The following is a 142,796-nucleotide window of genomic DNA, read 5'->3' as shown; positions in this document are numbered from 1 at the left end:
CTCCAATTCACAGCAGAAAAGCAGAGACACTGAGAATCGGGAAGACTGTGCCAAGGATGGGATTAATCCTTTTGCAACCAGTTTTGAAATATTTTGCAGCAGTTGTGCAAAACTTGGAACAGCTTTTCAGCAACTGTTTACATTCTGGGTGCAAGCACCCACACTACAGCTCCCTACAGCTACCAGAGCACTCCAGAGATCAGAAATTGTCCACAAAGTGAGCATTTAAGCAGCCTTGTGACCAAGCCCACAAGTATGAAGCTCACTCCACCATTCCATAGACTGCATTCCAGTTCTCAGCATGTACAACAGTACGTGCATGTCACATTGCAGTCATACCACAAGATGGTGTTTTTGGAAAACAGTTTATTTGGGAATTACACAATATTTTAAATTCTCCAAAATACATCTTACTAGATCCCTAGAAAAGAAATCTAAATAAGTACAACAGTATCAAATTAAATTTGTTGCAACAGATATTAAATATTTACTTCCACTAATATATACATACAAAATGCCACACAATCAGCTTGTTTACCCTTGGAATGTATGCTGCCTTCCAGCAGTTATGCGCCATCTCCATATCCTTCAGTTCCACAACACGAAGACCCAATATTAACACTTTGTACATCCTTTATTATAGGCAAAAATAAAGAGTTTGTTTTTGTTGGGGGTTTTTTGGGGGGGTTAACAGAAATTAACCCTCTGCAATCTCACAGCTGTGGTAGTTTGTCTACTGGGGTATCAAACTTGAAGTCTGCTGGGAAAAGATCTGGAGCTCGAGGATAGATCAGCCTGTATGACTGTCTAATCGTAACATCAGCCACACCAGCAATATCACCAATTTCTACAACAAAAAGCAGAGAAGTGGTTAGTTTTTACTTTTGCCATTTATATTCAAAAAACCAGCAAGCATAACTTATCAAGAGGCACTGGACACTTGCTTCACTTGCAACTCCCCCAAAAGCCTGGTAGAAATGTTGTTAACTGTAGTGACTAATATTTTGGATACTTAAGTCTGTCTTCTTATGTGCCACAGTTCACCTTAACCTATAAATTGTGGAATAACAAACTTCAAATTGGAAAAGGGTAAAAGTAATTAGAAACATGTATTACATATGACCACCAGTATTTTAACAAATCATCATCAACTTCTAGAACTTCATTTTTAAGCTTTGATTAAATATAAGCAAAAACAAGCAAAAAACTGAGCCACAGACAAAAACTGATACCTTCACTTAAGCATGAAATACATTTACCTTAAAATGCACCAAGAAATTAAGGCAGAGGCACACACCACTATCTAACAAGCTAAGGGAACACTTGTTTGAGATGCACAGAAACTTAAATTTATTCAAGAGTTAGTAAGAAAAAAAAGTCAGGAATTTAAACCTTGAACTGCATGAGAGCCTTCAGCACAGTCCAAAACCACTGGAGCAGTGTGGAGCTGTGGTGTCCATGGCAAGCAGCTGTATTTTAATTATCACTCTTAAGAGATACAATCTCACAACCAGCAAAGATGAAGGCACTGAACTTCCTGGGCTACAGATCACTCATAGGCCCAGGAAAGTGCCAACAGGATGGAAGCTCCAAGGACGTAAGCAGTTACAAATGCAGAACAAACCACAACCTGGCACATAAAGCTATTCTATATCCAAAAGGAATGCTCCATTAAGAAATTGCTACATTTTCAACATCTCTGATCTGGACTGGACAACTCAGAGGAGCACTTGAATCCATTTCTCACATCGAGTTCTACCCCCTGCAGCCTTAGTTGTTAGAACTTCTTTCCCCAGACATCACTGCCCTGTAGCCCCATTCCCTTGAGTCCCAGGGGCTGATCCATGCTGCTCTGCAGCTCAAGAGCCCTGAACTCCTTACTGGCTCCCCACAGGCCACCCTATCTGCCCCAGCTGGTCCACAGCAAACCTTGCCATCCCACACTTTCCATCTTTACCACAGGCTCACAGTAAGTCAAGGACCATGTACTAATGCAGGCGATTCCCTGGCTGCAAGAATGATTAAAGATTTGATGTAATCCAAAGCCCAAGTGCTCCCTGCAACTGCCATCAAGTTCCTGTTTGGAATATTTTAGAGCAGAAAAATGGACACAAAAATATATGTGAACTTCAATTATTATGCTCATGTGAATGCACTGGTCCATTGCATTCAAGGATCCAACTCCTAATACCAGAAGAAAATTAATTCAGTTTACACTGAGTGTAGCAAATTACTCCATGTTCATTCTGGGGACAGGGAGATCCTGGTTTGGTCCTTGCTGTATGCAGTTAGAATGAGCTTATCACCGTTTGCACAGACCTCATCCAAGTTTTACAGCAATGCTGAAGTTTCTTTCAGGAAAAAAGACATGGCAAACTAAAAACAAACCAAAAAAACACCAAAAAAAGTCAAGTTTTACCTTTTTGCGTCCTTTTCTCTGAAGAAGCCTGTGATGCCATGTAAATAGCTGCAGCTGCTACAGAGATAGGGCTTCTCCCAGGAACCAAATCTAATTCCACAGCTTTCCGGGCAATATGGGTTGCTGCCATTTGTACTTGTTTGGGAAGACCCAGGTTAGAACAGAATCGTGACATGAAGTCTCCAGTTGTAATCAAATCAACGCTGGTTTCCAGAGCTTTCAAAATAAGTTTAAAACACCGGCCTATTTCTTTCTTTGAAATCCTGGACACTGCACATATTTCTGAAAAAAAAAAAGTATAAATTAAATCTTAGGCTTCACAGCATTTGTTGCCCCCAAAATAATCAAACTTGATTCTCAATATATTAAGACCCACAAAGAAGGACAATGTCCTGAAGGTCACCATCACGAAATAAGCTCTGACCATTTGTGAAACTTCAGTCAGTGCACATTTATCACAAGACACTATTAATACAGCTCACTTAGTAAGGGAAATTTGGTACTGAATGCTAGAGAATTGTACCTCTGTTAGGGAAAAGTTGCACTATTCACTACAGAACTGCTGATTCAAATTCACTTAAATCAGTTACAACAGGCTCCACCATCCTCTGATCAAAGCAATGCCTTTTGTTTCACCAACACTCAAAATAACTTCCAAATGCTAAAACCCCCATGCCCTAGAGCCTACTCCACAAATACAACAAATTCTCACAGACCCTTCCACCCTCCCCTCAAAGGTGAGCTACAGCTGAGAACAACCAATTTGACAAAGTCCAGGAATAAGAAAACCAACCTCCTATAGTGACAGAAATGAAACTTTTCTTTCATAGAAAAATTGAATCTGTATCACTGAAAACTTACCTTTAAATGTTCTTGGAACGCCCTCTTGCCTACAGGCTATGTAGAGACAAGCGGAAGCAATAGCATCATTACTTCTCCCCTTCAGGCTCTTTTGCTCATACACTTGCTTGAATAAATTATTTGTTCGATCCTTCAACGCAAGAAGAAGAAATTTAATTAACTCTAGGCCATTTAATTAGCAGCAATATCAAAAATTCATGTGCTCATTATATTATGCTAACTAAGTCAATGCCAGAACAATTTAAGGAAAAGAGACATGAACTTACAACTATATTTCTAGGGAGGTTGATTCTGTCTGCCATGTTCGTAATTTCTTTAAAAGCATTCATCATAGCACGATCAGAGCTGCTCATAGTTCTGCGATTTTGGTACTTTGAATTCCCAAATTCATCAAAACTTGCTGCACCTGTGCCCTGAAAAGAAAAATTTGTATTATCAATAACACAAGTATCTAAGCAACTTCCTGCTCACTTCAAGAGCAAACATCTTCCAGCTTTATATATTTTAATTCAAGGCATCGGTTCCAACAGTTGTGCAAATAAACATCACTGAGAGTAACTCGTTCAACCAAGCATCATTCCACACAACAAGTTCTACACTTGGCACCAGTCTCAAATAATGAATTGCTTCCCAGAGACTACAGATTACACAGGGCTTTTTCTTCCCTTATGTAACAATAGTTACACAGCCAAAGAGAGAAAGAATATATAGCTAATGTGTGTATCTTGATACTCCTGTCACCAGTGGTGAGGTCCAGGATGACATTCTATGCAACCCTGGTGTGTCCTCTAGGCTGCATCTGTGGCAGACAGGTTGTAGGAGCCTCAGGGGGTAGCACAGTCAGGACGGACAGAGATGAGAGACCTCTGAAGCCAGGTTGTGGAACTTGCAGTTTATTGCAAAGGGCCTGGGTGCAGGGCCTTGCTGGGAGCTGCCAGCCACAGCTCGGAGCAGGCCCGAGAGAAGAGAGGGGTAGAGAGGATGAGAGGGTGAGAGAGTAAAAGGGGTAAGACAGCAAAAGGCAAGAGAGTCAAAGCATAAAAGAGTAAAAGAGGTAAGAGAGTGAAGTTCCCGTTACAGTACAATAAATCATCTTCTGTGTTGAATATTCTGATTCTCACTAACCAATCCAGTACAAGATACAAATCCTATAGCATTTCCATACAGCCTATAAGAATCACTACATTACCATATTGTGCTACATTTTAAACCCTAAAAACTACTCTTTAGACCCCTTCTGCCAAGCTGACAGGGTCTGCTCTGACCCTTGGACCTGTCTGCAGGCAGAGGGTCTTGTTTCATCAAAAGGGCATTACCTTCAGCGGCCACACCATTGTTTTCCCGTTGTTCAGTAACTAAGGGATTGCAAAGCTTGCTTTCATTTCAATCTTGCTTATAGTTTCTATATTCTCAAAATCCTTTGCCAGACAATTTATAAGGCTTTCCTGTTTCATCTTCCTCAACATTAGTGAGCCAGAAAAACATTTTTATGGTCAGCTGGAGACCAGTTGTTACAATGATAACCATCATAGAGAAGGCATGGGCAAAGAGAACACACAAACCAATGAGCCAGTCAAACCCAACCTGATACCGTGCCTGTTAGAGGCTGCAAGCCTGTATCAGAAAATGAAAATATCCATGTATTTTGACTTTATGGAAAAATCATTGGCCTTTTAAAAGAAAAGCTTGAGGTCTCCATAGAATTAAGAGCCTCACACTCAACCTGGCAACTTCAAAACAAGCTTCCAAGGTACCATTCTGCTTATACCTTACAACTTACAGAGCAAAATGCATACTTCTATTAAATATGCAAATATGCCCAAGCAAAAGGCTCTAAAATGTTCAAAGTTTTCAATTTGCCAGCAGTCCAAAACAAGTCTTAACCAAATGATGCCATGTCAGATTAGTGATAGCTGATAATGACATGTCCTGTAAGAGAAGAGCAATTTATAACATACATATGTTCACTGTCACAGCATGCATGGGGCCCCAAGTTCCTTCAAGTAGAAACCATTTCTTTATCATTCCATCATGTGTAGAAACATGAATTTCCTGAATCTGCAAGCATTCATTCCTTGCTGGTACCTTCAAACAATTTACCTGGGATGGAGCATCCAGCTTTCACTGCAGACAGATTTGGTCATTTAAACAAGCCACCAGAGACACCGACTACCGCACTGTCATTTTACCAAAACCAGTAAACACAAAGCAGGTCCTGATCTGTGGCTGACTGATAACCTGGCTAAGCACTTGCACACAGAGATCTCAAACTGAACACCCAGCAACAGATTGAGATGTCCAGGCTGTACAAAGTGGGGTAAAGACAGTGAACAAAGCATAGAACAATCCCTGGCATCACCTTTTTCTTCTCAGCTGCCCAGTTCCTTCCTTCCTGACCCACGTTCTTGGGAAGTGCCCTTCATTTTAACACAGGCTATAACTCTGTCATCTCTGAGGTGCACTTCTGCATTTAACAGATGTTTTCTGACAGTAATAACACTTGCTCTTGACCATTCACTTACACTGTTCCCCTTCCCATGCCCAAGGCCACCTCACTTCCAGCAGCCCCTTGCAGGGGATCCTCCCTGCTTAGACACCATCTGTGGTGCTCACACACCTTGACTCCCTGCAGTAGCTGAGGACTTTAGCACAGAACCCTCCTCAAAGTCTCCCTAGCTCCTTCAACAGGTCTTTACAACAGATTCCAGAACCATTCATGGCTTTTTTCCTACTATTCCAAACATCCTTTAATATAAGATAAGCACCCAGACATGATCCTGGCACCAACACAACAGAGGGCTGCTCCAAAGACAATCCTACTTCCTTGGCTGGATGAACACCTCCAACTATTCAAAGGTTCCCAGTAAGATGAAAAGGTAAACAAAGAGCAAGAGTAAAGTACAACAGACTTCAGGCCACAAAGAGAAATACTAGGCCTTCCATTCAAAAATTATGCCAAAACTTCCTCTGGCCCGAAGTATAGAGAAGTCTTAGGCCAAAAGGCTCCTTGCTGGCCATCAGTTATACCCCTGTTCCCTGCAGGGTGCTACATTTGTGTTTATCATGGCCTCCCAGACCAGGGCTATGCACACATGCTTACATGGAACTGTATGAGCTCAAACTCTTGTAGATGCCCGAAGAGTGAGCACAAACAACAGCAAGTCCCCAGGTCCTTGTCTAGTCAGGCTTTGTATCAGAGACTAATCTACCAGGAAATATTGCTCTGTCCTGGACCCAGCAAGGATTCCCCTTCACCAGAGCGATTTTCCTTGGTTCTCATTTGTTAATGAGAACAAAAAAAATTTTACAAAAACCAAACAAAGAACAACACACATCTATTAGGTGCTGTGGAGTGAAAGCAGAAAAAGATTTTACCCTGCTGATGTTTTACCCTCTTCAAGAGCCATGCCCAATATACAACTCACAACTATAAAAAGGGTGAAACTCTCTTCCACCTCAACTGCTTACATAAACCACAGAAATTCTCCCTGCAGGTGTTATTTAAATGCACCATTTACTTTCCTTCTGGAGCTTTGAGGGACAATACTTTATTGATTTCAGCCCTTGACAATCATGTTGACAATCATGTTAGGAGATCCTTTCCCTTCATGGAAAAAGACAGAAGCCACACAGTTTTAACTGAAATGAAGTTGACTTTATGAATCATGTGGTTTACTGTTGTGGCCTGAGTCGGGAGTTCTACCTGTCTGGCTTTCAAACAGAACAGAAATCTCAGGGATACAATCCTGAAAACACCCTTCAAGGTAACTGAAGTGAAAAAATGCAGTCAAGTAAACAGTGACAATCTCTGAAGGGGCTCAGTGGAGGTCAGGTTTACAGTGCTGGCATTCAAGAGCTTTGTACCCCAGTATTTCCCCAGAGCAGCACACAGTATGACCAGTATCACCCACACCACTGACTGGTGGTTAACCACAGCACCAAGGCATGCCCCGATCCAGCAGTCTTCTTGTCCAGTACAAACAGCTCACATGGATCAGTCTGATGGATCCTTTCCCCTTTTTCATCAGCCCCTGGTACCTTCTCACTGTTTATCAATATAGCACTTCCAGATTCAGGTCATGCAGTTTAACAAAAGCCAGCTTTCTTTAAAAGATATCTGATCAAAGGATAGAAATTCTATGCCAAAAGATTGCATTAGATCTTTGGTCAACCAATATAAATTCTCTTGGAGTTGCAGTTAATACAAAAAAAGGAATCAATTAACTAGCAAAGGTGACAAAAGACATTTTCCACAAGATAGGAAACAAAACTTGCAGTTTTTGCTTTTAGATTCATACAAGAGAGCTCCCTGTATCAAAGTGAAACTAAAAGATGCTTGTTTAGTTATTTTTCTTTAACTTTATGTTAGAATTTTAGAAATAACTACAACATTCTGGCAATCAAGTAACAATTAATGTGACACTTCACCGTGCCTCCAATCTGCATTGTAATCAGATCAACTGCAGCACACAGCATCTAATTTCAGAGTTACTGCTCTGTGCCAGTATCCTGAAGACCTGCCTGTGGAATTCAAACCACTTCCAGCACCACCAACTATGTTATTCACCCTCCTCTTCAGAGGCAAATTAATCTTTGTTCCAATGCAGGCTGCTGCTGCTGCCTCAGACACATGGGTTCCTCACACATTAAAACCAATTAGGAATTAATCCCTTTGCCCAGGCAGAGCAGCTAACATATACAGACCACACATCCCTGCAGGAAGGGGCCCCAGAGCAGCACCTCCTGCCTTCCCAGAGGAAAGAGACACAAACCACTCTGTGAAGGAGAACTGACCCTCTTCCTCTACTGTTACAAAGCAATACTGATATAACTGGCTGAGACTCCATCTCCATCTCTGTTCCCAGGAGTCTATAACAGATCTAACATGATGTGCCATGAGAATTATCAGCGTCCTTCTCTTTTGGATTTCCCACAACACAGGTTGTGTTTTAGGGGTTTTTCTGGTGAGAGTGTTTTTGTGAGGGTGGAGAAGGTCAGCTGTAAAGATTTTATTATCTGCAGTCCTACCTCAAGCAGAAAGAAATAGCCCTGGTCCAGTCCCATATGAAAGGTTAAAGCCATCTCTGGCACACAAACATGGGGTCTACTCCAGGCCCTTCTAAAACCTGCTGTTAACTGGGAAAATAATAATCTTACCCTGTTTCACTCTCTGGAATTCATATAGGTTGTTCTGCACTCTGTCAGATGCTACTTACCCTCTTCACAATTACACCAATTTCACCCTTGCTCAACCACTGTGTCTATCTAGTTAGTGTTCAACCACTGTGTCTATCCAGGTCAATCCACATCCCAACCTACTGCCAGCAGGCACTTCAGATGACTGCTTGAGAAATGTACCACTTCCTTGCTGCAAAATTCATGCCCTTTCTGCACTGATAGGAGATGTCTTCAGCATCTTCTGATAAAAGCCATTCACTTCCTTCCAAACAACTGAAAAAAAAGCAGTCTCTTATACAGAGCTCACATCAAGGAACTGACATGGCAGAGCTCCTGCTTACTAGCAAGACAAACACAGGAACTCCTGTGCAGAAAACATCCTGGTCAAAGGGACTCTCAATTTCCCATAGAAAATAATGCACCTCTTCAAATAAAGTATCCACAGTTGGACTGACTGCCCCCTCTACAATCCCAAACACAATCCAGGCAGCTCCAGCACTTTTTACTCAGTTCTCATAGGTTAAATCATGCCACACTAAAACTCTCATCTTGTTTTTATGGAATGGCACTCTTTGCTACAGCAAGTTTGCTCCTGCCTATTCTGGGATGTTCTGGTTTACAGCAAAACTTTCATTAGTCAAATGTCCAGCTCTTAAAGTTTTTTAGTTTTCATGGGCAAACTTTTCACACAAGTTCCTGTGTCTTTAATTCTCTCACTAAGGTTGCTATCCCTCTTTATTCCAAATTATGATCTGAACATTCAGAGGGAAGGGTGTTAACAGCACAAGCCATTGATCACCTGGACACAAAACCTGTGATAAAGCTGAAATGTCTTTTGTCTTTTCCAATGTCCAGATTCTAAAGGAGCTCAGGTCATTCTACTGACTGAATCAAGCTGAGCTCCCAGAAACAAACCTTGTATTTACACAGCTCAGAGTGAGAAACAATGTGAACCTGGAGCAAACAGTCCATTTCTCCATCTGTCTATAAAGGTATAGATCTTTATCACAGCTGACCAAATCAGCAACAGAAGTCCAAGCCCTCTGAACTACAATCTTTCTGATCCTACATAGGTGGTATTAGAATTCCAGTGACTTCTACAGCAGTGCTTCACAGAGCCCTTTAGCAAGGCCAATGTTTTAATGAAGCAGTGCAGAAATTTGTTTGTCTGAATGTACTCCAAAAGCCACCTATAACCATAAAATGTGATAGGCAGCAACTCTTAGAATTGTCCAAAACATAATAATCACCCCTTTTCATGAAACATTCAGGAAATCCACAAAAAGTTAATTTGGATCTTGCAGTAAAATATGAAAAAGAAAGTACAACAATTAAAACTTACCTGGGTTACTGCTTCATCAAAGGGAATGCATTTGTGTGACTAGTCCTGCTTGCTCTCAAGGAGAAACAGCAGGACATGACTGCACCACAAAATTTCAACCCAAGTATAGATGGGCTACTTTCCTTTGAGGCACTCACACCATGAAAGAATTCTACATTTAGTGCTTTAACATTAATTGAAAGAACATGTACAATGTGGTCTCCAGGTCTCCAATATGAATCTGATACAGACTTTACTACGAAAAAACAGCAGCATTAGCTGTTGAGATCTCAACATTAATTTCAGAACCACCTCAAATACACTTGCTAAGTCAAAGTATACTTCTTTTAAAATTGCAACATCAGCTTTCCTATTTATAGCAACATATCTAAGTATAGCAAGTAACTCCACAACACTGCAAACTTTTTGGTTTTTTTGCAAAGGTCGGCCCTTTCCTTCTATCCTCAGGAAAGGGTCACATTTCATAGACTGTTGAAACACGCAACTTCAGTTCAGGTGAAAATCTCTTCAAAAATACATGCTGTATAGTTTTTCTATGGACGTATCACCTGGTACTTGAAATAAAAACACTCAGTAAACTTTAGTATTTCCAGCGTTACCTTGCCAATCATTGTACTCAAGTCACCATCACTGAGCAAAGGATTCTGGGTGTCCCCAACTCGAGATGGGTCTTTGGTGGCTTTGTCATTGCTGAACGTTCTCCACTCCGAGCCCACGTCTATGACCCGGTCACCTGGGAACACAGGGCAACACAAAGTCTGCATTGACACAGTGCTTTAAAATATTGCATGAAACATTAAGGCAGGCATCTGAGCTCTGCACTCCAAGGAGGCAGTCGGCTGCCATTCCCAAACACAACAGTAACTGGCAGGACAACAAACAGGAATGCTCAGGATCTACAATGGAAAACAAATGCAACTAGAGCTGAACAGAAGACATAAATAACTAAAGAAATGCATCCTGAAACCAGGAACTGTCACCTTTATGGATTATCCATTAAGAACATCATGGCATTTCCAATACACAAAAGGAATCAAGATCTCAGTTTCAAGCTGAGGTCAGGATTGTTCTCAATGAGTCAGCTGCTGTAACTTAAGTTCATCGCACTTGCCATGTGTTAACAGTGCACACATGATTTACCTATCATGCACAATCCCATCAAGCTATAGTAAATTACTTCTCTTGAATAATTTCTAGCTCCTTTGTACCCTCAATTTTGTAACTCCTAACCCACCATTGATGACATTTTGCAGTTCAATTTTTGTTCTTGAAGACAGTTGTGACTCTGCTCAATTTCATGATGCTTGACAGTTTTACATAAAATATATATACTCAACTACTTAAACACAATCAACCCTGTTATAACTGGAAGATTTTCAGTACAGATTCAGAATAAACAGGAAAAGCACCACATTTTCTGAATGAAACAACTTTCCTTGCAGTCCTCTCTTAATTTCACATCCACCTAAACCTTTCCTACAGCAATGAGAGGAAACAGCAATGAGAATTATTTCTCAAAACTTACCAGTTTGAGAATTAATGCTCACATACTTTGTGATGCAGGCAAAAGCCCTACAGTAAACACAACAACAGGAACTTGGGGGGAAAAAAAGAAACACAGAAGAAAGCACAAACCCCAGCCCCAAATCCAGCAAAGTTCATTGTATTTAAAGATCTGATAAAAGCTGCATCACAAAGGTGTTGCCTCCAGAGCAATACTACAGAATTTTTAAGAACACATGCACAAAATAACACAAAAGGAACACTTCTCTCAGTGTTCTGCAGTAAAGCAGAATACAGCTCAGAAGAAACTTCAGAATAATTGGTACCCTTAGCTAAACCTGAGGGAAAATTCATCACCTTTATCAATGTTTAAGTTTGTTGTGAGAGAAATGCCTGCAAAAAAAAGTAGAACTGACTGCACAGTTTACAGTATGGAAGCCTTAGAATGAAATCACAGAGGCTGATTTTAACCTGGTGAAAACAGGCAGAAAAAAGCACTCTGCAAACAATACAAGATCTGAAGCTGGAGAAAATGCAGAAGGTGTGGACAGAGTGATGCAACTGCAGAATTCCCTGGGGGATACAAGGGGACTCTATTCTGACAGAATAACTCAATTTTTAACATAAAACTATGCAAGGAGGATGCCTGAAACTGAAAGCTGTGAATGAACCAAAAGAAGTTGCTACAACAAAAAAAAAAAAACAAACTTTAGGTTAAAGGTGTTCTCATCAATACCTGTCAGACTTGCTCATAAGTATGGCTCCACCTTTATTTACTGGTCTAATAAAAACCAAGAGGGAGAAGAAAAAAAATCAACCATGAAAAGCTACAAGGTTTATGGATAGAATGAATCTGTGCTGCCTTTTACTCCTTCTGCTATAAAGGTCAACCCCCACACCCTTGGCAAGCTTGAATTTGCAGACAGTGTGCTCCTCTGACTCCTGGACTCTGTAAATATTTGATTCAGTAATGCTCCTTCTATGGCCTAGCAGTAACTTTACTTTTAGACGAACCCCCAATACTGTTTACAGCATCTAAAAAAAGCAAAATGTACTTAAAATTCTGGCATGGTATAAATAGAACACTGAGTACAGAGCAATGATGTAATATTTTTCCACATAAGTGGGAATGACCTAAATGACTCACTCAGGGATCTGCCTCTTGTGAGTTATGAACCATTCCTGCTCTAACAAGAAAGTTCTACATCACTGCCTGCTCTGATAAACACATCACAAACAGAAGATTGAGACTACTATGTCAGAGTAAGAAAAGATTACGTAGAACAAATCACTGAATATAAAGCATTTGTGCAATTAGGATGCAGTATGCAAATATCTTCATTTTGCCAAGAAATCTGCTACTACAGAAAAGAAGTTTTTCTGTATACTGTCAGTGTCACAGAAAATATACAGAAATCCTAGACAGCACATTCCATCTTTCAAAAGGCTTCTATAAAAGTGTGACACAAGCTAGAAGCATTAATGAAAAATCAAACAAATAAGCCCACAGGTTTCCACAGATGAAAAACATATTCAGCTACAAGCATGATTAGCTGGATCATCCCATTCAACAAGAAACTAAAACAAGAAACAAAATGCAGCATTTATTATCTTTAGTTCTTCAATACATAAAAACCACTTTGGATCTGTGATATTACTACAGGTGCAATTAAGCCCCACCCTAAGTGGTCAAAGCAAAACTTTAAAATACTAAATTTAGTCTTACAAAAAGACTAAATTTAGTACTGAGTTAAGATTTTTTACTGACTAAATTAGACTGAGTTAAGATTTCAAGCTCTAAACTCAATTTGCTAGGTCATGCCCTACTGACTGACTTTCCCAAGCTGGAATATGGATCCAACAGTCCAACATGAGAGTAAAAAAGCTCCCAGTAAGTACACTATACAGTTGTCTCTGCTTGCTCACTTATTCTTATATTGGTTTGGGCAATCTTATATTGGTTTGGGCAACCCTCTAAAACTGCAATAAAGATGGGAGTGGCCACATATTCCTTGGCTACTCCCTTTCTAAGCAGTCAGTTTGAACAAAAGGGCTTCACTGGATACAGTCACATTAGATACTCCTTTATTTGATTTTCCTCTAACAGAGTTCACCTCCTCAGCTTCCTCCTCTGAAATACATACAAAAACAACAGTTTACAGGACCAAATCCTTGTGAAATGCATCTCCAGGCTGATATCTCAAAGCATCTTTCTGAACAGACTAATTTTTCTCCATTTCTTTTCCTAAACTACTCTTCCAGGATTCAGTGTCTCTTTAAAATACAATCTAACAGACTAACACACAGGCTCCAGTGCAAACACACACTGACAACTCCCCTGGTTGGTGACCAAATTCAGGTTACTCATCATCTGAAAAGCTCATTTAATAAAATGCAGAAGTGCTACTCAGAACAGAAAACCTCAGGCCAAGGTTACTTGTCTTCACAACTGACACATGCAAAGAACATGTGCTACATAAATGCAAAACCAAACTCAGGTCAGACCCAAAAATTAAAACAGACTTTTGAGTAGTTTTTAAAACTTAGTTTGAAATATCTATGCATCAAACTTGCAGTAAATCATAAGACACATGTATTTTCTTCTCCTTCTGCATTTTGCATTATCTGTTATAAGAAGACAAGATAGCTTAAAACTGAAGATATCTAACCAAAACTAGAAATATGATGACATTCATGAGCTATGTAATCTTCCATATCCAGTCTTGAAACACTGCTGAGAAGGCATGTTCTTAAGTTCTTTTCAGAGGAGCTCTAATGTTAGCTGCACATTGCATTAAGTTCCGCATATTGTTAACTAATATTTTAATTTTACCATAAATACAGTATTAAAAGTTAATTTGCACTCTGAAGATCCAAAATACCTACTGATAACAGAGAATGTTTCATTCTCACAGTTAGTTAGGGAATCTGCTGCCATCTAGTGAGCACATATATTATACTTTTAATTAAAAGCATTTTACAATGCCAAATTTAAATATAAATATGTGTGTACAGATATATAGGATTACACTTAAGTTTCAGTCAGCTCTTTATTAAGTAGAGTAAAGAGGTGCTGTGACAAACTACAGTGAAAAAACTAAGGAGTAGGCTACAGGCTGGGGAGAATGAAGAAGACATGAAACTGCACAGAGCCAGGCTGAACAATCAGATCAAGCTTCAGCTCTCAAGACTCACCTAACTCCTAAATCACTTTTGCAACCTTCTTCTGGACTTGCTCCAGCAAGTCTCTCTCTTCCTAGTACACAGAAGGCCAGAGCTAGGCATAATACTCCAGGTGTATCTACTCCATATTCTATTTATTAGCTTACATATTGCCCCATATGGGAACACATGACGTTTTTTCCATTTTTCAGCCTTAGAACTTCTATTAAGGACCAGATGTATTAAATGCTCCACAGAATAAACTCATGGAGAGGGGAAAAATAAATAAACATATAATTTTACAGTCACCACTATTTCTAGCCCTTAGTAAGGCATTTGTATTCTTTGTAAAAGTTATCTTATTTTCAATGAATTGTCACCACCACAAATTTATCATCCCAACCAGCAACACCAGTCTATTCACAAGTCAGTTAAAATAACTAAAGCAGGCTTTATGATGGCTAAACAAAACATAAAACCCCCACAAGCAAACAAACAAAAAAGCCACAGATGATTTTAACTAGTTGCCAGACATCAACAGCATCACACCAGTACCAAAAGGCAACTATGGATTGAAACAGACAGTACAGCACCGCAGGCAAATGACTGCTACAAGAACAAAGGCTTAGCAGCTCCTGCATATCAAAATGATGACAAATCTAAAAGGACTTACAGGCTTCCAAAGCCATCAGCTTGCATAATAATTTTGGAAGAAGCAAATGAAATTAGAAATGTTAAATGATGAGATGGACAAGTCTGGTCAACTGAAGTTACACCTCCCCAGGACTTGAGACCTTTAAAAGAGTAAAGGCTCAAATATTTGTGTGAAGGATGCTCCAAACTACAGAATCTCAATTGAAAATGTTGTGCCTGATCTACCCTACATCACAATATATGAGACTCTTTCCATCAGAGTTCAGACTGTTTCCAGCCCTTATTTGCCTAATTACCTTGTCAGCCTGGCAAGGAAGCAAGTTAAGAAGCACTCCCTAAATAGGAGGATTCAAAATGTTACTGTTACTTACTAGAAAAACCTAGTACTTCACCTAATGGAAGTAGCAGTGGCCCTCAAATACCTTAGGTCTGTAGCCAAAAACCCACTAACTAGAAAGTTTCCTGCACCCTCCAGGAAATCTCATGCTAAGAGCAGTGCTTATTACAAAGCCTGACAAAAGATGCTGACTCTTAACATCTAAAGTCTGTTCCCACTCTTACGAGCATCACTGCCAAACACTTAGAAGCATCACCCTTTGCCTTTAAAGCTGAAAAGGGTTGGAATTAAAACAGACTATTTGAAATGCTGGCTGAGAAAGGCAAGCAGGTCACTTTCTTCTTATTATAAATTTCCTGTATTAAGTACCTGAGAATGCTCACGCAAGAGTCAACTATTCAGAATGTCTTTAAGGATCAGTATCCTTTATAATTAGCTTTCCTCTAAATGCATAGAGTCTTTTTCCAAGGGCCAACTTTTGTCACACACTTTTTAGTAGTCTAGACACCAAACATGTAAAGGCTGCTAATTCACATCCATATGTAAAGATTTTTGCCGACTTTTAAAGCAATACTTTGAATCAAGAATTAACATTTTAAAGATTAACAATACTTGCAGAAAGGAGTAAACCTGGACATACAGCCAAATTTTAACAGATTTTTCCCCTATGGATGTAACTGCCCTCTACTGGATGCAAGTCAGAAGTACTTAAGCACCTTCCCCACCTACTGGATACTACAAACAGCTGAAAAGAAATAAAATATTTCTTTGGTTTTCAGAAAAAAACAAGCAGCTACACAGAAGCAAGCAATCTTATCCCTAATGACAGATATCCTGAGTAATGAACTGGCCAGTTGAGAGGCAATTGTGAAACTCCTTCCTACTTATTTTACTGCTAAAAAAAAAAGCACCTGTAGTTTAGTCAAATCTTACCTCTTTTTCATGGACCAATCTGAATTTACAATGCACCATTTTGATCTCAAATATGTCAGAAGTATCAGCCAAACAAATCCTCAGACAGATCTTTGTAACAGCCTTAGTGCAGACCACAGACTATTGACTAATTTTTCCCTAAAATTCTTCAACTGAACACCCAAGTACACACAGAACATGGCAGAAATGTCTGAATATTGGTCATAATTGATTCAAAGCTTTAATGAGTTGATATGTGTCCAAGGATCCTCATCAGCTGGAGACAGACTTCTGCTTTTTTACCAAAGAAGGCTCCCTAAAGCAGATCCACACAAGAGCACTGTTCCTTTCAGCCATACCTGCCCAGTGAAGCAGACAGAGCTAACCAGTTTGAGAAAATCACTTACTACACACTGAAAATAAATTCCTCACTGCTTAACTCCTGCACACAACATTTAATGAAGCTATCTATGTAGATATTTAAGGAATGTCTTCAAAAGGTGTTCCTAACCTGAGGTATTCCTTATACCTGAGATACTACACAGCAGTACATGCCACCAGACTTGTTCTTATCCTCGTCTGAAATTCACATCACCACCTTGCTACACCAAGAAAATTCAGTGCTTTGTCTTCCACTTTCACTCTGCTTTCTTCAGCCCCTTCTGGCATACGAGCTGATTCCCAGCCTTTTTTACTGCCTATAAGGTAGTAAGCAAAATAGCTGCCTGTCAAGAAAGAGGATTTACTAGCCTTCTGTTCTTGAACAACACCCTTTTCCCCCACCAACACTGTCTGCAGAATGAGATATGATGAATGCTTTAAATGAACACAGAACTAAGCCCTGAGAACTCTGTCCATGAACTCTCAGTGTAGCACATAGCTTAGAATGACTGGAGAAAGGCAGGGATAATAAAACACTATTCTTGTCACAGCAAAGAGACCTGAACAGAGTTGTTAAGTCTCAAATGAATGTCAATCCACACTAATATCAAAATTTCATGGATGATTATAATTTAGGTCTCCAAGCACCTTTCAAGTAAAAAGCAATTAGCAGAAGGAAAAGTTAACAAGTTGGAAATAATTACCATGAAAAGACAGAACACAAACTAATCCACAAAAAGTAATAATGAAAAGGCAGATGAGAGGTTTTAGGAGAATGAAGCAGTATTTTGAAACAATAATACTCTCAACACCAGCTTCAGTCATAATGACATTACAAGATCAAATTATTTTAATACTGCAGAGTAAAACACCAGTTTATTCAGAACACATGGAAAATACTGTGTAAAAAAACACAGCATACTAGATTTAACTTAAATTATTGAACCTGTAAGTAGAAAACAACTCTGAAAAAAAACTTCTCAAAAATCCCTTTAAAAAGTAGTACTTGCAACATACAGGTGTGCCTAAAATACAGAATTCACTTGATAAAGAGATCAGCTTCTCTGTGTCCTGGCCTCCTGCTCCCCCAAAATTTTCTACTGCTTTACCCTTTCAACTGCCAAATGCAAGATAATAATACTGATTTCATCTCCTATTCCCAGAAAATTGATTACAAACCTGAAAACTATCTGTGCACCAGCTATTTTATCCTACAACACAGTTCTACATATAATAGTTTTACACTCTTTCCATAAATAAGCAACTTCAGTACTTTACCATAGCAAGCAAGAAAAACATCAAATGCAAATACTGTTAGTTAAGTCAATGACTATTAGCTCTGTCTACAGCTAAACTGCACACACACTAAAAAAAAAAAAAAAAGGAAAAAAAAATCAGTGAACTCACACCAGTATGTACTTTACAGCAGTACAGTAAGAGCACAAACTCAGCATTTACCATTTATACCAGCAGTGCCCTGCAGACACTAAAAACAATATTTTTAAATAAATCTGTAGCACTTCTTCAGCTACAAGATATATTGATTTTATTGATTTCTGCACAGGGAGGATTAACTGTTCTAAATGATCCCCTCCGCTGAAAGATCCCAGTAACTTTTAGTCCATGCCAAAATATATTTTCAGTGGGCTCTGCTCACATGTGATCACAATGCATGCAAGCCCTGAAACAAAACTTCCCTAAGTAAAAACAGGAAACAAAATCTTGAGTCTCTTAAGGGGAACATGTCTCATGGAATCTGCTACAAATACAGGAAAGTTGTACTTGGAACACATGAAAGCTAAATTTTGTCTTCACTCCTTTAATCTCTACTTCACAAGCATCTCCAGAAAACAGGCACCAAGGATTGGATCTGGTTTACACCCTCTCTAAATTTCTTATCAGACCAGGTGAGAAAATATTTAATGCTCTCACTTCTCTTTGATTACTTATTGTCACCCTATTTAATTGGTTTTCTAAATTACCTGCTGGATAGCCTAGCTAAGGAATTGGACACATAGAGGCAAGCTAAATAGCTGAAGGAATGCAACACAGAATGAGAACAATCAGCACAATGCTGTTAAAGCCTTCTGGGGAGAAATCCACAGAATGCTTACCTAAAAAACAGTTTTTATCCTACCAGTAATGTTGGAGGTAAACTGCACTAAGACAATTACAAACACATTAAAAACTCAATTCAGAAACAGCTTCTATTAATATTCTAATGATCCTGCTCATTGAAACTGCTAACATTTTGAACTAAAGAATGTACCAATGCCATTACTTCAGAAAAAACAGAGGATAAACTCTTCAGGCAAGAATTCCTTGTGACTAGGTAACAGAAGGTACATGAAGTGACACTTGTGACAAATTCCAAGTTCCAAAAAATTACATTTATGAAGAAAAAGCTTTTCCTCTTCTCCCAATACCAGAACTATCTTAAAAGTTATGAACTGATCAAGATAGGCTTTTCTAAACTTTTGCTCAATCTCTGTGACAGCCACACAAAGAGCTGAACATGCACCAAAGTATTTTTAAGCAGTAACTTAAAAGCTTACTATCATATTTGAGTAGGAAGTACTGCTGTGGATATTTGAATTTTTAAACAGAAAATTTATTCTGATTAATTGACCTTTATGCAATTTAAACCCCTTCTTTTTAACAAAGCAGTTATAATCCTTCCTTTAGAGGTTTCAAATGGTTTCATGATTTTAAAGGAAACTGGTACTCAAGTTTAAATGTTTTAACATTTACTTTAACAATTTATGTGGAAGCTTGCTTTTGCATAAAAAGACATATTTTAGTTGCTTGGCTGAATTAGTACTACCTTCACCACAAATTCCTTAGCTTTCAGCTTTTAATAACATTTTTAAATTCAGCAAGGCAAAACAAAACCACCACTGTCTAGGAAAGATAGATATAAACAATTTGAAATATTTAGCATCACTGAATGAATCACACAAACATGTACCCTCAAGGAGGATTTTTTCACATAAGGGCCAAAAACAAATTAGCGGAAATCAATGAAGTTTAAAGGATTATCATAATACAAGCGTGGAAAGTTTGCCATGATAAAAGGAATAACGACAGTAAGGTGCATGTAAGATGTTTATCCTAGAAAAGGTAAATAAAAATGTATATGCAGCAACTTCCTCTTTCTCACTCAAACAAAAGACAAAGCCTAACAGGCCTTTCTTTTAAAATATTCCATTATACTTAGAAATACAGTTTAGTCTGTGGAGTTGCTGCTACAGAAACCAAGTAAAAGAGCTTCACAAAATTCCAGTGGAAAAATTTAGGATAGTCTTAAAAGCCTTGGGAGAAGTGATTAACAAACACACAGGCTAGCAACCATATAAATATAAATCTTTCAGGGCAGAAGATAACATCTAGCCTCTGGGAAACTGAGGTTGGTTGGGGCTTGGTTTTGTGTTGTGTTGGGTTTTTTTTCTTATAAGCAAGTTATTTCACAGAGAGTTTCTATAAAATCTCTTATACTTTCCTGAATGAAAGAAGAGTCATGAATAAAAACAGAATACAGGACTGGACAGCACAACACTCCAATTCATATTACAGCACATTTTAAATTTTCAGTATTTAAAGAGAGTTTGATTATTTTTGTAGTGCATGAAGTTACCAGAACACAGGCTACTCAGAGCAGTAAGCTTTTAGCAACAGACAATCACAAAAAAAACTAAGCCCCACACAAAAATCAAAACAAACAAACACACACCCCATCAAATTTACCACCCACACTTCGGCATCAAGAGAGCACAAACCTACCCACACCATTTAGGTTACATGGCAATTTATAAAAATATGAAGAACTACTTACCTACTACTAGCCCACACTCAGAACAAATCATATCACCAGCTCTGTAATCCTCCACTAAAATGGAATCTGGATGATTTGGGCAAGTCACCCTTGGAAGCACATCCAAACTAAAAAAAAAAAGGCAAAAAAGTTCCTTGATGATAAGAACACTTCAGTAATACAGCACTTAATGTTTTAAATTATAGAATATTAACCTGATTATCTGAGCTGCACTTTTTATATGAATGCTGCAACTACATTTGATAATCAAGACTTCACCTAAATTCCAATTTTCTTGTAATGTATCTTGTACCAAAATCACTTCAAATCAAACATTAAAAACCTACATAAGAGACTTGATTAAAGGCAGTGTAACTCAAACTACTGCTAAATGAAGTTTCCTAAGAAGTTAGTGGTGATTTCTTCATTCCAAATGAGCCTTTTCACTCCTACTCAGAACAGTATTATTTACCAGGTCCTTAACTCAGAAAGTTACACATACAACATGTATGCTTGGAAAATTCCTAATTCAGACACTGATTTATTTTAAAGTATTTGAAGAATAAATTCCATTTTAAATTAAGCAATGCATAGTGAAATCTTAACAAAAAATAATCAGCTCCTAAGGCAATTACATGACAAGAAGTTCTGAAAACAGGGATCTCTTTCACACTCATGGATCTTCAGGAATTACAACCTCCCATAAAGCATTAGCATTATTTAATAAACAGCTTTTAGTTACTGACTAAAGTAACAACCAATTGCTTCTAACCAAATGTTTTAAAAGTAAATACTCCGTATTAACAATATGTTACATAATACTACTAGAATTATTTCAAAATGGGAGTAAAAATTGTTTACAATTGGGATCCATATATTCCACAAAGCCATTTTGCTAAAGTTTAAAAGCACAAGAAATTGATCTCAAAAAATTTATCATAACTACTACTTCTATTTGAATAAGCCAAAAAAACAATTTGTAATCCATTCAATTGTAAAAATTTTTCCAATAGAATTACTCTGAGTTACCCCATTTTCCACAATTCTTTCTGCCATTAATTCAGCCTAACCTACAGACCCCATCTTAATTTTCATTTTTTAGATATTTCCAATGAGTCTAGAACACAAAAAATCAGAACATTTTAATCCACTGACACTTCACAAAAATGTCTGCAACCTGAAACTAAAACTGAAAATCAACATAACTATTAATATTAAAACCTCCAGACAGCATGTCAACACAAGATGTTCAGATGTAAATTATGTTCAAAAGAGTACATGAAAGCTCTTCAGACTACCTTCCTTCTATTCCCAGCCACAAGTTTCATATGACAACACTGTTGACAAAGCATTCACAATCATCTGACATTTGGCATTACATAAAAGGCAGTGACACACCAAGCAAAAGTAAAAAAAATGCAGATGTCTCAAAGAATACCAACCCATGTTTTGTTTCAAACTTTACCTTCATAAAACATTGCAAAAATTTGTCTTCCCATCCCAATTTAACTCGGTTTATCTACCGACACATATACGCTGTACTCCTTACAATGGATTCAACTGACTAAGCCACCTACACCCAAGGAAAATGCATGGCACGTGTGTAAAGGCCCATCCCAGCAAATAACTGCCGGCTTGCAGCAAGACTACTCGGAAGCGCTTCCTAGATCCCAGGACAGGTTTAGCAGGCGTTACAGAGTCACTCCGGTCTGCTCCGCGGGCTTTCAGATTAGAAAGAAAAACTCGGAGTGTCTCCAGGAGGAAGGAATTCAGAACCCGAAACCCGTCTGGTCGCTGACTAGCGCCGGTCCGGATTTAGGGTGGGAGCCTGAGAGCAGTTTGCAGGCCCCGATAAGGGGGAGCCAGGCCAGGGAGCTGCACTCGGCTCAAGGCAGCGCTGAGCACGGGGGACTCGGGGGCCGCAGCTGCCGGTGCCCGGCCGGGGGACACGGTGGGACGGGCTCGGTGCCACCTGAGGCCCGCCCGGCCCGGCCCCAGCCGCGCTCGGGGGACAAACCAGGCCGAGCCGCCGTTCGCTCCGAGCTTGGCTGACGAGGAGCTCCGCACGCAGGACATCAATCCCCCAAAACCCCCGGCGTCTCCTCGGAGCGCTGCCCAGCAATAGCGACACGAAGACGCAGAGGCGGCGAGCTCGGCCCCTTAGAGGCCGCTCAGCCGGGGGCCGCCCGGCGCGGCCCGCACAAACAGGAGCCCTGAGGCCCGCCCGCCCGCCGCTCTAAGGAACGGCCCCGACAATCAGGACACCGGAGAGGGGCCGGTGCGCCGTGCACCGCGAGAGCCGTGCTAAAACGGCAGCACCGGGGCCGGGCAAGGGCGGCGATGGCCGCCGCTCAGTCCCCAGCCGGTAGCGGGGGCGACGCAACCATCCTCTGCCCGTGCCGCGGACGGGAGCGATATCGGAGCCGGAGCCGCTCCCGCTCGTCCCCCCGCGCCCAGCCCGCCCCCGTACCGGCTGGTGGACGCCATGTCGGCGGTGCCGCAGCAGGGCCGGATAGCGCGCGGCCCAGCGGCCCCTGCAATTAAATCCCGAGAGCGGCGGGCGGGGCCGCCGAGCGCTCCTACGGGTGCCGCGAAGGGGCGGGCGCACGCTCGGGGCGGGCCCGGGCCCGGGGCTGCGGGACGTGGGCCGGAGCGCTCCCGTCGGGGCAAGCAGCAACCCACAGACCCCCTGCGCAAAGCCCACCGTGCCGGCCCCGGGCCGTGACTCCGGTTCAGCTGCTCTTGTGCACACTGCAGTTTCGGGAATCCCCACAGCAGACAAGCGTGAGCAAAACTGCCGCAAGTTTGCGCAGAAGTACATAGGGGTTTCTTTAAGAGAAAGACTGAAAATTTTAATTTTTGTTTTTAAAAGACTGAAAATAACCTCTGAGTTGCATTACACATATTTCAGTAAATCCTTGTTTTAACTCCTCAGCAGGTATCAGGAAAAAGTTATTTACAATGTCATGTCAATTCTGTACTGTATTAAGTAATTTTTTTCTTACATTTCCAATTTTAAAAAACCGTACTATTAGATAGTTACACTATATGGAAGAGTTAATTAGAAAACTCAGTCAGTCTATTTATTCCAGTTCTTCAGGATCACTTCAGCTGCATCTAGTGTGCTGTCTTTCTGCAAAACAAGAAACAACACTATTACTGCAAGTACTGAGTTCCTGAAAAGAGCCAATCCATGATTATATCATCTCAAATCAATAGTTGGTTGTTTCAGCAGCATCCTGTAAATTTCTTTTCAGCCAGTTTTTCATTGACAGTTGTTAGGTAGAAATCTGGACAATACAAAGAATTCAGTGCTGATTCTTTGAAAACATTTATTAGATATATTTAAGATACCATCTCAGCATTCATTTAATGAAAGCAAAACTTACATAAATTCATGGCATTAATGCAGTGATGTAACTTAGCAGCTCTGGTTTGGAGACAAGCTAGCACACTTTCCTAATCCCTGTGAGTACAGTTGGGATTTTTCAAACTCCTTGCAGCCCGGTTATGCTGTGAACTATTTAAACATAATCCCTCCAAACTGTGTAGCTTGGCTCCAGCCCGGTGAGTCATACAGGCAGTCTAGCTTGAAACCATTAGTGCTGTTTGTCAGCCACAGATACAACCAGTAACTTCATCTTGCTTGTTTCTGGCTCAGTTTATGCCATAGACTTTACACCTCATCAGAAGAAGTAAGTAACACAAGGAGAAACTGCCCTTCATTACTGTTTCAGGCTAAGGCTCTGATCTTTACACAGAACAGCTCAGGATTTCCACATGCTCAATTATGCTGACTCTGTTACAGAACAATTGGGAAACACCTCAGGGCTTTGGCCTTATTGAAGTTTACATACCTGTCCCCAAAGCCTTCCAGCCTTTCAAGAACAAACTTAACAGGGGAAGAATATTTGCAAAGAAGGTGCTCACAAAATGGCAAAAACCAGCCAATTCACAAAAAAACCATGTTTGCTTCTGTAATTTGGAGCTCACATGAAGCCTGTGTATTTTCAGGCAACTGAGCTAAATTTGAAGGTGTCCTCTTCACTGTTTTTTGTATTGGACACTGAATGGACATGGGGCACACACTCTGCTGTACAGTTATTCTCTGCTCTGGATTATGGGTATCACATTAATTGATAGCTTACCTGTCTCAATAATTTTCACTGTCACCACTGGTCAAGAATGTTTTTTGAAATCAATACAATAAGCTTAAAAGGGCTACCCATCCAGTTATTTTCTGCCAGTTGCCCTTCCTGGCCATGCCACCTACACTGATGGTGTAAAGTCCTTCAGCAAAAAGACAATTGAAGATACTTTGTGCTGAATTTTACATCAAATTAACTTTATGTTCCTAAAAGCTTTCAATACAAGAGATCCTGGGAAAAATGTAGGTCAGTCTCTTGCAGATTCCTGTACTGCATTGATTTCAGGACACAAGCTTACCTTAATGAAGCAAAACCGTATGTATTTTTCAAACTGTTTCTTTGTCTCAAGAGCACAGAATGCTGAAAGAGGAATTGCTGACAGCTTCTGAAACACAAAACAGAAATAGCATTTGCTTATTTAAATGTGTATAAGAAATCTGGTTTAAGCATGATGATTTTACTATTCTGTTTCTAGAACTCTCCCTCCCAACACATGAGGGAAAGACAAGGTTCAGTTTTGTATGCACTAGCTAGGCTTGTACTAAATTCAAATTACTTTTTTTAGGCAAAATATTTCAAAGGTACTTTTGTACAACTAACACTTAAGCTTCCTGAAAGAAAAGTGCTGGGATGTAGCAAAAACCTACAGTGTACATTTTCAACATACTTACAATATTTTAGTCACACCGTTATCAATAACACCAAATAATATTTTGAATGGAACATCTCTACTACATTATTTAATAACTACAGTTGCACTGCTCTTGCTTTCAATAGAAAAGCATTCGTAAAACTAGAGTATGACTAAGACATCTTACCTTAGATGCTATCATCCATTTGACAAATTTATAATCATAAGGTTGTTTCTCATCTACATCAGAGAGATCCACATCTAAGTGTAAAACAAATATGTTGTAAGATTTCCTAGACTCCAATGGGAAGGCATTCATTAACAGCATTTTATTACAGTTAATAATTCAGAATGAAATTATATGTGTTTTTTTAATTTATAATTTTTAAATTATACTCTAAGAAGTAAAATAGGCCAACAGATTGAACCTTTTCCTTCTGATCTGAGAACTTGTTTTCCATCCAAAGCAAATTCAGACATGTAGCTTGGAGGAAAGCCTTGTAGTACTCCAAAAGTCTGGACTATTGGGGATCAGGGCTATGGAGGGTACTGAAGAGTGCATTTATTGCATGGACAGCAATAATCCCTGAAAATGCAGTTTTCTCATCTGCGAAACTGAGCTACCTAAAACTTCCTGACACATGATTAAACTGTGATATCTTTCTGTGTTTAAACATTTCTGTCTAAATGACAAATGCCATTTAGACTAGTTAGTGAAAAAATGTGGAACTAAAAAGACCATCCCCTGTGTGAATGCTTTCTCTGAAGCTACCATAGCCTGACTTTTCAAAAGGTTTGTAAATTTTGGTAGCATTCAGTGTTTAGAGATCAGAATGCTTCAAAGAGTCTTTAGGGCGTGACTTCAGATTAGGAAAAAAAAAAAAAAAAAACAGAAAAAAGAAAATGCAAATGGGATGAACTCAGTATATTATCCAGGCGCTTGGCTCTCATTCTCATAATCACAGATGTTTTGAAAATAGGAAAGTTTATCTACTTCCTTTATCCCCTCTAAAAACATGTCATGGCTTTGCAAAGCATGGACAAGTTAGGATCACAAATGCTTTGCTGAAGCTCATAAAATCTACCTTACCAGCTAAGGTGAAACTGAAAATTTCAATCCCAGTTAGTACTCCTGACAATGTTATGCACACATATGGGTGCATATGAGATGAGAATATATTTTAAAATGAAAGCTGAATTTTCTCATTAACCAAATTTACTTTCCCCACACTCTTTAATAAACTTTATACTGACTTAACGTGGAAACATCAACGATCATGAAGTATCCTCCATCTGGAACGACAGGCTTCAGTCCAGCCCCTTTCAGAAGCTGAGCCATCCGATCACGCTTGCTCTCCAGCTCTCGAGACAGGGAGTAAAAATAGCAGTCAGGGTCATCCATGCGCTTATAGTCCATCCAAAATGCCTGTGCCAAAGCCTCCTGGAAACACAGGGTAAAAGCACTCATTAACACTCAGTACCCTCACAGACACTCCCACTTCCTGCTGAAATCGTGGAATTTTGTTCAATCCTGGCCCATATTAAGCAAATCACCACACAAATTACACAAGATACATCTGTAACCTGTTAATTACTTTGTCCTGTGGCATCACTCAAAACACCCACTCTTTTGCTAGGCACTAATCATACACTGAAGTCAGAGTCCTGGACACAAAAGTTTACAATGTGAATTGAAGCTAAATTTAATTGTTTCATAATAATGTACCATAGAATGCTGGACACTAGTAGACAGAACTTTCATTTATATTTGCTAGGAAACCATTAAGATTTCATGTTTTATGCAACACGTAGTTTGTGGGTACAAGATGACAGAATCCTCAAGAGTGATTTTTTTTTTAAATGTCTGGTGAGCTGATCAAATTTGTTTCCTCCTATTACACCCTAGAATATGTATCTTGACAACTAAAAGGTCATTGTAGTGATTACTGTTTTATTACATGAGGCCAACAGCTTTCTTACACCAGAAAACAATCTCCTTTGCCCATCTGTACCTACCTGTAATGGAGTTGGGCAAGTGTAGAGTGTATTTTGGTGAACAACCTGCAAATGCTTAATCAGGTGCTCAGGACCAATGGACCAACCAAGCTAAGGGAGGAAAGGGTGCATATATTACACTTACAGGCAGTGGTGTTACTAAGAGATAACAAATACTAAAAATTAGCCAATGTCTTGAGTTTTTTCTATTTTTAAGCATTTGTTTTGATAAATTATTAAGAAAAAGCTGGTTTACACAAAGCTTGGTCTATGATGCCTTTAAAAAATGGTAGATTTGAGACAACAATTCTATTTTCCCTTATCCCTATCTCTCATAGGACACTGAGTAAACTTTTAACTCTTCATAAAACAAGAGTTAGAAATCCAACTGAACATTTATTAGAAATGTTATTTCTAATTGGTTTAGAGCCTATCCATCTCTTAAGCTGCTGTGTCAAAGCCAGTTTGAATATAAAACAAAAACTCACTACTGCATCATATATGCTGGGTTCACTTTGAACACATGCTGATGAACACATGGTGATGAAAAACTTCGTTGCTAAAAATTTTTTTTTCGCTTTCTGATACATATTTAAAAGTCAAGATGGGAAAACTGGGAAGTTAAAATATTATAATATCCATGTTTTCTCCAAGAATCTTCACTGATTTTGAACAAAACATACTGTGGTGTTTTTTTTTAGTAATTTATGCTCACAAGAGTTTATCAGTTAAGAGACAAGAAGATAATTAAGACATGGGTGTTAAAAATAGGTAATTGCTCCAAATGAATGGTATTGTCACATTTTGGAGACATGAAGATTTGCCAGAAACTTTCAGAACACAGGTCATAAAAACAGAGGTGTTTTAAGAGTAATAAATGCATTCTATGTAATTTAACTCATTTATATTGATTCTTCTTACCTTCCAGCCAGTTACACTGTATGTTTTTCCAGCACTTCCTATAGTTACTGTTCTTTCCCACATACCTGGCAATGTAGCTGTACATAAAATAAAATTATTTTGGTACAGGTGCACTCACATATTCCATGTAATTTGAAGAACTGCACTGCCCCTAGCTAAGAGCTGTATGTTCATTGCAGCATCTTAAGCAAACAACAAGAATATTCTGAAATTATAGCAATTTGAAATGAAAAAGGATATATGGGCCAGTGCTTTTTAGCATGAAAAGAGAAAGAAGAGACAGAAAATGAGAGGTACAGTTTGAAAACTACATGTTAATTATCCTCAGCCAAAATGCACAGTTATCCATAAGAAAAATATTATCTAAGGCTATCCATTCACCCCAGGACAGGTTATTTCTGATGCCTGGTAATAGTACTATACACAACATTAACTCAGGCACTGCAACCCTCTTTACTAGAATTGTCCAGTTCAGCGTCACTGGCTGTCTCAGACATCAGAAAAAGAAACTAATTACTAAGACTTCTAACCCAGAACCAAACAACAAAACACCAGAAAACTAGCAGAGTGAGTAAATAAATTATGCTGTATTGTACAATTTGAACAGGCCTGAGACTGACTGACAATAGCAGTTAGCTAAAATGTCTGCAAGGATTAAGAGACTCACAGAGGCCTGTCTCTGTCTTTGCAGTTGTATCTGATAGGAGACCAAAATCCTTTGTTCCCTTTCCAAGGAGATAGGAGAGCAAAGGTCCCTTCCTGTAGTTTGCAATTTTTTTTTCTCTATGCAGCTTCTGCAAAGCTCTGCTTGGACTCTAACTTAATTAATTTCAAGAGAAACAGACAAATCCAGACACACCTAAGTCTGAGACACAAAGTCAGTCAAGGCTGCAATTACAGTAGTCACCAACATCTGACTTCACCTCATTTGCATACTAGAAGCCCTACCAGTGAATCTGTCAGTTGTTAAATCCCCTCTCTAGTGAGACCAATGAACAAAGACTTTCCAAATCAAACTCCTGAATTTCACGAGGAAGGTTTTGTGGCAGTTACCATCATTAGACATAGCATAAGTCTTTCAGCTATTTGAAAACATGTATTGCAATTTTTGGAGCAAACTTACCAAGAAGAGAAACCAAACAGCATGAAAGAAACTGATTTTTCTATTAGCCTACCCATACTCAACTACTTTTGACCTTGAAAAGAAAGTTTGAACAGATGTATCTTCTACCAAGCTAGGCCAACAGTAGAGATCACTTCCTAGAGGCACCCAAACCAGCTCTCACAGACTGCAACAAGAATTGCCTTTCAAAGCTAATGGCCTCTAGCAAGCCTGTTTTGCCACATAAGTCACAGGAATTCAACCTTGGAGATAGAATGTGACAGCTTTTCAAACAATAGCAGCAGTACAAGGGCACAGAGAAAGAAGTAGCTCCATTGCTTTTCCAAACAAGTTTTAAATAGAGAGGGAAATTTCCCTGTGGCAACCATATATGACATCATATGACACCATAACCAAGTCTGACTACAATTTAAAAACTAACGAAGTGCAACTAACATATAATAAGCCTGTTACCTGAGATAGTACTCAGCTTGTTGAGTGGCTTGCTCAGAATCCTCAGCTATGAGATGCAATCTCTAAATCTGTCAGTGCAACCCTAATCATTATGCAGAGGAAGTCCACGTTTTCACAGAAGTCAGATGATGGGAAACATGATGAAGTGTTATATGCTACAGAAAACTGCTTCAGTGACAGCACAAAGACTGTACTAATTTTATGAGCTGTGGCTAGCAACCCCTGCTAAATTGTATGAAGGAACAACTATCAGATCCTGTAAATTGATGCAATATCCATTTTGTATCTCCCACAAAAAAAAAAAAGTGTCACTGCATTGGATAGAATATATAGAAATTATTATGGAAGCACAAGAGTTTATAAATAGAGAAATAACACACTCATTTTTATTGTATTGTTTTTGTAGACTTAAAAGTAATAAGGAATAGGAGAAACTTAAGTAAAAAAAGAGCAGAGTCTGTTTCTTTTACTGAAATAATGTTATTGTTTACAGTGTTACCCTGAAAGTTCTAGAGTACTTTTAACACTAAAGTTAATGATCTCATGGGATGTGTTAGAGAATCCATACCTAAACCTAACTGACTATCTTTCTGGGCTTTAATTTGCATTTTCTTTATACAGTACTTTTACATTTTATGCTAAATTACAGAATGTCTGTGGTTTGGTGCAATGTTTTGGTTTGAAGCATTAAGGTGCTGATGACAATGGAGATATTTCATCCTAAGAATTCACCACCTGTCCATAAGATGAAGTGTAGCTGACAATGTGCTTGGACCTGCTGCTGTTGAAAAGGAAAAGGGATTACCTTACACCACACAGAGATTTTGATTCTGAAGACAGCCTTGCATGAAATGCTAAGGCCACGAAACACCTGCTAAGCCCACGCAGAAATCTTCAATCTAACTGACTTCACCTTGCAGCTGGGACACATGATCAGTTACTGTTAGGTAACCTGTTAAGATGCAGTGACTCAGATTACTATCACATTAATGTACCCAAAGTGTTCTCCTTCTTCCATGTCCGAAGGTCTTTGACACAGTATCACTATCAAGGTAACCACAACAGCCATGGAATTAGGTCACCCTCAAAACAGACCCTATGCATGGCCAATATAATCAATGTACTGCAGCTGGATGATCAGCAACTGTGCAGCTGAGCTAACAAGTACTGCAAGGTCATTTAGATATCATTTTCTTTCTATTACTCATAAGATTCAATTTTCACAATGATGTAGCCCCTCACCAATGGATTTTGTTGTCACTCTACAAATATGGAGTTGAAGCCTAGAAGCAAAGTTATTCAGCATTCAACCAGTGGCAGAGCTAGGGAAAAAGGTAAGTCTTTCCATGTCTAATTTATACTTAAGTGTCTTGATATCGTTGTTTAATCTAACTGTATGCCTCTATTGCACATGACTGAAATGTGCCTTCCATACAATAAGTACATCAGAACAGGTGGCTCATGCAAGATGCTACCATCAGAAACAAAGTATCTGTACATATGAGAAGGAAGTTTTGGACTTTTCAAATACATCAGCAGAGCCAACCCAAGGCCACCAGATTAGAAATTTTCACAGAAATACATAGCTGTAGCATTATTGAACTGGAAAAGGAGTTCAGTAACCTTAGGCTAAATTGTTCTAAGGCAGTGGGAGTGATTCCACTAACTTCAGTGAAACTTGGATCAAGTAAAACAAGTGGATCAAGAACCTGGCATCTTTTTTTTTTTTCTAGTTTGTTCTGGCAATTTTGCTTTACCCCTGTAACACACTACCTGAAGATTTAACAGGCTTTCATACTGCACTTGCAGGACTTACTTCAATGAATTCAATGTCTAGTATTTAATCCTGTCTCCATCCTTGGGTGGGACAGTGCTCATGCACTATCTCCACAATGACCTTTATACTATTTTTTAGTTTTTTATAATTAGTGGAGCAAAAATAATTGTATTCCTCATTGTCCAATTCCCTCATTATTATCTCTACAAAGCTTTGAGAAGAAAGTTCTAATTCCTGTTCCTTCTATTAGTTCTTCAGCAAAGCACTGTCTAATATACATAGAATAACAGCAACTATACTTGTCATGGCCAACAGAGTAACTGAATAAGGATGGTAAATTTATATGATCATAACTGACTTACAAGCATCAGTCCCACTGGTTTCTATGGATATCTGCTCCAAAGTCACTTAAGAGCCTTGGAAATTCTATTTAGAAATTATTCTTTAAAATAATTTTTAGAAAAGAGAGAGGATCCCCTCCTTAGACCCTAAACATTGAAAAATTTCAAAGCTTGAAATATGAGCTTCTTCCAGCAAGCATTATCCTTGGGAGGCAAGTTCACATCATCATTCCACTACTACTTCTAAGATGCCACAAAAAATCAGTACCTATTTTAATGTGTTTATTCCCTTTATACACCAGCCATTCATACACCTCATCACTGATGCACAGGGTGTCATGTTTAATACAGAGATCAGCTATTACTTGGAGCTCTTCCAGGGTAAAAACCTAGGATACAGGAAAAGTAAAGGAAAATACATTAATCACAGTATTTAAGGCATTCTTTGAAATTAAAGTGGTGTTAAAGCAGGACTCTTACCTTGCCTATCGGGTTGTGCGGAGTATTTAGAATAATTGCTTTTGTTTTGGAATTAAATTTATTTGCAAGTTCAGCAGGATCTAAGACCCAATCAGCACTAGATGCAGTGTTTCCATCCTTTTTCTAAAAAAAAACAACCCACAATAAATTTATATGTGACTTTAATACATGTTGCAGCCTAAAGTTGCTCAACTTTTCACGCTCAAACACTTTCATAACCATATGTGACAACCTATCCAATCTGTCTTGCTCACCTTGTTCTAGGAGAGGTTGTTCTAGGAACAGGTAAACTGTAGTGACAGTGGCTGTCCTCCTCTGGCCACTGTCTGTCCTAAAGCCCCTGCAGGAATTGATTTCCAGGATCTTGTTGCACACATGCTGATTATTACAGTGTGTAATGCAGTCACATGGCAGGAGAGTTTACAGACTTGCCACACAGTAGAGCAAGTGTGTGCTTGCTTGACTGAAAAGACTGATCACCACTGGAAATTCAAGGTCTTTTCCTTCTTCTTAAACTAATGAAAATGGCCAAAGAGCTAAAAATCTGCTGAGTCTCTGGAGTTTATATACTACACAATACAAGTATCCCTGAAGTATTACACATGGCTAAGGAGTTTGGGCCAGTTGGAACACAGAACAACAGAGCATGGCCACACCACCCTTGTGACACCTGCAATGACTGGGAGAGGGCCAGACCGAAAACAAGAGTGTGAAACAGAAATGCTTGGAGGTGCCCTGTCATTCAAAACATCCCTAGAAGATGGAATTCCACCTACTCCCACTGCAGTCCTGGAGGTTTTGTCATTCTGTGTTGTTCTGATTTCATGGTGTTCCTGCAATAGTGCTGCCCAAAGAACCCCTCAGCAAGGCTGCCAGTTGCACAAGGCACAGCTGGCATACAGAACAATCCTTGCAAGCTGTGGGCATAATGCCAGCAGTACCAATTTGGCAATTAACCTATAGCCTATTTAACAATAAAGGAAAGAGTAATTCTGTACGTATAGCAAATACATCTACTGCATGATCAGTCCTTATTTAGCAAGCATACTTTGGAAAATAAACTGTATTCTGTCATTGTAGGAATTGCTGTAGGGATCAGGAACCAAACTTTTGAAAACCAACTGACAGAGAAATTGCACTGATACATGGATCCCCCTTCCATAATTTGCACTGAAAACTGAAGAAAGCAGTTTTATCAGCTTTCAGAATGCACAAATTAAAGCAAATAAGAAACACTGTCACACCTTCTCCAACACTAATAAAATATTCTCTCTTGGATTATCGTCTCAGACTTACACTCTAGCAATCTCATTTTTATGTAATTTGACATTATGAAAAACTATACAGAAAAGCATCATATAGATGTTCAGCAAACTGCATTGAACATGGATGAGAAACTTTATATAATTAGTAATTTTTAAAAAGTTACTCACACATCTTAGTGGGATAAAAACAGGTTTTGCACCCGCCATCTTTACCATTGGCTCATAACAGTCATAAAATGGCTCTATTATTATTACCTGAAATGACAATCATCAGTATCAGAAACAAAGAGTTTACTGTGCATGATACCATCCTATTTCTACATTTACCCTGGTGCCATAGGTTGATAATGTTTCTGGCTCCAGGTTTAATGTTATAACATTGCAGAATATTCCTCCTTTTAGAGTACAATACAACAATCCCCTCAGGCTAAGTATGATAACCACCACTCATTTTTGACAACACACAGAGGCTGTTTTTCTAGTTACACATTACAGCTACTGAGTTCTAACAATAAGAATGTTTGAGACCTACACACAGATTTGAAGGTACAAAGCAAAGATGGGAAATAGCAATGGTAAATTACTGAACCACAGCAGAGCTGCTTTAATTACGCCCATGAAATTCCAGGATTTCCCAGTATCTAGAAATCAAAGGAACAGTTAAGTCTTCAAATTTTATCAATAATTCTCAGGTAAAGAAAGAGGAGGAACTCAAGAAAAACTGCACCGAGGCTAGACAATAGGAAAACAAAACAAACAAAAAAAAAACACCAAAAGCAAAGGCTTATAGAACTATTCCAAACAAAAGAGAAGTGACTATCAGAGCAACCGAAAAGCAAGATGAGAATACAATGTACAAGTGAAATTAACGAAACACTGAAAGCAAAATTCACAACAACACAAAAAGTTTTTATCCACTATGGATACAAATATTCCTCTAAAATGACTCTTTATTTGATTGTCAAAAAGGCAGACATCAGTAATAGTGAAGAGCTGAGCCATCACAGCTAGTACGGTAACTAACTAACTAACTAACTAACTAACTAACTAACTAAGCTTTTCTGCATCCTATGCTCCCACCATGCAGTGGCCCAAAACAGAACCTGATACATAATGGTTACCCAAACACCAGCAATTCTTTGTGCCCTCTGTTGCAGACAACATCCCACAAGTTTTCTCAAATAAGAAATCAGTGTGTATTGTGTCACCTAACAGTAACAGGGATAAATAAACTACCACAGATGCCCTAAGAGTGAAAAAAGGTGTTTGTAAATTGATGAGTGATAGGAAGACATCCAAAGGATAGTCTCCTAATCACAGCTTCTGAAACCACAAGTCAGATGTATAACTGTAAAAAATCAAACCAATAGGGACAGAAAGAAGCCCCAACATTAACTTACATTTAGAAGTAGACAAATAAGAAAAAGAGAAAGATTCTCAGGTCTGTGAGTATATGTGAATATTTCCAGTAAAAACTTACTTCATCTCCCTCTTCAATTAGTGCCTGTATTGTACTAAAGAGAGATCCATAAGCTCCCACAGTCACCAGGATATCTGTGAGAGGATCAATCTTTCTTCCACAAACTTTCTCATAGACTTGAGATAAGGCTTTCACCAGTGATGGATGCCCCTGTTCAAACCAAAAAGAAAGTAACTGATTGGAGCGTGCCTGACAATGTATAAAGCCTGAGTTTGGGCTCTTTTCTACGTGTATCAAACTATTACATTTTGAAATAGAAAAATACATTAGCCCTCAGTGTTAATGGCTGCTAACAGGTAACAGGGTTTAAAGTTTTTGCACACTAGGAAAGAAAAACTTGTTTTCAATTTATTTGTATCTACTCGGAAATTTTTTTTTCTATCTGGTGCTTTTTAATTTCTTTGATATTATCACATCTCAGAGTAGGTCCAGATAGCCTATAGCCTAGCTAGGACAAGAGACAGAAGGAGAGAAGGGAATACTCTAACACCAGTTCATCCTCACCTCCTCCTGAGTCTCTTTCATCTCCTTCTGTTTCCTCTCTTATCTTTCAACTAAAAGTATTTGGCGCAAGGGAAATCTTTTTATTGTATTTATATATTGCTGATAAATAGCACTTGTGATCAAAATATTGATTCATATAGTCACATCCCAAATCTCAGAGTACCATTCACCATTTGTGTCCCATCCAGGGATTTGGCAGCAATACCAAGTATTTCTTTCTCATTCTCCCATTGTACTCTCTGATTCATGTTCCCACTGACTAAAGTCAGAGGTAAATAACCTACACTCTTTAAAGTGAATCAACTCCTCAGAGACCTCCCAGACCTGCTCTACCATTCTGCTTTTGCTGAAGGGTTCTGCCTTGAAGAAGCCTACACAGAGGAAGTTCATTAGTAACAGACAAAGCTACTAGATGAACTTAATTTGGGACATAAGACTATGATCTACAGATAAAACTAATTTAAAGTCAACTTTTTTCCCTGTGGCACATTTTCCACTGAACTTGGGTCCTGGAGTTCCACAATACTTACAAAGCCTCGGGTGTACTGGTTCAGTCTGTCAACTGCTGCTACCTTTGCCAGCTCCTCTTTAACATAGCTGGGAGGGGATATATCAGGAAGGCCTTGGCCGAGATTAACAATTGAGGGATCTGCTGCCACTTTTGTAAATTCAACCCTGGAGGGAAAAACATCTTAAAGTTAACATACCAGATAAAATTATATTTTTATTCATTAGCATTAGAAGGCAAAACAAAAATATTTCAGTTTGCCAAATTCCCAGCAATAGGAACAGGTTTAAGTAGAATGGAGAGCTGAGGGCTAAAATAATGTGATCACAAGAGTCAGAGGGCACTCAAGGAAAGATTGATGTTCTGCATCTATAGAATAACATTTCTGGAAGAAGTGTGCTCAGATGTGCAGATACACAAACGCACAGTTGCTTTGGATATATGCAGAAATTGAATACCAGGCACATAAAATGTCCTACAGATTAAAATCAGTCAATTGAAGGTGTCATTTAAACTACCCAGTCACCTCAGAGTGCTGTAATTTTTTAAAGTAATTTTAGGCAACAGACTGTTTCAGGTTGCCTATTAACTGTTTCTAATAACCTGAGGATCCTTGAACAATGTTTCCTTCCTCCCTGCACAGATCAGCTTTACATTTTACTCTTTCCTCCCTACTGAAATTTTAAAAAAATTTAAAAAAACAAAACAAAACAACCCTCTCCCCATCATTACCCTCCCACATAGCATCACAGTCCTGTGAAAAGTGAATACAAATTGCTAAAAATTAGCTTGAGGCTGAATAATCAAAACACCTTGTGTATATGTACACACAAGTAATGCAACACATACATACAACTAAGGTAAGCCCAAAATAGTCTTTTCACCAACTAAGAAAATTCCGTATTTATCAGTGAGGGCAATATTGCTTTAAGACCAATTTAATACCTAGAAAAAGATGTATTAAAAATAATGAGCCAAATTATAAAACAAGTATAATGGCTTATTATAAAAAAAGTATAATGGCTTTAATAAAAATCTGACTTGTTTGGTAAACACAAATCAGGTGTAATTGAAACACATTATTCAACAGAATTAACATTTAAATTTGAAAATCAGCTATACTACCATGCCCGTGAGTTATATTTGTCTTACATGGTTTTATAGATGAAGAGAAGCCCAAGCCTAATATTTAAAGCTCAAAAATAAAAATTAATCACACCTTTAATTGAATTTAATTCACTGCTTCTAAACAGGCGCCAAATACATTCCAGCAGGGATAGCAACTGCCATGTATCTTATTATTAGCAATAATTATCTTTCTGGAAAGAAAATACATCAGCCAAGGACATTTTCTGACACTTGCAGATATTTTCCTCTTACTTACCACACATTGCTATCAAGGCCTTCAATCCGTCTTGTATTTTTGTGTCTGAAGGGCATTGTCTGCAAGATCAAAACATACAGACAGAAGGGTTTTGTTAAGGAAGACAAAGTATGATATTGTTGGATTCAGCATGAAAACCCTCCCTCATGCTTTCTCAAATACACCATTGCCAGCTGAATTCAGTAGCTACACAGAATTACAGACATGTTCTTTCATTAAAGCTTGCATAATAGCTTGAATTCAGACTAACAAAAATCTCCTAAATTCTCATTCATCTTTATCTAAATCCTCTAAACTTTCATCAGCAAGGATGGAGGAGGGGCAAAATTTAGCTCCATAGCTTTAAAAGGTGATCTTAAAAGGAAATAATTAGTGTACATACTTTCTTTTTTGTTTCTATGATATGGTAACAGCTTAAAGATTGTGCTATTTCTAGTCCAATTCTTGCTCAATCCAGTTTGGAAAGTATGCATTTGCAATGTAATTTTATTTGTAAAATTGATGGGTAAGAAGAAAATAGCAAAGACATTTCCTGGTTTTGTTCAGATTTTTTAAGCTTTAAAGTATCTACCTTAGAGCACAGCAAAACCACATCAGAATATGCTTTTTCTGTGCATTCAGAACCTTGAATTAAGGTATTGGAAAACTTCCATAGAATAGGTTTGTAATAACTGCTCTACATGGAGGCAGAGAAAAACCTACTGATAGTTGTGGTATTTTTAAGCTAAAACTGGAAAGAAAGTTAGGAAATATAAACCCAAATTTATTTCTATAAGATGCAAGTTCATGTCTATCTTTGCAAACTAGCTTGATACCAGAGAAAAAATTACCTAGTTTCTCAATACTCCAGACACTCCTGTTTCTTTGAGTCAAGCTACAGATTTTTAGCTACTTTTATCACTGCCAGCTATTGTCATTACCAGAAAGATTCAAAAACCATATTCTAGCCAGCATACTCTGAGATGAAAATGTCTGCATTACCATTAGACTCAAGTTTCAATGACTGCTAGTAGACACAGGATGCAGCAGGGCAATGCTGGCACTCATCCTGCTCACAGTAATGAAGCCATCTTGTGTGTTGTGATATGAAGAATGGGAAACTATAAAATTAAACAGAATCTTCTGTGCCCCTTTGTCTTCTCAACAGATCTGATTCTGACCTCATTGTGTGACACAAACTCAAGAGGAATCAAACACAGAACACCTTTTAGTTGTCCTCAGGAAGAAAACCTTTAAGATCACTAGACAGGTCAAGGCAAAATTCTTCACCCAGAACAAGAGGGAGTTAAGGGAGAGTCCTGACTAGGTCATCTGTATTGGATTTATTTAAAAACACACATATAGTTTAGAAGATTAATCCAATTTTATGGTGTATGTTTTGGTAAATATGATCAATGTTTGGCTTTAAAAATACTAACAAGACAGATTATACTTACACTAAGACACACACACATATGTTTTTTTTGACATGCTAGGCTACTTCTTGTAGAAGAGGGAATAAGACTCACCTCAAATCTTGCTAATTAACAATGACAATTCTGTATGCTGCATGAGTAAATTTGTTCCATGCACTGCCTCTCTTTCAATTGTTTCAATTTGCTAAAAGCTAAAGGCTTATCAACTGCAGGACTTTTATAATTAACTATAATGTAAATCTTAACTGCATTGAGAAACCTTCCCTAGCTAAAAATGTATTGACCATAAAATAAGCCTTCACCTTACTGTTCCCTACTATACACGTTTAAATATATTTAACAATTCAAGTCTTTCTATTTCTTTCTTTCTTATATCTTGGAACTAGTTTTAAAAGAGGATAGCAGGACTTGCAGTAGTTTTCAGGTTTTCACAGATTCAGATTACAGTGGTGTTCAGGTCAACCTCACTAGTTTGGGCAAGCCAGCTAATTAAGTGAGATTTTAAGAAGAAACCTTCATTTGCATTCTTTTTCCGTAAGGTCATGACAAATCTTAAGAATCTTTTTTTTTTTCAGCCATCACCTGATAATCTCCAATCCACTTCTAGGTGCAGGGGTAGGACTTTCAGGAGTCAAAAATGGGAGTTAAGCAGGAGACCCATGTCTTCATCAAGCTCTAACTGACCTCCTACTTCCCCTAACACCCTCTAACAAGGGAAGCACCTGATAGAAAGCCGGTGCTGCTTGTATTTATCTTTTTCTTAATTCAAAGAAACTTGTCATGAAATTGAATGTCAGTAAGTTTAATGATGTTGGAAGCAGACACTCTGACATGGTACATAAATAATTGTAGAATACGCTCTAAAGAGCTACAACTTAAGCCAACATCTTAAGAAAATTAAAAATTTAAAAAAAAAACCCCAACCAGTATTCAATTTGAGGACACTTAATGAATATCCAACTCAATTAAACAGAATATAAATACATATAGCATATGAAAAACTAACTCAGGCAAAAGCTGACCTACAAAGTGGCTTGCACTTCTCATATGGGAAAAATATGTTGCAACTTCCCAGTATGACTCAAGCATCTGTTTTGAAGGATCTGTCATGTGCCTTAGTTGACCCAATGTGTTGACTAGATGAACTGGGAACACCATTTACATTCCAGTGTTCTCTATGAAATGCAGAGTGTCACCTCCAGCTGCCTGCCATGTTGCAAAGCTGTTTGCTCTGAACATAACTGGAAGACTTAAAATGAAGTTACACAATCTCATAAGCAGTTAAGCTGAGAAACTGAAAAGATTCTCTATAAAATTAAGTTTAAGGTACTTATAGACCCCTTGTTGTTGCAGCATCAAGAAGCAACATTATTGTCATATCATTAAAGGAAAAGTGAGATAAAAATAAATTAACCTACAAAAAGCCTGTGATAAAGCTGAGATTGAACCTGTCTCTTGTATCTCAGGCTTCTCTCTAAAAGCTAAGGAATCTTTCTGGTGTGATATGTTCTAGATGTGACTTTAAAGTAGACAAAGCAATAATCACCAAATTCTGTTACGCTAGTCTGGTTAATATTTGACTGATTCAAATACCTTATTTTGTTCTTGATAGTAAATGCTTTTTATCTATAACAAGAAATAAACCATAGCTAAAGCATATATATTTGCAACATTGCAAAATTAATGCATCTCTAAAACACTGCATGAAATATGAAATAGTTTTCTCTATGCAGCTGAAGGAATACTTACTGCAGAGGTGGAATGCTTGATGGATCTGGAAAGCAAATCTGCTCTTAGCTTAATGCCACGGCAACAGAAGTTTCGTGAAGCAAGAAACATGCCTGCATAATAAATAAGTGACCTGAAAAACCTTACAGATTCTAGGAAAGCATTCCTACACAACACCAGACAATTTTAAGATAAGATCCTCTCCTCTTCCCTCCAGTGATTTTGTTTCAATTAAGTGCTACTAAATGATTACCTTGTCACAGTTGTAAGCATAAAGGATGAAACTCTGTAATTGACAGGGCTGAAAAGTGTTTCTGAATGTCATCTCAAAGGAAGGTTTCCTTTATTTGACAACATTGATCTTTTTTTTGAATAATAGCTAAGACTAAATGCAATTCAAGCTTCCAAGTCTCTGTTAGAATTCCTGTGAAAATGTGTTTGTGTAATAAAAATTGCTATTAAGATTGCTAATATACAATAGAAAAAGAGCCAAATTTTTTAAAAGTTACACATCTTTAAAACTTGTCTCCCTTTCCAAGTGTTTCAAATCAGGTATGCTGAAATCAGGATAATTAAGATGACCAGTCACACTGGAGAGGGAGGCCTAGGAACTTTATGTAACTACAATAAGTTTTGTCACAGTGACTTGGCAAACATTAAATATCTCCCAGAGCGGAAAACAGCTAGAAAAGACACTTTGTGTAGAGTAAAATCATTCACAGAGTGGAGAAAATGTGTCCTGTTAATTAATAACTATCAAAAAAGAAGTAAGAACTGGTACTTCATGCAACTATTTGCAGAAGATACTTTAAAACATGTATGTTAGATTGCATTGCCACAATGACTGAAATGTGTTAGACACATGTAACCCACAAATCTAATGTCAGAAACACAGTAGCCACAGCAGTAGAATTATTAACTTTGTTTTCCATCATTTATGCGTTAAAGGGTGTTTCCCCCCTGACTTTGCTATCTGAGAAGGGGAAGAGAACAAAAAAAGAAAAAAACCTATACTATTTGCATTAGAAACATGGGAATGCCATTGCCTCTTAAAGCAATACCATGTGAGCCTCATGAACAGAAAGGGAATGGTAAATCCATAGCACAGTGAAATATGATGTTTTCATTAAGAAGAATCCTTTTAGTCCAACAAGAAAGTGTCCTTTACACTTATTAACTAATAGAAAAGGCCAGTCAAAGATGACTCAATGCATAAGTTTTAAAAGTATGCTGATTTTGCCTTTCTCTTACTCCTGTGCTACAAACTCAGTCTCACTTCTGAAATTAGGCTCTTTCTCACACACTACTGAGTTGTGGCCAACTCAATTAGACCTTCAAAATAGCCCCATAATCCCACTGCATTTAGCAATCTGCAAGTAAACAATTTATGTTCATTTACAAGAAGAAACTCTGCTAGTCTGAGAACTAACAAAAGTAAATAGCAAGAAAATTTTTGACATTAGTCAGCAGATACTCCTAAAGATATAGAAGAAATACATGTGCTTTAAAAAGACCAGAAAATCCATTTTAAGTGATTTCTAATAATACCACTTAGCATATTCAGGGTTATCTTTGAGAATAACTATGCAAAATCAAAAATATTATTCAGGTCTCTATTGCTCTCCTTGTCTAAGGTTACAAAAACTACTTGTGTAACCTACTGATGCTATCTTAAAACATAACCATGATATTGGTGCCATTCCCCAGGGTCAGACCAAAGACAGCACAACTCTTGCAGCCCACTGTGAACACTTGCAGTAGTTAGTTAATGCAGAAAGACAAACATGCATGCCTTTGCCTGATTCATTTTGTATTGAGAAATAGAAAACTTAAACAAAAAACATGTAAGCCTTACATGCAGAACTAACTTGCAAATAAGAAAAATTACTGACAGCTGTAAATATTTCCAGCATTAGTGCCATGGTGCACCAAAAACCAGAGCCAGTATTTGACACGAGGCAATCACACAAACCCACCACACTGCGTGAGCAGCAGCAGACCTGTGTAACTGTGGTGTGGTCAATCTCTGCAAGTGCCTAAAATACCTGAAGAAAAAATTATATCCACCTTTAATACCACATAAATGTACAAACTGTGAAAACTTTTTGAGGAACATAATGGAAATGACTGGCTGAACAGCCTCAGTAAGAACAGGCACTGGCATGTAACACTTCTCCCACTGTTTCTATCTTTGTGACACTTTAACACTGAAAACTGAACAGCATTTGTTCAGACTCAAGAGACAAGATTACTGGGCAATAAATGAAAAAGCCTCCTATAAAGTACTTTTATGACTTCTTTTATTTCTGAGTACCTCCACTTAGACTTCAAGGATTTAAAGGGAAAGGTCTCCTTAATATAACCAGATACTCTCCCACACACTGATCTGAAAAAAAAAACAAAACAAAAGCAAGGCCTGCCCCTTCTCTTTTTTCCAAACACACACATTCCCAGTGTAATTTTATATGACATGTTAAGACATACCACAGGCTCAAGAGAATTATTTCCTGTTACTTTTACGATGAATGCACTCTCAATTATTACCCCATATATGTAAGTATGTGTAAGGCACATCAATGAGATGGTTTTTATTATCCTAAGCTGAGTTTTTATCATTGGGATACAAAGTTTCTTCCAGATGAGGGAAGTTACACTCCTGGCAGCTAGAGAAGTACTGCAAACCCCATTTCAACCCTCTTCAAAATTTGTAAGGTTCTTCAAACAGAGAAAATGCACTGATCTTTGTGGGGGAATTAAAAGGTAATATTAATTTCTTTCTTAGTCTTATTAATGTTTCTTTTTCCAATCTTGGAGTCAATCATCAGCATTTTGGCCAAGAGTCATGTCTGCTAAACCCAGAAATTAAATTAGGAATTATTTTAATCCAATTCTAATTTTCAGTGCTCTGAAGCATTCATGTAGTCAGTCCTCCTGGAATTCAGGCTTGCATATCCATAGAGAAAACAGGAAAATTAACATGTTAGAGGAAAAGGGATAACAAATTACTACTCCTATAGCTTTTTATATTTTTAGGGGAGTGAGAAGCAAGCAAGGCTACCAGAAAGGTCAGTGCCATAAATGTTTTTTAGTGGGACTAGTAGCAACATTCTGGTTGCTAATTGGGTTGAAACTCAGGTTTGGTACTTAAACTAGGCTGGAAGATATAATTGGACTTGGTCATGGGAAATAGATGAATACATCTGTGTACTAACAATCATTTAGTTCATGCTGTGCTTTGTAACAGTTCCAGCATAGATAAAATTTCTGAGTGGTAAGCTCTTCTGCTTCCTTCACAGCTGCCCAGCCTCCTGGTCATACAGTACCCTGACACTGGGATGCTGAACCTCTGGGGCATTTTTTAAAAGTTACAATTTTGTAATTGATTCATTTTTCTCCTTTGAAACAAAAGGCCAAATGCTGCCGTTCCTTCATTTTTGAGCTTCAGTTATTCCATCTCTAAAAAAAACCATGTCACAGAGCTTGAACAACACTTGGTCAGACCCTTTAAGCTGCTGCATTTTTTCAGGTAACAAATAGTTTCATTTTACTGTGGAGCCTCAGTGATAAACATTACTATAAACACCGAAACCTTGTCTGCCACCACAGTAATGTCATAATGCAAATATAATCCCTGTTATATTTGTCCTGGGCTTAATAGTTTTTGGATACGCAAATCTAGAAAATGTTATACCTCAGCTAAATGCTGTCAAGACTTTGCAGGACTGTTTCTTCTTATTGTCTAGAGGATGAAAGCCTTGGAGAAAGAAAAGGTGCCATTTTACCAGTGGAGGGCTCTCCAGGACTTTTTTTCCTACCATCTATATGCAATAGACGGCTTATTGAGCCAAAGGAACTGTTGCCAAATCACTGTACTCAGGGAAGTTGGGCAAAGACACTGAACTTAAAACCTTCTCTATGAGAAAGATTTATCATAGCAGTCAAATTTTGTCATTTCTTCTTCCATAATCTACAAGGAATTGAGCAAATTGTGCGCGGGGAAACAAATTTTACAATACGGATTAAGGAGCGGGATGAGATTGTGGGGTTTTTTCTTTTCTTTTCTTTTCTTTTCTTTTTTTTTTTTTTTCCGCTCGTAGAGCAGCTCTACCATGCAGCCACTCCATGCTGCGCTTACGCTCCCACTCACGCGTTCGCACCCTGCAGCACGGGGCTGGGGAGGCCGGAGCCTGCCGGCACCGCCGCCGCCCGCCCTCACCCGCAGGCCCTCGGTCAGAGCCGGGGTTCCCCGGCCGGGGTTCCCCGGCCGCTCTGCGCGAAACAAGCGCGGTCACCCCGAGCTCGGGCTGGAGCCGCCTCCCCCGCAGGCGCTCGGCTCAGAGAGGCCCCGGAGGCAGCGGCGCCGCCACACTCGCCACACTCGCCACACTCACCACCCCGACACCGCCTCCGCCGCCCGCCGCGATCGCTGCCGATGGGGCGGGGCCGGGGCCGTCCGTCCCACCGCCATGAGGGGCGGAGAGCGCCCATCCCTCCCGTTCCTCCAGTCCGAGGGCCGCAGAGCGCCCATCCCTCCCGTTCCTCCAGTCCGAGGGCCGGAGCGCGCCCGTCCCGCCCGTCCCGCCGCGCGTGTGGGGAGCTGCTGAGGGAGGGAGGACTGCGCGCAGTGCGGAGAAGCGACGGGGCAGAACCATGGCTTAGAAATGTCTCCCTGGTACGTCATGGAGCTGCACACACCCATGTCCGTAGCGTCTCCCAAACATCATAAAACTTGGCGCTTTCTTTGGAAAACTGGGCTAACTGGTTACCTTTCTTGGGCTTTGGCCTTTCTGGAGGGAATAAAGCGTCAAAATCGTAAGAAATTATCTCATGCCTAAGTTAACCACTTATAAGGAAAAGACTGAGATTTTCCAGATTTCTTAAGGTATTCAATAAACTCACAGAATCTGCATTTTTAAGGTTTCTCTTCACAATCAGGACAGAGACTTACTCAACTTGTAAATTTAAAAGTTCCCTTTAATCAACATCTCACTGTCACCAAATTTGATTACTAAGTTAAAATATATATATTGGCAATGTCTTTACAGCCTACTTTTCCTGCTCTTATAAATGTTTATAAAGCTGGTTATAAAACCCTTAATACCAACACCATTGTACTGATCATTTAGGTCATTGCACATCATTGTTTAAGAGAAAGACCATATAACTTCAAGCAATTTTTTATGCTGAGTCCCATTGTGATTCTGCAGAGCTGAAAGAACCCACGAATCAGATTTTACAAGGGCCTGGCATGACATAGTGTCAAATACATTTCATGTTCAAAAATGTTCAATAATATAGATAAATATTTTTGAAAGAACTGGACAAGCCAGTGATAAAATGCTTTTTATAGCAAGCCGTTATTGTTTCCTTTTAATGTGGATACTAGAAAGTTCTCTGATGTGTCAGTAAGTATCACAAAGATAACAATTACAGGCAGAATGCAGATACAAAATGGGATATATATACACTATTTGCATATCATTACCATATGTATTGTGTTATGTATATAATCATTGTGTATATTCATATAAAATGAAAGAGTAACAGCTGATTGAAGAGAACCAATTTCATAGAACAAACTAGAACACTCTACTTGGATGTAGAAATAGTCTGACAAGGCCACAACAATACAGCAAAATTAAGAAACAAGTCCCAGCAATTATTTTAGGTCCTAAATAAGACACACAAAAAATTTAACACTTTGTTTGTTTGTTTGTTTGTAATGCTTCTTGAGAATTCTCTTGGTCTCCAAAGAGGACATCTGCAAGCATGCACTGGAGGGCAGCAGATCCCAACCTCTGCTATGTCACAAGGCGCTTCAAAAAGGGAAAAAAGAAACTTTAGCCTACCATTGGCCTTTTAGTTCCACTGATGCACGCATTTTTCAGAGATTTGTGTACAAAGCAGACGTCAAGCAGTAATCCATGAATCCCAGGCTTCTGCATCATCCTGTCTGCTCTAGGCCGTGACACAGCCAGCTGAAGGGATGTTGGTAAGAGTCTCCTGATTCATCCTCAGATGATGAAGCAAGCACTGCTTGAGTTCTTACCCCCAGTGCTGCTCAGGGTTTACCAGATCAGCAGAGATTCTGCTGGAGTACAGGAGCTTTTGAGTCTTGTCTGCTCCAGCTGGCACTGACATTTCCTCTCTTGCAAGACTGTGACTCGTGTAGGTGTAACAGAATCATTTGAGCATGTGAGTTAATGGCATCCACTGCAGTTTAACTAACCTGGCAAACACAGCAGTGTCTGTTCATTTAGTTACAATTCTGTAGCCTCTGGTGCAATAATTTTGGTTTAAATTTCAATGGAAGTAATATGAAAACCATATAAGAAGTCCAACTTCTGCAACAATCAGTCTGTTGTTGTTGTGGACAACTATGAAAACTGTTGTTGCTACCCATGTGAGGTAGCAATTTTTCAAATTCTTCCCCCAAAAGGAAAATTTTTTAAAATGTAAGGATATTTTGTGCTTTAAGCAAGAAATCCTCACCTTGCATATCAGTCAGATAGTCTTGAAGGAGGCCTCATCAGCGTTAGAGAAACTGAGTAAGCAGTCCAGCCTTCCTACACTTTGAGTAGTATGTAGGCCCAAAACTTCTGTTTCAAAGATCACTAACTTAAAAGAATTTTACCAGTTCTACCACAGCAGGGAAAACAGGAGCACTGAGCCTAATGATTAAATACATTGTCTGATGAATACAGCATTCAACAGTTTTCATAAAATTAAATCAGCCCTGAAACCCAGGGCTCAGCTAAAGTAATAAATTTAGGTGTGGTGAGACATTTGCTTTTTTAGATTTATCTTTCATACATAAAACAGTATATATTTCTATAATTTAAAAGTAACTTTGCCATCACCCAAATTTAACTTTCCTGACCTTTTTTAAGGACCCCAAGCATCTTGTACTGAGGTTCAGTTTGGAAGCATCTCTCTCGTTTTGTAACTGCTTAATAATGCCTCCTCAATTTTTGATAGAAGTCTGCCATGGCAGCTTAAGACATTCTCATTGGAACTAAGAATTAGTGCATTTTTAGTCTAATTTCTTTTTTATATAATCAAGCTCCATCTTGTTTTTTTTTGTTTTTTTTTAAGAGGAAAGGAGGTCAGGAGTTTCTACACTTCAAAACTGATTAGTGAAGCAGTTGAATTGAAGAGGACAAAATTACTTGGCAGAATTTGGGTGCCCAAGCACACTATTAACAGCCCATAAAAAATCAGCTGACTTCACCTGTGTTTTGTCAGAGTTTTCTGCCCTAGCTGCAGTAGATGGGACTCTAATAAATCTGTATCTTGTCAAATCAAAGTAGAAATGAAAAACATAAAATTTAAATCAGCTTTCCCTTGGCATACAGCCAACATTTTCCAAAGTGGTATTATACAAGTTGTAAAAATAAAATCTTATATGTGGCAGTTTCAAAAGGCAGGTATATGTGGTAATTTCTTTTTTATATGACTTTAAGACCTTAAAGATTTTTTTCATCAACAAGAAAAATAATTTAATTACTGATGGGACATAAAAGTCTTTGTCACAGACTTGTTTACTAACAAGAAATGGACAAAAGCCTATTTTTCTCATTACAAAATCAACTGAACAACAGATGAGAGAATCTCTTTGCTCACAATTCCTCTTCTCAGTGTCTTCCTCTATTGCTTTGCTCCCTCAGAATTGCACAGCTATGATTTTCAAGCCCTGCTTTTCAAGCAAAGGCACAGAAAGGCAGGCTGGTGTCTGAGCAGCTCAGTGTCCTGTACCCATGCCTGTGCAGAGGGTGAGGCAGGACACCCACACTCTTCTCAGCCATGGATAAATTGGAGTCTCGTGGGTGGGAGGGACCATCCTCACCCCCAGTCCATGGCCCTGCTGCCACTTCACAGTCTGCCATGCTGTGGCTGCAAGCCCTGCTCCAGGAAGAGTGGGAATCTTGTCTTTTGCAAATCCTTATTTGAGGAGATGAGGAATTAGTGTGCCATCTTGGAAAGAATGCAGGATAATACAGATGAAGAAGTACAGCCCAAATATCTCTCAAGCCCAGCTTTATTCCTAAAGGCTGAGCCCTGCCAGCATCTGGATTGGAGAAGAGGATGTGACTCTGCTCCCACACTGTGTGCCTAACACTGCATTGCATAAGGGAAGTCTAGGAAGCTGGAAATACTTCAGTGAGAATTTCCCATATTACTCAGAGTATGGAATAATAAACAAATGCATAGGTTTTTTCAGTCGTTTGGGGTGAGCTGTATGACACATATCTGACTACATTGTTTTGTGATTAAACATTCCAAATATATGCCAAGGGACTCCCCATAACAGGTTGTGCTGTAAGCATTTATTTTGATTCTCATTTAAAAATAATGAGTTTTTCTTTTCTTTCATGATAGGCTGCAGTGTTACAATTTGCTTATCAGATAGTAGTTACTGTATAAGCTTGGCATTGTTTTAAAAAAGGCATAATGGCCAATTAATGTGATCCTGGAATTCAGATTATACTTGCTTTATTGCCTCCAAAGATCTAATCTTAGAAGGTGCTGAGAGGACTCCAATTTTAAATGACCTCATACATTTTTAATGAAAGTATGAGAAAGAAAATTGAATGCAACTGCAGAGTGAAGCAGGTGTTGGAAAGCTCTAGCATTTCTTAGCAGTACCCACAAACAATTAATTTATTATTTGGGTATTTTTCATACCACCAATGCTGATCTTATATTGTGTCTATGTACATTTGACTTCATTATAAAATTAAATATTTTTATATTGTGAGGGTTTGTGGACAAAATTACCTCTCCCCCCCCCTGTAGAATAATGCAATTAATAAAAATGAAAGAGGGTATGAGAATGGAAGTATTTCCTGACAAATTCCAGAGGTACCTTCCTTGTATTTGAACTGAGGTAAAGATACTTTGATGTAACAGACCTTCCTGTCTTATTTTTCCTATGCTCACTAGAAAACTTATAGCAAGTTTCTGTTGAGATGTAGCAGAGACATTTTTTCCTTATGGGTTCCTAAAGTTAGCAGAAAGTGATTCTGTGACATTTTTCTGGCATGGGCTTCAAATAGTAGAGAACTGATGTGTACACTCTCTGGAGGGATATTTGGGATAATTTTTCCAGATAAATCTCTGAACAACCTCAAAATACGCATTCAGAAAGAAGACTGAAGGGAATGAGGAGATGATCCAGATTAAATGTGTACTGAAATACAAATAATTTGCCTTTGGTCTTTTGATCTGACAGCTTCCCTGAGAATCCGAGACTGCAAGGTGAGGAGCAGATTCTGGATTTTTGTAAGGGCAAGTTAAATGGGAAAGAGCCTATACTGGTAGGTCCCAAACTGAGTGTTTCAAAATGATGCAAAGTGAAACCTTGTAACTAAAAGTGTTTAACTGATCCACTTAGTTTGGATAACCCCGAAGCGGGGAGCAACACCACACCTAAACCAGGCTGCAGACTGAGGCAGCAGCAACTGATGAAAAATTAGCTGGGGACTATAATCAGCAACAACAGAAAACTTGAAGGGAGTGGCCCCCTTGGGCTGTCCCAGTTGAAATCAGGGCTGCATGTCTGAGGCCTAACAAGCACAGGAACAGTGATGACATTAAATAACAGTCTGCCTTTTCAAAGTAAATTTCACTATCAGGGAATTTTGTTTTAGAATTACATCTGTATTTTCTACTCCTATCTTCAGCTTATTCATCTTCTTCCTATGTTTTGAAGTCCACTAAAAGCCTTCATTCAGCAGAGTATGTGAACAGAATCTTTGTTCAGTAAAATGCTTAATTATGTTTTTCAGTGGTGTTCTTACAAATGAGTGAGGAGCATGTGTAGTACTGCACTGGGACCAGTTCCTGTCCTTGTGAAGGGCAAGAATTAAGCACAGTCTTACTCATGTATCTCTGCAGTTCTTTCTCCTCTTCCTTCTAACACTCATCCTCAGCTGAGGACAATATTCCAACCACTGGATGACTTGAAGGCAAGACCCCTGTATCTGAATTTAGTAGCTTCCATCAACCCCCCTGTAAAATGTCGTACTCTGGGTGTTGCAAGCAGTTTGGAACAGATGGCCAGGTAGGAAGTGTGGCACTCAATTAAAATTCACTGTAGCACCATCTTAGTTTTCATGGAGTCACAAGAGGTGCAGGCAATTCTTAACTGTCTTTTTTCAATACTTTTTCTCTGCATGGCCCTATAAAGAAATAAATTCCTGATGATTTGGGTAAAAGGTATTTTTAAATATTGTTCTGATTTCAGCTGGCATAAAGCTGTCAGGGTTTTGGAGGCAACATGAAATGGCAGACCCTGAGACTCCCAGTTTTCACATTATCTGTGGCTTTGAGATACTCTTGTCTTGAGAAGAAAGTACAGTGATATTTCTGTCCAGCTGATACTCGGTGAAATTTTTACGACTATCCTATTCATCTGATGAATTATTTTGAGCTTTGCTAGTTTGGCACCGACCCGCGCAGCCCGGGAGGAGCAGGGATCTTGTCAGAGCGAGAGGCAGAGGAAGGCGGGCAGGTCCCTGCGGGCAGGCAGAGTGCGACTGCCCACGGGTCCGGCAGAGGGAAGTGTTGTTCTGAAATCCCTCCCTGCAGGGGAGCCTTTGTTGGTCACTGCGAGCCACGTTACTGCACCAGCAATCAATGATCTGGAACATGGGATTTATAAATTGTCAGTAGAAGACAAAGAAACTTTAGCAAATGCCAGAAGGAGCAAGGAGCAATGATCAGGATGTGCCAGGAAATTAAATGAAATCATATTAATAACTTGTTATTAATATAGTTTAAGAGAAATAAAATGGTTTTTATTCTCTTAAGGAGAATAAATGATAGTATGGAATTTTAGGGGTTAAAGAGTTGTGGTTCGATAATTCATGCTTCAGCTAAACATGCAGCTGTAGCCTTTCATATGGAAAGACAAGATCCTGAGAATCAGATAGGCAGAAACTCACTTGGTGATCACAAGGCAAGTTGTCATAGGGTGCTTTATTTACAGAGCAGGCTCAGCTTCAGATACTGCTGCCAGCATGATCACTGATCAAGATGCTGCTGCTCCTGCAACCCCAAGCACTGCTGGAGGGTTAAAAGACAAGAGAAATATAATTTCTGTAATATTAAAAAGAATTTTCAATAGAAAATACTTTAAAGTGAAATTTTTACTGTATTAACCTTTAAAATATACAGCACTTTCCTATATAGCTTTCCCTTTCTTACTACATGGAATTTCCCAAAATTGTACAAGAGAAGGGGTTGAAGCAGATGCTCTGGATACCCAATAGTCACACTGAGCATAATATTTGAAATAATTTTTTTCCATATATATATTCAAAATTGTGTTTGTGACATCTAAATAGCAAGTTAAAAAAGATCAGGGGATGGCAGAATGTGTGAAAGGAAGCTCAACTTTCACAGTATTGTCAAGCTGTTGTTTTTCAGTATCTTTTAGATGGCTGTCACAAACAAATAGAATGGGTGTTGGAGCTTGAAGAACATTTTCCAGATAATGTTGCTTGAAAAACCCTGGAAGAAATTCATCCTGAAATAATTGTCACTAAGCTAACTTTAAAGGTGAGCTTGATTGGCTGGGTATACAGTGAGTAGCTGCATGGATAAAACAGGGCTGGTTTTGAGTAAGATGTTAACAAAACATTTCCTTTGCTCAGAGATTGGTGTGGTGTGACTGACGGGCTGAGTCCTCCCCTTGTGCTTTCCTATGAACTACTCAGTATCAGAGTAAAGAACTAAACCTAGATAATGGTGCTGCAATCTTCTGCTCAAGCAATGATGAACCTTATGAACATAAACTTCCTTGTTCTGACTTAATTCAATACTTTGATTCTTAGTGCAAATAGTTATTGGTTTTATAATTTAGGCAAATATGAATTTGTCTTCCCAATATATTGCTGACAAAAAGAAAATATGGCAGATCCCAGAGAAAGACTTTTAATTTTTGTGTTAGTAGAAACAAGATTATAAAACAAGATGTACTTTTATTTATTTTGCTCACGGATGGGGGAAATAGTCCCTGTAAAATGGATTAAATAATTCCTCAGGGAAACCCTAATAGAGCAGAACATTTGTCTCGCTGATACAGCCAGCTAAGGAGGCGGCAGATCATGAGACAAAAGGGAATTGGTCTCCTGGGAAGAGACTGGCCTGCTCTCTGCTGTTTACCAAACCTCACCAAGGACTCTTGGAGCGGTAATTGCAGACAATGCCACGATGTTGACATCTTTGCGGTGACAGTAGCTGTTTCTCTGAGGTTAGATTACTATCAGCATACATAGCCTAAGTAGAAACTGTCAGCCTGCTAGGCTACCACCGGGACTGCAAACTAGAAAAACAAACAGTCTTTTTTTTTTCAACACACCTCTTCATCGGTGTTTCTACAAGTTTGGATTAAAAAGCGAGGCTCGCTTTTGTTTTAATTAGTTTCACTTTTGGCTCCAGCGCAATGCTTGTGCTTCCTCAAAAGTATGATGTCTCTTTTAAATTGAAACTAACACTACTAGCTAAATGTGTACTGAAGACATATTTGAAAACTGTGAATACAATTTGAAAATTGTTGGCTTTTGTAAAATTTAGTGTCTTTGCTATTTAAAATGAAGGCAGTTTTGTACAGCTGCAGGGAAAAGGATTTTTGTGTTTCACGGAGGAAAAGCAATATTTTGAAAATAGTCCCTTTTCCCACGAAATTGATCACTGGGCAGAGAATAAACATGACCATAACAGAGCCAGTGTAAGGAGTGTAATTATACTGTAAATAGAGTTTAGACTAGGTCCTTGCAATGGCGTTACGAATAATGAAAATATGTCAGGACAATTACTTGAATAGAGTGAGCTGTTTGCACGACTAAGAGGCGGGAAACAGAGCCCATTTGTCCCAGTTTTTGTAGAAATTTAGGTACGAATCAAAATTTTCCTGCAGGCTTTCATGCCTTTGCCCAGCAGAACTGGCCTCTTCAGACATCTGGAGAAGGGAGCTTCACTGCCTACTGGAGGAGGTGCAGTAGGAAAGCCAGATGAATCCTGACTTTTAAAAAACGTCGTGTTTATTTGTGAACTTTATAATTTCGGTATCAGGCTTTTAGTGGAACTAAGAGCCATAGGAGAGTCCGGCCGCACAGACTTTTGACTGTTCCTGTCAGAAAGGGGTGTCCCTGGCCCCGGAAGGAGACCCCCGGTGCAGCAGGACATTCGCAGCGGCGGGGCCGCGGCTGGGCCGGGAGCTCATCCCGAACGGACCCCCGCGGTACCGCTCCCCGGCATCGCTCCCCGGCATCCCCGGCATCTCCGGTACCGCTCCCCGGCATCCCCGGCATCTCCGGTACCGCTCCCCGGCATCCACGGCCCCGCTCCTTCCGCCCGTCCCCAGCGGGGGTCGGGGCCGCTCCGGGATCCGCACCCCGGCCCAGCCGAAGCCTCCGGCGGGATTAAATTGCATTTCGCGAGTGTCACCGTGTCTATTTTTATTTGCTAACGGCCGGCGACAATGGCTTTCTCACTTCCTCCACCTCTTCCAACGGCTCGGGTTATTTAAACACCAGCACGCAGAGGGGGTTGCTGCCTGCGGGCCGGCACGGCCGCAGTGCCGCACCGAGGGGCTCCGAGGCGGCCGGGAGCTCCCGGCTCCGCCGGCAGGGGCGGTCAGGCGGCTCCGCAGGTAAGCGGCAGGACCGGGCCGGGGCCGAGCGCGGCGCTTTTGTCCGCCGCAGCTCCCCCGCCCCGGCCCGTCAGCGGCGCCGCCGGCCGCGCCCCATTGGCTGCGCGGGCGGTAACGTGACAGCGGCGGGGCCCGCCCCAGACGCGCCGGTTGGAGCCGGTGCCTCGCGCTGCGCCGCCGACTGCCGCGCGGACGGAGCGCGCGGACCCAGCGCCGCTGCGCGGGCGGGCCGGGGGCGGCAGGGGCAGGTAAGGGAGGGGCGGCCCCCGCTGACAGGTGCGCCGCAGGCCCGGCCTGTGAGGGAGGCACGGGCGGAAGGAGGGGAGCGGCGCGGAGCGGGGCTTTCCGAGGGCAGCTCTCGCAGTCCCAGGTTTTCCCGGGGTTGCCCCTCCGCCAGCTGACCGGGAGGGCGCTGCCATCCCGCGGGGTGCCCGGCGCCGCTCGTCGGATGGCCCGGTGAGCCTGCGCGGCGGCCGCCCCGTTCCTCGGCGGCGCCCGGCAGCGGGGCCGCTCACCTGCCGTGGCTCCGCGGGCCCGCCGAGGCAGTGAGGGACCGGGCTCGGGGCGCCGAGCGGGTCTGTGGCAGCCCCAGGGCCCGCGGGCGGAGCTGGGCGAAAACCGCTCTGTGGTTTGCGTAACCGATATCTGCGTGTCCTCGAGTGACCCGGGCGCTACAGGTCGCCTGGGGCCGCTCTCCTCCGCCCCGGGCTCTCCCGGCCGGGCGGTAGCTGCCACCCTTCGTCCCCGGGAGTGCGGGCGGCACCTGCCCTCGGGCAAGGGCCAGGCGGGAGCCAAGTCCCAGCCTCCCCGCAAGCAAGAAAAGAGTTAACTCAGTGCTGAGGCCTGACAGTTCTGCGTGTCGAACAAGAACCGTCCTATTTGTCGTTGCCTTCCTTTCTCCTGCCTGGCCAATGCGTTTCTCGTCCCAGCTAGTCAGGGATCTTGCAGCAGCCCCTTGCGTGGCAGCCTCCCTTTGCGCCCTGGCTGAGTTGTGCAAGTGGCGCCAGGCTGACTTTGTGCCCGTCTTCTCAGGGAAACTGGGGCAGCTTCCTGGCTTTGGGTCAGAATCTGGCCGTAGTGAATGCTGCAGTTGACCAGTTATGTAGGAGTGATTAAAGCAGACTTCTCTAAAGCTTAATTTTATATTAAGTATGTAATTAATTATGCTGATGAGGTAAGCTGTGTTTGAATTGGCCCCTAGTGTGGTCATTTAAAACTATACCTGTGAGGTAGTCATTGAACAAGCTAGGTTTATTATGGTTTCAAGTATTCATGCTGTATCTTCTGCTGACTCTCAGCTTTCTTTGTTTGCTGAAAGGGTAAGGTAAGACATCAATAGTTTCAGGTGTCTTGGAATTTTTTCTCAAGTACCTTCCTAGCAGGGAGGGCAGCAGATTAGGCCTTACTGATCTGTCTTGTTTAACTTCAAGAGAGTGATGAAGGAAAGCCCATGAGGTTGTCAGTGATATCTTACAGTACTTGTAGAATTTATTAAATATCGTCCATATGTACTGTACATGTTTTCTTCAGAATCCATGTAGCTCAGATGACAGCGTGAGTAATAGAAGAGGTAACTTTCCTTCAGTATCTGTGGCCCTGAACAGTGCAAAGGGCATGAAATGAAAAGAGAGTGGAAATGAGAATGATTATGGCAAAGAACCAGTAGCTAATATATGATACAGGGGGATTTTTAAGAGTTTTCTTGAGTGTTTGAAGCATTCTGTTGTAGCCAGATAACAAATGTTTATTGGAGAGTTTTGTACTAATATATATTTTTGCATTCACATAATGCAATTGACTTATAACTTCAGTAGGGTTCATGTAACTTTTAGAAATTGTGCAATATTAACTTGCTAGTTCCCTTACACTCTTGAGAGAAGGGGGTTACTGGTCTGGCTTTTATTTGTTTCCTCTTTCAGGAAAACATGGTTTTTATGGGGAGAAGACTGCCTTTTGTTTATTGCAAGTTACCAATACAGCTGTTGTTTGAAGTTAATGAAACAATGTAGAATAATTTTTAGAAAGGGACCAATAGTGCTAAAGAAACATCCATCTGTATTCCAGCTTTGCAAAATGAACCTTGTAGAGCAGTGTGTTACTGTCAAAGAAGTATTTTTCTAAGGGGGATGGAGGGGGAAATCTTGTCTGTCTTTAGCTGCTGCTGTGCCTGCTCTGCCTGATGTGCTACAGGTAGCAAAAGGGGCTGTGGCACTAATAACACTACTTCAGCTAACAATACCTCCTGCTAAAGCCATGAAGCTTTACTCCGCTAGGATTAGAAATGGATGTTTCGTGTGACTAAGGGGATAAGGTGTGGTTTTTATGGGTCTCTGTGCTGCCTATCTAAGTGTTTCACGATGCTCTCTGTATTCTTAGCACTAACCTGTGGGCTGTATTTATCCTTAGGCATCCTTATAACAGCTGTTCAGCTGTTGTCTTGTAAATAGTGTGATTCTGCCAGTTGCTTTTGCAGTTGTTGTTTTTAAAGATAAGTTGGCAGTCTGTGCTGTGGTCATGAAGCTATTTGGTTCAGATATCATGGGTCGCCATGTAGAAGGTTGAGAAATGTAAAGTGGAATTAATATTCTAGAGTTTACATATGATGTCTTTAATGTTTAAGTGATATAGGTTATATAATTCCAGTTAGAGTTTTACCAGACTTGGTGAGTGGGCTTCAGTTTATTGTACTTCTGCTTGGGTTTGGGGATTATGTGCCCCAAGAGTTGTTAGTCTGCTACAAATGAGTTCTGGATTTAATTTTTAGCTTGTTGAAATCAAATTGTAATTCACTGTTGAACTAAAGGGTCATAATACTTATGAATAGTCTCCCCAGCTATTTGATTTAAATTTACCCATATGATAAGGCTGTGCTTTGTAGTGGTGTAGTACTTTGGGAGGAAGGCAGATGATGCAGCTCTCAGTAAAGCTGTTATAAATGCAGAGTTCAAGGGACAGTGCTGACACACTCTTCTGATGTACACCCACAAGGATTCTAGGGTCTTTCAACAATCAGAAGGGAACTGTGGAGAACTTGTAATTGACTTTTTCAATTTAATTCTCACTGGTGTTGCTCCGTTTCAAAATAATACATTTGCACACACTGAAATAAATGATATGACCGCATTTCCATTGTAAGGGCTCAGCCTCCAAGTACATTTGGATGCTGTAAACTGGAATGCAACTTCTTATTCTGAAATTGAGAATTTAGTTGACTCTGAGAAACTAAAAGGATTGAAATGCTGGTAAGGGGTCCAGTGATACCAATAAGAATATGGTAGTAACATAATCTGGTTGCTACTAATTGTGAGTAGAATTTAGACATTGTTACAAACACTTTGTTTCTTTGTGAGATAGTAGTTTGAATTGTGATTTTAGTTAGCAAAGTTTCAGTTTTGTGATGCAACAGCTACAAAACCACGGCCATGTAGTTTGCTCAGGCTTAATTAAAGTGACATTGATTTTTAGAGCTCTTATTTCAGTTGCAGAAAATGTAACCCCTTATTTCCCAGACATTATTGCCTTGGTTTTCTGGGGAAAATACCAGTATTCTGTGACAAGTTCAGTTGTGAAATATTTATTTAGCTACTTTCTGGTAGCTAAAAAAATCATTTGCATCCAAATATGAGGATCTGCTGCACAGAAATTTAATGGAAGCATATTGTGATTTTAATGCTGAATTATTAGTCCTTTGAACTAATTTTTCTTTCTGAATGAAAGCAAAATCTTAATCTGCATTTGTTATGTAACCCAAAATATTTGAAGAAGAGAGGGAATTTGAAAATTTTTAACTAAAAACTGTTTGTTTCTAGCCTGTGTTTAAATTATTCACAAGATAAAATTTAATTTCCAACCTATGCCAATGCAAGTGTGAAACAGATTGTTGCTTTTCCAGTGCCTTTTCCAAGTAAATACTTTTTTTTAAACATTAACACTGTTTAAATACTAACTTTGCAGTGACACTGACTACAAAGTTGGGAAAATTATTGCTTAATTGAAGTGAGATGGGATATGTCAATACTCAAGTGATTTACCAAAGAGGAGTTAAAAGCAGTGTCTGCTTTACTTCAAATTATTATTTAATTTCATACAAATATGGGGCTAGAACTTTACTTTAAAGTTCTTAATTGATTCAGGTGATGACAAAACCTTGACACTTGTTTTTGTAGTTCTTAAACTTGGCTACCTACCAAAGTGTGCTTCTGATTAATATTGCTATCTGAAAAACCTTACCAGCTGTTGGGTCTCTTCAGACAGCCTGCTCAAAAAAGGAAATTTTGCACAGTTGGAGACTCGCACAGCACACTTGGGTTTGATGGAAGTACAACGCGCGAACACAGGTCCTGAACTAGCTTTGTGTTTGCTCAGGAAACAAAGCAGGATTACTGTGGATTTACTGTAGAATTCAAGTCTGATCACTTGTTTGTGGTTCTGAAACTTAGCATTGTTCTAGGAGATGTTTCTGATAGGTACAACGTGGCTTTCAGCTCTCCTGATCCCGTGCATGTGTGCAGCTCTGAACTGTACAGTTATGTTTAGGCATGCCATTTGTACAGACACTACCACACACAGTGTGCAGTGTGAAATTTGTCTTTCAGTCCATTCATTTTATTAAAAGAAGAGATGATGTAGCTGGTTGCTTTGTCCAATTAGTAAATTCATAATGCAGAGTAATATGAATAGGAAGATACTTCAGAGGCTGAGGGGGTTGTACAGCCACATTGCACACTGCCGGAGGATTGGTAAAGCCTGTTCAATTTCCATTTCAAGCAGGCTCGTGTTTGACTCTAGTCCCAAGTTTTTCTTTTTCTTACTTTGGGGTGGAGATATTCTTTAAAAAGATAATAAGATGGGTTTCAGAAGAGCTGGCATACAAAAAGAGTGAGTTTGCATCAGATATTAATTGGAAATTTATCTGTTCTCATTATTCTATTTTAGCTGTTTAGACCAAACATCTAGAATCGAGTGTTTCAGTTTGTCAGGCTGGCATTCATGAGTAACTGTCTTTCCAGTTAAACAAGATGAAAACCTTCTGCTTCTAAAAGGAGATATGAGCCACCACTGAAAATCCAAATCAGCTTTCTGATGTCGGAACTAATAGAGTGAAATGTGTTTCTGTATTGCTGCCCTGATAATTATATTTTCCTAGATGCAATTAAGTTCTTGTCTGTGGAAGGAATAATATTCCCTTCTAGAAAGTTCTCCATTAATCTTACGCAGCATCAGGAAAAATTAAAACTAAAAGACCATTTTTTGACCAATCTTGTGGCTATATTTGTACATGGTAATAATTATCTTGCAGAGACAGAATACATTTGGTATCTATTTTTTGTGACCTCAGTTGCTGTTTCCATTCTCACATCTGCTATCCCGAGAGAATGCTGCTTGGTCTTAGCAGTCTATAAACGTTGAAAAAACTTTGGTATCCTTTTTTCATCCAGATGTGCAAATTTTAAGTTATTGTACTAGATAACTGTTCATATTTTAGAAACATCAGAATTATTCTAGGTAGAATGAGGACTGCAAATACAAATTAATATTTCTGAGATCAGACAAAGGTGATAACTGTTTGACCACTATTACGAAAAGGAATAGCATGTATTTCCAGTTCTCAGAACCAAAGAGAAGCTTAGCACAATCCAAAACAGCTAAATAGCTAATAAGAAATTATTAGTGTATAATATTCCTCATTTAAATAATTTTTGAGAATAGCAGAAATGTAACCATAATTTTGCAGTTGAGACGTTTGAGTTGGAAAGAAATGAAATTACTTGCATGAAGCGATTCAGCTGTCAGAAGTAAATTATTAACTAGGTTAGGTATGGGTATTGTTTTGGACAGCAATGTTTGAGCTAGGAAATTCATATAGAATGGAGGTTCTGAATAACAATAACCACTGGATTTCATTATTCTGCTCTCTGCAGAGGTGGTGTGAAAAATGTTGGCACCTTCCATTGTTGTCTAAATGCAGTGTGGTTGAATTCCCTATTCCTTTATTTAGAAGAAGCAAATCAGAATATGAACCTGCTTTAGTTAATACCTGAGTACATATGATATTACATTGCCATGTAACAAATGATGTTGATAGCCTAGTTATAGCAACATGTTATCTTGTGGATGACAAAATTGACCCAAATGCTTACCTGACTTGTTAAGCAGGATTTGTAGTCAGTGTACTTTATTCTGCTATGACAGCAGCACTCTTGATGGTGCTTGAGAAATTAATTCAGAGTTGGTTCAGGTTTGTGGACATATTCCTAAGTTCTTCCTTCTGAGACTATTCTCTTATTTCAGACTGGTTTCCAGTAAGGCTAATGAAGTTGTCTTGGCTGTTTCAAATGTCTTTGGCCATTTATGATTTTATTGAGAAGGACACTGAAAATGGAAATATGGTGTATGTGCAATTCCTTGCCTTTTCCCAAGGAAAGAGGGTCTCTTGTTATATAATTCTAATTGTATTATGCTGCTGGGTCCTTTGTACTGTTACTGCTCTTGAAGACTGAAGATAATAAGCTATACTATAAGTAAAGAATCTGCTTGTAGAAAAAGCTAATAGTATTTAAGTTGTGAATGTTCTCTAGTGTTCTCTCTGCTTTGCTTTCTGATGTCCTGAGCATGGCAGCACAATGAATTGACATCGTATCTCTGACTTACGGAAACTGAAGGGATAAAAATTAATTTTCTATTGTAATACTTATCTTGGTATGCAAAATAAAATAGGTACCATTGATGCTCATTCAGAATGCTGGAGGGATACTGCTGATACCATTGTCTTATGGTTATGTAGTCATATTTCCCAGCATGAGAAAGACCCAAAAACATGGTTACAAGAATAAAAAGGTACAATAAGCAAGCTTGAAAAGTCTTATTTCATGCAGTTGGAAGGTGTCTGATTCTGTGTTAGTACTGGGATGAAGGACTTCATGTACTGTTGTGTAAGATGGTTTCTGGGAGAGCTACCAAATGTGCAGTTAAAAGACCTAGGCTGGGACTAATGAGGTTGCTTTTGGTGTCATCATGCTTGTTTAGGAAAGAACAGGTGAAGCACTAAGGAGACTCTTAATATTTAATGTTCCAAACTTGCTCCAGGATTTCTTTGGAACTTGGAAGTAAAGACTGTAGTGTCTTTACAACTGAGTTACTGACTTTAAAACCTAACTGGGAGATGGGAGAAGGACAAAGGAGGCCTTTGCCTGTTCTTCTAGATATCACTTGAGAGTGTGATCTGTGCCAATTTCCTGGTATCTTCCTTGACACATTTGGGCTGGAATGCTTGACAGCATGGCATGCCTGGAGAGAGCTGTCTCCTGTGGTTTAAATTAGCATTAGCTGAGCCCTTATGGACTATGTGCTGCTGTCCTAAGAAGGCAGATACATTTCCAATACAATTCTCTCCCCTTCTTTCCATCCCCACTATATTCTCCTTCTTTCCCTTATGCTAGAAAGCCCCTTCCTTTAGTCTGATTTCTTAAGTCACCATTCCTTTGAGCATTCTTAGTCTTGCAGTTCTGGGTCTGGTTTTGTTGCCTTTTTCTGAGATGATAAAGCTCTTTAGACATCGAGATTAGGTTTGTACAGGGATGGTGCCCTTTGTTGCTGCAAGTATTTTTTTGGGTAGTAGTGAAGGACAGCCTTTGCTGCTCTGAGAGCTACATCATTGCTGCCACATTCATCCAATAATTTCCTCTTCAAAGTGGACTATGTGCAATATATAGCTGCTTGGAGAAAGGTAAATTAACGAAGCAAACAAGAATGCTAGAGTTTCCAATGAACACAAATTATATGTTATTAATTAAATATTGGGATGTTACTAGGTAAGTATCTATTGTATGATCAAGATAAAGCACTCTTCTGAACAGATGCTTGCATTGCTATTTCTTGTAGTCAGTATTTTAGAGGCTGATATGTTTCAATCTTTAAGTTATAACCTTAATTTGTATATTTTAAAAATGCATCTCTGAGTTTAAAAATAGTACTGAGACAGTAAAGCTGTAAAAAACATTGCTTACTAGAAATGCTCAGATTTGATTCTGAGTCCAGATCCTGCTTGGTTCATTAGGGATCTCAGAAAGCACCATGGCTACAAATGGAGTTATAGGCTCTGGACAAGCAGACAGCTTGTTCTCAAAGAGATTGGTAATGTTGATGCAATTACATGAAAGCAAAGCTGGTCCACCTTTCATTTTACTGTGTTTTTTTACCATTAGAAGTCTTATCTATCTGACTGTAACATACTTTTTCAGAAACTTAGGTTTGTACCTACTTACCAATTTTTCTACATTTTATTTTGTAGGGTTTTTCTGTAAACTGATTGTCTCACCTATCTCTGGTTCTAAACTTGGGTTTAAACTGAATCTTTTTCTCACTTTCTAGGAGCATAGGTTGTGACCTATTTCAGAGAGAACACAATCCTTAATTTGAGGAGAAGGCTAGAGAAAGTGCTTTTACTAGTAAAAATATTTATATCTGAATGTGAATTTGTGTTTGAAATTCCTCTATGGGCTAGACTTGAATGAAATAAAAACCACACTTAACACAACTTTTAAATGCAAATCTTATAATGCAGCTTCATTACAGAGTTTAATCTTCAAACTAGTGGACTTGTTTTTACCCTCCCATCTTCTTGTGAGAGTTCAGCTCCAGTACCTTCATGCCCTTGGGCAGAGCTAACTGATGTGGTCCTGATCTGTGAAGGCCCACAGGTCTGTCATTTTAGGCAACTGGAATGTTTGAATGTGGTCCTTCTCCCTAGTGAGTGTTTGAACAGTGACAGATTTTACAACCAAAGTTTATCTCTTGACTGGCCTTCCTGGAATAGAGAAAAGGCTCAATAGGTGGATATCAGTGATATTTAATGAGAAGTTAATATGGCTCAAGGAAGACTGGTCTTTTTTGGAGGCTGCAGGCATAGGAAGGAAATGCACAATGTAATGTATCTAGTCCTGCACTGTCAGATTTCAGGAAAGTCTTGTGCTTGTAAAGCTAACCAAATTGGAGTAAAGCATATTTTCAATTTAGATTAGACTGCAACTTTATAATAACTTTAGACTATACAAAGTATTTTTCTTACATTAAGTGTACCAGAGAAAGAAAGAAGAGCAAAACTGCCTTTAGGTTGCTTTTTTTTTTCTACCTAAGTCCTTTTGTGTTGAACCTGGGAATGTTCCAGCTTTTAGGTAGTTCAGGAAGTTGAGATATACTTGGCATGTTCTACTCTTGGTTTTTTCAGCTTCATGAAGATAGGATAGAGGTACAGTGAGGTAGTAGTTGCTTGATCTTAAGATTTTTTTTATCAACTTATGGGCTGTGCAATGAACTTGGAAGCTGTAGCAGTGAAGGGTAAAGCTTGTAAAGGGTAACCTAACTCACTAAATTTTAAACTATGTTTACAATTCAATTCTTTTCCCAAGAAATTACTTTGCTATAAAGATTCATGTAAGCCTTCTCCAGAGGGCAAATACTGATTTTTAAGCAGTGTAAAATTTTGCTGTTACTGTTTTGACCTTATGTTCAGCTGTCTTGAGAGCAGGAGTGTTTAAGAAAGTCAAGGGCCTCTAGCCAGTCCAGGTACACATGGTTGAGATTGTCTGTAGCTTAATTTCTGAGTATTTAGAAAGACTTTAGGTCTTTGATTATTTAAGAGGTTGATATGGCAAACTTGGAATAATGTTAATGTAGTGCTGAAAATCCAGTGCTTGAGGAATTTACTGTTTATTGTAGAGTGTGGGAATGTCTTTGGAATTGTTTTAAATACAAAAGGATAATCACTTACACATGTTTAATTGTCACCTGTGATCTTCTTCAGAAGGAGCTGGAAAGAAGCTTTCTCTAATCTTGTTTGTGTTATTCAGCATTCAATGAAATACAGATTCAAAACCACAATCCCTATAAAAAAGGTCCTGCAACTGAATCTCTGTATGCACAGGGTGACCAACGTACAGATTCTGAAAGAATCACAGCTTAAAAAGGGGAGAGGCAGTCATGTAAATACTTAAGAGTAAATATGGCAGTATCATTCTTTGTGGAGTCACTTGCACCAGAACTCTTGCAGTACCTCGCCGTTTGCTGTTTACAGACTACTTGAGACAGGGAGCAGTAACATGACAATAAAAAGAGAAGGTTTTGCCAGGAAAGATCTGGTGTGGGTGATGAGTGTATGTATGTGTAAAATTTGTTTATCTTTGTTCTTTTGGGAATTTTCATGAGGGTTTATTTGCAAGGCTCAGGCTGTGCATATGAAACCATAAACAGGTGCTGGAAATCTCATAGGGGAGTCTCAAAACTGCCTATGAAGCAAACCCGATATTTTTAGTTCATTGTCGAACTTAATTTTCCATCCAAAACTTGAGAAGAAAAAGTGATGTATTTAAACTAGCTAGAAGCTAAGTTGGTTCTGTAGTTCAGGAATGATTTTTGATAGAAAATTGATTAAACAAGATACATTACTTAGTATGTCAGCATCTCCCTATCTAGGCTGAGAAGCAGGTGCAAGAGTCTAAAGAGACTGCCTGAAAACTTGGTGGCTGTGTTTCTTTGAGAGGGAGGGAAAAAAAGCAAGACAGTGGGGCCATGGGAGTACCTGTCAAGTAGTTGCATAAAGCTTTAGTTGTATAAATCTATTTTGATTAAATTAGTATGTCAGAAACACCAGTTGAATACCCTTTAGGGAGGACAGGCAAGGTAATTGCCTTGCTGCAAAGACACCCCTGACTAAATGTGCCTAAAATTCTGTGAGCAATGACCAAATGAGGGAGTAATGCAATACTAAGTATCCCTTTGGCAGCTGGGGGTGGTGGTGGGTGTCTGATGCTTACAGATAATATTTTTCAGAACGAGAGCCTTTTATTCATTCTGGATATGTTTCTGTTGTTCTGATTTAATAAGTCTTGAAGTAACTAAAAATTACCTCAATATTAGTGATCTTTATTACTTTATTTTTCTGGCCTGTGTCTCTGTATTGGTCTGGAGTAACTCTCCTGAAGTTATCATCTTGCCTGGGGCTAAGCTTCATTCTCTCTTCTTGTAAGAAAGATTGCCAATTGAGTTAGGCCACCTTTGAAAAGCTTTTATGGCTTTGATATGGGTTGAAAGCTGCTGGAGATGAGGTTTATCAAATCCATTACAGTTCAGCATTATTCCATTTGGTTAGCCACTCTTGGCATACAGATAGGATTTGAAAGAAAAATGTCTTCAGCAAAATTATCATCAATAATTCACATGTTTATGTTACAATTGTTTATACTGCATACTCTCTGCAAGGCAGAGAGGTGACAAAGCAGTTTATAGAAACAGACCTCACAAAGTTACCTAGGTCAGCCGCAGATTGAGTTCTCAGTCTGTACAAAAACAAAGCACTTTTTTATTTTTTAGCATTATGTCATTGGTTGAAAAAGGTGTATTGAGTGATGCATACTCTTAAGTATACCAATATGATTTTCACAGAATTGTTCTCAATTTTGTAAATTTTAGGGAAAATGCTTTATCAAAGAGTGTTAACTGTTTTATTGTACTCCCTAATTTTGTCCTTTGTTTTGAGCAGGTATGCCTTATTCCCCAAGAATACTCGAGTAAGCATTTAGTTATATGAATCATCTTAAAACATTAGTATCTCCCCAAGTCCCTGATGAGGTTTACACGTTTGTTAGGAAAAGAATTGCTCCCATCCTCATGCTCATTAGACCTTTCACACTATGTTAAACTCTCAGCCAATTTAGTGAAAATTCTGACTTTTCTTTTCAAGTGTTTTTCTTTTTTAAAAGTTTGTTATTTTTACCTTTTGATCTTAACTTTGTTGCATCATTGAATATATTAATCTCGTAGTGTGTTCTTTACAACTTTAACAGAGGTCCCAAGTCTTCCATTTTTATAATATTTTTATTAACATTTTTATAACAAACTTCAAGAAGAATTGACTAGTTTAAATTTTAGGCTGGAAGGGAAAAATGTTTTTGATTTTCTTCTGTTTACATTCAAATCAAGCATGTTTGGCTTGAGTCAAGACGTGATCCAGGTATTCTTTGCAGAATGAAAGCCTTAGTTTGAATGGGTTTAGTATCCCTTTATGCTTTTATACTGACAAATTTATATTCAAACCACAAGAATTATGTCAAAAGAACTCATTTTAAAGGCATTTGAGATGTGCTTTTGGAAGTTGGAGTGATTAAAGAAATTGCTATTTTTCCGCTGTGTAACATCTCAGCTGCAGAACTTGTAACTTTACGTAAATGTAAAAATTGTTGAGCTTAAATGGCTTTTAGTGCTTAGAAAGGGGAGAATGACAAAGTCATTACTTTATTTCTACTTCAGGAGAAGCAACTTTCAGATAGTGAACACATAGATACTTTGAAGGGGGTGGCATCTTGTAGATCCTTAGATCTTTTACTCATAGATGTTGGCTCTTTGAATTGCTGCTGTGGAAGCAGTAATGAGCTGCTGCTCTAATACTCACAGTTTTTGGAGTCCAAACATTTCACAGTCTTATGACAATTTATTTTCCTTACAGGAGTGTATTGTAACCATCCAGTCCTTCTTCAGCTGCTTTCCCTTGGGTGGGCCTGGTAAGTTTTTGTATTCTATTATAGATAGCTTTGTCATTGCAATAAGGGTTAATTTATTTTTGGTCATTTTTTCCACTTGAATGTGGAGTAAGAATCAGGTTCAGCTATTGTTTGACTTTTATAACAGTTTGTCGGCTCTGTTTAAAATTGAAATGTACAGTACCAATATATTACAAACAAGAGCCAATGTGTGCTAGGTGGCCCAGAAGGCCAATGGCATCCTGGTCTGTATCAAAACCAGTGCAGCCAGGGGGACCAGGGCCCTTCCCTGTGCTCAGCACTGGAGAGGTTCTGCCTCGAGTGCTGTGTCCAGTTCTGGGGCCCTGACTACAAGAAAGGGATTCAGGGGCTGGAGTGAGCCCAGAGAAGGTCAGTGGAGCTGGGGAAGGGTCTGGAGCACAGATTCTGTGAGGAGCAGCTGGGGGAGCTCATCCAGGAGAAAAGGAGGAACTTATCAGTCAAGGGGAACTTATCAGTCTCTACAGCTGCCTGAAAGGAGAGTGTAGCCAGGTAGGGGTCAGTTTCCTAAGTAACAGGTTCATAGTTATTTGGGGAAAAAAAAATAACTTCCTTGTTGAAATAGGGCTTAGCTGTAGGCAGTTTTCCTGGGTGTTTGGGGATTTTTCTGTTGATGTGACTGCAAAACTTTGACTTTGCCTGCTGCATGATCACATATGTACATCTTTTCCATTTCATGTAGCTGTAGCAATGCAGAGCTTAATGGAGGCATAATGAGGCAGCAGTTGTAATGAAAGCTGAAATGTTTGCTCTTTATTTACATTAAGCCATTAAATAAGTATATTCAATGTTTTCTTCATCCAGAATGAAGACAAATGTAAAGATGGCATGTCCAAGGAATTTTAAAAGGTGTAGACCTCCTGACTGAGCAGTGCTGTGTTTTTTATTCTCTTTAATTAGTAAAGTAAGTATGAATCAAACCTATGCTTCTGGGAGTTAAATGTGTCATTTATATATATATATATATATATATATATATAACAATATTGAACAATAATACATTGTGCCACCTTAATTTTAATTCTGCCAATACGCTTAGTTCTCTTGATGGGAGAAGATGAGGAATTATGTATAAGAATATGTAATACACAAGGGCTTTTTGGGAATTTGTGTCTTTTTAATTGGGTAGAATTATTTAATCTGGTAGAAGATTCTAAATTACAAGAGCCATCATGTTCATGTACCACTCTGATTTTGGAATTCTTCATAAATAAAAAATCACTTACATAAAGTTTATAATGGTAGTGAAGGACTACTAATAGTACATCAGCCACTTCTTTGACTTATACCTGTTTGTGGCTTCTACTGCAGCAGTAACCAAATGTTTGGTTTTAATATACCTTCTCTCAGGCTAGTTTCACTCTAAGTTTTTGCACTCCCACGTACCTTTCCTTAAAATAAATCCATGAGATGATGGATGGGGTTCGGTCCCAGCAGTTCTTGGATCCTTTTGCTATGCTCTGGAGTCCAGGTCACATGTTACACATATTTAGAACTGTGATAACAATAATAGACCTCAGGTATTTAATGGTGAGGGTTTTTTTAAACAATTCTCTAAGAATGTCTTTTCTTCTCTTTTTTCTTCTACCAGCTGCTGTTCTCTCACAGGTGAAAGTCATGATCACGCTAACAGAACTCAAATGCTTAGCAGATGCCCAGTCATCCTACCACATACTAAAACCATGGTGGGATGTCTTCTGGTATTACCTCACCATGATAATGCTGCTAGTTGCTGTGCTTGCTGGGGCTCTCCAGCTTACTCAAACCAGAGTATTGTGTTGTCTTCCTTGCAAGCTAGAATTTGACAATCATTGTGCTGTGCCTTGGGATTTAGTTAAAGCCAACCTTAACATGTCAGCTAGCTCGACAGCACCGATAATCATCCCGCTTAAAATCCAGAATTATCTCCATCGGCAGCAGTATTCCTACATCGATGCAGTGTGTTATGAGCGACAGCTTCACTGGTTTGCCAAATTTTTTCCATACCTAGTGCTTTTGCATACCTTCATTTTTGCAGCTTGCAGTAATTTCTGGCTTTACTATCCCAGTACAAGTTCCAGGCTTGAGCACTTTGTAGCCGTTCTTCAGAAGTGTTTCGACTCTCCCTGGACAACGCGTGCCCTCTCAGAAACAGTTGCTGAGCAGTCTGCCAGGAAGTTGCCAACAGCCAAATCAAAACCAGCAATTTCATCACCTCAGTGTTCAGGAGACATAGGGGCCAGCAGACAGTCCCTGCCATATTCACAACATGGCTTGGAAACAACTGGAAGAGAAAATTCCAGTGTTCTTGACAAAAAAGAAGGGGAACAAGCTAAAGCTATATTTGAAAAAGTGAAGAAATTCAAAGTACACGCCGAAGAAAAGGATGTGGTATACACAGTGTATATGAAACAGATTATAGTGAAAGTCTTTGTAGTTGTCATAATAGTAACTTATGTCCCCTACTATTTATCATTTATTACACTTGAAATTGATTGTGTAGTTAATGTTCAAGCCTTTACAGGCTACAAAAGGTACCAGTGTGTTTATTCACTAGCAGAAATTTTTAAAGTTTTGGCTTCATTTTATGTTGTTTTGGTGATCTTCTATGGATTAACTTGTACTTACAGTTTGTGGTGGATGTTAAGAAGTTCACTTAAGCAATACTCTTTTGAGAAGTTGAGAGAGAAAAGTAATTACACTGATATACCTGATGTAAAGAATGACTTTGCATTTATTCTTCACTTGGCAGATCAGTATGATCCTCTTTATTCCCAACGATTCTCAATATTCCTGTCTGATTTGAGTGAAAATGAGCTCAAACAGATAAATCTTAACAATGAATGGTCAGTGGAAAAACTGAAAAATAAACTAGTAAGAAACTCCCAAGACAAGACTGAACTTCATCTTTTCATGTTAAATGGTCTTCCAGACAGTGTCTTTGAACTGACAGAAATAGAAGTTCTAAGCCTGGAACTTATTCCTGAAGCCAAACTTCCTTCAGCTGTGACCCAGCTTGTCAATCTCAAAGAACTCAATGTTTATCATTCATCACTAACAATGGATTATCCAGCAGTCAACTTCTTAGAAGAAAATCTGAAAACCTTGCGTTTGAAGTCTAGTGAGATGGGAAGAATTCCATTTTGGGTCTTTCATCTAAAAAACCTACAAGAATTGTGTTTAACAGGATATTTCATGCTAGATCATCACAACTCTATATACAATGATGGCTTTCAGGGGCTAAAAAATCTGAGATCAATTCACTTAAAAAACAACCTTTCTCGTTTACCTCAAGTGATCACAGATCTTCTGCCTTCTTTACAACATTTGTCTATCAACAATGAGGGAAATAAACTGATAGTGCTAAATAACCTGAAGAAGCTGGTAAACCTGAGAACCCTGGAACTAATCTGCTGTGATTTAGAGCGCATTCCCCATTCCATTTTTACCCTAAACAATTTGCATGAAATTGACTTAAAAGAAAATAATCTCAGAACAGTGGAAGAAATAATTAGTTTCCAACATCTTAAGAATCTTTCTTGCTTAAAATTGTGGCACAACAGTATTTCGTATGTCCCAGTGCAGATTGGTGCATTATCAAACCTGGAACAGTTGTATCTAAATTATAATAATATTAAGAATGTTCCATTGCAGCTATTTCTTTGCAGAAAGTTACACTATTTGGATCTTAGCTATAATAAGCTAACCTCCATCCCTGAAGAAATCGGTTATCTGACCAACCTGCAATACTTGGCTTTGACAAAAAACCATGTAAGTAGAACTTTGAATTACTACTCAAAACCAAAAAACAGACTTAAGCTGCTATTTCTTCTGGAACAACCTCTAGCTTTTGTGTTGTTCATGATTAAAGTAAATCCAGAAAAAAGGGGTGGTGCTTGTTTAATTACTAAAGCTTTGGTATCAGCAAAGCTCACATAATACTAAATAAGTACTGTCCTGGTTTGTAGCTGCTTAAGGGCTTTGACCCAGAGATGGTATAGGTTAGCATGGCTGCAGAAACAGATCTTCCCTTGCCCTGCAGTTGTCAATCCTATGAAGTATTTTAGTGGAAGTGAACAGTGTTTAATGTTTACCTTAAAACATCAAGCTGAAAGCTAAAGTGAATGAGCAGCTGGTTGATGAGCATCTCAGGTGTATGACTGGGAAGAGAGAAATAATTGTGGTTGGTAACCTCACAATCAGTGCTAAACTGCCTGGCTTGTTAGTGTGGAGCTCAGGCTTGTGAATTCTTCTGAGGTTTGTAATTGTTTGCATTGTTGCAGCTTGTTTTGGATGTTACGTGTCAGTAGAGTGGGCCAGGACAACTTCACTGCCCAGATAACTGCTTGTACAGGTTTCACAACACAAGAGCTGCTAATACCTCTCCACAGTCTGTGCTTGTTCTTCATTAAGTGATTCTTTGGAATAGAAGGCTCTTCCTCTGCCCTGCCACCTGCACGTGCCTGTGTGCAGTTCTGCATGCATACATGGATGTGCTCCCCCTTGCAGGCTTGCTTGTGCCAGGAGCTAAGCAGCTTTGTAAGAAAACAGGGATAATAAAACCATTGTAGTGCTCTCAAGCACTTGATCACATAATGATAGAGGAATTACAGTCTTCCTTTTCCTTTCACAAACTAAGAGGGTATTTCACCCTAAAATAAAAAGGGGAAAAGTCAAAACACGCAGCTGCACATAGGCTAACACCTTCTAATGTATTTTATTTCTGTTCTTTTCTTTTTCTAGATTGAAATGCTGCCTGATGGATTATTTCAGTGCAAAAAGCTGCAGTTTCTTCTTCTGGGAAATAACAGTCTGATGAATTTGTCCCCTTTTGTGGGTCAGCTACTGAATCTTGTTCACTTAGAGCTCATTGGGAACTATCTTGAATCACTTCCTGCTGAACTGGAAGAATGTCAGCTCTTAAAGCGAAATAATCTAATTGTAGAAGAAAGGTTGTTAAAAACACTTCCACCTCGTGTCAGAGAGCGTTTGCAGGCATGCCCAGATAAGTCCTAAGTTTAAAATGAAACTCTGCATTGTTGCACTCTACAGGTCTTGCTTAATATCTCTCTAAAGATCTGTATGGATAGAGAGGAGTGAAGGAGAGAGACCAATTTACAAATCAGTCTTAAATGCATTGAACTAAGTTGATTGTATTGTTGATTGGGAAAGAAAAATTTATTCAGATTCAAACAAAAGATGCAGCCTTTTACAAGTAAACATGTTTGAATTTTGGAACGTGAATTGTTGGTTAGTTTCTACTGATTGAAATAATTCAGCTAAATGTTGATGGTAGTATTGAAAAAGAAGAGATGATTGTTTGGCTATAGTGAGAGTGTATATACTTTTTTCCTATGAGAATTTTTTCTGTTGATAGCAATGATTTAAAATAGTTTTATTCCTGCCATATGAGGTCTAAGAACTGTCTTGAATTAGTTTCTAAATATGAACTCTTCTCTAACTTAGGATGTATTAAATTAAGAGTTTAAACTATTTCAGCAGTTTAATTGCATGGGGTATACGGAAAGTAATTTTTCAACATAACTTAATTTTTAAAAGCTTTTGACGAGTACTAAGCATTAATTCTATAAGTGGGAGATGCCATTTGAATCTTGGTATTAAATACCTAGAACTGGTTTCAGCATTTTGTCTTAAAAATAGTAAATACAAAATTAAATGTTGCCTAGAAATTGGGAGGAATCAGAAGAATCTGAAGTAACTTGTGCGCATGTCCTAGAGAACCAATCTTACATTACTGATCTGCAGAAACCATGATGGCAAACAGAATAGTTGCAAAGTTGTCTTCTGTATGTTGTGAGCATCCCAGGTGTTAGTGTAGTGTATGTTGCTGATTAATATTTTTATAACTTCTCATTACTGACTGCCTCAGTGCAGCTTCTCCACACCCAGTTATTGGGGAGAGGATGAAGGAGGTTTGAGGTTTGTATTAGATAGGGACAGAAAGAGACAAATAAAACAAACTAAATATTCACACAGCTTACAAGCATTTGGGAGGAAAAGACAGGAAGCATTATAAGCTTTGCCTCTTCTAGGGATGTAATAATTTCATAAATCAGAGTGGTGGGAAAAACTCTTATGCCATCCTTAATACTTGCAAAACTGGATGGAAATAAAATGTTTCCTGACTTCATTCTTCTGCTGTGCGCTGTTTTATTATATTTGAAGTCTTAATTCACATTATGTTTATCATGTTCACCAGAAACATAATTTATGGCCCTGGGGAAAGAAGAGGTTAGCATTCTTTCCAAAAACACATTTTAAAACTTTAACATAATACAGTTTTCAAAAACTAATCTCAATTATGGGTTAAGCAGTTGAAGTAAACTGCCCGTAATGACTTTGTGTTCAAGAAGTGTGCTAACAAACTGCATTCCAATTTGTAATAACAAATCATCACAGATTAAACTAGTTTTAGTACTTTTAGTCATCTCTTGCTCCCATTCCACTGCCAGTTTTTTGGAGTGTAATGTTATCTTGAATGAAAATGCCCAAACAACTCTTATCAACATGAAAGTAGATGTCTTTGCAGGAGCAGTGCAAGAGGTGTATGTTTATCCACTGTGCTGATGGCATTCCAAAGACCTTTGTAGTTGGAGCACTTTTCTTCTCAGGGAACCAAAGTGTGGTAAAACAAATTGCTTTCTATGTAGTTCTAGAAATGTGTAGTTTAAACTAGTTAGTTGTGTTTATGTGCAGACCAGTGCTGCTTGAACAGTGTTTCATAATGTCCATATGTAACTCCTCCAAACTCTGTTAACTCATTTTGAGTTGTATAACAGTCCCATAGGAATTGACATGGTTCATCAACAGAGCTAGTTGTGGTACATGTGATTAAACCATAATGCATTGACTTACACCCCTGTGGCAAGACTTGTGTTAATAATTGCAATAGGCCTGTCTGGACTTCATGACTTAACATTAAAGAACACACTATGCCAAAATTTGACACCTAAGACTTGCCGTCTAATAATTTTTAAATTATTATTTGTGATTAAATGTGAATTCTCTTTAAAGCTTTTTTTCTAAATTAGAAAGCTGTGTTGAAAAAGTTAAATCAGCAAGTAATTGACTTGCTAATAGCTTCAACTTTTTAGGAGTGCATCAGTCCTTTTCCATAATCAACCAAACTGATGAAGGTGAAAAATTATCTTAAATGTGCATTCTACACTAATTTTGTCAGGAGTGAATTAACAGAAATAACTTGGAGAAAGGTACTTAATTTCCAAAATGGTAGAGGATTTGAGACCTACATGTATAATTAATAATAATAATAATATTGTTTTATAGGCTAAATGGGTTACATTTTTTGCAGACTTTAATTTGTTCACTCTGCACCCCCTCAGGAGGGTTGGATTATTTTAGCTGCATGTTTGGGTGTTTAAAAAACACCCAGACAAAAGCCAGAACATGTAAAGGCTATGATATCTAGCCTTGTTTTCAAACCACAGTGCCTTTACTATCCCTTTTGTACCATGAAACCTAATCCAAGTGCTTAGAATTGAGGATGGAAACAAATGTAACTCTGAATTCCTTGAATTCACTTCAGCCATTACCTTAATATTCACTATTTCTTCAAAACAATGGAATTTTCAGGGAATCAATTTATGAATCCACTGTCAAACTTTGTACAATAATATTGTTGGCACGTAGTCTTTGTATAAATAATAATTTCCAATCAAAAAAGACTTTTCAACTTGTTTGTGTTATATTGTGTTTAAGAACTTTGTATTGTGACCTTCCGTATCATGAACGTTTTCTTTAAAGATTAAATTTTTGTTTGCATTACAATTCTATGAACTGTTCTTTCTTTTTCATCAGAGATGTTGCATTTAATGCAAAGCTCAGAAGTTTGCTTCCAGCTCTTCTGTATCTATGTGGCAGCAGGCCTATCTTCTACAGGATAGTGTGAAGGTAATGAACTGCAGTGGGAAATTAAAACTATGGTCCATGTCAAAACAGTTTTCATATTCTGGATTAGGAGAGAAGTTCTTATGTTGATTTAGAACAAAGCTTCCTTCTTAATTGTTGCTACACAACCTTTTCCAAGTCTTCCACTTTAATTTCTGTGAGCTGGGTAAGTATGAAATTCAGACTGGAATTGTACTGGGAGAAGCAGGTGGGCAATGATTCTTCTCCCCAGCTTGGCACATACAGATGTCATGTGGCTAAACTGTCAGAAATCATGCTGCTCATGGTAAATCATGAATGTATTTAAAGTATTGCACATGATGTTAGCTCAAACATCTCATTTCCCTTGAAATGCAAGATGATACCTGATGGCTTTTTCTGCAGGCTTGGGTTTGATACCATGTTTTTAAAATACGGGAAAAAGCTCAGACTTGCAAGTAGTGTTACATATTCAAGTAAAAATAAAGTATTTTTATTTTTCAAAATGAGAACCCTCCTAGTAATTTTTATGGAACTGTGGCCCTTCTTTCTTGGGCATGAAATGAAATAACTAATAAAAAATGATGCAACTTACCTGTTTCAAGGAAGTAGTGTTAGTAAAAAAAGCAGATTGTGCTTTTAAAAAACTGGTTTTTTCCATACTCCTACAAATTTGTGTATTGTGGTCCTTTATGCTAACAGGATACAGCAATGTTTCAGGAATTCCTGTGTCTGAAGAAGTCTCCATCCTGGCATTACATGAAGAGTTTCTCCCAGTGCTCCATTGCTAGGACATGTAGGTGATGCAGGGGGCAGTAGCAACCCACTCTGGGGCCGGATTGGCATCTGAAGGGTTCAGGCATTATCTCAGTCCAGTGTGTTTATCAAAGGACCCTTTAAAGGACATCTTTGTCTTTTCCTTCTTTATGTTGCTCCATTTATGTGAATATCCATTCCCTCTTAGTTCAACTTCTAATAACCTATAATCTGTTGTTGTTATTTTGTACAAATGTGCACTCTGCTTCAAATGAGCCAGCTAAATGACTTTCAAGTCATATGGATGTGCAAGTTATATGCATTTAACACTTGGAGAACACGTGGAGAAGAGAGGATGGAAATGAGTCTACCTTCAGAGAGAGGGGAGAGGAATAATTCCTCCAAGTAACAGGAGAGATTGGAGAGATGGTTATTACTGCTTAGCCCAGCAGGCTCTTGGGAAGTGTTTCCTGGGAAATAGAACTTGCTGGTAGGCAGTTCTGGCAGCATGGTGCTTAACACAGGGAGGTATCAGTCTGTAGAGCTAGTGGGCCTGCTGTTAAACAGGTACATTTATTACTTGCTGTTGTTTTCTTCCTCTTATCAAAATGCTATTTCTAATATTTACTGCTACTGTTGATAAGTGTTATTTATAACACCCTGAATAAAAGTTGTTTCTTGTCTTTTCCCCTACCTCATACTTGCATATCTGTCTATTGCAGAACCAATACTCTTGTCAAAAGATGTCGTAAAGCAAGTATGTGAAAAGTGTGGAGAGGAAAAAAGCCAGTCAGTGCAATCTCCCTGGCAATGCAACCTGAAAACCTCTCAAGTCAGGGTTCAGGCTTCTAGCATATGGATGGCAAGGGGAAGAAGGAGTGTAGCTCATTATCTTCACTGCAAACATAGCTAATCTGCAAGTAAATAGTGAATTGATTGATCATTTGAATTTTGCCTTGCTCAGTAGCAAAAATGCATAAAATTGTGATGAGACAGTTGGGTAGGATTTTTTAGTGAAGCTGTTCATTATAGATAAAGGTGTTCATCACTCTGACCTCTGTGCTTTGGCCCTCTGGTCTAACCGTTGTTTTTGCTTTTGCTGGACCTTATGCTGAGCTGACTCTATGCAAAAGCCTGGCAAAACACTTTAGTGTACTTGTTTTCTGCTGGTTTAACAAGATAAATTAGTCTGGTACAGTCTGGCTAGTACCAAAAGCAGCAGAGCAGGACAAAGATCAGTACCTCCCCTTAAGATAACTGCTTAGGATGCACCTTTGTATTTGCTTGCAGAGTAATTATCCTTGGCTGCCTCTTTGGTTTTGTTTGATTTTTTTTTTTTTTTAATTATAGTACAACATTACAACTGAATGGGTATGACTTCTCATGGATTATATTACATACATATAGCTACATATATCCACATACATAGATATTGAATGACAATTAAACAGGCCTAGGACACACAAATATACTAAATATGTTTATCTAAAGTAAAATATCAAGAAGAAGAAAGTATAAGGATAGATTTAAAAAAAACTCTTCAAGAGTTTCTAAATGCCATGTCTTGAACTGTTATCAGATAACAGATATGCTCAGTTGCTGTGGCTGCATTGGCTGCCTGAAAATTTAGGAACAGAAGGGAAAATAATCACACTTCCATGCTGTGCAACCCACGATTACTGCTGAATATGTGCACTCATTAATCCCTAACACTCTGTTTTCCTCAGGGTGCTTGTGTTTTATCTTGATTAGTGCTCTATTATGGAGCAGTGATAGCAGTTTCTGTGCTCTGTAGAAAATTTTCAGCTACTTAGGGATGATTCTGGTTCTCCAGTAGCAGTAGCTGAATTGTTTTTCAGTGTGTGTTAAGGCAACCCAAAGTTGGCATTGCTTTTTATGAGGTGGACAAAGTGGCTGTGTCAAAGCAACAGAGTGTAGTATAGTGGGGGTAGAAAACTGAAGAGGGGAGAAAAGCTAGAGCAGGGGCTAGTCCAGGTGTTGTAGAGCAAGTCCTTTTCACTGCTGAATCTGGCTGATGAGGGCTACTGCTAGTTTTTCCTTCAAAGCAGTCTGTCTCATTAAACTGCTGAAGTAACTTGAGGGCTGTGCAGGGGATTGATTCTGTAAGGTGCTGAGTTTTTCAGTAACTGCTTAGTGAGTGTACTTGACTCCCACCCAAAGCTAGCAGAAGTTCAAACTATTCATACCATTCCAAATAACTCTTTCAAGTTATTCAACTCGCTCTTCAAGATGTCTTGGTAAAAGGATCTTGTAAAACAAAGATTTGTTTTCTTTCTGTTCTGTGGTTATAAATTATAACATATGCATGAAAAGGAAATAGGTACCTTTTCTGGTATGAAATGAGCAACAATGTCAAAGGCAAGTACATATAAATCTTATTTGATTTTAATCTGGTTTTATGCCAAGTGGGTGTGGTTTTGCTGGCTTGAGAAATAAATCCACTAAACAGTCTGAACTGATAATGTGTTGTTTCCTGCATTGCTTCAGAGAAAAACTGATAAACTTAGGTACAAAATTTTCAAATTACTGAGTTTTGCTTTCAGCTATAGCTGCCTGTTTTTCTGTATTTAATAATGCGAGCATGTTATAAAGACAGGATGATTTTCATTGCCATAGATTTACACAGATCCACTATGATATAAACAGAGCCTCATATTCCATAGCAGAGGAGACTGAAATTCTACATAACGTTTCAGGTTGCAGTAAGCTACCATACATAGTTACATTATTTATTATGTTAAAATGGAGGCATTTAATAAGTTAAGCTCACAAATAAAGATTAATAGTCGATAGAGTAGTGCTTCTGATACCTTGATGAAAAGTGGTGCACATTTTACGCTGCCCTGCACTTAATTCTTAATATATTAAAGAGGTTTGTTCTGGAAGTGCACAACTGTCAGAGAGAAGCTGAAGCAGTGAGCAGATGGGGAAGTGGAATATGCACATGAGCTGAATGCTCTTGAGTCAGCAGTGAAGTAGCAAATAGTGCATGACAACTTTTCTTTTAAGACTTCAGGGGTAATCAGTTCAGATCTCAGTCATTTGCTTCCTTGGAGTATTGCTCCAGGACACTGAGAGTCAAAACAGAAGTGGAACAGAGTACAAGTTGAGGTTTGGGAATTATTTCTTTCCCCTGAAAAAAGCTGCTGTTTTGTTCTGTTTTGGGTTGGTTTGGGGTTTTTAACAGAAAATAACAAAGCTGTGCTGCAGAAGTCTGCTATGGTTAATAAGGCTTTGAGATCCATTAAGTTGCAAAATCCCTCTTGCATTTTTCAAAGGTTTCTGTCTTTAACTGTGTGCCATTTGATTTCAACTGCCTTTTCTCATTAACAGCCCACCCCTACTTGAGTTTTAATCATAATAATTCCATAGGACAAAGGAGTCCCCTAAAGCTTCTAGATGACAGCGAAAATTATCTCTTGTGTGTCTAGGTAAACATTCCTTTGGCTTCTGTAATGAGGCCAGGGAGATACTAAATCATTGTGGTTGCTGTCTCTCCCTTAGGGTTCAGCTGATGACAAAATCACAACCTGGTGTGTAAGAATTCAGGCGTGTGCTGGCATGAGAGAAGGAACTGGGAAGGGCACAGTAGGGCTGATTATTTCAGTGGCTGTGCCACTTGTGATCATCCAGAATAGAAATACATAGTGACCTACATAGTGGCCATACATAGTGACCTACATAGTGGCTGTATCTATCTATAAAGTATGGAGTAAGAAACACACAGATTGGGAGGCAAACTCAGTCATTCTAGAGGCTGTCCCTGCTATATGTTGAAAGAATTGAGCTGGCAAAGGGTACTGGAAAAATACTATTTGGAAGGGAAAGCTTTGGTTGTAGGTCTGAGTCTCCCCTTACCAGCATTTCTTTTCTCATCCTTAGCAGTGCTTAGCTAACAGCTTTACTTTTTGCCATCTTCATAGAGTTAGGTCAATGGCTCCTTGGCAGTTATTAAAGTCCAGAGGTCAGTGGGGAGGGAGTAGCGTTTACCTGAACTTTTTCTCAGCCAAAGTAATATGCTAAAAAATCAGAGAGCTTTTTAGTGTAAGCTGAATAAACTGATACTGTATCAGATTGCCGGTGAAGCATGGAAAATTCATCCTGTGCAAAAGGAGACTTGACATATTTGTCAAATCAGGTCTCTGCCTTTCCCTCCCAAAATAAGAATGTATCCTGAGAACATCTCCAGCTGAGAGACTATGTGCTGAGGAACGCTAACAAAACGCTGCAGTCATGTATGAACAGTTACACAAATGTAGAAGGTATGTGTGTATGGTAATTAAAGATTTAAAAATTAAGCTACTAGTTAAGTGGTCAGAAATTATCAGGTATTGCCCAGGAAGCTAAAGTGAGCATTTGCAAAGCTCTGCAGTGTTTTGTTTTTCTGTTTTTTTTTTTTTAATCTCCTATTGAGATGCCAATTTATTTCAGCTTTGAAGTGCTCCAAGAACTTGCATAAGGCGTTTCTACTGCATTCTCGTACTTTCCACCGCCTCAGGCAATTGTACCGTGGGTCTCCCCCTGACGGCGCTATTGCCTGCTGGCAGCCCTGGCAGGCTTCGGGTGCCGGCATCTGCTTGCAAAGGCCGTTTGAAAAAAGCATTTAAATGAAATAAATACAAATTATAAGGTAAGCTCCTTGAGGTTTGACTGTAAACACACCCTTGAGTTCCAGTTTCTGCAGTATGGAGCAATACACTAGAAAGCAGAATGGAAAGCTTATGTGGGGCAGCAATACCAGTTTGTCCTCGCTGTGCAAAGCAAATGCACTACCCAAATAGCAAAACACTAAGGAATTCCTTATTTTGATATATGGATTTGAATGAAGAATGTGCATTTTTAGTTTACTTTTTGTTGTCAGGGTGTCTGCCCAGTTCTGATGCTAACCTATCCAAGCTGAGAAATAAGCTGGGTTATTAAGATGGATGTTACTACTACAAAAGTTGTATTAAATGGAAAACATCTTGGGAAATGAGAAATCCTTTTCCATTGATAAGCAGCTTAATTCTGGAGGGAATATAAATTCTGTTAATCTTCTTCCCACTTCTAATCCATGTCAGAACAGTTACCTGGAGGCATGCTCTGCTCACCTAATTTCCCTTTTGCTGGTATCTCTTTCTGCATAGGGCACTAAAGTCACTACATCTTTTTGGCTGTGTCACTAGGTTGAAATCTACTCTCCTTCTCAGTCCTCAAATCGTTTGTGTTGTTTAACCTTTCTTAAATATCTTATTTTCTTCAGGTATCTTGAGTGGCACTGCTGGAAAGCGTTTTTTTCTTAATTTCTTTTGAATAAGTGGGAAAATAAAACACTTGTTATTTTGAATCTGTAAATGAGTTCTTAGTAACTTCCTAAGGCATCATGTATTGTATTCTGGTTTTATTCTATGAATGTCCAATATAGCATAAGCTACATGAAGTTCAAATGTAATTGAAAAAATTGTTTCATTATGTAGAATGAATGAGATTTAAAAATCAAATGCATAGCTTGCTGGTGACGAATTCTTAGTGTCTAATAATATTTTTCATTACAATCTGGCAAAATGTTGTGTCTATTCGGTTACGTCAGCAAACAAATAGACAACAGGTTAGTTGGGGTGTTCCTCTGCTGTTTTGCTTATTTGCAGTGAATCCCAATTGTCACTTTTTGCTTCATTTCTGTGATTTGAGAAATCTAAAGAATACATTGCTGCCAGCTAAGGTGCTTTCTTAACTGACTCCTCACCCTCTGATTTTCTCCTGGATTATACCATGATGTCTGTCTCCATGGACTGCTCTGCTCAGTCCTGTCACACCGTGTGCATTTTCTCTTTTGACTTTGCAGCCACTGTGCAGTTGTTCTCTAGTTAAATCTCTGTGTGCATATTTGAGGCTATAAGGCAGCCTTTTGGGGATCTTTGTTTCAGCTGGGTGTTCCTGTTCCATGGAAGGGATGTGTAACTGCTTCCATGAAGAGGGTGACTGTTTTCATGTATCAGCTTCAGTGAAATTGTTGCCTAGCTGCTCCCAGAAATGTTTCACTGTGATCATGCCACCAGGCATCCCCAGAATAGTCACCAGAGGCAACATCACCTTCTCCAGCTGGAGCACCAACTACCACATCATTATAGGATGGTTGCTTCTTTGTAGGAGAACATACTCCAAAATGCTTTGGATGTTTATGAAGGCATATTCCTGATCCTGCCACTCTCCAAGGTTAGGAGGACAGAAGATGGAAGACAGGAGTTAGTATCAGTGGGAGCTTTTTAAAGGTACCAGGAACCAAAAAGGAAAAAAAAAATCTGAAGGCCTTTGCCTTTCTGTGCCTGAGGCAGCTTTTGGTGAGTGCCTTGGGGAACAGTGGCACAGCCAAGAGGACAGAGCAATAGAACTGGTCTGGACCATAGCTGCATGTCAGAGCTGTAGTCTTCCAGCTAATGTGTGTAGCCAGGGACTCCTGTAAATACAACATGCACTTCATCAGAGTCAGGACTCCTGGGGATCCCTGGGATTTTCAAGACACACAGGTATTGTCTTTACATTCCTACCTGAACATGATTTTTACTGTTTCTAGCTTGGAGATGCATACAATCAGCCTGAAGTCTGACAAACTATTTCATAACTGGATGGAAGCTGAGAAGACTGGAACCCAGGAGGAAAAATCTAATACTGCATCATTTCATAAACAGCTGCAGGAATGAAGCCTGGTCTACACATCAGTGTCCCTGAAGATTTTCTCATACTTGAGTTATTTAAAAGTGACCTCCCTTTTACAGGTTTTCTGGTGTTTTAACTTAATCTTTGAGGCTTTTTCTTGGCTGGAACACTTTGGAAATACTATCTTCCTCCCCTAGGTAGCCACTTATCTCTCTTCATGCAACTTGAAGGAACTCCTGTACAACTGAGACTTCCTTTGGTATATTTGTTTGAAGTCAACCAGCACATTCAATATTTACTAGAGGAATGACAGATATTGCATCATTAATGTTTATGCTTTACCTAATTACCTCTGGGAATATGATGTAAATAGTCTTCCTTCTAAGAAATCTGCAGAAACGGTATTTTTTACTACAAATGCAGTAACCTCTGGCTCAGTTAATCCATTCCATATTTAATGAACTTTGAAAATGGTGAAGAAAGCAATACTTTAAGTGAGAAGATGGATCAGAGTTTCAAGTGTCCATCTATACATATCAAATCTCCTTTCAGCTTTTAACTTTATCGGCAAAGTCTAACATAAACAGATGGGAGAAGACAAAAGGAACATGGACCTATCCAAAGGCACAAAACAAGATTGCCTGGGTGATCCTGGGTGTAATTATCAAAGCTTTAACTAATCAGGGTTTTTGTTGTTGCTGTTGCCTCTGCTGGAAAGTTGCTCATCATTTCCTGTCTTTCTGGTTTTTCATAATGACTTAATGTTCTTGTCAAATTCATGGAATTTGAGCCAGTAGCGTGGTTTTATTTGTTAGACTGGAAGGAAAAGGAACTTAAAGAGTAAGTGACAATTTTTTTTTTTACTTTTTACTTTTTTTTTTTTTTTTTTTTTTAATCCTGTAGGAGTTCTCAGTTGTTAACAAACATGCCAGAAGAGGGAATGCAGACTGCTCTCTATTCTGGCTGGGCTGCCTGCATTGCTGTCTTCCTTTTCAGCTAATGCAGCTTGACTGTTTCTGGGCTATAAGCAAAGGCCTGTGGGCTGTGCCAGGCAGCTCTCCCAGCTCCTCAGGACTGGCTCAGTACCTCAGCACAGTGATGCCCTGTGTGGGGGCATTGCACTGTGATGCATGGACTAAAGGCCACACCACTGAGATGCTGTGCAGGTGATGGCAAAATACAGGTGCAGAGCAAAAAAAAATTCTCTTTCTGTTCTCTGTTCCAAGCTGGTGTACCACTTTTGGTAGCTGGCACTGCTGCATGTTTCCTCAGTGTCAGCCTGGAGGAGTTGTATCTCTCTGGCATACAGTGCTGTTGTCAGGGCTGAGCTGAAGTTCCATGAATAGCATGAGCTGGCACAAGCTGATGCTCTGCTGAGGGAGGTGGCTCTGCTGGCCTCCCCTCCCTGCTCCCCTCCCTGCAGATATTCCTGCAGCTGTGCAGAAAGGCTCGGGGAGGCTGAAGCAGCTCTGGGCGGGGGCCCAGGCGCTCGCACGCTCCCCATTCATCCTGCACGTCCTGGTGCATCCATGGCACAGCTCTGGGCTGGGCTGCACCCCTCCCTGTCACACTGGGGCACAGAGGCCACTGACTGTCCTGCTGACACTTTGGGTGGAGCTCTGTTGATGGCAATGAGGGAGTTTAGCTGCATGGATACAGACTGTTCTTTGCAATATATGAATATGAAAATTAACTCCAGTATCATATCCTTGTTTTTTTAAATTTTGATAAGCTGCCTGTGGCTAGTTGCTCATCCTTGGATGCACAGAAGTGTTTTTTTTTTAATTCCTGCATCTCCTCTTTGCTGCACCAAAAAGTAAATAAGTAACAGAAATATGAGAGCATTTGAAAACCTGTTTCATGAAGTGCTATTCCTTGTTTTGTGTTCCATCCAAACATCTTTGTACATTCAAGTATCACTTGAAACAGGAGGAACACAAACACTGAACAGTAACCCCAATGTCACCTGAGTTTGACACCTGATGTCTAAGGAGAAGCTGCAGACTTTACTCACTAATAACCAGTGTCAGGACCTGAGATCTTCTTGATAAAGCTGAGAAACAAGCACTTCCAGGGTTGAAACCATACCAGATTTTCTACTTGTAAGAATCCACTTATTTTTAAATCAGGCTTCCTCCAGTATGTTGGAGCAGATTCTCTCTGAAGAAAAAGAGCAAAAAGCTCTCCTGGAAGGATTGCTTTTGTTATATACAGAGGCCCAATTTTTGCACATGCTATGTGATATTTTACTCCGAAAGTTCTCTGCATAACCTCTGTTTCAGAGTAAGTCCTAGTCAGCAGAACTGATTTCTTAATGAAAATGAATGGTCAGATTTCCTCTTGCTTGTATGCCCCAAATCAATTGTGCCCCTTTCTCCTCAGAACTGCAGGCTTCATCTCTTTGTATATAATCATTGCCTTTTACCTAATCATTCTTTTATTATTGCTGGATGGAAGCATGGACATAAAGCTCCTAAACTCTCTATTCAGACTCCATTCAAACTAAAAATGGATCTGGTTTACAAGATAAAATCACAGAGAAGTTATATTTTATGCTGAGATAATTTTGTACTGCTTTGTTTCAGAGTCTGCTCTTGACATCTAGGCTTCCTGTTACCCTAGCAAAGGTCTTACAGCATGTCTTTGTTCTTCATTCTTCTTTTCACAAACTAAAATAGCCTGGTGGTGTAGACACTGTCAGCATTACCTTTGTTCCTTCTTTATACTTGTATTTTACACAATAATCTCCAGGAAACAATCCTATTCCTGGAAATTCATCGCATTCCATGCAGTTGTGTGGCCTCTCTGATGGTGTTTTTCAGCTGCTTTAAGTGATTCAGTGGGACTTCAATTTGTGTTTGAGATTCCTGGAAGGTTTGTCATATACAATGCTCTAAAACCACAGTACAGCAGATGAAGGCAGGCAAAGAAAAATGCACAATTCTGTCTCTTAAATTATTATTGACCAGTCTATAGGGGAAGTTGTTTGAAACATTGAGTTTTAAATGTCTTAAGTGTAGGTACATAATCAGCCTCTTGCTGAAAAAAGAGTCAACATACCACATCCATTTCAACCAACAACTAGACCAAAACAGCTTGCATGGATATTTCATCCCCTTGTATTTGTGCTATAGTAAACAACCTTATCTCTTATCTCAGCTGCATGAGGGCTTGTTTGATATATGTATATGAAAATATCTGCAGCCTTAATTCTGAATAGCGTGGTAGTTGTTCATATTGATAGAAAGTTTTGGCAATGCAGCCTGGACTGCTTGTACAAGTCTGCAAATCACATCCACCAGAAACATTTCCAGTTGTGACAAGGGAAGACTGGAGCCCTCAGACTATCATATTTTACTTGTGTGAAGGGCTTACAGCCAGAACATGGAGGATACAAAAGCACTTAAAGAGAAGAAAAGAAATAATGATACAGAGATAATGATTAAAGAAATGATAGAGACTTTTAAATGTGAAGTCACTGACTTGGCTGAATTTGGTGTAGTCCCAGGAGAGACCAAATCACTGACAATCGAGAAAGGGTGAGAATAAAAATGAAAATATCAGGTACATGCTCTGTGTATGAGGCCTGAATAAGCATGACATTGGACTGACAATTAGTGGAGGCCACAGATTGCTATTATTTATGTCCCCTCATCACAAAAGCTTATTCCAGACAGTGTTCCCAAACATTGCAATGAAATACATGGTCTTTTTGGTTGTTCCCCCACTGCAGTAGAGGGAAGTAGCCAGAGCTGAAATTGTAAACTATCCCAAAGCTTTTTTTGGTGGGATGTTTTTCCAATAGTTGGATTCAATTTGATTCCTAGTGAACTGCAGGGAGCAAATACATGACTGAAAAACAACAGTGGAAGAAAGCCTTTTAACCATGAGCACTGAAATCGAGTCAAGTCTAAATAGAGCAGACAGAATTGCAGCGGGTCAGAAGCATTGCACGGTGAGTCACTGACGGAAATGCAGGAAGCTCAGTGCAGGATCCTCACAGCAATGCAGGAAGCCAGTGCAGGATCCTCACAGCAATGCAGGAAGCCAGTGCAGGATCCTCACAGCAATGCAGGAAGCCAGTGCAGGATCCTCACGGAAATGCAGGAAGCCAGTGCAGGATCCTCATGGAAATGCAGGAAGCCAGTGCAGGATCCTCATGGAAATGCAGGAAGCCAGTGCAGGATCCTCACTGCCTTCCGCGGGCGGGAGCGGAGCTGATGTGGATCTGTGTCACGGACAAGCAGCAGCACACGAAGCCGTTGATCCCTGCGTGGGCCTTGTCCTGTGACGCAGGCACTGCTGGGAGCTGCTGCTGCCATCCATTGCCCTCCTGAGTGAGAGAACAACTCCAGGCCCAAAGGAGGCTGGTGTGCCTCGTTCCCCACACCTGCCCTGATGGCACAGCATGGCCTGCAGATTGTGCCTTCACTGACACCAGGACGTGCTCTCACTGCTGACTGACTCAATGATGCTTAGCACTGTAAATCCAAAAATACTATTAGTTTGATCTAAACAGCCTCTACTGTCTTAGGAATCTCACAACTCTTACAGCTACTGAGCTTGTACAGAAGCCACCAACACATTTTGTTCCTTATCAGCTATGTCTCTATCAGATAACCCCCTGTGCAGGTAAGTTGTGGACTAGCTCATCCCCAATCCCCTGAGACTTCCTCTCCTGCTAATCAAGAGGAATTTCAGGGAATCATTTAGATGTGTGGTGTTTTTTCAATGTTGTTCTGTTCCAGCAATTAGCACAAAACATTGTTTAGTTTAGGCAGCCAAGACTGCTGCTATGTTTTAGTGCTTTCTAATTTTGAGAATCTATTCTAATCCTGACCCTTTCCCAGCTAACAAGCATACCATATGTCTGATTGCTCAGGTTCCCATGCAAAGTAGGAAATTAAAAATTCCAGATGATTAACAAACATTTCTTCTTGTTTATTTTGAGATTACTGTTTTAAAATACCATGAAAATATTTAGAGACTTCTTTCTCAAACATTTACTTTATCATTTAGATGTGTAAAAGATATTTTCGTTAAGAATGTGCTGTTTGTGCTTTTTAGAATATGATTTATTGGCACTGGTTTGCTACCAGTAAAAAATATACAGTTAACTGTTTAAAGACAGTGGACAAAAGGGTAGGTGATTCCATGGTAGAATTTCAGAGGAGGCATAGACATTCTAAGCTAGTTTAATGCCAGTGAAAGACTTGAATCCTCTTCAAAACATTCAAGCCCAAAGCCTGATGCAAGTTGGAGCACCATCAACAGCCTGTTATCTCTGCAGGATGTCAGCCAGGGGAGCAGGTCATGTAACCAGTGACTCCATCCAGTACAGCACGGAGCCAGGGTAGCTCAGGAGAGGTCGTTGCTCTGGCAAGTAGAGACTTCCCTAAAAGTAGAGCTTCTTTGTACTAATGTAGAGATTCTCTGCATGATTTTGGTTATGAGCAGACTAATTCAGTGAGAGGCAAAAAGCTGTTGAGAAAACCAAACACTTGAGTGAGGGGAAGAGATGGTTCCCATGAAGAAGAAAGCCTATGTGTATGTCTGATCCAGCTACAGCATTTCAGTAGAGAACATTAGAGGTGGAAGGCTGGGAGGCAGCCCTGGGGCATCCTCAGCTGCCACCTGAGGACAGCAAGCCTACTGCTTGATTCTTGTCCTAATATCCTCCACCAGAAGTGTTTGTCCTTGCCACAGCTTGTTTATTGAATCACACCTGTAAATGTGCATTGGTAGTAATAAATGCCTCTGTTATTTTGAAAGTAGCAGTTGATAATTATAAAGTGCTTGCTCTGCGCTCGAGCTGCTCAGAGCATCCCTCCTGCCTCATGTGAGCTACCCCCACTTGTTGCATCACATCTAAAATTATGTAAGATGCTGTATCCTGTGAAGTGCAGGGCTCAGTAGCTCAGAGCTGCAAGAGCTGGACCAGGCAGAGCTGCACAGCTCCTCATGAAGATGTTTTCAGACAGGTCACTGATCAGAGAGATCACTTAATGATGATCACAAGTGTTACAGAGGTAAAGCAGCCTTCACATCCAGGAGCTCCAGTTCAGCCAAATAAAAATGGAAGCTAGTTCTATTTCTTTTGGTATGTCTTTAGCTCTGTATTTTCTCAACAATATGTGGGGACAGCACAGCTGTCAATAGCTCTAGAGGTCTAGAAACATCTACTTGGGCCAAATTCTTCCCTGAGGTAGTTGTGCTGCCTTCATTGTAATCATACCAGTGATGAATGTGGCTCTTCTTCACTTAGGAACAACAAAAGAGCTCATGAGATTAAACATTCTTTCAGTGCTTTCCTTCTGATTAAAGCAAGTTTTAGTACTTAGAAAATGCTGTGGGCTTAAAAAATGGCTGTATTCTTCATCCTGCTCTGAAGTTTTGCTTCAGTGTCCCAGACTCAGCCCATAGCATCCATGCAATTTATTTTAGAAGCACTGTATTCCCAGTGCACTGCTATTCTTTAAACATCTGGTGCCCTTAAAAGTAGTATTTCAAAAACACTAATCTGGGGAGAGAAGGGTTAAAATGTGAAACTAGAGAAGAACAAACTGGGGAAAAGAAATTCTGACAGAAACTTCAAGCAGCTAAGAAGTACTGGAGCTGTCAAATCATGCATTTTGGATCTGAGCTGAATCAAATCACAGAAGTGCTTTTTCAGTGCTTCGTCTGAAAGCAATTTAGCATTTCTATGTTAGCAGATTATGCTGTTTTCAACAGTTGTTGGAGAGATGACTGATGAAAAGCATTTTCATTGTGGGTGTGCTTCCAAGTACAGACAGAGCTGTGGCACTCAAACCCCGGTTTCTTACCCTGATCTCTCCTGAGGCTGTGGGTAAAGGGTCTGTCAAGCTCTGTGCAGCACTATTCCCTCAGACCCAGCTTCAGTGTGGCTCTTGGGACCCCAGACTTCAGTGTATGGGATGGCTTTGTGGTTTTTCAGGGTACATCCTCAAATCATGAAGGGATTAGAAAGGGGGAAAAACTCCACAGAACTCTGAGCAGGAATCAGCAGAAGATGGGGGCTGTATCCTGGCAGTTGGTGCCAGGACTTCAGGATTAGGCATCCTGAACCTGCATCACACGTGAGAATCAGCCCATGGCTCCATGAACAGAGGATAACTGCAATGTAAGCACTGGCAGTGCAATCTGTCCCTGTGTTAACTGAGTTTGGAGGCTGGTCTGTGATAGTTTTGACTCGAGTGCAAATCAAACTCTGCCCCTGGTTCTGTCACAGTGTAAGTGCTGCAAGGTAGCACTCAGTAGCAACAATGACACTTTGAGAACCTCTAAGTTATGAATGACAGAATAAGCCAATTGACAGTGAAAGGCAAATGTACTGAGTAATGACATTTCATATGTGATCTGTCCCACATTCCTCTGGAGTCAATGAAAAAGAGGCAACAGTGAAATCAAAGCATGTCAAAAACTTGTAGTCATACACATGGTTGAATCCAGTTACTGTTGCCTACCATTTTAATAAAATAAATACTGCAAAGTTACTTCAGATTTCATTGGCCTAGATGGTCTTAAAATAATGCAGGAATTTGCAAATAAATTATTTTTCTGCAGACAGCAGAATTTTTCCACTAGAGCAAAGGTATTTGGAGCCCTAGTTGCGTGTTTACTACCAAAGTGTATTTTTGGGCCTTCTTCCACCAGAACTGCAGTAAGCCTCCATCTCCAAACTCAGCAGCTATATTTATCCATGGACCGTGTTTTCTGCTGCAGTATCAGTGACCTTGCCTGTAATTATTCTTCACAGGGGAAGCTTAGCTCAGTCCTCCAAGTACTGCAGTAACTCTGAACAAAAATAACCCCAAAGTTCACAACAGGAAACGTTAACAATGGCAGGATTACTGGCCACCATGTCACCGTAAAATAAACGAGCAACTGAGAGGGAGTTCAGGGAAAAGCAGCACCGCACTTAAGTAACAGGAGGGACTGACTTATGAGGAAAGATTAAATGAGCTAAGCAATGATGAAAGGGTGAATGGAACAACTGCCTCCAAATGTTTGAAAGAAGAAACCATCCAGGACAGGGAGGGATTCTCTAAGCTGCTGCCAGGAGTTAACAGTAATGGAAAGAAACCAATAAAATGAACACAGCAGTCACCATAACTATTTCTTGAGCTCAGAAAAAGAAACCCAGTGCTTTTGTCAGTATGGAAACCTTGCTCGTTTGTCCTGTTTTATTTCTTAGCCGTATCCCAAAAAGCATTGGGGGGAACATTTAAAATTATGTAATGGTGTAATATTGCTGAAACGTTTTAGGCTGGCAGCTCTGAATGACTGTGAGGGAGCTGTGCTGACATCCTCTTCCAGCTCCTGTCACACTCAGACCCTCATTTCTTGAGGTGCCTCAGAAAGCCTTGAGGTTTCAGCTGAGAAAAGCAGCTCTGCACAACAAAGCACTTAAGCAAACACTTCAGGCAAATGAGGAATCAAACTCCCACAGCTATAAATCACATTGATGATTCCCAAATGAGGAACCTGAGTCTGCCCTCAGCAGTCCCTGTAGCAGACGGTCACAAAGTACACCAAGTCAGAATTCCCCACAGCTATCCCTGGCAGACCTTTGGTTCACATTCTGATGTAGTTAATATTTTTGCAGCAAAACAGCTGTGAGGCATCATGTTGTGTTTGTTTTCATTAACTCCTCCCCAGTGGGCTTATATATTTGTATTTCCTTGTTTACATATTTGTAGTGTCCCGAGGGGGATACACACACTACCCCTAAGGTTAAGGGCAAGTTATTGGAGGGCAAGTACTTCCCTCTGATGCAGAATTTGTCCTGTCTCTTTGCTCTGCCAGAGATGTAAATCTTTCTGGAAATATTAGACTGAAGTCCCTTTAAACATGTGGTTTCTTTCAGCAGCAGTTTTCAGACTGCGCTTTTTGAATTGCTGGGCCAGAAGTTTGTGTTTCCAATTGTCACTCTCTGAGACACTATTCCATTGTTAATGCAGTCCCAGGCGCTTTACAGCCTGGTCTCTTTATAGTCGTTCCACGGCCCTGCGTGCTGAGGTCCAGATCCTTCCATCACAATTTGTGCTGTCATTCTCCCGACGCGGCGCGAAGCCACCCGCCCGCCCGCGCGGGGACGGCGCCTCGCGGCTCCCCCGCCCGCCGCTGCTTCCCACGGCACCGACCGCGCTCCGTGCGGGCCATGGAGCAGCCCCGGCCCGGCCCGTCCGTGCCGCTCCCCCAGCCCCCGCCTCGCCGCTCCTCCGGCGGGGATGCGGCGGGCGCGCCCGGAGGTACCCGCGGCTCCCGGCTCCCGTTACGGGCGGCTCCGGGGCAGCGGGCGGAGCGCGGCCGTCCCTCCCAGCGCCGCCGCCGGGCCCGCGGGGCTGCCGGGCACGGCCCGACCGGCGCCCCCCGGCACCCGCCGCGTGCGTCAGACCGGAGACGTGGCCCCGCGGCCGCGGGGGCGGAGCGGCGGCGGGCGGAGCGCGGCTGCGGGCGGCCTCCCGGCCCGGCCCTGCCCGCCGCACTGAGCCCCGCACCGCGCCGCGGGATGTTCGCGGTGCCGCCCGGCCGCTGCCGCCCGTGATCCCGAGCCGCACGCCCGGCCGAGCACCAGGTAAGCGCTGCCGCGCCCGGCTGCCTCTCCCGGGGCGCTCCGCTGCCCGCGCCGGGGACGGGGCATCGCCACGGGGAGGGGGCCCCGGGGGGCCGCGCGGGAACGGAGCCGCCCCGCCGGGCTCGGCGCTGCGCCCCCGCGGGGAGAAGAGACGGGGCCGGGCCCGGCCCGCGGCAGCCGGGGCCCGCCTTTGCCCGCCGGCGGCACCGGCGGTGCCGCTTCCGAACCGGGGCAGTGCCCGAGGAGCCAAACTTTATCTGGGATCGCCGTGGGCTCCTCTCCCGCGGAGGAGCGGCCGCGGAGCCCCCCACGCCCCATCCATCCCACCGCATCCCCGGCCGGGCGGGGCAGCCCCGGGGGTTCCCGGCACGGCGGCGGCCCGGAGCCAAGCGGGGCTTCCCGGGAGCGGGGCCGCCGAGGGGCTCTGGTGGGAAACGGTCGCCGTGGAGACGGGCGGCTTGGGAAAGCCTTCGGGCAGAAGGGCTCGGGGAAAGCTCGCGGCCTCATTTTCCGCGATTATAAGCCCCAGAGCAGCCCGCATTACGGGGAGGATGCGAGCAGGACGGGGAGGCGGCGGTCCAGCCGCGCCCGCCGGTCCTTTCCCCGGGGGCTGCTCCGGCCTCGATATCTCCGTTTTTGAAGGGATTAAAAAAAAAAAAAAAAAAAGCTCGATTTTATATCGGCTTAAAACCAGCTCTGCCTTGTCGCAGAGTGATGGGCAGTTTTGCCGATTATTCACCTAGTGCAGTTTGTCCAGTTCATTAGAAAGAGTTGACCAAACAAAATGAGACGCTTATGAAAGACCACTGAATGTATCCTACCTGAATTTCATGAGAGTTTAAGTGTTTAAAAGTAAGGACTTCTATTGCTAAGGTAAGTATGTCAGTTATGGTTTGGCTTTTTAATTATTTCTTTTTTTTTTTTTTTTACTTTTGGAGTTAGTACTTCCTGTGACGAGAGATTCAGTATTAGCACCACTGTTTGAAGACAACCACGTAATGTTTGCTCCCACAAAGCACTGTAGGTTTGAATGATGCTGGAAAAGATTGTACAGGCAGAAAACTGCTTTGCAAGACAGTGGACAAAAACATGACAACATTGGAAATAAATAAGAATTTAAATATCTCCCTTCCTAATTCAACCAACTATGCATCTTACCTTCTCCACCCATCACCCCCCTCCTGCCTCTGGGTGTATTTGAACTGCTTTTACTTTTCTTTTTGGTATGATGAAAGCAGTCAAGAGGGTAGCACTCCCCTGGGCTGACTATTCTTCTGGAAAAACCTGTTTGCTCCTGTGGTGCAGATCAGCGTGGAGAGCTGGGCTGAGCACAGTTCTGAGATGATCCCTAATTTTAACCTGGCCTTGTATTCCTGCTGTCTCACAAGTGTCTGTGTCCCAGGGCTGCCAGCAGGGCACAGCAGCCCGGTGCTGAGCACCTGTGGTTTGTGAATCATTTCCTTTTCCAGCTACTTTCTGAGTTTGCTAAATTTGCGACATCCGTGCTGCTGTTTTCTTCCAGTCTGAATACTTGACAGGCCCCGCTAGAGGTTTTGCCATAGTATAACATTCTGTGTGTTTTATTTGTTATTATTTACTCTTGTAAGCAGTTTTAGAAATAAGCTTTCGGGTGGAAAGGCTAAAAATCGGTTTGCTTTGTATGCCCAGTATTGGAAAAGGTTAACGGTGGATTCCAGTGAAAAATAAAATCAGAGACTGCTAAATTCTCCTTACAAGCACACACTCAGTGCTTTGTGCTGTCTTGCAATCAGTTCCTGTCGCAGTTGAAGTTGATTTCCTGAGGCAGCCTCATCCCACCTCGGTATCTGGCTTCTGGGGCCCACAGCAAGGAGCTGTGACCGGGAGGGGGGGCAGCATCCGGGCTGGGCAGGCCGGAGCCTTGAACAATGCTCAGGTGGCCTCAGGGCCCGAGGGACAGCACGGGGACTCCCAGAATAATGGACTGGGTCACGGTGCTGGGAGGAGCAGTTCCCCTGATTGTCCACTGACCTCAGCTGCGACTGCTTGAAGTGGGCCATATTCACGGCCAGAAAGGCACTTCCCAACCCAAGGCTTTCTGAGAGCTCTGGGAAGTAAAAAAAAAAAAACCTCTGTTGCCGTCCAAACAATTCACAATAACAGGAGCTAGAGTTCAATTTTATAGTTTTTTCCTCTTTAAGGAAACCTGGTAGAAAGATGCTGTCCTCATTGTCAGAGTTGTGAAGGGCAGGGGAGGGCTGGTTGTATAGTAAAGAAAACACAGAAAATGAAACAAGTGACCTCAGGAAAAAGAAACCTTCTAAATACTTTAAAGCCTTTCTTAATAAGTCAAAGAAGACATTCGCCTTCCAAAATAATTTGTCAAAGAACTGTTAACAAGTGTTGGATTTCACATGCTCAACACAATGGCAACTTTACTCTCTTCTTCATCCTTGAGCTGTTCACCCATGGATTTTGTGCAACAAGACTCTGTTGCAGATTCAAGCTATAGTGCAGTGACTCTGTTGGGTTTGTGTTTCTAGGACCTCTTTCTGGTTAGAAAGATACTAGGTTTGATTCAGCCTCTTGGCCACATGTGATTATGTCATTTGTTCCACTGCTTTCATTCATAACACAGGGCAGGCCCTTCTGCCTTCCCATCCCCAGGCAGGCAAAGTGTGTTAGAGCTGTCTTTCAGCTGTCAGACCCTAGGTGAGCTTTCTGTCGCTGTATTCATTCTGCATTTCAGTGCCTGGCACATGCAGCTAATCAGACACAGCATAAACTTTACAACTGTGTCATTCAGAGAGTTGTAGGTTTGGACCAGGATGAGGGTTTGTTCAGAATTTTTCCAGTACAGAGTTTCTGTACAGTCCCTTTCTCCCTTGAAGGATTAATTTACAATCTGGTGTTTGATCTGGTCGGATTCTTAAAAGGTAGGATAATGCCATGCGTGTGCTTTGCACATTTCCCACTTGTTTGGGAGAATTCTGCCTTAAGGATGGCAGGATTCTCCCAAACAAGGATGCCATAAGGATGTATGTTTTTTCTTGGTTTTAAAGTGAAACAAAGGCCCCTCCTGCAGCACAGGATGGCATCGTTCTCCAGGGCAAGTTGCTAATGCGCTGTTATGATGAGTGTATAAAGTTCCACTGAATTTGAACCAGAACATGTAAAAATATTTGGTTCTGTACCACAGTATTAAAAATCCATTTCTCTCTGTCAAAGTAAACTTTTAACTTTTCCATTGACTTCCAGATGAGCAGAATACAGCCTTTTATACCAACTTCTCATCCTGGGTTGACCTACCATGTGCTGAAAATGGAGATGCTAGCTCACATCTCCCTTTGGTGGCAATAGTACATAGTGACTTTCTATTGATGAAATAACCTAAATTCAACAACCCTACAGTAAGACTGCCAGCTGAGAACATTTCCAATTTTATTTACTTATCACTGAAAGGAAGGTGGGAGTTTGGACTAATTGCTTGCTCTGGAGCATATGGTGAAGCAGAGCACAGGTCAAGCCCTGCCCTGAGCGTGCAGCAGTGTAAGATCCTGATACTTGTGCCATTTACAGCAGAATGCAACAGCTCAGAAGTGCAGGTTGCTGCCAGAGGGTTTGGTGCTCTGAGTAAGGACCATTATAGATCACATTTTCCAGCTGATGTGAATGTTTGATGAGCTGTCTCAGGGGTAGATAGTTTTCACCAGTGTTCACAGACAGTATTCTCGGAAAAGCCCCTTTTTAAGTGTAATGTGATTAAAAAGAGTATTTGCTCTTTGCAGTCATTTAACCATGATGACATAATTTCAAAGACTTGCACACCTGCTGTAGTGTTGTCAGAATCCCCTCTAGCAACTGCTTTTATCTCACAGTTTAGGCTTGGTGGAAACTGCATTTTTTTCTGTTTTATGCAGCAACAGACTTTTTGGTGGAATGAGGTTGCAGCTAATCCCCCTTTGGTGGTCTATGGATGGACACTGTCCTGAAAAGGTCCAGTAGAGAAAATAGTCCTGGTTTTCCAGTTCATGATCTTTAAAAGTCATCCTATGTGAATACCAATTCTGATTCTGTAGTTACTAGTGTATCTCTTTGAGCGGGTGTAGATCACGTGCAATTTATGTGCTTTAATTTATCTATTTTAGTCTTTCTTATTCTTTCAGGGATATGGATGAGACCATAAGTTTATTTTTATTGTCAGGGATTTTTGTAACAAAGGATGATTTGGAGGAAGAAAATCCACCAACTGCTTCAGGCTGAGAATACCTTTATGTTTATCAAGGTGTTTTGGGATCCATGTTTTATGAGACTATCATTAAGTTTTATAAAGTTCTTTTGCGTTGCAGGCAAGTAGGAGCAAAAAAGATTATTTGAAAAAGTCTCCCAAATAATGAAAAGACGAATTCTTTAATGTTTTTGGCTCACTCACTGCATAAAATGTTTTTAACTAACTTGTCAGATGATTGAGCTGCTTAAGACTCAGAATGGACCTTTTGTGCTTCCTGTCCCAATTAGGAATTAATTTTTAATTATATCAGCTGAACATTTTTAAATATGAGCACTTGTATTAGCCTCAGGCACCTATTTTTTGGATGAGGAACGGCACTGATTTGTGTACTATTGTCTGTTCTGAGACATTTTAACAGCATTGTTTCTGTCTTCATTATCTGAGTATGTTAGATAGTGTTTGTGGAAAACCTGGTATAACTTTGGTTAAAACTTGATGTGATTTTATTGCTTAGATTTGTCTCAATTGTTTAGATTTATTTCAGGAATACGAAAATATCACTTACTGGATTGTTACTTGCTTGCTGCTTTGGTTTGCTGTTAAAAGCTTTTACTCACATTAAAACCATTTTGCAGCTCTGGAAAGAGAGCAGGCATCTTGAGTGATAGCCCTGATAAACAAAGAATGTTATTTCCAGAGCTGAAAAATGGTAAGTATTGCCTTTGAAGTAGTCTTTGACGTGGAAATGTGTGGAGTGTACTTCTCTTTAGATTTGAAGAAATAGCTCAGCAAAGCCAAGGCTCCACACAGGCCCATGTGCTTGGTATGGAAAGAACTCCTGTTGATTTCACTGAGACTTTATCTGGCAGAATCTTGCATTGAACATTTTTTTGTCTTTAGTCCAACCAAGCTGAAGTCAAAGAGCTGCTGACAATAGGAAGTCTTTTTGGTGTGTAATACATGAAAAAGTGCTATGACTCAGTTGGAACTAACAACAAGGTTATTGTCTGGGATTCATTGCCAAAGCAGCACTTGCTGTATATGTCGGTGGAAATTGCAACATATATTTTGAAATGCAGTTTATTAAAGTCACTTCCTCTTCATATCTTCTTTTTACAACTCTTGTGTCTCCTCTGAGTTCTGGGTTCGGATCTCTGAGCTTCCACTGCCACAGCAGATGGTACCAAGAGCAGAGCAGGGGCATTTGCTGCTGCCTCTGAATGCCCCCACGCTCTCTCCTGGCTGTCAGGCAGGAGGGCAGCGGAAACCTGACTGGATGTTTGCAGTGTGGGCCTCAGGAGCTTGGAGGGAAAGGAGTGGGCAAGGTATTCAGCATGCTTCTGGAAGTTACACCCTTTCCAGTTCTCTCCAGCACTAAATCCCCCGTTGGCATCTTGCCCACGGTTGTGGTCCTGCAGAGGTGCAGCTCTGGGGGAGCTCGGTTCTGGCAGCTGACATAAAGGAACACAGCTTTCCCGCTGTTGGATGGGACCTTGCTGGAGTTCAGGTGGCACAGCCTAGCTGTCCCCAGTCAGCTGGGGAAAATGAAAATGAAACCCCTTCCCTACTCTGAACAGCTGTCACACAGGGGAGACGTGTTTTGTAGAACCACCAAACTATGGGTATTTGAATAATGTCTTCTGTGAGCTAATTGTATTTTGTCTGTTCTCCAGATTGGTAAACTAGTACCAACTGTGACCTTTAATTTTGGTAATGTGTAGTATGAAATCAAATTCACTTCAGTGCCTCTGTAGGGGAGTTCTGACAATGCTGTCAGTTTGGATTCAGGCATTGCAGAAAACTGAAAAAAGCTATGTTTTGATTTTGTGGTACTATTCATTCATATTTCCCACCAAGGGTACTAAAGAAGGTGGATACCTTTCTGTTTTGCAGCTAGAGGTGGTGGCATGGTGGGTTGATGTGGTGTGCACAAGCTGTCCATGTCCATGTCCCACTGGGGGCTCCTGACTCTTTGTTGTTCCTCCAGGTCACATTTCCTCACCAGCTTCAGCCACAAGGACATGGATTTGTTTGAAAATACTGTAAACTCATGGGCTGTTAAAAATAACTGTTTGGATGCAAATGGTTTGTTTTTAATGTCTTTCCAGTTCCTTTACATGGGATTTATGTTTAAGAAACGGCATCATTTGTTTGTACTTCTTACTGGAGAGTGATGCTACGTCTTCCCATGAAAATCTCCATTGCAGTCAGCGGAACAAAATGGAGCCATCATGTTTCAAACAGTGGCAACACAAGCCAGTGTTCAAAGTTGTTTTTCCAGCCAAAAAGTTTATGCCTTTTCAAAAATTATTTTTAAAATTGAATTTTATATTACAGGAAACACCAATGGCAATAAAACCTAGCAGGGAAACTGGTCTTCTGAAATGCTGCAAACACAAGAAGTCAGTAGCAGAGGTTTTATTGTATGTTACATGGGAACTGACCAAGCACCTACACTTACCAAAATGCTGGATATTTTGGTCAGTGCAAACATGTAGCAAAATAATTACTAAAACTGAATGTCAGGGTAGATAACACATTATTTCACTGCATGTACAATGTGTGTGAGAATACACAGATAAGAAGGGAACATAAACCTCTTGGGAATTAGGAGTTACTAATTCCAGTCCTTATCATCCTATTCGCCCCTTTGTCTAATCGTAGTTTCCCTGGCTTGGTGTCTTGTCCCTGCATCTACTTTTAGTCCTGGTTAGGTGATGAAATGAAGCAGGTTCTTAATCTGTCATCTGTGGTGCCAGCACGGGCAGTGCCAGGAGCTGTGAGGGGTTTCTGGGCACACGCTGAAAATGAAGTGTTCATGTGCTAACATCAAAGGACACAAACCCACAGTTTCCAAAGGTTTTTAAATTAGCCAGCTGTAGGCAGCTGTTCACACTGTGTTCCCAATAGACAGGTCAAATTTTGGGGCATGGGTGATCTGAAAAGTTTTAAATACAAAGACCACAATTTTTGTAGGGTTCACATCCAATTTGTTTTCCTAAGCTTGTTTCTAGAATGGTTTCTAGAATGGAACAATTGCTGGCTAGATCTTTGTTCAAATTCTGTGTTAAATTACACAGGTTTTTCCTTACAGTTGTTTTGGGCACTCAGTCCCACCAAAAAATACAAATTTAGCAAAGTTATATTCAGCAGAATATATGACTGATGATAGCACCAAGCCATTTTCACGCCAGGCTGTCTATCAGCTGTCTAGAGGAGATTGTTGCCCTAAGCCCTGGGGCTCTGCACAGACCAGTGATTTTGTTTAAATATCCTCTTTGGGAATACATCACCATCAACCTGACTGCAAAACTCCCTTACTCATGCTTGTTTAACTGTCTTGGTGTGCAGTTCCAAAGCAGGTAAAATAGGAATGCAAAATTCTGCTTCTCAGTGCAGCCTCAGGCCCTGTGCTGAGAAGCACTCCAGCTTAACTTCACCTCCTGGCCCATGGCAGCTGAGGCCAAACAGCACAAAACACTTGAAAAGTGACTTTATGGTATTTGTGCAGAGTAACAAATGTTTACAATGAAGGATGAGGGGTTTGGAGTGTGCAATGCCTTGTCCTGTGTAAAAACCCTCTGGCCCCTGCACACATGGCCCACAGCCCTTGGGCTCTGCTGAGTCCCTGCTGCCAGGTCACAAGCTTGTTTTGTGTTAAATATGAGCTGTGCTCTGTTCCTTTAATGAAGATGGATGTGCAGTAAATCATGTATGGGAACCAACGCAGAGATCTTGCAGCACTATTCCCAAAAGGCATTTCATAATTCACCCTAACATGAAGAATGTTTAAAACAGCCAGGAGAGCAGCACTGGCCTAGCATTTTCTCCTTTCAGTAGATCTCTGATGTGAAAGACCAAGCAGTGCCAGTCTGAATTGGCTCTTGAGGACATCTGAGCTTTGGCCCTTCTGTTATACTCAGCTGGGCTGCAGTTGTGGTCCTGCAGCCTCCAGCCCAAGGCTCCTCATGCCAGAAAGCAAGCTCCTTCCCTAGTGGGGATCACAGCTGTTCCTCTGCTACCTGGGGCTTGATTGAACTCTGTGCCACTCTTGGAAGATGGTGATGCTGATCCTGCATCTGAGGAGGATTGGTGGGATGTCAGGGAAATGAGGTTAAATGTCAGCAGGCTAATAATTTAAACATCTTTTCTAGTCAGCTTAAGAATTCCCCCTAACTTTTTGTGCTTCCCAGCTGCCAATATCACTATTTCTTTCTCCTCCAGCTATGTTCCTTTTCCTTTTTCCCTCTGGTGTGTAATTCATACCCTGCCCTTGCCATACCAGCACTTTCTGGATGATAGTTGCCTGTCTGACATCCAGGATGATAGTGCCCCAGTTCTGGTGCACAGCTTTGGCTGTTCCCCCAAAACAAGCAATGGGTGACACTGGTTGCTTCAAGGCATGTGATGTGATTGAGTAACCACTGGTGGAAGGACAGAATGGCCAAGGGCTTGACTTGAGGTGAGTAACACCTGTAGCATGGCAAACACAGCCCTGGCAATGCTGGTCTCCTGCCTGAGCACACGAAGCAGCAGTGACTGCACTTGTCTGTCCCGTGAGGCTCAGCAGGGCACACAGACAGGCTCTTGGGCTTTGCTGGGCGGGGAGGCCATGGCCAGGGCATGGGCTGGCAGCTGTCTGTCACCCATGGGGTGACACCGAGCAGTGCCTAGGGAGGGGTGAGGAGCAGCTCTGGCAGCACGGTGCAGACAGGCCAAGCATCGTCATGGTGGGGAGCTGCTGGGGCTGTGCCTCAGTGAGGAACTCTGCTGTCAGACCTGCCTGGCTGGGACTAAGGCACAGCCTCCCAGTTACTCGCTTTGTTTTGCTCCCTGTGCTGCTCCTAATTGCCGTGTCTCTACAGGCTGTGCCTTGAGAGCCTGGGTGGGGCAGTGGGAGTGGCACAGACTGGTGTCACTGGTGTCCCTGGTGGTGCGGCTCTCCCAGCAGCGTGACTCTTGAATTCTCCTGAGGGCTGCTCCAAACCGCTCCCTGAAATGAATGAAGCGACTCTGTGAGAATCTGCTTAAAAATAGCCAGAGTCACCTAGCGAGAGCTGGGGCCTGGAAGGTGCTGCAAGCCAAAGGCAGCTTTGTTCAGGCTTGTCCCAGAGGGGCTGTTTCCTGTGCATTAATGTTTTTGCTTTGGGAGAGTCTCTCAGGACACAAGCTGAATGCAGCCTAATGAGGGGGCGTGTCATTTCCGTGTCCCCCTGTGTTTGTCCATCCGGCACGGTGTGTCCTGCCTCTGACCGGGTCCCTTGTGTGCCAGGGCAGGGCAGGGCACAGCACTCGGTGGGCACGAACCGTGCTGAGCCGGGCAGCTCACGGCTCACAGTGCCGACCTGCAGCACTAAGGCAGCGCCAGGGCTTGTCCCCAGGGCTTGTCCTCCATGCTGTGACAGTGAACTGTGCCAGCCGGGGCACTGCGGTCCCTTGGGCTGCTGGGGCTGGTGGCAGCCAGGCTGGTTGGTGGAAGCGGGGCTGGTTGGTGGCAGTGGGGCTGGTGGCCGTCAGGATGGTGGCAGTGGGGCTGGTTGGTGGCAGCCGAGCAGGCTGGTGGCAGTGGGGCTGGTTGGTGGCAGTGGGGCTGGCTGATGGCAGCGGGGCTGTTTGGTGGCAGCGGGGCTGGTTGGTGGCAGTCAGGCTGGTGGCAGTGGGGCTGTTTGGTGGCAGCAGGGCTGGTTGGTGGCAGCAGGGCTGGTTGGTGGCAGTCAGGCTGGTGGCAGTGGGGCTGGTTGGTGGCAGTGGGGCTGGCTGGTGGCAGTCAGGCTGGGGGCAGTGGGGCTGGTTGGTGGCAGTCAGGCTGGTGGCTGTGGGGCTGGTTGGTGGCAGTGGGGCTGGTTGGTGGCAGTGGGGCTGGTGGCAGTGGGGCTGGCTGGTGGCAGTGGGGCTGGCTGGTGGCAGTCAGGCCCCCAGAGCCCCCGTGGGCAGGAGGTTCGTGCATTGGTTTCCTTTCACTCTGCAGCGAACACCACGCGGATTGCCTGGTGCCCCGGTTTTCTCTTTGGCAAGAGCCATCCTTACTCCCAAATTGTCCTCACTGCTTTCCTGTATTCCCTCAGATATAAACCAACTGCTGAGAGGCCGGTTTGCTCCGCGCTGCAGCGCTTCACAATCAGCCTTTGATTCAGTCTGTTGGTTTATTAAGTCTAATTTGGTTCCAATACTTTTGTCTGTGACTTGGATCTATTTATTCTCCTTGGCTCTTTCAGGTCACATCAATTTGTTGTGTCTTGCCCCCAGTCTCCTGTGCATTAGCTGATTCCTGTAGTTGGGTTTTCTGATAGAGTAGGTATCACACTTGTGCCTGGATTCAGGTATTTAATCTTGTTATGACATATTCATTTTCACTCACCAAGTTTTCTACATTTCTTAAAAATTTTAAAATAAGAATCACTACTGATTTATCTCCCAGTGTTCTTCTGTTTTTTTTTTTCTTTTGTTTGTTTTGGGATTTTTGTTACTTTTTTCTTCCTGTTTGGTTTTTATTATTATTATTTTTATTTAATCTGGTGAACCCACAGCTCTGTTCTGCGGCACTGCTTAACTGTTTTTTAATCCAAGTTCCTTTTTTATTTCCTTCTGGTAGCTGAATAGCAGATGATTTATCTCATGTACCATTTTATTTTCTCTAGGGTCTGAGGATTATTTAAAATGCAAGAGAAAAAAAAGAACATATTCTGGTTTTAATTGAAAAGAATTTCCAATATCTAGAGCTCTAGTATTTACTAAAGTAGGTTAGAATAATACTTTTTGATAAGTCAGATGCCACATTTCAGCTACAATGTACAGTGCAATTAAATAATATGTTGAATGTGAGTGAACACAAATTAGTAATGCAGTCTTAGTCTGAAATGTTCAACCAGCTGAAATGTTGAACTCCTTGTCTTTTATCTCCTTGTTACAAGGAGAGATAAGAAACTTCAGTGCATGGTGTGCTGTCCCAGAGTAAATGGTGTGCTGTGACTTGGGCTGCAGTGTGACTTTTTAGCATCCCTTGATTTGTTCAAATTGATGGTTGACTAAATCCTTTTATTTTGTGCAGACCTGGTTTGTGTGTGATTATAAAGGAGTCTGGTAGTGGTGCACCTTTGGGTGTAGCAGTGGGAAAGACCTGGGCTTTGGACATGGCCAGGAGGGATTTTCAGGATTGCTGTGTGCCGGGGGGACCTGCTGTGTCTTTTCTGAGGTCTGAGTTGCTGCTGATAGTTGTCCTTTCCATCCCTGGAGAAGCCAGAATGAAAAAAAAAAAGCTAGAGGGAAGTGGGAGATAAATGAAAAGTGACTTGGTGTCATTTTGTTCTGCGTGCAGATGTCAGCAGTGCTGGTTAGCCTAGGCTGCTCTGCAATTCTTTCCAGCATTTTCCTTGATTCTTAATACAGCAAGGGGAGAAGCAATAGGGTTCCTCCAGTGAGTGTTGGAAAATGGTTTTCCTACTTCGTCATGTTCAAGTGCCATTTAAAGTTTCTGCAAATATCTTTTTCCCCCAAAGCTAAAAAATCTTCTGTCAGTAGATGTTGTTGGTTTATTTACTGTTATTTTATGTGCAGTACTACTATCATCATTCAGTGATGTTTGTTTTCTTTTTTAGCAGTAAAGGAATACATTAGTGGCAGACAGAGTTTGATGCTGGTGCTGGACATCACCTTCCACCCCCAGAGATGGTTTTCTAGGGGGCCTTTGTGTGTGCAGCTCTGCCTCTGCTTGGCCCATTAATGGGGGTAAAGGATGTGCACTCTGCTAATGAGGAGTCATGCTATGCAAACAACAGCCTCTGAAGGGAACAAGGGATCAGGGCAGCATGTGCTTGTGGTATCAGAACCTATCTGCCTTCATCTAAATTCTCCACACATCACTTAGGAGAAATAAAGCAAATATATGATACAACAAAGAGCCCTAAAAAGACATAGTGAAACCTATAAAAAACAACAGCCAAAGGATTTTTTGGTCTGAAAGCTGTCCCTGCACAGTAATTTGCAAGATAGTTTCCAGTCCCATCTGCTGTCAGGCACTGCCCTGATTCAGTGCTGATTCAGTTCACCTTTCATAACACCATGGCTCAGACCCACAGTTGCTTGGGTGTCTAACCAGTGACTCCTGGGTCTCCCCACATTTCTGTGCATGTGAGCACTTGTGTTTTGTCAAGAATCTCCACTGCAGGAAACATAATTCTGTCTTTACCTGACATTCAAATTGTTTATCCTTTTGAAAAAAACACCTTGCAAATAGGATTTCTAGGGGCTGTGCCATCAGAATATGAAAAAGCACTCCTGAGCCATTATTGCAGGGCTGGGAAGAAAATGTGGTGGTTTTAAAGCAATCTGTTGATAGGTATTCTTGGGTGTATTGATGGCATTCCACTCAGTCAGCCAGCTGGCCTCAAAACTGAGCCAACAGTAGTATATGTGTTACAAAACTTTGAGCAGGGCTGTTGCATGGCAACTGCTTAGCTAACATTTGTATTAGTGGATTCCTTTGAGAATTTTCGAAGTTTTTCAGTGCTTGATTGAAAAAAAAAAAAGCAAGCTTACCAGCAGCTACTCAAGTCACCTGCATTTTATGTGGAAATGAAAAAGAGAGGGGTAATTCCTTACCAATGGCAGTGAAATGCATATGGAATGGAAGACAGATTGTGTATGATGTTCTTCAGCTCAGATGCCACTGGGAGCTGCCAGCAGCTGAAAGAGTGCTGGGCATGTACTTAAAGCTACATGGAGCACTTCTAATTAATGAGATCCACTTTTGCCACCAGTATTTATAAAAGAAGAGTGAAAGGCAACAAAGGTTTGTCCCAGCAGCCGTGCCAGCTTTTCTCTGCTGGAGAAGTATATCTTCCCTTAAATGCCTGCTAACATTTGCAAGACAAGCACACAAAAAGCAGAGTTGTGGTCCCTGGCTGCCTGCCATTTGATAACAAATGCTGCATTCCTCTTCCAGCACTGCAGCAGTTCAGGCCTGTTGGCAAGGGTGCTGCCAAGCCTCTGACCTGGCTGTGTGGTGTCAGGCTTGCATTGCCATCATTTTCACTGATGGTCTGTTAATTTGAAAGTGGGATGGAGGACAGCCTGCCTTCATCTTGAGGATTGCCAGTTGTGCAAGAGGTGTGTGTGGGTGTCACCTGGCATTGCAGCCTGCGTCCTGGGGACAGACTTTAGAAGGACAGGAATCTGAGAGGGGATTCTCCTGTCTGGCCAAGTAGTGCTTAAAGCGACATAGAAGGGTTGCAAGAGGAGAGGGGTGCAAGAAACAAAAGTTTTTATGCTACTCAGCTGCAAAGCCCCAGCCTAACTACGACCACAAGTTCCTTTTACAGACTTCACCTTATGCCTTTGGGGACTGCAGTACCTCCTGAGGACCAGATGGGCAGGCAGAGACAGAGCAGTCCCTGAGAAGGTGCCAAAGGGAACATCCTTCCACATGTGTATGGCCAGTTAGTGGGGGTCAGTTCTAAATCCTTAGGATGGCTGTACCCTTGCAATGATTGCAGCCATTAAGGCTTGAAGCATTCCCTTCCTGTTCCCTGGCTCTGAATGAACTGAATCCAATAAGTTCCTGAGCAGCCTCTCAGCAAGTGTGTGCTTATCACTAAGCCTGCACAGAAATGGACGTCACCAAACCCACATTAATGGGTCCCAGTGTGCAGCTGAATCAGGATTATAGACTTCCAGTGTTACTGTGATATGAACTGATTGTGATGAGCATTTATGATGTTAGTTAATGGACAAATTTCATTAATTGTCCTTGGGAGTATTTTTGTTACATTCCCATCTGAATTTATCTTTCCACTGTAACTTACTAAGGAGTTTCAGTACTGGTTTCGTCTCAGGGATTCAGTTACACAGTATGCCGTAGGCTTTAGTATCAGTTGCTTTGCCTGTACATGCTCATGTGTTAGCTGATTTTTCAGAGGACATGATGATGTAAGCCTGCACATCTGAGGTGAAGATAAAGCCCTTGATCTGGCTGTAGTTTTGGTTACCTAAACCACTTTAGGAGCTTGCATTCAAAACATAGTAGATTTAAAATTGCAGTGAGTATGCACAAAAATATTTCAAAGCATTCCTGAAACCACTATGAATAAAATGGAAGTGAGTGAAACTTGACAGGTAAAAAGGTGTGTGAAGTTTGAATGCAGGACAAGCATTTCAGCCAGACCTTTGAGATCACAGCTAATGTGTGTGATGCTGAACATCTCTGTCTACAGAATGGGCTGATTTTCAAGGATGCAGAAGGCCTCACTGACCCATCAGAGATGGCTGGAGTTAACAGGGAGAGGGATTTGCCTGCCTGCATGGATGGCATTGCAGGCTCTCCCTTCCTCCCTTCCAGGAGCTGTGTGGTGGCAGCACGAGCATCCCTCTTCTGAGGTGGGGTGTCAGTAGCTGGGAGCTTCTGTGCCACGTCTGGGGGTTCCATTTTCAGAGGAGGCTCTTCCACTTGCTCTCACAGGGTGAGGGCTGTGATGTGCAGGGGCTGAGCTGGCCGTGCTGTTTTGCAGGAGGATGATTCCCGTGACCGAGTTCCGGCAGTTCTCGGAGCAGCAGCCGGCGTTCCGCGTGCTGAAGCCCTGGTGGGATGTGTTCACCGACTACCTCTCGGTGGCCATGCTGATGATCGGCGTCTTCGGCTGCACCTTGCAGGTGAGCACAGGCACAGACTCCTGCCTGCTCCTGGGCTGCTGAAAGAACACCGCAAACGAGTAAGGGCCTCGGAAGGATGCTGTCCCATCTTGATTTTCTCTTGGGCTCACTGTGAACAAAGCAAAAATGTGCTGGTCCCAGGATTAAAGCTGTTTAAGTAGCAACATCAAATAACACAGACCAGACTTTTAGCAGCTGTGAATCAGCAGACTTGCATAGAGTCAATGGAACTGTGCCAACTAAGATAAGAGCTGTTGGTTTGGCTGGTGTCTGCATCACTGTTTTCACCTCAGTTTGGCATAACAAAACAGATTATCAACTTCAGTTCTTTTTTGTTAACCATTTTTGCTGTTTGAAAGTTTAAAAAATGGAATTCTGTAATTCCTGTTTTTCTTTATTTGGCTGACGTTAACATTATTTCTGTCATTATGCTTTTAAGAGATTTGAAATTAATGTGCTGATTTTATTAACGGCACTCATGGCTAATATTATGTCTCTTCCATTCCAAAATGTCTCTGAGGATGCTTACACATAAACAATTGACATTACTGTCAGTCACTGTTAGTTACATTTTGCTGAGGAGCCAAAAGCAGAAAAGAAATGAAAAATACTGTTTGGGATGACTCTACAAAAATATAAAGTTACAGTACTGGTTCAAGCATGGATCTCACATTTCATGGCATGACTTTGAAATGGAGCTAAAGGGACACACTGACAGAGCTCTTATTTCAGAGGAATTTGCTCACTCACATGGCCTAGGATTTAGATATACTATGTCCCAAATTTCACATTAAATCCACTGTAGTTTGGCTTGTATTCTCCATTCTCAACTATTTTTAGTTGATACAACATTCACGTTTAAAAATCTCTTTATATAGCTAAATTTTCCATTAGTAGATGCTTGCTTAACCACAAAGTAAATCATCTGTTATATCAGTTACCTGTTTTAAGTTTACCTGCTTGATTGGAGAAAGCACACTGGAAAATAGTGTTTGGAAAGACTGAAATAATAGACAAATGGTTTGTTATTCCAACTTATTGTGAGATACATAAATCCAGGATGTAACTGTGGGTGTATATCACAACAGCAGACCCTTTACAGACATAAATTAACTACAGAAGTTTTTGATGTGTTTGAAGTTTTTGTTGTGGCACTGATACTGTAAAAAACCATGTGTGGTCTTATCTCAGCATCTCCCTACACCAGGGTGGATCATCAAGGATCATCTGATTTTGGTAGCTCTCATTGGATACCTTATGTTTAGTGCTTTCAACAGCCATGATGTCAAAGAGTACATCTGCACTGCATATATGTTCTTAGTTTGGGCTAATCACAGGTGGTCATTCAGGGCAAGTAAGAGAGCTCCTTGGTTTTTTCACATGGATTGGCATTTTAGTTCAGACCTGTAGGGACCCTTGCATTGAACTCAGAAGTGTTATCCCAAATTAAACCAAAGGCACTTTGGCCTCAGTTTGTCAGCATGGATGACCATCCCAGATTAAGAAAACTTCTTTGGTTTTTTTTATAGACAGACTCAAGAACAGAGCTAGATCGTTTCCCCCAGGTGTGTAGCCCATCCTACAGAAGCCCCTCATAGACAGGGACTTTGGACAAGGGCATGTAGTCATAGGACAGGGAGTAAGAGCTTTTAGCTGAAAGAGGGTAGGTTTAGATTAGCTATTAGGAAGAAATTCTGCACTGTGAGGATGTTGAGGCAGTGTAACAGGTTGAAGTTCCCAGAGAAATTGTGGATGCCCTATCCCTGGAATAGTAGATTATCTTTAAGGTCCCTTCCAACCCAGATCATTTTATGATTCTATGAGGACTCTATGTGTATGTGTGAGAAACTAAATAAAATTTATGTCCTTTCACACACAAATGCCATCAAAGAACTGTCCTTATCTGTCTTTATTAAGACTGAAGATTAATAATGTCCCTGCATAGATAAGGTCACATTAGCTCTTTGTCAGCAGTTTTTGGTGTGGTAAGACATCACAGTGTGAGAGTGTAGCCACATGAATGCAGTTGTGCTGCTGTCAAGCCTAAGCTATCTCTGAACATCATGTAGCCAGGATGAATACACCTGGCAGTGACAGTCTGTCTCTGGGGAGAGCAGAGCAGGAGATCCCTGGTCTTTTCTGGAAGCATTCCCCACATTTCTCCTTTTTCTGAATTGTGTCAATGCCCTCTTATTCAAATTATGGAAAGCTAGCTGTAGATGGAAAGGGGTGGCCTAGTTCTTGGCATGCAGAACAAGAGTCTTGTTGAGAATAATAATAGTGCAGCCTGTGGGGACAAGTAGCAGGCTGTGTGGAGGAATGCCTGGCAGCTGGAGGTGCTCCAAGGACAGCTACCCATTGGTGCTGCCACCATTGTTTGTACATCAGTTCAAAAGATATCTTTTTGTGTGTTCCAGGTCATGCAAGACAAGATAATATGCCTTCCAAAGCGCGTCCAGCCTTGCCAGAACCAATCTAACAGTTCAAATGTGCTTAGCACAATGCCAGACACCACCCCCCTTCCCCCACCGAGGCCATCCACCCCTCCAGCTACAGTTGAAATGAAGGGACTCAAGACTGACTTGGACCTTCAGCAATACAGCTTTATAAATCAGGTGTGCTATGAACGGGCTCTGCACTGGTATGCCAAGTACTTCCCTTACCTTGTCCTTATACACACACTGGTCTTCATGCTGTGTAGTAACTTTTGGTTCAAATTCCCTGGATCCAGCTCCAAAATTGAACACTTCATTTCAATACTTGGGAAATGTTTTGATTCTCCCTGGACAACGAGAGCTTTATCTGAAGTGTCAGGGGAAGACTCTGAAGAGAAGGATAACAGGAAGAACAACATTAACAAGTCTAATACTACTCAGCCAAGCACTGAAGGCACTTTGGTCAAGACGCAGTCTTTAAAATCAATCCCTGAGAAGTTAGTTGTGGATAAGGGAACACCTGGGGCATTAGATAAAAAAGAAGGTGAACAGGCCAAAGCACTGTTTGAAAAGGTGAAGAAATTTCGACTGCATGTTGAGGAGGGTGATATACTCTATGTCATGTACGTTCGCCAGACTGTACTTAAGGTAATTAAATTCCTTATTATTATTGCTTACAACACAGCACTTGTCTCAGAAGTTAATTTTACAGTAGTCTGTAATGTTGATATTGAAGACATGACAGGATACAAGAACTTTTGCTGTAATCACACGATGGCACATCTGTTCTCTAAACTTTCTTACTGCTACCTGTGCTTTGTAAGCATCTATGGCCTGACATGCCTTTATACACTGTACTGGTTGTTCTACCGTTCCCTGAAGGAATATTCATTTGAGTACGTCCGGCAGGAGACGGGAATTGACGACATCCCCGATGTCAAGAACGACTTTGCCTTCATGCTTCATATGATCGATCAGTACGATCCTCTCTACTCCAAGCGCTTTGCTGTCTTCCTGTCCGAAGTCAGTGAAAATAAGCTGAAGCAGCTGAACCTAAACAATGAGTGGACTGCAGATAAACTGCGACAGAGGCTGCAGACAAACTCCCACAGCCATTTGGAGCTGCAGCTTTTCATGCTTTCTGGACTACCAGACACAGTGTTTGAAATTACTGAGCTGCAGTCTTTAAAACTTGAAATAATTAATAATGTAATGATACCAGCAACCATTGCACAGTTGGACAATCTCCAGGAGCTCTCATTGCACCAGTGCTCTGTGAAGATCCACAGTGCTGCCTTGGCTTTTCTGAAGGAGAATCTCAAGATCTTGAGCGTCAAGTTTGATGACATCAGAGAACTTCCACATTGGATGTATGGCCTCAGAAATTTGGAAGAACTCTATTTAATTGGTTCCCTAAGTCATGATATTTCTAAAAACATTACACTGGAGTCTTTTCGGGAACTTAAAAGCCTGAAAGTTCTACACATAAAAAGTAATTTGTCCAAAATCCCACAATCTGCAGTTGATGTTTCAAGTCACCTGCAGAAATTGTGTATCCATAATGATGGCTCTAAGTTAGTGATGCTCAACAACCTGAAGAAAATGGTCAACCTGACACAGCTGGAATTGGTTCATTGTGATTTAGAGCGCATACCTCATGCAGTCTTCAGCCTTCTCAGTCTTCAGGAATTGGATCTAAAGGAAAACAACCTCAAATCCATTGAAGAAATAGTAAGTTTTCAACATCTGCGAAAGCTGACCATTCTAAAGCTGTGGTACAACAGTATAACGTACATCCCAGAGCACATAAAGAAACTCACCAGTCTGGAGCGGCTTTCCTTCAGCCATAACAAAATAGAGGTTCTTCCATCCCACCTGTTCCTATGCAACAAAATCAGATACTTGGATTTGTCTTACAATGACATTCGCTTTATCCCACCTGAAATAGGAGTTCTTCAGAGTTTACAGTACTTTTCCATTACTTGCAACAAAGTGGAGAGTGTGCCAGACGAACTGTACTTTTGCAAAAAACTTAAGACTCTGAAAATTGGGAAAAATAACTTGTCAGTCCTTTCACCTAAAATTGGTAATTTGACATTGCTCTCCTATTTGGATATTAAAGGCAATCACTTTGAAATCCTCCCGCCTGAGCTCGGTGAGTGTAGAGCTCTGAAGAGGACTGGTTTCACTGTAGAGGACAACTTGTTTGAAACTTTGCCTTCTGATGTCAGGGAGCAAATGAAAGCTGAATAACTTCTTCTTGCTCAGTTTTACAGAAATAACACTTCTACCAAAAACGCTCTAGAGAATGCATACTCTGATTATGCATTTAATTTGTCATTATTTTTTTCTTTTTCAAATCCTTTCTGTACAAACAAATTTGGAGTAAGGAGTACGTATATTTTTAAATAAAATTTTCTCATATTTTTTCACTGTTTTAAGATATTTTTAGTTTGTTTGCCCTGAGAGCAAGGGCATCTGTAACTTAATTTTTACTGGTAAAAGTAAATGATTTTGTCTGTTTTTCTTTCCATTTCCTAATCCCACCAGGGAAACTGTGTTTAAGATGTATGCTTTGGGTTGTGTAGTTTGTAAGAGATTATTATATTGTCTTCCTAGTTATTGTTAATCCCTTAGGACATGGTCTTCAACAGGTGGTGCTGCAGGTGTTGAATGCCTTTGTTTCCTCTTTTCTTCAGTGGCAGTAGAAGGTGTTCAACATCTAACAAGATCAAACCTAGGCTGACAATCCCTTTTTACTTACAACAGGGTTTTCTCAGATGGTCAAAGCAAGTGGAAAAGGTTCTTTATGTATTTTAACAGGTGAGAGGGAGCATGCAGAACTCCTTCAGGGCCTGTTGGCCATTCACACAGTGCACTGAGCAGGAGGCACTCACTGTGATTTCCTCTTTGGTGCAGGAAGAGTAAGGTCATAGTTCACAGTGGAATCGGGACCAAAGTGACTCATGTAAGGGTTTTCCTAACAGTGCAAAGGGATGTGGCTGCCCATTTCCTACTAACTTGAGTGGAACGGGTGCAATGAACTCACTATCTTGGAAGTGTCAACTCAGCAAGATGAAATGCTGTCTTGAAAAACCCCATCCTCCCTTAAACACCAGTGCTGCAAGAGAGAAGGTGCCCTCTGTCCCCTCAGCCCACTTCCCCCCAAATTGCTTGGCACCTTCTGGGAATGGGATCCAGAAATAGTGCAATCAAAGCTTCTGACAGGGAAATAGCCCCTAATATGCTCCTTGATTTAGCCTGGGTAGCATAAAACCAAGCTCAGCACAGGAACATTTGCAGATTTGCAAAAATGAGATTAAATGAATACATTAATTTCTCACAAGTCTCAGCCTACCCAGCATATCCAAGGACAGTGTTGAAGGCTATGTTTTCATCTCCCTAAGAGTAACTAAATTGGAAATTGTACAGTTGGAAGTTTGCTTTGTAAAATAATGTAATCTCCGATGTGCATCATGTTGGGAACTTTATCCTCTGAAGCCATGTTCAGCTGTTTATTTAATCCAGCCATTTGATTTCTTTTAGTCAGGTTTTAAAGAGCTGTGCTGCTCACAAGCTAATTTAAGCTAATCAAAAGTAGTAAAATATTTTGCTGGGAGGAGATCTCTGCATCATATCCAACAACACATATTTGAGTCAGATGCAGGCACTCAATAAATGTTTTGCAAGAATATCTGGGAATAAGTCCTTATTTCACTAGGAGGCAATGCTGTTCATAAATTGCAGAGGTTAAATTGCAGCTTGTTCAAATTTATGTAAAATATTTGACAGTTGTCAGATTGGTTGCTCTTAAATGTTTTCTAACTGCCATTGTGTGTCTTGAGCTACAGTTAGTCTGAGATCTTGAGCTTGGTACAAAAGCATACAGTTGGTTTAAGAGTATGACTTACAAAGGTGGGAAGACAAACTACAATGAGACCTTCCTCATTAATCCAGGGTGTGCTATGCAATTTGGTGTGAGCTTGCCACAGTACCAGGTCAGACTTATTTTTTGCGCTTGGCTGTGTTCTGGAGAAGATCCAGATTAATCAAAAATGGGTCAGGCGTGAAGTAATCAAATCAAGCTTTTTAAAAGGGGTTTGATTTAGTTCTATTTAAGACTTGTAATTGATGTAGCTATTGTAAGAGCTAGCCTTACTTGTGTGTGGAATGCACTTACTGGAACAGTTTGGCAGTATATATATTCTAAATATATTTCACTATGATGTTATTTGAGGAAGAGAAACATTTCATTGGTCATATTAACCTAATTATGTAAACCAAAGTGCTGTTGTCCCTGATGAATGTAAACTGTTTGAAATGTCCAGGTAATTGGTGGAGCTGTATAGTTCTCTTAGTTAGATTTTAAATACGGGATTACATTTAAAGTATTTTTAAAAGTCTTTATACTCCTTGATGTAGCATTTTAAACCCCTAATTTATTTTGTGTGTAATATTGTTTCATGTGTAGTTTGTGGTCTTGTTTCTGAATGGAAGTTATGCACATCTCATAACTGAAGGTTGGAGACATGTTCTATGCCATTTTTGTAAATACATCACTTAGGGGATGTGGGGTTTTCTTTGTAACTGATTATATTTATACCAGTGCAACCCCTCATGTGGACACAGTTACAGAGTATAAAGTGCCTTGTGCTGGCATATCTTTATTCACTGTGCAAGGAATAAACTATACCAGTCTAAGCACTTTGACACTAATAACTGTATCTTCTCCAAGGGTTTGGTCAGCTGAGACAACATCCTCAGTCTGACAGCTCACTGTCACCAAAAAGGGGCAGCTTCCTCCTCCTCCCATGCTCCCTGTTCCTGCCAACACCTTCCAGCTGCTTCTCATGTACCTTTACAGGTCTGGTGCTGGTCTGATCCCTCCACAGGATAAATGAGCTTTTTAAGCCAGCAGAAAACTATGCCAGTCTAAAAAAGGGACTAATTTTCTGCTGGATCAGCTCTCTAAAGGATTGGATGGGCACTGGGATGGGAGTAACAAGGAGACAGGACTCTCAGCTGAGGTCTGTACGAGAAGTCAGGGCAAGTCCCTTTGGAGATGTTGGGTCAGTTCATCATCTTGCCAAGCCATGTGCTTGGAGAACTGTGCTGTTTTATGTATAGTAGGGTGAGGCAGCTTGGCTTTTGTGAGTAGACAACCCTCAGGCTCACAGTGGATGATAAAATATCACATTACTGTTAATTTCGTAATGAAGCAAACTCAGGTAGCTGCACTGTTGACTTTTCTAAACCTCTTACTGTCTGTTCTGGGGTGTATTTTCCAAACCCATGTTACAGTAACTTAGGAATGAGTCAGCTGAGGGAATATTGTTCCCTAATTGTCTATAACATCCAGGAAAATATGTAAAAGTGCCATATTTACTCAGTGAATCATGTACTGCTCATATGTATATTCACGTGCAATTCATACTAGACTTTCTGTGACCAATAGTATTTGACTTAGAGTGGATGGACATTTTGTGGACAATACTTCAGCATGGTTTATATATATACAAGGAGTTTCTATAACTACTTACATTAATCAGGTGCCTAACAAGTATGACAGTTCCAGAATTTAAGCAAGGCATTTTTCCATTATTGTTCAAAAATAATAAAAATCTTCCTTGGTAACAGAATTAGAGATGACAAAGATTGCATCAAAAATAAGAAGACAACCTTCATAGCACATTGAGCCTGACAAGCAAATCTACTTTGTGATCAAAATCTGGAGATGTTAATCTCCCCCTTTGTCAAAATTAGAATGGATATTTGTGTTGACCTCGTGCATCCAGCCAGCCCAACAACTTTTGCAAATTCTGATTGGAAAATGCCTGCTCCAAGTCTTATATCACTTTTCTGGCACGTCAGTAATTCATGTGCTTAAGTGGTGACAAGTCCTGCAGGAATGCCAAGAAAAAACTTTGAAATTTGACCAAATGGACAAACTTAATTCTGTAGCAAGAATCTTAATATCATAATAGACCTGCATAGTGTTACCTTGCAATATAGTACACCCAGAAAAAACAGAAATAAAATGCTCTTTTGTAATAATGACCATTGTCAGACTGCAATGTGATTATTTGTTTGGGAAGCACTTTGTTTCTGGGTTACCTAAAGATCAAACCATCTTTTGGGTTTGGTCCCTTGGGAGGGAAATCAAGAAAATATGCCTAAAAAAACATTGTTATCCTTGACAGGATTTACAGCTGCATGGTCTCCATTCCTGTGCACCTCCTTCCACTGCCTGACTCCAGCAGCCAGCAAAATGGCCAGGAAAAAAGCCATTCCTGCTGGAGCAACTCCCCCACTCTGGTTTCTGTGCTCTGCCAGGGCTTGGGGGTATTTTGGGAACCCTGCCAGCCCACAGCCAGGGGTGGGAGGGCTGCTTCCTCCCCCCTGTCACGTGCCTGTGCTGCCAGGGAGATGGTGCCGTCAGTCCTTGCATCTGACACACTCCCCTATAAATCTGAGGAGATTTGGACATTGCTCCAAAGGCAGTTGGGCTGCCTGCATTTGGTATAGGATGTTTTCCTCATTTCAGTTTTTTTAAGTTGTAAGGAATAATGTGTTTCAGTTTTGGTGTTTCATACCAAGACATCACTGTCCTGCCAAGATGGAGCAGGAATTACTTTCTCTCTGGTGCTTGTGGTCCCGGTGGAGGGAGGAGAGTGGCAAACACAGCAGCCTGAGTTGGCTTTGCCTTTGGGTGAGCCCTGGCAGGGGGCTGGCATGGGGACGTGCTGCCCCTGCAGTGGCACACAGGCAGAGGCTGGGAATGCTGCAGGAGTATGGACACAGGAGGGGTCTGACAAGAGGGTGAGGATGGGCCCCTCAGTGTTTTCCCTGCTGGGGCAGTGGCTGGGCAGGGCCCTGGGTGTCCCACCAGCAGGGCAGCTCAGCACAGCAGCTCTCTGCAGGCCCACCTCCACCCATGGATGCCTGGCACATCAGGCTCAGCTCCTGATTTCCCATCACTGTGCCCTTCTCTGTTACACTGGATGCAGAGCACCTGAGGGACAGATCTGGGCTGGACCTGCCCTGTTCCCACTGGGATTGAGAACTTTGGTGTGTCATAGGGGAACATGAGATTGGCAGACAAGCAGTGAATGGCAATGGCCCCAGAGCTTCCACATAAGGAAGCCCAGAGCAGCATGAGGACCTCACTCTGGTCCTCTGGCCCCAGGCACACGTTTAAAGGAGCTTGTGCTGGCAGGGAAGTTGTTTTTTAAAATACAATACTGTCAAAGAGTGAATTAAGATGCACCTAAAGCAGTGGGTCTGGGGACCACGTCCTGTGAAAGGTGGCAGTGGCATGGACACTGAGAATGGTCATGGCAAGATGGGACTTCCTTCCGAACCTCTCCCAATGGGCCAAATGGGACATGAGTGACCGTGTCTCTTTACAGTGCTGCAATTACATGAAAGGCAGACCTGTGCTACTTCAGACAACTGTAAGGTCCCTCTGGAACCTGACAGAGGTGGCAAGGGAATTCAGGACTTCCAGATGCACCAAGAGCCACAGAGCACCCAGAGATTTCAGCAAGCATTCCCTTTGTAGTGCATGTGTTGCTCTGGCCTGGTATGATATGCTGGAGCACAGACTAACTTGATTTGTTGTGCTTTTACATTGCTGGAGTAAGAGAGCTACTAAACTGTCTGTTAGAGGAGTTTTGTCACATGAATTTTATGAACTGTGGTAAATAAGTGTTGATGTTTTTCTGAATTAAAATTGAATTTAAATGTAACCCTTGTCTCTTGCCAGCTGGGGTCATGTGGCACTGTTGGACTGGCTTGTGGAGACTGCCTGCAGTTCTATTTATTTAGTAAAATATTTTGGCAAAGCTCTGGCATCCTGTTTCCTTGCTGTGAGCAGAGAGAAGAAAGTCGTTTAAGTAGCACAAAACTCCAGTACAGTCACAAGGTTATCCTTAGGATCAAGTTTTTGGCTATATCTAGGAGCTAGATGAGTTCAGAACAAGTTGCAAACAAAACCACAGAGCAAAATAATACCCTATTCAAAGAGTAGCTTTGGGAAACTGAAATGGAGGAGCAAATACAGGCAGGATTAGTGCTTGGGAGACTTGTGACCTCATTTACCCATTTGTCCCTCTCCCAAAGCACATGATCCTCTGCAATGCAGGGCTGGAGAGTGAGAGGGGCATCCTTACTGTGGTTGGATGCAAGACAGCTGGAAGCAGCAGAGCACTTCTCACCTATGTTTTGAAGGTGATGCTACCCATGAGGCAGTTGATTTACCCACATGACTGCAGCATCTCTGTGCTGGACGCACTGAGGAGAACTGACAGCCTCAAAGGGACAGAATTTATTTCCTTTAAATACAAGAAACCTATTGCTAAATCCTCACTGCAAGAGCTCAGTGCGCCACCAGTGTCATTCTGGAAACACTGACCCTTCTCACCATCACCCGCAACATGCCAGAGCCCACACTGTATCTGCATGGGGCAGGACATGGTAAATGAATCCCAGCACAGATGTGCTCCTACAGGGTGGCTACAGTGCTCCTTGGAAACACAGCCTAACCCTTGGGGGTGTCACCCCTGTGCCTTCAATGAGCTGAAAATTTCTACAAAGCCATGGGCCTGGACACATTTTTTTCAAACCAGAGAGCTTATCAGGGGCATGAATCAGTAGAAAAGACAAGAAAATAAACTTTCTGAGCTGATGGAAATGGCTTTGCAAGGCCTGGCACTTGCACAGATGAGGAGCAACCACGTGGCCCTGCCAGTTGAGGGCTGGATTGGCCAAGCAGGTAGGGCTGGTTGCTCCTGCCCCAGGAGCTTGGCATGGCCACCCCAATGAGCTGCCAAGCCCATGCTTTGCCTTTGCTGGCAAGTGTTTCTGCAGAGGTTGTGAAAATGGAGCGGCACTGCTTCCAAACTGCTGATAACATCCATTAGCAGAAACCAGCTGCACAAGGGCTCATCCCTGCCAGCACCAGCAGCCAGGCACTTTGAGCATCAATGATCCAGCTCTGCCACAGTACCTGTGTTGTTCACAGCTCCTCCAGAGCTCTGGGACTCTCTCCTCAGCACCATAACCCACACTCTCCTGTGAGCACCCAAGTACTTGTAGCTGTTTTCTTCAGAAAAATGAGGCTGGGACGTCGTGAGTCCAACTTGTGCATCAACAGGAGCTTAAGCTTGTACCTCCTGCAAGTGGAGCTTTGCCATAAATCTGGCAAAGCAAAAGATTTTTTGGTCGGAAACATGTGAAAAGGACCTGGAAAAAAAATCTAGTGCTTATCAAGTGTCTGAGGGGGGCAAATAAAACCTTGCATGCCTGAAAAAAGTGAGGTGGTGAAGCAGGGGGCTCCTGCATCTTGTGGGGTGTGATGATACCCAGGGGTGGGGAGGGGTGTGGGGTTCTGCTGGCCCTTATGCTCCACCGGCTCAAGAGTTAAGGTGCTTTACAAAAACAGGGGTGCAGCAGCAAGGCAAGAGTTTGTAAGAGAATGTTCTGTCCATGACAGAGTAAAGGCTTTTACAGTCTTCGCAGAGAGGGCTGCAGCCTGGGGAGAGAGGGACCAGTGAAAAGGTGTTTTGTTGAGACTTGGATTTTTCCTGGGCTTGTGTTGATGCCAGAAGGGCTGGGGCTCTCCCTTGGCAGGAATGGGGAAATGGAGGAAACAGATGTGTTGCCATGGCAATGCAGGGAGCAGCTGCCATGGGCACAAGCCTCCTTTTCTGCCGTGTTCCAGCCCACACTGAGAGCCCACATCAGGGACAGTCAGCCCTGCAGGCCCACAGCCACCCTCTGACCCCACTGACCCCGGGCAGCAGGGTGGGACAGGGTGACTGCAGCACCCACACCACCAGCCAGGCTCCCCTGCTGCCCACAGCACTGGGGTTGCCAGTAGGACACTTAGGGCTTTCATTAAAAATAAAAAACCCTTCGTTTACTTCAATGTCTTTTTTTTCCCTCAGCTTCATCGCCCCAGTTCCCCTTAGGTAGGCTTCAAGAGTCCTCATTCATAAGGGGGCAAGAGGTAAGTCAGACAGCTGTGGCCTGTTAAAGTCAGGCCTGTTCCTAATCTTTGATAATTGGCCCAGCTGCAACTCCTTAGGGGTAAGATTACTTTCTACATTATTTTCTTATATTCTATCCCCCTACAGTAGGACACAGAGACAATAAGGCATGGAACATGCAAGTTTTGAGCAGACACATTTTTTGTCTTTAGCAGACACATATTTTGTATTTGTGTAACTTCCCCTTTTATAGCATCTTCTTCTCGCTGGTGTCCAGAAGATGCTATAAAAGAGTGGGGTGGCTGGGTGAGAAGGGAATTGGAGTTAGTTGGTGGCTTTGTGAAGAAGAAAGAGTCAGTGCTCTGAGGAGATGGCCGTGAGAAACACCAAGAATGTGTGAAACTTTTGAGACAAGAAGACAACAGTATGGAACCCCTGTGATAAGGTGACAACATCCTAGGTTTTTGGTTTTTTTTTTTTTTTTTTTCCCCCAGGAACAATATTTAGTGGGTCAGTAGATGACTGAAGTGGTGAGCTTCCCAAAACTGGTGTTCCCCTTGGGCCCCAAGGCTGGAGCATGGGGTGCCAAGTGTCCCTATGCATCCTCTCACCAGAGAGGGCAACAAGCTCTAGAACAGCAGAAATAAGGAAGTGTGGCAGAGGTGAGACATGTGGCATGTGGTGAGGCCAGTTCAGGTGCTCCCAGTGTCACTGACAGCTCTCCTCTCCATGCTGCAGGTGTGCTCAGCCCTGGCAGGAAGAGGTCCTGTCTGTCTTAGTATTTGGCCCAGGATATTTTAAACAGGGATTAGAGGAAAAGGAATAATCACTGGCTGAACTAATCAGTAGGCTCCAGGGGTAGGATGTTCAGAGGTACAATTAGGTCTCTCTGCCTCAGATCCCTCAGGTGGCACAGGCTGTTTCCTCTTCCTTCAGCTCCTTTCTGCGTCCTTTGGCTGGAGTTGGAAGGTGAACAGCACCAACTGTGTGATGCTCAATCCCAAGCAGCTGAAAGGAGGTGAGAAGTTCCGTACCCAAATTACTTACAGCAGATACCACCATCCCTGGGTGTTCAAGGGGGCTTGGTCCCAGTAGCTGAGTATAACCCTCTATACAGCACAGCTGAAAAATTTTTGCCAGGATTTTGATATGTGCTGAGACACTATCCAAACAAAAGTGAGCAATGTCTCCCCAAGTCAATCATTTATAATGTGTGTGTGGATGTTTTCCCTTGACAGCAATACATTTAAGCCTTAGCCTTATCTAAATCTCATTTAACCAGCTATCCAAGCAAAGTTTAAAAAGTAGCTGGAAACTGCATCTAAATCCATCCATTTGAGCTGTAGTTTCATCCAGTACTTGTTTAGAAGTTATGCCTGAGAGATCTGCCTAATGTAGGAGAGTATTTTCCTTATACATTGCCTGCCTGGACATTTTTCCATTGGAGATCACTCAGCTGCTGGGGATCTGTGATAATGATGATTTAGAAACAAGGCCAGCAAGGAATTCAGACAGAGTACAAACAAATGGCCCAAAGCTGCCTCCATGCCAAACGTATTTCCATTTTTCACACCCTTTTTCTCTACAGCATAGAAGGCCCATAACACTCCATAAGTACACATTTACAGTCACTTCAGGCCTCCAAGGGCATCCCTATAAAAACAGCTCCCATTATAAGAAAATGTTTCCAGTTTAGGGGTCTTTACAGTGAATTCCATTAATGTCATGCTTCTCTGAGTCCTGCAGCCCTCTTGGTAGGTTTTGATCCCATCTTTACTTGTGCCTTGGATGCTCCAGTTGCCTTCCATCATAGCAAAACTGGTTCCCTGTTTTTTTAGTTGCATGGTGTCCCCAAGCACTTTGCTTTCAGGCCTTTAATGTATTATTTGCCATGGATGCACAGATAATGCAATGGATACCAGATTTATTACATCTTACAGAGACACTGTGGATTTTTCCCATTGCAATCTTCATGAAGAAGTTTATTTATTCTGCAGAACTTCAAAGCGTTCAAATTTAAACATTTTGCTTTCCCTTTTATGGCTGTGAAAAAGAGAGGTGAGACCTCAGAATGTGAGCCTTTTCCTCAGTGTCACTGACAGGCAGCAGATACCAGAGGCCAGGGGAAACTGGAAATACACCAAACAAGATTTTATAAGGGTGCAGGGCAGGATCTGCAGTGAGGAGCTCACTGAGCAGTGCTGCTGGGGCAGGTAGCAGGAGCTGAGAGGCCTCAGCCCTCCCACAGTGCTGGCTTGTGTATCAGGGGCTGGGCTGTGTTCCCTCTCTGGATTGTGCCCCTTTTTGTGGTGAAAAAAAGTGAAATTCACTAGAGATGCTGTTGGGGACAGGTTTGGTGAAGTTGCTCTCTTTTCTTTGCTAATTAACTTGCTAAGCACATACTGAGCATGATGCCAGCTATTGCCCCAGGACAGGGGCTGTGTCTGCTCCCAAGTGGGGGCACCTGTGGTGACTCTCTGGCACCTCCATCCCCACCTATGGCATGGGGGAGCATTTAAAGGGGTTTGTCAAGCTGACAAGAGGTGATGTAAAATACTCTGAAATCCTCAGGTGAAATCCACTGATGAAATAACCTGTTATTGTTGTGCATCTCATCAGAGTTCCCTGAAAATTGTTCTGGCAGTTCCATGTGAGTAATGCAGGGGTGTTTGCAGCCAGCAGTGTTGGTAAGGGGGTTTTCCACTTTCCAGGTGGTGCTGGAAAGTGGAATGCTGATTTGCTTCTGGTGACAGTTACACATACAGCAGACAGTAATTATTCTGTGTTCCTCCCAGGGGTTTATAGCGGGATAAAGTCCTGGTCACTAAAAAAAGTAAAGCCAGGAGGTGACACTGCACTGCAGGAGACCTTGTCAGTGTAGGTCAAGGTCTTGCTTTGTCAGCAATCCATGAGTTTGGTTGGCTTGCCTTTGGACTTGTTCCTCTCCATCAGCCTCTGCTGCTGAACTCCTGTCTGTGTCCAGACATGGAGTGAGGGGCTGTGGCTGGGTCCCATGGGGTAGGAGGGCAGCAGCTGCTGGGGTCAGAGAAGGCAGGGCACAGCACTGAATGGGTTCCAAGGCAACAGGGTTATGTGGTTTTCTGGAGGCATGGAGCCCAGGTCCTGCCCCTTAGGGTGTCCCTGCCTGGCTGTGGGTATCACAGCATCCCCAGCCCTGGGGTGGGCACCAGAAAGGGCTACAGGGACCCAGCTGCAAATGGCAGTGCTGAAAGCCTGGATAGAAGAGGAAGGAAGTTTTCCAGCTGTCTTGGTTTCTGTTCTTTCTTCAGAATTAAAATCTGGTGGGTATCTAGGAGAAGGTTTTGTCCTTGACATTGGTCCTCTTAAAATCCTTCTCTTTCCCCCCATCTTTGCCCTAAAAGATTTGTTGTTCCCTTTCCTGTTTCCCAAAGCTTTTCCCTTTCTTTTTTTCCCTATCACTGAGGGGGGAAAAAAAAAGCTCCTAAACGCAAACCGACAACAACAAATTCAATAACTCAGACTTACAGGAAAAGCTTTTCTATTTTTGAACTTCCTCTGCCTAACTTTTTTTCTGACTCCTTCAGTACCCAGTGTCTCCTGCCACCCACCTCTGGGCTTGGGCACATGCACAGGCAAAGCTGGAGTGGTGCAGAGTGGGAGCCTGCAGGGACCCTCCTGGGGCACCCTGACCTTGCTGCCCCATGGAGTGGTCAAAGTTCTTCCCTTAGGAAGTGGGGAAAGGGGGGAGTTGGCTGTTTTTAAAAAGCAAAGGAATTACTTTGCCTAGTCAGGAAATTCTCATACAAGCAGGGTACACAAGCAGGAGCTCAAATCCTCACCAAATCAGATTACCCAAAAAACTGTGCCATAAAAGCAACCTGATATCACATCACCTTAATGGGAGTGCTGTATTCCCAGGCTGGTAACAGAAAAAATGAGCAACTAACAAGTAAAATAAGGAAATACTGTACTTCTCTAAGTGCTTACCTACATGGCTCTTTTTCCTGATTTGGATCCTATTTTCTGCAAAACCAGTTTTTTAGGCAGGATTATCATGGCTCATTCAGTGAATGCCTCACTCCAGTTTGCTTTCTGCAGCTTTTTTGCACTTGGATCCTCTGTTAATAAACAGCCTCTACTGTTTACCTCCCTGGGGGACTGTGAGAGAGCCTGCAGTCAAAGGGGATTGAAAACATCATCTTTCCTCTGCTATTGAGCTGAAAAGAAAAGCCTTCTGCAATGCCTACGGGACACAGTGTTTATAGGAATCTCAGCTCAGATGAGGCCAGGAATAGCACAGGGATGAGATTATACATAGGGGGACCAGGGACACAGGTGGCTGCTGGAGGAGGGGTTAGCCAGAGGGATGGCTTCTCCTCCAAAGTATCATGCAACTCCTCCTTCATGCACAGAGAGGGAGAAATCTTTCTCAGCTGTCACAAGTGACTCATGTAGAAGGAAGAAGGTGGATCTAAAAACCAAACTACAAATCAGGACTAAAGATCCATACCTTCCTCCTCTGTTATTATGCAGAAGAACATCAGAATTGAAAGGCAGATTGCTTTTTCTGAAAAAAGTTGCAAACAACTGGAGGGCTTCAAGTGCCTGATCTATTTATAATAAAACCAGTGGGAAACTTAATTTGCTTATTTTCCTAACACTTAATAAAATAGCTGGCAAACAGTAGTGATAAACCGCTTATGTTAAAAAATTTGTGGTTTCACTTCTTCAAGAAGCCTGTGCCTGTAGACTCTGCTCACCATCAAGGGAGACTGGAAATTTGGAGAATTGAAATATAAACACATAAGCTAAAACTCTGTGAACAAATATTTCATTACTTATTTCTTGGCATTAAAAGCCAATACCTCCAGTTCTTCCAAGATAACTTCATATCACTTTAACAAAGATTCAAAGAAATAAAAAAGGGAGAGGTCTTTAAAAGTGTAAATCCTCTTCCACTGCAGTCAGCTAAGCTGCTGCCAATGGAGCCATTCACTGTGGGAATTTCTATGAGGAAGCCCTGAAACAAGCTGAAACTACTTGGTGAAGGTGACATTTTTGATGAATAGCTACACTCACAGAAGCCTACAAACCATTTCGCAGTGCTTTTGAACAAGGCTGGGAAGAGGAGGATGCAGAGAATGTGTGGGTGGCATGCTCCTCTTTACAGCTATTTTCCAAATTCTTCCCCAATAATATTTTTTAGAAGTGCAGTTGAGGCTGTCTGAGGGGTCCAGGAAGGCTGGTGGCCAGGCAGTGCAGGCCAGGGCTTTGCTTTGGAGGCAGCAGGCAGGCAGTGGGATGGATGCCATTACTTGCCTGGCTTTGGCAGCCCTGGGCTCCTCTCCAGGCAGCACAGGGGCAATACTAAGGCAGTGAAAAGTGCATGTAAAACTGAGACTGAGAAGTCTCAAGGATGGACAGGTAAGCCTGCTGGGGAGGTGAAGGGAGACTGGTTGTGTGTCTGGGTTTTTGGTTATTTTTTTCTGTTGCTCATGTGCTGTGCTCCCTTAGGATGGTCTTTTTGCTGAACTCTTTCAACCATCGGTTCCCACAGTATTCAACATTTTTCTAATGTAAATTAGCTCCTTCTCAAAGTCTCCCTTGAATTGCACAATACTTAGGAAGTTGAGAGAGACAGCAATGCTCTGAGGGCAGGGAATTTTCAAAACCCCTATATAAGTAGCTGATTATAAAATCCTTGCAAGTTATTTGTCTATGTTCTCATTTTACTCATTCACCTGACATTTGCCCACACTCTCTATTGGTGCAGCAGCAGCTGGAAGAGGCATCTGGTTTGTGTCAGCCTTTATCTGCCTTTTTTCTTCCTACTGTGCCTCATTATGTATGCTCAATAATTCAATTCAGATTTGAAAGGAAATACATAAGAAATTAACTGGCAAGACAGCAGCAGCTACAGGAACTCCATGGGAGAAGAAATCTATGAACTAATGGACTTAGTGGCAATGTAATACCTAGACATGGCTGCAAATTGCTTCAGCACGTGTGAGTCTGAAAACAAAGAGAGGATCCAAGAAAATAGAAAAGAGTCAGAGGAAAAATATCTGTGGAGTGGCATTTTTCTTGCTCCTCTCAAGGCTGTAGATGCACTCAGAACACAGTAAGGCACCTTGCAGAGCAGGCACAGGCAGGATAATACAGTGGGCAAAATCCTCAGTAGTGCAGTGGTAAAGTACATCACACTTGCTCACAGTGCCATGGGAGCTGCCACCAGGACTCAGGGCATGGTGGCAGCAATGTCCCAAATCCCTGGGAGCACCTGAGGCTGCATTATGGGTGCCTGCATTCCCCACCTGTCTGTCCTCTGGAGCAGGAATATGGCTGTGAGAAGTTTGCCATGGCTGTCCTTCACTTGGCACCTGTGGGACAGTTGGGTCTGAGTAATTACACACTTTGTGCAGCCTTACTACAGATATAGAGACAGCTCCAGAAAAGCACTCAGCTAATTACAGATTTCAGTGGTTGATGGCAGGATTAAAACTGAGACACTTCCCTTAGAAGGCCTGTGATGGCCCCCAGCTTCCAAGAGTCCACCCCAGCCCTGGGGCACTGTAGGACTGGGGACATTGCACATGTTATGTTATAGCTGAGGGTTCCCACTGCCTTTCTTTTTTTTTTTTTTTTTTTTTTTTTGGGGGGGGGGGGTATTTTGGTTTTGAGTCAAGTGACATAAATATTCCTTAGCACTGGGGAGCTACATTTATTTTTATAAGACTGAACTTGTCTCACCTCAGTGTTCAGGGCAGTTTCATAAGAGAACTGTGCTCACACAGACCTCCTGCCTCTTGCTGGTAGCTGCTTCGATCAGCTGGGTCTCCCAGCCTACCCTCAGGCCAGGAAAGGGACTGGGAAAACGCCACAGAGGGATGCTGGGCACAGCACGAGTGACAACAGCCAGCACACAGAAGACTAGTTTAGAGTTACAGGCTCTGTGCTGCAGCTCTGCCCATAATGGGGGAGTGTTTCAGCTGTGAGAAACGCTGCTCTCTTCAATCAGAGTTTGCATTTGGACAAAATGGAAAAACAGGTACCCACAGGCTATTGGGATGTAGTTCCAGTGCCCAGAACTACTGTAGAAAATGCTGTCAGCATGAGGTAAAGAGACTCCTTAAAGAACATGGCTGAAATAGCCCTAGATCAGCAATTCCTACAGTAACCCTGTGCTGTAAGGCCACTATGAATTTTTCTTTTTATCTTGCTGATTACAATAGCGACAGCAAAGTTTTTCTTGCTGTGTTGTATTTGTTTTGCTTTCTTAGGAAATTAAAAAAAAAAAAAAGATGGACCAGTGTTCTGCAGGCACTGTGGGACTAAGTGTGTCCTTGTCCACAAAATGAAATCTCTTCTGGCTTTTTTTCTAGTCCCTTTTCCTGGGGCACTTGCCCAGCTCAACTGGTCAAGTCCAGCGTGATGAACTCCATTCTATGTGACAGACTTGCCAGGAGGTGAGGCACCGGGGGCTACGCATGGGGAAATTTCTTTCCTGAGCAAGTCTTCCTGACTGAAGTATACTGAAACAGGAGTCCTGGCATGGAAGCCATGGTGGCATGAGGATCACAGCTCCTGGGAACCAGCTGGCCCTCAGAGCTGGGCTGTAGAGCCACCATCCCCAGAGCCCACAGGGTATTTCCATGGTGTCAGCATGGTCCAGGACAGCCCTGCCATTCCCTCCTCTCCCTGCAGGTTTGGGACAAGTGTCTGGGGGGAACAGTAAGTACAGAGGCAACTGGGGCTCAGCCAGAGGCTGTTTAATTGACCCAAGTGTCCCAGGCAATCCCAGAACATACCAGTTGCTTTGTCTCACACTGGAACCAGAGTACAGGAAACCACAGAAGTTTTAGATCTCTACCACCATCCTCATCCTTTCCATTCACCCCTTTTACTGGGTTTGCTGATGGTACAGCAAAGGGGTTGCTGGCATTGTCGGCACTGTGCAGTTATCTACTGAAAAATTAGGTCAAATGCTTTGAATGTGGTTATAGAACAGAGGTCAGGCACATCTTACAGTGTCTATTCAGAGAGAAGGATATTTTGATTCCAATCATCAATACAGGGATACAGATAGTACAGCAGGAGCAGAACAGTCCATAAGTCTTTCAACAATAGGAAAAGGAATTTAAAACAGACTCATTGGAATGTAACTTGAAAAACAGGTGAGTAGAGAAAAAGAGAAAACAATTGCAAACAATTTCAGGTTTGTGGTTCTTTAAAAATTATAATGGTTTAGGTATGTGATGAGCAGCTGCTTCCTCTGAAAAGCAGGCAAAATATTAAATCAAAGAAAAAGGAGAATGTATGTACATATGTATGCACTTTGAAAGCTTCCTGTTGAATTATGAATACCTTCAAATCATAAAATATAGAGCCTGTCAGGGTTTCCATAGAGGTTTGAACATGCAGTTTCACTTGTTCACAGTGCAGTCTCTGTGTGCTATCACATTAAAACCAGAGAGAAGCAAGAAAGACACAGAATCATCTTGTAGGTAAAATATAAAAAACCAAAAAAGCCTACAAACCTGATTGATGGACTGAGTAATTATTAATGGGAAATTCAGAGAGAAGAGGCATGAGGAATAAATTTCTCTAGGAATTGGCTTTTATCACACAAAAGTAAATAGATTAACTGCAAGAGGTGAAGTGCTTCCTTCCCTTGGAAAAGTGGGGAGGTTAAAAATGCAAAGATTCACCTGTAGCAGCCAGCAGCTGCACCAGTGCAGCAGAGATGCTACAATGGGACACTGCTCTTGTGCTGACAGAGGCAGGAGCTTGCACAGCCCTCCATGGGCACCACCAGTGTGAGGACTACTGGGAATACCCAAGGCTGTCATGGGGTGGAGGGCACGACCCTGAGAACAGTACATCAGGGGCTGACAAAGCACTCAGAAGCTGTGGGTTTGGCTGTAGCCCTTCCAGTGCTCCCTGCACACCATGTGCCCAGGATACCTGGAGAAAGGATGTGCCAGGGTGGGCTTTCACAGCCGTGGAACTGGGGAGATCTATGGAATGAAACACCGGGGCCTTGCAAGCGGCTGTGGAGCCACAGGCAGGAGGGCAAGCAGGGCTGAGGGTGCCACGACACCGGCAGAGGTTGGAGCTCCGGCACCCCGCGCCCAGCCCCCGGGCAGCCCGCCCTGGGCATGGCCTGGTGCGGCCCCGGTGTGCCCCAGGGGTAACGCTGCTCTGCTCAGTCACAGCACATCCATGAACTGAGAAATCCTTGCAACTTCTCTTCATTCCTAATTTTGTTGTTTGGTTTGTTTTTTTTTTTTTTTTTTTGTTGTTGTTGTTGGTTTTGGTGGGGTTTCCCCTCCATGCCTTTGCTTTTCCTTCTCTTTCTGCTATTCTTTTTTAATATTCCGGTGTGTAATGCTTTCCTGGCCAAAAATGTCAATAAGAAAGGAAAGAGAAGTTTAAAACCTGCCACCATTCTGAAGTTCATTAATTCATAGTGTGGGTGTAAACAGACTCAGCTTTAACAACATGGCACACATTCTCCCGTGGCTGCCTCTCTTACTGGTCATGGAAACAGGACAATATTGGCTTTTTCCAGAGCGTCATCATGAATCCTTGTGAGTAGCAATGACGGGCCCGGAGTGCAGTGCCAAGGTGATCTCTAAGGGTAAAGCCTTGCGTGCTCTCCGAGAGAGGAGCGGCACTCTGCCCTGCGGCCATGGCCGGCTGCTGCCCGCGGGCGGTGCAGGCCCGGCCCTGGGGCAGCCGCGGGCCAGCAGGGCCGTGTCCGGGCCGGGTGCGGCCCTGCTGGCCGGGGCTGGGCGCGGGGTGCCGGAGCTCCAGCACGGCCCTGTCCCCGTGCCGCTGTCCTCGCACGGCTCCCGGGTGCCTCCTGCCGGCGGGCGGCTCCAGGCCCCGACCGCGGGCGGCAGCCCCGCGATAGAGCTGCTGCTAATGCGGGTCAGGTCCCGCAGTGGGACCCGGGGTGAGCGGGGCTGAGGTGCGGGCCCTGGGGCTGTGCGGGGTCCGGGGTTGTGCGGGGCTGAGGCGCGGGGCCGGGCAGCGGCCCGCCGTGGCACCTGCTGTGGGGGCCAGGTAGCGCCAGGGTCTAAAGGCCATTTGCCGGCGTTTCGGGACGCTCTGCCCGCCGCCCTGTGATGGGATTTCGGCCAGATTGCGAGCCCTTCCAGCGGCAATTCTTGCTGCCTGAGCACCCGGCCCGCTAGACAAAGGGACACATTTGTGCAGACACCTTCCCAGAGGCTCAGCAGCCGCTGTGCAGCGCTCACTGGGGTGGTGTGAGCAGAGCACTCATTCCGGTCAGAGAACAGCTCTAGCTTGAGCAGAGTTTACTTCCCTGGCGTGACCATCTTCGAAGTATCTTTGCAGTAATAAAAAGGAAACATTTTTCCTTTGCAGTTTTTACTTACTCTACTCATGCTGCAAGAGTGACCTAACAAAAAAAAAAAAAAAAACAAACAAAAAAAACAAAAAAAAAACAAAAAAAAACCCAAAAAAACCAAAAAACCCCACAAACAAACAAACAAACAACAACAACAAAAAAAAGTGTTTCTTAGTGCTAGATATAGATATACTTTTATAACAAGTACTGGAAGATAGCAGTAACAGGCTTCAGTCATCTCTGATAGATTTTGGAGCATGACAGAAAGTCTGTTACTGTTCTCTTTGTTCTTCTAAATAAGTTATTCATAGCCAAGGCTCCCACAGCAGGTCCTGAGCCCACTGAGGCCAGGCTGCTCCTTGTGGTGGTGGCCAGCCCCAGATGTTGTGCTACCATGAGGCCATGGCTGCATTGTTTAATAATTTTTCTTTTGTTTTCCTTTGCAGAACTGTTAAAACCAGCAGACATTCAGGCAAGCAGATCAAGACTGGGAATGCTAGATGTTGCACACTCAAAACCATATCAGAAAAGCATTTGAGCAAAGCCCTCAAACCTAAGGAACAGCCTACTAACACAGGTGATAGATGATGAAGGATGGGCTGCAGGAACTGGAGCTTGCTGGCAATCCGGGAAGAGCCAAGGGTGTCTGGCTGATGAGCTCTTTGCCTCTTGGGTGCTGCAGGGGGTGGCCTCCCTTCTTCCCCATTTTATGCAAGGGAAGGTGGGAAGCTGGGTAAGGATCCAAGAGGGGGAAGAAACATGTTCGTGGGCATCCTCCAAAGACAGATTTAATTTTCTTTGAAGAGCTGTGCTCCCTTTTCTGTTAAGACATATGGAAATTGAGTGTATTGTTGCCTACAGTCATGTGGATGTTGTTTTTTCTGTTGTGACTAAGGATTCAATACTGTGTAGCACCCTGTAATGTGGTCTGATAGGGCATCTTCAGTTTGCCACTGTAGACAAGTTTCTTTGATTGCTTTGTGACTAGTGCAATTGGAAACATATTCCAAACACAATGATGGGAAGAAAGGGAGGCCTGTATTTCCCTTCAGTGCTCTCCACGTGATCTCTCTGGATCATGTACCCATGCAGTTTTCTGTGGTTCTTTCGCACACCCCAAGTGAAGTAAAAGAAGCTTTCTTGACCTAAAAGGAGCTATTCTTTCAAAGCATGGGGTTTTCCAGGTTTGTAATAAAACTATTATTGTGTTTCATAAAGGTAGAGCTTCTGCAAGTGCAGTTCATAAACAGTGTCATGGGATGTTTTCAGAGCAACTCAAGGTCTGTTCAATTTCCACAGAGATCATTAAAGTCTTGCTATTGACAATATCCTGCTTTACCTTGAGTTCTTATTCCAGCAGAAGTGAGGTCTCTCATGGTCCTGTGTCATGTCTGCAAGCACTTCTGGCTGCTGACCCATGTCCTTCATGAAGCTGTGCCAGGCACTAATTTACCAGAGATGCAGTAAAATGCTGCATCCTACCTTCAAATTCCTAGAGACAGAAAATGAATTCATAAGCTTTGGTCTGCAGGTGTCAACACACAATTGTGTCTGTACAGGTGGGAGAGTTCAGTCCTCTCCTTTGGCTGCATTCAGGGTTTTCAAAGACCTCTATCAGCATTTTTCAAGCCCGTACACACGTGAATTGGAACAGTAAGAAAACATCCACAAAACTCAAGTGAATGGACTGGGAAAAATCTTGAAAAAGTGAAGTGATGATCCAGCAACTCTGTGTGTCTGATCCATTCTTGCTTTTCTATGTTCCAATTCTTGTACCACATTGAGCAAAGACACTGCTGTGGTGTCCAAACAAGGAGAGATCTGGCAGGTTGGATCCCAGAGGCGCATGTACCACTCCCCTGTAATACCTACTGCACTTCAAAGGCAGGTTTTGTATTAGTTTTGAGACAAACTGCAAACTCCAATCCAGCCATGGACTTGCTATAGAGAACACAACAAGCTTATCCACGGGTATAGTGACTTGCCTATTTTCCAAATAATCCAGCTCTAGGAAAGGAAAATTCAAGGGTCTTACATTAATGTGAGCTCAGTGATCTGGGAATTTGGTGTAGGTAGTGGCTCTGCTGATTGAGTTGAGTTGAAAGACCATCTCTCCTCTGCTTCTCCTGTTTTTTCCAAGCCCAAAAGGAGGAGGTAAGGACACAGCCTGACTGCAAAAAGGGGAGGAGAGCAGCCTCCTTTGCTTGTGTCTCCAACAGCCTGGACACCAGCAGTGTGGAGCTCACCTTGTCCTTCCCCCTGGCAAACCAAGCCACTATTTCTGAGACACATTCTGCTCACCTAGATTTAGGAAATCCACACAGGAGTAAGTGACACAAAAAGAGTGAAATCAGCTACCTCCAGCCCCAGTTTCACCAGCTGGGAGTTCATCCCTGTCATTACATGCTTAAAGTAGAGATCAACTCTTCCTTCCTGTTCATGCAGCTCTGGGAAAACTGGTTGTACTTTGTTCAGAGAAGAATAAACAGCAACCACTAACATGGTCAGCTCATTCCTACCATCTGTCAGCTCATTCCTTCATCTGTCAACTCCTTTTGCTGCTTATTTGCTGGCGAAGAAACTCAAACCAAAGGTCCTTTGGGAGATGCAAAGACAATAGAAAGAAACATTGGCCTGGTGTCTGATGTTACCACGAAGAGCTGGCCAGTGCACATAGAAATATTGGACTTACGATGGAAAATTTAATGGTGAATATTGCAGGAATAGAACCTGTGCTTCGAAGGGCTTAATTGTCCGTCGTTTTCCAGCACGTTCCTCCCCCTGGAGGAGGGTACTGGTCACAGCATCTCCCCCAGTCATTCCCCGTTTTCGATTCCCAATCCCAATTTACAGACTTACAAATTTAGACAGTGCTTCCCATCTGAGTAGTCCTGATGTGGAGTACAGTTCACAAGACACTGGCTGTCCAATCCTTCCTGGAGTTCTTCCTTAGGTGCATTTTGGCTCTTCCCTCTTGCACAAGAAATATCCCGGTTCACTCACAAGCTGCCACTGCTCCGTGCAGCTGCTGCTTGTTATCAAGAGGTTTGTGTGAAACAAAACCTAGTTATAAAAGAAGGGAAAAAATGTGGATTCCCTAGGGCTGGGCATGAGGCTGTGGGACTGTCTCAAACCCCTGGAGATTAATTTCTGATTCTGCAAACAAGCTCTGAATGAAAAACTTTGCCTGCTGGAGTCAGCTACTCCCACCACAATTAATGTGTAGGAACTCATATGTGGAGGTTGTGTCTCTGGAGGTATTGTGATGGACCACTGTCACTGCAGGAAACCTAGAAAAAGTGGCATAGTAAGTGGGCATAAATTGGAAAAATTAGGCTGTTTTCAGTGAATTTACTGAAATGACCTTTCAGTAACCTTTTCAGTGAATTTATAAAATGACCTTTCATTGTCGTTTTATAAATATTCAGATTTACTGATTAGCCATCCAAGCAAAGGGGTTTGCAATGGAAGCAATACAGATCAGGGAGACAATGTATGTGAGTACCAGGAGAGCTCATGCCACAGCAGCATCAAGCATAGGGTTCTGTAATTTGAAAGTTTGGGTATCCATCCCTATTGCCCTAACCTGAATTTGTTTTGCAGTGGAACTCAGCTGGTTTTGAAACGGAAAGACAAAAGAACTTACCGATAGCACAAGGAAAAAGGCACATAGAGGGTGTGCAAGAAGTGTTTAAAGACACATTCAACAACTGGTATTCAGACATGAAGAAGAAATTCTGCAGTAAGCACAGGTAAGACAAGCTGTTCTATACAAGGGGAAAAAAAAAAAAAAGGTGGTTGAGAGCTAACAGCACAGACAGTCTCTTTTTCCAGAAGTTTGTAACTAAAGTGTAGAAATTTCATATAGGGAAAACCAGGGACATTAGGAACATAAAGCTGCCAGTCTCCTCCAGGCCAGAATTGCCACAAAATGACATTTTGAAACTTGATAGAAATACTGGAAAGCAGGAAAGAGATGGCCACAAAGCTAACTTCAAGTATATCCAGGATGCTGTTCCAATGGACAGAGAGTGTTCAAAGCTGGAAATTTGAGTCCAAATATATAAATAGCATGACAACACAGTGTGCAAAAAGCACCTAAAGGAACACTGCAAACAGGCCAATAAAAGACTTGGTGATGTACTGATCTCAGGGTCCAGAGGTGTCATTACAAAATCATGAAGTGTGGCCTCACTTTTCCTTACTTGAGAACACACATGCAAATTACTGCAGGCTGCATTAACAAGCACATGTGTACCTGAGACTACAGAAAAACGGAACACATGCCAAGCTAGCAGCCAAATGTGGGTTCAAGAGTCACAGACAGTAGGGGAAGGTTCTGGATCACATTAAACTATGAGATCTTGTTGTTGTTAAAAGATGAGCAAAATTGGGAAATGCAAGAAAAGTGTTCACGCTTTGCTGAGTTTTCAGATCTGAGTCTGCTAAATTAATGTTTTAAGTAAAATAACACAATTTTATAATATGTTTTCAACTAGTCATTTTACAGTTTTCCACAGATGGTCTGAAGTATGTATGAAAATATAATACAAATGGAAAATTCCATGCCTTTAGAGCATCCTTACATGCTCTCTCATATGCACCTCCTGCATGTCCTGCAGCAATAGTTTAAATGTTACAATTTCATGACCACTGGTGGTTTTGTGGTGGTGAAATGAAGCTGGAGAAGTGGAAGCAAAAGAAACAAAGCAAGAAAGAGTGATGTTTCTAGTAGGAAAACAGAGTGTGCAAATGCAAGGGACTTGCAAGGAAAGTAAAAGAAGCAGAGGAGGTGATGTTAGCAGCACTCAGTTCATCTAGGAAAGGATAGGGGTTGGCTGAGATGCAAGGTGGAGAGACATCCATCAGTAGTGGGGACCAGCAGAGCTGTAGATGTTAGCTGAAGCCCTCCAAACAGATGAGGTGCTCTCCAGAAGGTCACCCAGGAGACATTTGTGAGGAGAGGAAGGAGTAGATAGGCTTGCTGGAGACTCCCCTGTGGAAAGGGCAGGGAACAGATGAGGGCAAGGAAGGATGAATAATGTGCCTGGGGTGGGAATAGAAGGAGGACACTGAGGTCCTGGTCCAAGGGTCTTTGTGGAAAGAAAGAAGGCAGCAGAGAAGAAAAGTAATTCCATAAGACAGGAAGGAATACAGCTTCAAAGGGAATTTGCAATTAATGGCACCAGAAGCAGCAACACAACCAGAGGGATGGGGATAGAGATGGAGGAGTGAGAGGCTGTGAAAATTAATGTTGCAATCACTGGAATAAAGGTATAGATCAGGCTTGTTAGGCTGAGGGTAGAGTTAGCTGTGGTGCTGGATTTTCCCATTCAGAGAACAAAGAAGAAGAAAGGGTGGGATTTAGGGACAAGGGGAAATTATAAGGTGCTTACCTTGGAAGTCTTGATAAAGGAGCCTGGAGGAAAGTGAGGATTTGGAGCTGTGAAGGATTGAGTAAGGCTAAAGGAGGTGGCAGAAGATACAGTTTCTAGGGTATTTGGATAAGTAGGAGCAGAGTAATTCTGTTGACTGTGTAAGAGCCAGGGAGAGTCCAGGAGAGGAACAAGCCTGGCTCAGACCTGGGAGAAGCTGGCAGTACCCCTGCACAGGGGGAGAAGAAAGAGAAGACCTATGTGAAGAAGTAACATGAGGTGGTAGGCAAGGGGTCTAAAGAGAAGGAAACTGTAGGAGGACTGGGAGAGAGGATGGAGCAAGAGGTGTTAGGAGAGAGCACAGACGATGGGAGTAGCAGGGAGATAAAGAGGAAGGAAAGGGTAGAGCAGTGCAGCAAAGCTTTGTGTAGCTGAGGAGTGCAAGAGAAAAGGGGATTGGAGTCAAACAGCAGAGGTAGTGTGAAGGTGGAAAGGATGGAGAGATGGAATTATTCCAAGGTGGGAGGGAAGAAGATAGACAAATGAATAGGCAAATTATAACTAATGCAATAATTAACTGCTACAGCAGTAATCTGATTGTCACCCAAAAAAGAGGATGAGGCAGGGAGTTCGTGAGTGAGGGGGAGGCATGATCAGGCTGGCACAGAAGCAGAAGTGGGCTGAGCCCAGTGGGGTGCAGAGGCAGCGTGGCAGGGAGCAGCAGGAGCAGATGCTGGGGCTGTAGTTCCTATGGCAACATAGGAAGGCAAATGCAACAAGTGTGCCAACGTGGCAGCGTTAGCAGGGGACAGCTCGGTGCCTTTCTGTGTCACACTGCTCAGGGTGGGAGCAGAGCCGAGCACCATCCCTGGCCACCAGGACAGCATGGCTCTGCCCCTGCAGAAACCAGCACAAATTATGGCAGGTTTTTACTGCTGTGAAATGGGTGTCTTGTGCTCTCTTTCTCCAATCCTAGGAATCCCAAAGCGCAGCAGAGTGAGAGCTGCTGAGCATCCTGCCAGCAGTGAGGGGCCTGTGTGCCCCATGGCGAGGGGACAGCTCTGCAGGGAGCGATGGGAGAGTGAGCATCCCCCCTCCTCATGCCCATGTGCCGTGGGGCTGGGGGCTCAAATCTCCCATGCCCTGGCTCAGCATGGCCTGCTGCAGCTGGCACATACCTCCAGGTGCCTGCAGTGTGTAGGTGCCCTCCAGCAAGGCTGTCATAGTGAGGCCAGTCTGCCTACAGCAGGCAGGAAAAGCACATGGCTTTCACAGGATGGGGCCTTATTTTTCACTCATAAATTTTGGCAGCGTTTTCCCTTCCTTTCCTATAGAATCTCTTGTAATTAATCAGCAGTTTGAGTCTGCAGCTACTCCACACCATTGTGCTCATGTCCTACGCTAAACAGCTGGAGACAGAACATAAAGGCAAATTTTCCCATAGCTCTGACGCTCGGACAGAAAGAACACCCCTGCGGGGCGAGCAGCAAGGATGCAGCTCCATTTATCCTGCCCTGCCGGAGATCCATCCCGCCCGGCAGCAGCGCTCGGCTCTCCGCGGGCTCGCAGCTGCGTCCAACAGCAGAGGGAGCTCCGGGAGAGGAAGAGGAGCAGGCGAAGCTTGGCAGGAGCAGCCCCGGGAAGGAGGGAGGCGGGCTGGGGTGGACGGAGGTAACTTCGGGCTGCTCTGCTGCACCAGGTAGGGAGCTTTGAACAGCGTGAATGGATGAAGGAAAAAGGGGCTTCAGCGTGGGAGTAGTTGAAAAGCAGCCACCATGGAAACAAAATGCCAGGAGAACTTTAGGTATAAAAAAACAAGAATGAGACAATCAAAAGATGTGTCTGGGTGCTCTTTCTAAGATTTAAGACTTAGGCTAACTTCAGGGCATCTTGTGCTAAATAGCTGTAAGGAGGAGAAGGGTATCTTAGTTACTTGGAGAGTGGGTTTTGTGTATTTAAGTGCTAAAAGGTCTGGCTGTATTTTTTCTGAGGAGAATGCCCTGTGTTGAACACTGTTGTCACATCAAATTAATTTCAGAAAGTTTCAGTGACATTTTGAGAAACTCTGGTGCCATGGGTTCACACCAGGATCAAAGGAAGGCAGTGAATATGCCTTTGTGGCAGTGGAAATGCACCCACTGGTAGCTGATGGCCATTTCTGCCACACTGGGGATGACAGCAATACCAGCCAGCCACATCACAGCCCTTACAAAGCCAGATCGTGGCTATGACTCTAGCCACAGGGATCAGAGCAAGGAAACAAATGTGTTGGTCTTTCCATCCCTTGTTCTCCGTGGTCCCGGGTGCAGCACAAGAGCGGGCATGATTCATTCCATGGTGTCCGGGCAACCCAAGGGAAAATCGCCTGCTAATTTCAGTTTCTGATGTCAGAACGTATAATTAACCCGACAAAGCAAAACGTTATTTTAGGTAAAGGCGTGATCAGACCTTCCTCCTCCCTCTACCTATTTCTAAATGGTAATAAGTTGAAGGTGTTTGAGGCTGGGGGAGGTATATGTTTTGTGGTGGCTATACAGTGTTGGCAGTGAATTTGCTGCACTTATGCCCTCTAATGTATAAAAATATTACCAGTGCTTTCTCCAATTACTTTATATTCAAGTTAAATGGAGAGAAAACAAATTATTTGGACATTAGAGTAACCTTCTTACCTGTCATTGCATGTGTGTGCAACACTCCTCCTTTGTATCAGTGTTTGGAACAGGAGATTTGAAATTAGCATGCTGAATGCCATGGTGGCTGTGCACAGGAATCACAGGAGTATTTGGAATCTTTAAGGTGTGTAATGTTAGAGTGGATAGTGTGATGCTAGACTGACAGTGGATATTTAATTGTAGAAGCTTTAGTGACTGGAATACTTTGGTTTACTGTTTCAAATACTGTATTTGAAAAAGTGTTGGGAAAAGGATTTCAGAGGTGAATTTATGTCATGTTGTTGCTATGTTTTCCCTTGGGTAAAATTGATAGAATGGAGCAATTGATTTTGTTTGATCTATAATATATACACATAACTAGCAGAATGTGCTGCATTTAAGGTAAGAAGATTAATATAGCCCATTTCAAGCAAAACTTCTTTTAGTGCTGTGTTGGCAAGTCTGGGTTCTGTAGGCTCCCAGGCACAAAAAACCAAACAAACAACAAACAAAAACCAAACAAACAAGCAGCCCTTTTGCAGTTCTTGAGGTGGGAAAAAAGCTCTAAGTACATCTGGGTCCCTGATTATGGAGCTCCATGTTAAAACAGGAGTTCTACAGTCTCCTTCTACAGAATGACTAGTGGTTTCTTTGCTCCATGGTAAAATAGGAAGGCAGAGACAAAATGCAGCATGTAAGATATAAATATTACTCCCTTATCTCCCCTCCCCCCCCCCCCCGTTTTTGCCTCGTATTCCTCAAATTTGATAGTTTTTGGTGGTTGGGGTTTTTTGTTGTTGTTGTTGTTGTTGTTGTTGTTTTTTTCCAATTTGGGTTTGGGTTGGGTTTTTTTGGGAGAGGGGTTGTTTGTCTGGATTTTTTCCTGATCTAGTTGGGTGAGTCCTTAATCTTTAGCCATTTGAATGACTGGAGATCAGTCATTTGCAGGCTCAGAGCATTTTGGTCCCACATACGTTCTTTCTTTTTCCTCCTGCTGCTCAGAAAGCTTTGCCCAGCTGTGCACCTCATTACGCCCTTGTGGCTAGGCTATTTTAAGGAAACGTATTCCAAAGGAATAACAAAATCAGCAAGGTCTAACTATGGTACCAGTGTGATTGGGGAAGTAAAGGTTAAGTGCTAGCACAGGTACAGCTTAGCACTCTGAAGATAACTGGCTTGCCATTTCTTTAAAGGCCACCATTGTCCTAGATCCAGGTAGGGCACTTAGGTTTTGTGTCACTCCGTTTGCACATGGAGCCACAGCCATTTCAGTGAGAAAGCCAATTGAGATCTGAAGGGGAAAGAAGGGCTTTCAGGCATGATTTGAAGAAAGAAATAATACACTGAAATGTCCCTGGGAAAGCAGGGAAACTGTTCCAGAGAGCAGGGTAGACAAAGTGTGACATCTGAAAGGTTCTTTTGGTTTTACCCTGCTAATTCTGACTATGACAGCTTTTAAATTTTTATTTCCTCTACAGTTTTCATGTTTAGCATTTAGTAATTGTGGAAATGGTGTTGAGTGGAAGAGGCAGAGATCATAGAAGCAAGTAAAGTGCAAAATCAAGAAAATAGGAAGAGCTAAGTAGATTAAGTAGACTGGCACAGATGAACCCCTCCTCCCAGCCCGCTGGCTCTCAAGATCTGAAGGTACTCAACATCTCAGCAGTGATTCCTGCCTGGGCACTGAGTATACACACCCATATTACCAGACAGTACATTTAACTGACACAGGCTCTATCTTGGGCTGGCCAAGCAATGCACAACCATATTCTTGCTTCTGCTAAAGTAAGTTCTGCCCTGGCAAGCTGCCAGGGTGAAGGGCAGGTTTGCCTGCAGCTCAGTTTATGGCCTTCCTGCCATGCCTCCCATCTCATATGATGCTCTGTGTTTTGTGACTTTATAGTCCTTTATTGATAAGTACAGAATGAAACAGATTGGCCATCTGTTTGTCTATCCACTGGATGAAATTTGAGAACTCCTGAAAACTAGGTCTTCTGAGTAATCAGAAGCAGCCAGCATGTGTTCCTGCCATCACTTGAAAAACTTTGCTGAGCTGCAGTGTGATAACACAGGCTGCTTGCAATGCACACCATCATGGCTGCTGCTCTTGTTTCAGAATACAAAAAGGTACTTGCTAAGAATGAGGCCATCCCCCAAATTTTTAGAAGTGGAACTGCACATTGGGTGGCTGACATATTGTCACAAATGAAACAAAAGAACTGGTGAGCACATTGTGGAGTTATGGATGTAAGTAGAAACTGCTGTTTATCTAAAACAGTAATTCATTCCTTTTTCCAGCACAAAGACAAGGTAAGCAGTGATTTATTTCCATCCAGGAAGTTCAGAAGCTGGGAGAATTCTAGCCAGAATAGGCTGGCTTGCAAGGCCTTTAAGAGTAATTGTGTTTTTAATACAGAGGCTGCTGTGCCAGGTGATTGAAGACAAGCATAATAGCAAAGTATCTTCAGAAACATTGATAACACAGGTCTGGATAATTGTTTATAATGGAGTCATATAATGGCAAAGAAAGTTGGTTAGCAGGAATTTAAAAAAGAAATTGATGGAATTACTAATTAACCTAGTAGGGACAGGGTTTTGCAATGCTATTTATATTGGAAAAAACATGCTTTTTTTTCTTTTCTTCAATTTCTTTGGGATTGTCAGTAAAAATGTATCAAAAGGAAGACTGTCTGATAATTTGATTAGACTTTCTGAAAGCTTTGGCAGTTTGTCCTGGTGATGGGCAGACTGAGCTGCAGCAGTGTGGTAGCACAGGATCACAGCCCTGGGGCTTCTCCTTCCCTGTCCTCTCTGAGACAGCAGAGCCCACACCTCACAGCTGGCTCTCCATGGAACAGGCTCTCCACAGCCAGCTGTGGGCATGTGCAGAGCAGGCCCTTGCCAACATCTGCTGGCAGGACAACAAACCAGCTGCCAGCACTTCGCCCAGTTGTGCCTGGGAGGTCATCCTCACTGCCACTATGGTGGGTGTGTGGCACAGGGGTGGCACTAATGCCCCTGGGGGTGGTGGTGGCAGATGGGGGCTGACAAATCTGACTGCAGCCCCAGCCCCATCGTCCTGCCCATGTGTCCTGGGTGAACACCACGGGCTGAGCTGTTCAGCACTTAGAAACACTCTTTCTGTAAAACAGGTGGCCAGTAGCCAAGAGAAGTGACTCATGTGCATCCTCCTCCTTATTTAAACTGGAGTCTTCCCCTTCATGCTTTGCCCGTTCCATGGAGCCAAATTGGTGTTTCTGGAGGGGGAAAGCCAATTCCCTGCCTGTGCCTCTTCTATGTAGCTGTCCATACTTCTTCCCGAGTAACTGCTACCTCATCTACTTCTTAATCATAGAATCATAGAATACTTTGGGTTGGAAGGCATCTTTAAAGGTTATCTTGTCTAATCCACATTATCAAAATTCCTCTTCATCTTAAAGTTGCTTGGAACAAAATTTTGTCAGCCCACTCAAAGCCAGGACTGAAATATTTCCCAGTATGGAATTTTATCACTGTTTTCTGAGGAGCCACTGGTGCACTCTATTTTTGACACCATCTCTTCCTTACGTTCACCTTCTGCTGGTGTTTCTTTTGCAGCTGGCTCCCTTGGACTGAACCTGCTGGACAATGTCATACAGATATATATGAGATGCACAGTATGGCTGCTTGAGTGAAAGAAGGAAAGTACTGGAAATCATCTCAGAATAAATAGTTAGCTTTCCACCTGGCCAAAACTGTAACTCTGTTGGAGGGCTGATATTTTCTAAAAATTTTTAATGATATAAGAATGAGGATAACAATAAGGTTGAAAAATATGACATATTTGGCTACTCAAGGTTATGGAATTTGAAAAATTGAAAGTAAAATGCAGTTGTAAATCCAAACAGGATTGGTTTATCCTGTGAGGCATGTGGCTGCATTGCTATTGCTTGTTAATGTAATCACTAACTCAGTTCTCTGAGCCACAAATCAAAATAACAATATTAGTTTATTTAATTGTAAAGGGCCAATGTAAAAACTGTGCAAGTGGAAAAGAGCCATTTTCCCCCCATAGCCTCTGTTTCCTTGCATCTTTTTTATCACATGGAGTAACGTGGGAGTTGGCTGCCTTGTACTTTTGCCTATAGACTATAGCAGGATAACAGAACAGCTGGGATTTTTATTTGCCCCAAACTGAGCTCTTTTAAATTTATAATTTCCCTTCTCTCTTTTCTGTCCCACCTCAGCATGTCCTAGGTGGTCAGAGCCAGAAAGAGCAAGGTAGAAAGAGCTGCCCAAAAGTACTCAAACTTGAGCCTGGGGAAGACCAAACCTGAAACAGTGGGAGAGGTCTCTACTAGAAAAGCTTGAAAGAGAGGGTGTAGAGAGGTTTAAATTAAAACCCATTTGCGTTGCCTTTAAATACATACCAAAACAGTGGAAAAAAAAGATCCAAACCAGAACAAAAACCAAACAACTCAGCATATGTTCTGTAGGAGGTGAGTCTTCACACTCCTGTTTGCCCCGTCGGAAAGGGAATCTTAATTGGATCCGGATCTGCCCAGTTCCAGGTGTCTTCTCTCTCAGGTCCCCAGAGCCATTTGTTTGTTTTGCTGGTGTGCCTCAGCTTGGCAAAGTATCTTGATTGCTAAGTGAATGTGGATTCAGCCAGCTCTGACCAGCTCTGGCATCTGAAAAAATCCTTTTTTCTTCCGCTTGGATTTCTCTGCCAGCTGCCTTCGAGTCAGGATTTCCCAGCCAGCAGCTCTTGTTATTATCTGTTTTCACTTGCCTTGATGTTTACCAGATTGGACTGCTTTTATCTCTATTAACCCTCCCTCTCTGTGGAGTCCCAGTATTACACACCCTGTGTGCCTTGGCCACTGGGTCAGAGCAGAAATAAGTAAATAGATAATAAAATCACCTTCTTGAGAAAACAGTGAGGTCTAAAATATTGGCCAAAAATAACACAAGTGATGATGATCTCAGGGAAGAAAATAGCTAAAAGGCCAAATGAAGGTATTAAAAATCAAAGCTTAAAATAATTGACTCATTAGCTCATTAGACTAAATCTGAGCTCTGCTAAAATTCCCCACCAGATGAAAACTGGTATGAAAATAGTGCTGAACAGCTGAGAGCAGGACAAGCTGGCCTGATTTTTCCTGGTCTCAGAGTGAATTGTTGCTAAGAAGTGCTTTCATTTGTAACCTTAGATACGTCATACAGTCATTTAGACCAGAAGGTCTGATTAAAAATGCATCTAAAAATGTAACGGGGAAATTCTCAATCTTTAAAGGGCCATAAAGCTATTCTGAA

General features: G+C 41.7%; 4 protein-coding genes across 6 annotated transcripts; 2 read left to right on the top strand and 2 right to left on the bottom strand.

Annotated features, from left to right (window-relative positions):
- Positions 1-346: 346 nt before the first annotated feature.
- Positions 347-23,104, bottom strand: GTF2B (general transcription factor IIB). 2 transcript variants are annotated; one of them, XM_059478201.1, is made up of 7 exons: positions 23,031-23,104; positions 20,582-20,688; positions 10,400-10,533; positions 3,547-3,693; positions 3,281-3,410; positions 2,420-2,701; positions 347-847 (listed from the first exon to the last, which is right to left on the bottom strand). In XM_059478201.1, the coding sequence occupies exons 1-7, from the start codon at positions 23,045-23,047 to the stop codon at positions 714-716; spliced, it is 951 nt and encodes a 316-aa protein (XP_059334184.1). In that variant the 5' UTR covers positions 23,048-23,104; the 3' UTR covers positions 347-713. The 2 variants fall into 2 exon arrangements, with proteins under 2 accessions (XP_059334184.1, XP_059334185.1); XM_059478202.1 differs by lacking the exon at positions 23,031-23,104 and adding an exon at positions 22,026-22,150.
- A 282-nt stretch (positions 23,105-23,386) lies between these two features.
- Positions 23,387-45,365, bottom strand: KYAT3 (kynurenine aminotransferase 3). Its single transcript, XM_059478061.1, is given in 15 exon segments — positions 23,387-23,693; positions 25,007-25,093; positions 25,527-25,600; positions 26,594-26,780; positions 27,356-27,445; positions 28,256-28,332; positions 32,218-32,338; positions 32,430-32,552; positions 33,863-33,949; positions 35,175-35,324; positions 36,209-36,353; positions 37,571-37,629; positions 40,735-40,826; positions 45,105-45,230; positions 45,233-45,365. Coding segments are annotated over 15 exon segments (1,605 nt in total). The 3' UTR covers positions 23,387-23,639.
- Positions 45,366-54,499: 9,134 nt separating this feature from the next.
- LRRC8B (leucine rich repeat containing 8 VRAC subunit B) lies at positions 54,500-73,072 on the top strand. Its single transcript, XM_059478784.1, has 5 exons — positions 54,500-54,618; positions 66,870-66,924; positions 67,747-67,846; positions 68,534-70,692; positions 71,665-73,072. Exons 4-5 carry the CDS (start codon positions 68,560-68,562, stop codon positions 71,935-71,937), a joined length of 2,406 nt encoding a protein of 801 aa, XP_059334767.1. The 5' UTR covers positions 54,500-54,618; positions 66,870-66,924; positions 67,747-67,846; positions 68,534-68,559; the 3' UTR covers positions 71,938-73,072.
- An 18,702-nt stretch (positions 73,073-91,774) lies between these two features.
- Positions 91,775-115,183, top strand: LRRC8C (leucine rich repeat containing 8 VRAC subunit C). Of its 2 annotated transcripts, none has more exons than XM_059477774.1 (3): positions 91,775-91,840; positions 106,553-106,694; positions 109,112-115,183. In XM_059477774.1, the coding sequence occupies exons 2-3, from the start codon at positions 106,557-106,559 to the stop codon at positions 111,380-111,382; spliced, it is 2,409 nt and encodes an 802-aa protein (XP_059333757.1). In that variant the 5' UTR covers positions 91,775-91,840; positions 106,553-106,556; the 3' UTR covers positions 111,383-115,183. The 2 variants fall into 2 exon arrangements, with proteins under 2 accessions (XP_059333757.1, XP_059333756.1); XM_059477773.1 differs by lacking the exon at positions 91,775-91,840 and adding an exon at positions 92,282-92,713.
- The last annotated feature ends 27,613 nt before the right edge of the window (positions 115,184-142,796 follow it).

This window comes from Ammospiza nelsoni, chromosome 9, assembly GCF_027579445.1.
Source record: "Ammospiza nelsoni isolate bAmmNel1 chromosome 9, bAmmNel1.pri, whole genome shotgun sequence".
Lineage (NCBI taxonomy): Eukaryota > Metazoa > Chordata > Aves > Passeriformes > Passerellidae > Ammospiza > Ammospiza nelsoni.
Note: the sequence above shows the minus strand (reverse complement) of the source record. Positions and strands in the feature narration are given on the sequence as shown.

Excerpts from the sequence above, each read along its gene's own strand:
- GTF2B (XM_059478201.1), bottom strand. Across the intron at positions 3,694-10,399 it reads TGAGTACAATGATTGGCAAG|GGCACAGGTGCAGCAAGTTT; the intron begins GTAACGCTGGAA and ends TTTTCTTTTCAG. Across the intron at positions 848-2,419 it reads AGAGAAAAGGACGCAAAAAG|AAATTGGTGATATTGCTGGT; the intron begins GTAAAACTTGAC and ends TTTTTGTTGTAG.
- LRRC8B (XM_059478784.1), top strand. The coding sequence starts at position 68,560 with ATGATCACGCTAACAGAACTCAAATGCTTAGCAGATGCCCAGTCATCC. Across the intron at positions 70,693-71,664 it reads TGGCTTTGACAAAAAACCAT|ATTGAAATGCTGCCTGATGG; the intron begins GTAAGTAGAACT and ends TTCTTTTTCTAG.
- LRRC8C (XM_059477774.1), top strand. The coding sequence starts at position 106,557 with ATGATTCCCGTGACCGAGTTCCGGCAGTTCTCGGAGCAGCAGCCGGCG. Across the intron at positions 106,695-109,111 it reads TCTTCGGCTGCACCTTGCAG|GTCATGCAAGACAAGATAAT; the intron begins GTGAGCACAGGC and ends TGTGTGTTCCAG.